The following is a 144,179-nucleotide window of genomic DNA, read 5'->3' as shown; positions in this document are numbered from 1 at the left end:
TTCTTTGTTTGTTCCATGTGTAGGTGACTCGATGTCTCGGGAGAGTATTTGCGGTGATGGACCGGGAGTCGGCTTGGGGATAAGACGACGTCCGTAGTGGTCAGAGATCATGCGGGATACTTAGGCTAGAGTTGATGCACGTGGTTGATGGAGATTCCATATGGCATACGATGGAGTTATTGTGTGCGTATGGGATGCGGAGTTGAATTTGGAAGGAGTCCAAATTTGGTATGTTTGGTTATGTAAAGTTTCTTTCTTGTACTAGAGGGTTTCCTAAGGTGTTTAGGACTCCTAGTATGAGTTTGGTTCGTGGCTTTAGGCTGCCTACCTCATGTATAAATAGAGGGGGAGCATGAGGCTTCCCGGTATCGCTTTAGAGAGCAATTGAGTTGAGTTTTGAATTAGGGTTTCGAGTTTAGTCGAAATTTTTGTAAGGAGTGCTGTTGGTGCACTTTGTAAACACAGAGAGAAGTAATAAAGTTGTGATCTACTTTACGAGTTCTTCGATTTGTGTTTCACCGGGTTTCGGCGGTCTAACCGGCGACGCACCGGCGGTCAGACCGGCGGCATCGCGGCGGTCCGACCGGCGGGCACACGGCGGTCAGACCGGCGGCGACAGGAGTCGGCGGCAGGCGTTCTCGGCGGTTCGACCGATCGATCTACATCAGTCAGACCTACGTTCATCAGGCGGTCAGACCGGTGCAACTACTTCGGTCAGACGCGATCCATCGATTTCGAGGGTAACTTTTATTTCCGCTAAAAGTTTTCGTTTTTTGGGTATACCAACCATTCACCCCCCTCTGGTTGGCTTAGTTCTTGTGTTTCGATCCTACAATACTCGTAACTAGTTTCGAAACCAAAGGAGACACAGCTTTTGATATTAGCCCTTTTCTCACTCACCAATTGTGGTTATAGGCCTTAGGTATCATATGCATGCCAAGATATGTCACACGCCAAGATAAGTCTAACAGAGAAGAGCGGTTGCACATGTATGTGGATACGTAGCTTGCATTGCTTGACTGATTCTGGAAATCTCCTCTGCAAATTAACAGGTAAGCTTAGATTATGTGAGAGAGGAGTATAGAGAAAACATGGTAAGGGAATGGTAGGTACCAGAAAGACAAATTGCCACTTATAAACTTGTGCTCATACAATATCTCTTCCATGGATGTGTCCAGGCGATGGGCATTGCACGACTGTGCCAGTTGTTAGGAAACGATCGGCAAATAAATGATAAATAATGATAGATCAATCACAGAAGAAATGAGATTTAACGTGGAAAACCATCATAAAGCAGGAGAGGAAAAACCATGTGTGCTAGCCAGCAAATATCTTCACTATATCGGCAGTGGCGGACGCAGGATTTCAGTGATGGAGGTACGAAGTTAAAAGAAAATATCGCTCAACATAAATGATGAAGGCCTATGTAAAAAAGAACTAACATGAACATAGTTAAAAGTAAAGTGATTTTAGTGTATAGTAAATTACTAAAATTAAACAAAATTAAAGTTATAATTGATCAGAACTTTTTTTGGAAATAGGATATTATGTCTTTGTCGCGAACATATAGAAAAAGTTGTTTCTTAAGAATGTAACCAGGCAATTATTCAAGTTTTTTTTTATGTTCGCGATATTTCTTAATTTATTTGTATAGAATAATCAATTGCAATATTTGTGGTACAAAATTTAAATAGCCCTTGGGCAAGTCGATAGAGTTTTGAAGGTTCGACAAACTAATATTTTCATCGATTTTGATTATTTGAACGCTCCACAAACAAAAATATTCATAATATATCGTATGATTTTTTTGTTGGCCAGTTGTCATCTCAGCTAGCCATCGACAGGTGTATATATATAGCCTATGGAGTAGGGAGGGTTGAGATTAACTGGACTGGAATGTCAATCTAAGTGCAAATATAACCCTTTTAACCCAATTATTAGTACACATATGTAATACACCATAATATGTAGTGTTCTTTTTGCAAAAATTTTGGGGGTACAGCTGTACCCCCATGTCCCTATACTGTGTCCGTCCATGTATATCTATAAAGGTGAAACCCTAAAAGCATAACGATCCATTCCACGGGGCCCAAGCCTCCGGCGACGGGCCTCTGCTTCGCTCCGTCCGAAGTTAGCCTTTATATGTGTATAAATGAATTTGGATCACAACTCAACAAACTCCACCTTAAGACAAATTCCTTCTCGTAGCATAAATCAAACATTCACCCTGAACACAACAAAGAAAACACTTTTGGCACCAAATAGCCTCTTGGACTAAACCATTATACCAACTAAGCTTGAGCAAAACTCAAACTTAACAATAGGAACTGACTTTGTTATCATATCAGCATGATTATCATGAGTGCTTATCTTGTATACATTTAGCTTACCTTGTGCGACTACATCGCGAACATAATGGTACTTGATATCAATATGCTTTGTCCTCTCATGGAACATTTGATCTTTAGTGAGGTATATGGCACTTTGACTCTCACAAAACAGGTTAATGCAAGAATCAACTCCTTTTTGTTTGATCAAGCAATGATGCGTCACGCTCAAAAGTTAAAATGCTTAGTGGGTCACTCGAACTATGCTAGAGGCCTCATACTAGATACTTTTTTGAAATGCATGATAATGCTAAAGAAAATAAAATGAATTTTTTTCAGGGGCATGCATGTATATAGATCATGCAGGTTCAACACTACATTTTTGTTGTTGACCTAGCGTCAGAGATGTGATCTCTCCAGTGATTCAGTACGGAAATACACATATATTGCTGAGTCAATAAAACATATCGTCCTTATATATATGTGCAGTATAGATGAGTGAATAGCATGGTACACATGCATGTTACTCCTACCTCCTAAGGCCCTTTGAGAGAAGTTGGATTAATCATACTCGCAACTATAGTTTCGAAACCAAATGAGACACAGCTTTTGATATATAGCCCTTTTCTCACTCACCAATGGTGGCTATAGGCCTTGGGAAAGCCTTAGGTATCATATGCCAAGATATATCACACGCCAACATGTCTGACAGAGAAGAGCGGTTGCACATATATATATGGGTACGGTACGGACTTGTATTGCTAGCTTGACTGATTCTGGAAATCTCCTTTGCAAATCAACAGCTTAGCTTAGATTATGTGTGAGAGGAGTACAGAGAAAACATGGTAAGGGAATGGTAGGTACCAGGAAGACAAAATGCCACTTATAAACTTGTGCTTGCACAAGATCCCTTCCGTAAATGTGTCCAGACGATTGGCATTGCACGACTGTGCCAGTAGAGGGTAGTGTCAGTTGCAAACTATGTGATCTGCGTGAACACTGCATCCTTTCATGATCATTATTATGACATGATGGAGGAGAAAATAGATGAATATTAACTGTTTTGAGTCCAAGTCATGCACAGGGAGACATCATCCAATTCATGTGAGTGGTTATCCAGCGATGAATATCAAAACAACTCCATGTGACGAATTTCTAGAAAAGCTAAGGCACAAGTAAATTTTGCAGAAAACTAGCTATAAGATGTATTTTTTCTAGAAATTTAGCTCGCTCAACCTGCATGAACTGAATTACAGATAGGAAAATTGTGTTTATGGCTTAATAAGTGCCTCTACCTACATCTGGCTATGGACGGAGTAGCTAGCTTAAATAATTAAATAAATAGGAACATATTTGCCCATCAGTTTATAGTGATACTATTTTATTCTTTAATTATCATATTCTGTCTCTTCCTTTACCTTTTATTGACCAATGGCTGCGATTATCAGCTTCTGGAGTACACAGCAGCGGACCCACTTCTCTTGCAGTGCACGTGCAGCCCGGCAACTATTTAGTCATCGGCTTGTCCTCTCTTTCATCTTCTCACTGCGCCAGCTCACCATCCAAGCCAACGTGACATTTTTATCACCGGCGCGCTTTCAAACCTTATTGCACCTACTCTTATTTTAACTCAATTGAAACAATATCCATTGGTCGAAAAGATTCCTAGGAAATTGTAAACAATTCTTCTTAATTTTAATGCACCCCATGTCTTCAACTCACCACACCTTCGTCGATTAAACACACATTAATCGCCAATCCGTGTATTACAGATTAATTATTGCTATAGCTGTAGCTATACCTTAATTATAAATAGAGTAAAGTGCACGGGCGGTCCTTAAACTTGTAGGGGTGTGTCATCTAGGTCCCTAAACTCTCAAAATGCATATCCAAGTCCCTGAACTTGTTATGGTGTGTCATCTAGGTCCCAAATCGCCACGGTCCCTTCAGGATCCTACGTGGCGCTGATATGTCATGTCACACGGACATGACATGGCATAATTTTGATTGACAAATGCTACCCGTTTAAAAATTTCATTTTTTTTCTTTTTTCTTCTCTTGTTTTTTCCTTTCTTCTCCTTCCTCTGTGACCCGAGCAGAAGAATGAGAAGAAAATGAAAACGAAAAAGAAAAATAAAAGAAGAAGAAAAAAGGACACGTCATGTCCATGTGGCATGCCACATCAGCGCCATGTAGGATCCTAGAAGGGTTGTGTCGATTTGGGACCTAAATATGCATTTTGAGAGTTTGGGGACCTAGATAACACACCCTGTCAGGGTTACGGGAAAGGTATACCCTCTACCCTTCGATATACGTCACATATCGACATGGTATGCTTGCGCGTATGCGGACATTTTGGGCATAAGTTAGGGAAATCCATTACGGAGTTTACAGATGTAAGGAGTCCTACTCGGATAGAACTGGGTCGTCATTGTATCGTATCGGGTCCGATGTCTCCAAGTTCTACTTGGAGACCAGTTGACCTATGGTACAAAAGGGACCCCCCGGGAGGACCTAAGGCATCGAATCTCAGAGCCAACACATCCACCACAGCCTACGAAGCCGGAGCTTACAGGAGCCAAGTCGCCGGGTGATCTAGTCGAATCAACTCGACTACGATCTCGTCGGTATCATCGAGTTCCACTACTCCCTTTGTAATATGTGGTTTCCATCATATAATCTCATATCAACTGGATTAGGGCTATTACCTACCAAAGGGCCTGAACCAGTATAATCCCTGTTTCCTATTTTGCTTGATATCGTATTACGTAGATCCTCGTATCAGCGTACCCCAATACCCTCTATATCCGGTCTACGGGTATCCCCCGTCGACAGTGGCGCGCCAGGTAGGGGGACTTGGTGCTCAAGGTTCTACTACTATGACATCTAGCTTCGTCGACAACAGCGTCAACACCAACCTCAACCAAGGAGTTCCTATTCCAACAACACTGGTGTGGACTCAAGTCGGTGAAATCGTCTTTTCGGTTTACACCACAATGCCGATTTCAGCTGGTCCGCCAATGGCCGGAAACGAGAACGCAGTGGCTGCAACCCAGGGCGACTCCATGTCGAAGGATCCTCCTGCCGAAGCGGAGATCGGAACATCGACGACATCCGAACCCGAGAAGGATCCTAGTGTGGCCAAGCCTTGTCTTTCCGACAGGAATCATGAGCCGATGAGGGTTACTTCCGAGATGACAAGGTCCTGGTGTCCTATCCACAAAACCAGGAAACACACCCTGCAAGCCTATTGGGTCTTTCTCAATGTCCATGCTGAAATTCGTGCCTGCAAAGAGCGTGGAATTCAGCGTACCTCTCCAACTCGTGATGTCTATTGTCCTATTCACAAGACAAAGAATCACGACCTCTCGAGCTGCAAGGTTTTTCTCAGCGCCATGAAGACAACATCTCCTAAGGTCCAGCAGTCACACATCCCCATCAGGGATAAAGACAAGGAACAAGGAGCGACGCCAATTTCGGATCGATTTGTTGGGGTAATCGACATCGATCCCTATGAACCATCAGTCTTGCACCTGCTCGAAGACTATGGATCATCGACAACGAGCACGCCGCGTGAGGTATTGGCTATTGACGATGTTGGCACGTCAGCGCACACCAATGCGGAAGCGGGGAATCAAGTGACTACTCCGGCCCAGCACATCAGAGCCATCAACGCAATACTGAGGGAAACCCTCTACGATCCCGTTCTGAACGACGATCTCGCACATTGGACAGAACGACTACGGGAATCAGTGACGAACCTCAGCAACACGTTCGAAGAGGCCACTGCCGCAGCGCACCCAGAACAGCCACCAACTGGCGATGCTAATGGTGAAAACCCTGAACGGCGAGAATCGCCTCATCGAGCCACCCCTCCACCTCGCGGCACCGGCGATCTCCGCGATCACCTGAATGGCCGTCGAGAGGCACAACGCACATGAGACAATGAGAACCGTTCCCAGCGTCATGTCTCTTCACAGCGTCACGATAACGAAGATCGAGGAGGCCGTTCGAGCGAAGACCGAGACCATGATAACCGCCACAACCGCCACAATCACGATGATCGCGAACGGCGGGTGCTGGGCGATACTGGTCGAGGACGTCACCACAATGACGATGATGATGGAGATCGGCGCCGAGACAACAACGGGAGGCGATGACAGGATTCTCGAGAACCCGGCCGACGTCCTCGTAATCGTACGCCGGAACCAAGTGACCCATCGTCATTGTCATCATCCTCGTTATCTTCATCATCAAATAGACATCCACGAAGGATGTATGATCGCCGACAACCCACCGCTCCTAGCGCTGGGTGTGGAGCCTTCGGTCGTTCACTTCGGGATGTCCGATGGCCTGAAAGATTCTGACCTGGAGCAATAGAGAAATACGATGGGAGCACCGACCCGGAAGAGTTCCTTCAGGATTACTCCACGGTACTCTACGCTACCGGAGCGGACGACAACGCATTGGTGAATTACTTGCCAACCGCATTGAAAGGCTCTGTACATTACTTGCCAACCGCATTGAAAGGCTCTGTACGTTCATGGCTGATGCATCTCCCCCCTACTCGATCTCTTCGTGGGCAGACTTGTGGCAGCAATTCGTAGCCAATTTCCAAGGAACTTACAAGCGCCACGCGATTGAAGACGACCTACATGCGTTGACACAGAACTCTGGCGAATCGTTGAGGGATTATGTTCGGCGCTTTAACAGGTGCAAAAACACAATCCCCGAGATCACAGACGCTTCTGTAATTCGCGCTTTCAAATCCGGTGTCAGAGATCGCTATACTACTCAGGAGTTGGCAACGAGGCGCATCACGACTACTCAGAGATTATTCAAAATTGTCGACCGATGCGCTTATGCGGATGACGCACTAAGACGCAAGAACGACAAAATGAAGACCGGAGAAGAGAAGAAACCAGCCAAGGACGCACCTGAGTCAAGCAAGAAGAAAAATCGCAAGAGTGGGAAAAGGAAAGTTCAAGCGGAAGTTCTCACAGCAGAATACGCGAACCCTCCCAAGCGCCCAGACCCACAAAGTAGCGACGCGAAGAAAGCATGGTGCCCTATACACAAGACGGACAGACATTCTTTGGAAGATTGCCTTGTTTTCAAAAAGTCGCTCGAGAAGCACATGGCATTGGAAAAAGGCAAGAGAGTACGCGTGGTCGAGAAGGATGCGGAGGCGGCTACTCAGGAATCGGACTCAGCATACCCAGACTCCGATCTCCATGTCTCACACATTTTCGGAGGCTCTACAGCGTACTGCTCAAAGCGAGAATACAAGAAACTGGAACGTGAAGTCTGTTCGACGTGGCAGGGAGCTGCACCCAAGATGAAGTGGTCCGAGCAGAAGATAGAATTCTCAGAAGAGGACCACCCTAAGACTGCTGTCATCCCAGGGCGATATCCGATCGTGGTCGAACCCACTATTCGTAATATCAAGGTCACACGAGTTCTCATCGACAGTGGCAGCTCAATCAACCTTCTCTTCGCCAGCGCCTTGGACGCGATGGGAATCCCACGAAGCGAGTTGACACCCACCGATCAACCCTTCCATGGAATCACTCCCCAGTCTTCGTCCAAACCATTGGGCAAGATCATGTTGCAGATCACCTTTGATGTCGCTGAATTTGATACAGCATATAATGCCATCATCGGGAGAACTGCACTAGCGAAGTTCATGGCCGCATCTCACTACGCGTATCAAGTGCTCAAGATGCCGGAACCGAAGGGAACAATCACTATTCAAGGGAACGCAAAGCTGGCAGTACAATGCGACAAGCGGAGCCTCGACATGGTCGAGCACACGCCTAGCCCACCCGCCACGACTGAGCCACCCAAAAAAGTGAGCAAAACAAACAAGACGCCGAAACCGAACGGCGCGATCAAGACCGTCCCACTCTCTAGTGCCAACCCTGACAAGACCGTCAAAATCGGGGCATCACTAGGCGAGAAATAGGAACTCGCGCTCATCACCTTCCTCCGCGACAATGCTGACGTGTTCGCTTGGCAGCCGTCCGACATGCCGGGGGTACCCAGGTTGGTGATTGAGCACAAACTCATGGTGCGACCCGATGCCAAGCCAGTAAAGCAAAAACTGTGGAGATTTGCACCAGATCGAAAACAAGCCATACGAGAAGAGCTCGACAAACTTCTCAAAGCCGGTTTCATCAGAGAGGTACTCCATCCAGAGTGGCTTGCCAACCCAGTCATGGTACGGAAGGCCAACGGGAAGTGGAGAATGTATGTCGATTTCACCGACCTCAACAAGGCGTGCCCCAAGGATCACTTTCCTCTCCCTCGAATAGACCAATTGGTGGACTCAACAGCCGGTTGCGAGTTGTTGAGCTTCCTCGACGCTTACTCCGGTTCCCACCAAATCAGCATGGCAAAAGAGGATGAGGAGAAGACAACATTCATCACGCCGTTCGGGGTATTTTGCTACGTTAAGATGCCGTTCAGACTAATAACCGCAGGGAATACTTTCCAGCGCACGGTACAGGGTGCACTTAGCGACCAGCTTGGAAATAATGTCGAGGCCTACGTCGACGACATTGTTGTCAAGACTAAGACAAGCAACTCATTGATTGACGATCTGCGGGAAACGTTCGACAACCTCCGACAATATCGCCTCATGCTCAATCCAGAGAAGTGCACGTTCGGAGTACCGTCGGGCAAGCTGCTCGGTTTCCTCGTCTCTGGCAGAGGAATAGAAGCAAATCCCGAGAAGATCAAGGCAATCGAGAACATGAAGTTGCCCACAAAACTCAAGGAAGTACAAAAGCTAAACGGATGCATGGCGGCACTAAGCAGGTTCGTCGCTAGGATGGGAGAACGAGGACAACCTTTCTTCGCTCTGCTTAAAAAGCAAGACAAATTCGTATGGACACAGGAGGCCGAAGAGGCATTCATTGCACTCAAGCGCTACCTATCAAATCCACCTGTACTTGTTGCTCCCCAACCTAATGAAGAATTATTCCTCTATATTGCCGCCACACCATATTCCGTTAGCACCGTCATTGTTGTCGAGAGAGAAAAAGTACAACGACCAGTCTACTACGTTAGCGAAGCTCTCCACGACGCAAAGACAAGATATCCACAAATGCAAAAGCTGCTCTACGCGGTAATCATGACATCGAGAAAGCTACGCCACTACTTCCAAGCCCACAGAGTCACAGTTGTCTCCTCCTTCCCTCTCGGTGAAGTCGTGAGAAACAAAGACGTTGTCGGCCGCATTGCGAAATGGGTAGTCGAGCTAAGCTAGTTTGATGTCCACTTTGTGCCACAAACAGCCATCAAGTCCCAGGTATTCGCCGACTTCGTAGTTGATTGGACTATGCCCGATAACAAATCAGACAACCGAATCGACAACGAAACATGGACAATGGCGCACTCAACAGCCAAGGAGCAGGGGCAGGATTCATCTTGACATCACCTTGCGGGGATCAATTCAAGCATGCAATCCACCTAAACTTCAGGGCAACCAATAACACAGCCGAGTACGAAGGACTACTCGCCGGGATAAGAGCTGTAGCTGCACTTGGAGTCAAGCGATTGATCGTGAAAGGGGACTCCGAACTAGTCGCGAACCAGGTGCACAAAGATTATAAATGGTCTAACCCCGAGTTATCCAAGTATCTCGCAGAAGTCAGGAAGCTGGAGAAAAGGTTTGATGAGATCGAGGTCCGGCATGTATACCGCAAAGACAACATCGAACCGGATGATCTAGCACGACGTGCGTCCAGACGAGAACCACTTGAACCTGGCACCTTTCTGGACTTCCTGATGAGGCCATCAGTGAAAGAGGCAAGCGGCAAAGATAGCCCGGTCGCCCCCGACATCAGCTCGGGGGCTACAGAGGCAGAGCGCGCCGTTGCCGATATCGAGACCACGGACGACTGGCGCACCTCACTCATTAAATTCATAAGCAGCGAAGAGTTGCCCGAGGACGACGCAGAAGCTGAGAAAATATCCCGCAAAGCAAAAGTCTACTGTATGATCGGCAATGATCTATACAAGAAGGCACCAAACGGGGTACTCCTAAAATGCGTCTCGTCCGACGACGGCAGACACCTCCTCCTCGACATACATGAATTGAAGGGATCTGTGGGTCACATGCCGCCGGTGGGACATTAGTCGGAAAAGCTTTCCGATAAGGGTTTTTCTGGCCAACCGCCCTCAGATGCCTGCGACATGGTTCAGCGGTGTGAAGCTTGTCAATTCGACAGTAAACACACAAAGCTGCCAGCGCAAGCACTCCAGACTATCCCTCTCACTTGGCCGTTCTTGTGCTGGGGGCTAGATATACTCGGGCCTTTCCCACGAGGACAGGGCGGCTACAGGTTCCTATTCGTGGCGATCGACAAATTCACCAAGTGGATTGAAGCGATACCCACAGCGGAAATCAAGGCCGACAACGCCATCAAATTCATCAAAGGGATATTCTGCAGATTCGGATTGCCCCACCGTATCATAACAGACAACGGCTCCCAGTTCATCAGTGCCGATTTCCAGGATTACTGCATCAGGCTGGGAGTCAAGATCTGCTTCGCCACGGTTTCTCACCCTCAGAGCAATGGACAAGTCGAGCGGGGAAACAACATAGTACTACAAGGAATCAAGACCCGTGTCTACGACAGGCTCATGTTACACGACAAGAAGTGGGTCGAGGAACTTCCATCGGTACTATGGGCCGTGCGTACCACACCGACAACGTCCAACAAGGAGACACACTTCTTCCTCGTGTATGGCTCAGAGGCCATGCTCCCCACCGAGCTACGACATCAAAGTACACGAGTACAGAATTATTCCGATGAGGGTCAGGAGGAGCAGCGATACGACGATGTGAATCTACTAGAGGAACATCGTGAACGAGTTGCCGTTCGAGCAGCCAGCTACCAATAGGCCCTTTGCCGTCACCACGAGAAGCGCATCTGAGCACGCACGCTTTCGATCGGCGACTACGTCCTTCGACGGGTTCAAAGCCAAGCAGGACGCAACAAGCTCTCACCTAAATGGGAAGGACCGTGCACGATGAATCAAGTTCTACGGCCAGGCGCATTCAAAATCGCAGACGGCGATGGTCGCGAGTTGGCAAATTCCTAGAACATTGATCAACTACATAAATTCTATGTATAAATCAATAGTATCCATACTTGTAAGACATCTTACAGCCTCAATAAAGCCTATTTTTCAGGTACAGACTACAATCAAAGTGTTCCTTCCCGATGATCCTTACCCAGATGACACCTAGCGTTGCAACCTATCCTCATGTCCCTTTACGCCGTCTTGACAAGGCCTCCGAGGAACCTAAGGGAACTTCGGCTGGGGACGCCCAGAGCCGATAAGGCCTTGTCGGATCCTGTAGAGACAAAAGTCCATGTAAGATCTGGTCGTGTAAGTGTTCTCGCCATGCGTATTAACCAAGCCGTGTAATCGGAAATAAACTTTCCAACTTCACGGCTGGGGACTAGGATCAGTGCTTGTTCAACCGAGGCAGGTCAAAGGTCTAAGAGCCTTATCTTCCGAGAAGAATTCTCCGATGACAAGGCTAGGGGCTAGGGAGAGTGTATAGCTCAAACGACTGGTCGAAGTCGCGAAGTGAGAAGACACTCATACACACTACGTCCAGAGTAAGAAAGCTTAGTAAGATATATTTCTTTTCTATTCCACAAGTATTTCTTACAATTCCATAAAAATCCAAAACTATATTACACTTTTTCCAAAGACATCTATCACAGGATACGGAGACTACCAGGAAGGCCAACGCCAGTCCATCGACTGGAAAACCTTCTCCGCCAGCGGCGCCATCGACTTCGCCAGGCCATCTATCTCCATAGGAGTTCTCCGAGAATGAGAAAACCCATCGCAGAGGAACTCGAGGTGAAGCTGCGGACGATGATCTCGTATGCAGGCCAACACATGCCCCCCGGCATATCGGCTTGAGCGATGACACTCCTGCTTCAAGGCTTCATCGATGCGTTGATCGATGCCTTCGAGCTGGGTGCAGGCGCCATTCAGCCACGAGATATATCCGGCCGCCGATTCCTCAGGATCCCCACGGGGTACTCGGAGCTCTCTACAAACTCTGGCCATGGACGTGCAACAACTCTTCAAGTACGAGTTGAACCACACCTCACGACCTCGAAGTGTTTCCACAGCCTGCTCCTTCTTTACTTCCAGCATAGTTCTCTCGAGTTCCGCTACCTCAAATTTCGTCTTCCAATATTGGATACGACGATCCTGGTCAGCAAGCGCACTCTCGAGATCTGTTCAGCATGGAAATGACTAAGTCAAGCTGCTCTTCTCTTTCGAGAACACAGCAGATCAAGTCGGAGGAGCAGAGGAGAAGAAAAGACCACCAACCTAGGGAAGTCGTCGCCATCCCTGTTTCCACAGGTAAATTCTGATCTACATCGTCCGGCGACACATGTGGCTCAAACGCAAGTGCTGGGATGATCACTGGCAACTTAGGCTGCCCGCGCTACTGGACATCCTCGACATCAACATCCCTACAAACGACAACAAAGTACTCAAGATCAAAATGCTAAAGAAAACTAAGGTGATGACTGCACGCATAAAGGCGGTTGGAACCAATTAGAGTTTTATACAGCATGTCTAAGGAGTACAAGAGAGTCAAAATCCTACTCCTCAAAAAGTGGGAGAACAGACTCCCCCAGATCGCCGACTTCTTCCATCACATCCTTACGCGCGTCGCTAGCTGCCCCCTGATCCAAAATCTTCCGCAGATCGAGTTCAGGGTGCGCCAGCCTCACACACGCAAGGACGTGGCACGCCTAGGTGTAGATCCCGTTGGACGTCTCCTTTCCGATCCTGGCCGCATGCTTGGAGGGGATCTCCTCCATCGTCGCCGCCAGCTCCGCAAGAGAAGACGTCAGCGAGAACTCATCGGGATTTGCCGGGATGGTAGACTTGATACCGCATTCCCCGGCGAGCTAGTGCAGACCAGTATAGGTGACCTGCAACGAGCCACGGATTTCCGACAAGTTGTTCTCGAGCTTCGACATACGGTGCTCTAGCCCCTACCGTTGTTGCTCATTGCCGGCCACCAGTTCCCTCATCTACTTGAGGTCCTCACGAACCTCCGCCAAATCGTACGCTAGCCAGTCGGCGCGCTCGTTCGCCGACGACACCGCCGCCGTTCTCGCCTCTGCGATCTCGCGGCCAATGCTGCGAGCACCAGCCTCGAGGAGGCGCCCCATCTCAACCTGGAGCTCCTCCCAGGTGAGGACGGCAGCCGGCGAACCATGACCAGCCACGAGATCGTTGGCTAGGCCGCTAGGTGTCGCCTCGTGGCTCCTGGGCACGACCACGACATCCGTCGAGGCCACGGCAGGAGACGCGCTGGAGGTCCCTCCAGACCCATCTTGCGCTGCCCTCGCCCGCGCCGCCCTATGAAAGGCTGCGATTCAGACAGAGTTCGACGAAATCACGAAACCTCAAATTCATTCACTCACTTCTCGCTGAGCGTCACAAGCCGCTGCCGTCGCGGAGGCAGGGGAGACGCGTTCGAGGCCTGGAGTACAATCGATATGATGTGAGGTGGAAGTTTCTCGACTACGTGATCAAATGACAGGAGAACTTACCGAGGGGGTGGGTGGCTTCCGACGATGTCCGATTACAGAGGAGAATTTCCTCCCCTTTTTTTGGAACGTCGACGCCACTCGTTGTGGCAGCGGCAGCAGCAGCATCGGATGCCTCCTTGGCGATCTTCTCCTTCAGCGACGCCGCCACCTTGTGGTCCACGAGCGGCCCGATGATATCAATCAGAGGTTGAGCCTACGCTTTATGAAGTCATAAGGCGATCCCGGAAGAAAAATGCAGAAGGACCGCTAAGTACACTTACATTGATGGCAGCGTCGCGTTCGGCCGCCTCCTTCTCACAAAGGGGAACGGGGACGTTGCTTGCCGTTGTCGGGCCGCTGATCATCAATTGGCCGACACGGCGCCCCACGGCTTCGCTGCTCAGACCTGTGAATTGAGAACCAAAATTCGATAAGTCAGGAGGAACGCGCACACAAGCAAGTCAGTTTAAATACAAGAAAAATACCCCGAGGATTAACCCGGGTCGCGTCCTCCGGTCCAGAATAGTGAAAGGCTGGATGGGTCGAGCCTGGAGCGGCTGGATCCGTCTATCAATAAAGTCGGCAGCGACTTCATACCCCAACAACCCTCGTACTCGAAGGTCATCAATGATATCGATGAAGGCTTGGAGAGATGGGGTCAAGGCGGGTTTTGCGGTCCAAGACGAAATCTTGTTTGGTTGTTCCTTAGGAACAACGAAGAGTGGATCTGAATTTTCTATCTGAAGATAGAACCACCTCGCCGGCCATTTGCTACGGGAAGAAGGACACTGGAAGGGGATAGAGCGCAATTTGATGCCATCCCGGAGTCAGAAACCGACACACCTGGATACCCTGTTGGGTTCCATCCAGCGCAACTCATAGTAGAAATGAAAAAGGTCAAGAAACGGCTCTACCCCAATATAGGCCTCACAAAGATGCGAAAAAATGCTGAGGAAGGCGATGGAGTTGGGGCTTAAATGGAGCAAAGAAAGGCCGTAGAAATTCAAGACCAAGAGAAGAAATTCAGAAGGCGGAGGAAGAAAACCACAGAGAATGTAGTCTTCAATCGCAACCATGCGACCCAGGACAGGCTGGGGTTCAATACCTCTTGCTTCTCTCTCCATGGTCCCGCGACCGGGAAGAGCGCCATCCGCCTGGAGCTTCTTCAGCGACGCGCTGGTGGAGGTAGACTTGTCGAGATCCATCGCTGCCGGGGATCGCTAGAGAAGGAACCGAGATGAACTAGTTAGGGTTCTTGTGGGAGCGGTGAAGACGAGGAACGTTTGGAAGCTGGAGAGTTTTTTCAACAGGCGGACCTCAAATTGGATCCCCAAAACTCTCTTAAATAGACACACCTCCGACGGTGCGAATTCCAAGGAAAGGAGAGAGATGGCTGCCGGAAATTTCTGGGTCCGTTACGCGCGGCAGTTTCTCGGACTTAAATTTAAATTCACTCATGACCATTGAGCTTTACCCGGCGTTGTCGATCACTCCTTGTCTCTCGGTCATCACACTGAGAACGACGACAACTTCGACATCAGAAGTCGTAATCGGTTTCACGAGTTCATTTAAGCAGAAGTCGGGGGCTACTGTCAGGGCTACGGGAAAGGTATACCCTCTACCCTTCGATATACGTCACATATCGACATGGTATGCTTGTGCGTATGCGGACGTTTTCAGCATAAGTTGGGGAAATCCATTATGGAGTTCACAGATGTAAGGAGTCCTACTCGGATAGAACTGGGTCGTCATTGTATCGTATCGGGTCCGATGTCTCCGAGTCCTACTTGGAGACCAGTTGACCTATGGTATAAAAGGGACCCCCCGGGAGGACCTAAGGCATCGAATCTCAGAGCCAACACATCCACCACAGCCTACGAAGCCGGAGCTTACAAGAGCCAAGTCACCGGGTGATCTAGTCGAATCAACTCGACTACGATCTCGTCGGTATCATCGAGTTCCACTACTCCCTTTGTAATCTGTTGTTTCCATCATATAATCTCATATCAACTGGATTAGGGCTATTACCTACCAAGGGGCCTGAACCAGTATAATCCCTGTTTCCTATTTTGCTTGATGTCGTATTACGTAGATCCTCGTATCAGCGTACCCCAATACCCTCTATATCCGGTCTACGGGTATCCCCCGTCGACACACCCCTACAAGTTTAAGGACCACCCGTGCACTTTACTCTTATAAATATTTATATTTTAAGCACAAACTAAATATATTGGTTATGAAATATTGTTGAAAGTTATTTATCAAATTTGTTTTGAAGTTCTAAAGAGAAAATAATTTTCTTTTATGTTTTGTTCTAAAATAATAAGTAAAATTTACTCACATCCACAACTACAAAAAGCATTTCTGCATGCAGTCAAAACATATTTTTTTTCCATTCGGTTAACTGCCCGTCTACCCGAAGGTCTGGCAAAAATAGCGATTTTTCTATGTGGGTGCTGCAACTGCATGCGCTTATGTTGCCCGCATGCGCTGTAGCCCAGCCTCCTCGAAGACCTCCGAGCCAGCTATAGTTGGCCAAAAGGTCGCAGCCCAATGCCCCGACCATTACACGGAGATTCGGCCTGCCCCAGGCACAACACAACCCAATTGTTGTAAGGCCCATGCCGGCCCGGCCCGACCATTAGGTCATGCCTAAGCCTCTTCTTCCGCACAACGTGCTGCCCTGCCACGGCCTTTTGCACTGATCCTCTTCTCCACGCCGCCACCAGCACCTCCGCCGCTCGTCTTGGCCTCCTCTCCTCCTTCCCATCCACCCCACTTCCTGCCCTCCTCCCTGTCCACCTTGCCTCCTCCCCAACAAGATCCTTCCCCTCTCCGCCGTGAGCTCGCTGGATTTGAAGCTGGCTCCCTCCCCTCTTCGCCAACGAGAGGGGCCACGATGGGAGCGAGGACAGCGAGCTCCCCTCTCCACTGACGAGAGGGGCCACGGCGGTAGTGAGAACGATGTCACACCCGGAGTTTTCTCCTTTCCCAGAGTTTCTAATTCATCAATAAATTGTCTTTAGAAATTACTTTGGTTAACCATGTGTAAACCCTAATTAATAATATGATTAATAATCAGAAATGTCAAGGAGAATTTTTTTCGAATTCTCTTTGCTCTAAAATCATTAACATGATTTATAGCGGAATATTCAGAGCATTGAAAGCAATGTTGTTAATTTAAAATGTCAGGATTTGAATTAATAATATATTTCTTTCCCGCCTTTAGTCGTGAATCGTGCCCGGTTCACTCCTCACTCTGTCTACAGTTTCATTTTGTATAACGAGCCGAGTCCGAATCCATTTCCGGTTCCGTTTCCGTTCTTTTCCTAAAACGGCACTGTCAACGTTTGATGTCACGACTACGGTATTTGGACAGTATGGGGATCGTTGGTGCTAGGATATACGCGAGATTGAGGTAAAAGAGACGGAGACAGGGATTTTTATATAGGTTCAGGCCCCTGAGTTATCAGGTAATAACCCTACATCCTGTTGGCCGGAGCCGATGTTGCTCTTTATTCACCATAATCACACCAGTACAAAATTTGGGGTAGCCTATCTAACTGTTGTCGACATGGCGGTCTGTAGGTCTGACTCATAGTCGACAACAGGGTAGCCTTCCTCCTCGAGCTTGTGCCAGGCGAGATCAGAGACAACGCTAGATCCCTACGACCGGCCTCTGAAGGTACCGGATAGGGTTGATCTAAGCATATCTCTGATGTCGATATCCGGCGACTTGTCTTGCCGTATGTTGGCTTGTATGTTGTGGCTTATGGTGGGCGTATGTTGATTGTGTTTTTTCGTCCCCCCTCTCTTCCTAGGGGTCTTGTATTTATACCCATAGGTGTCCCCTTGTCCAAGTAGAACTAGGGAAACCAATATGGATACAATCCGAGTAATCCTTGTCGTTTCCATGTAGAACTCTGGTTGCCTTTCCTTATCGAAACTCCTCCTATATCCGAAGGTTGTTTCCGTATAGGACATGGTATGTGGTGGGTCCTGCCGAGATGTAGTCGACTACTATTAGGTATGTGGTATCCATAACCCTGACAGGCACCTCATCTATTTTTCTCCTCTTTTCCCTTTTTGGTCCTAATCCTATTCGGTTTTCCCCTCCGCCCCTCCCCCTCACGGCCAAACCCAAGTCCCTCCCTGTCCTATTTGGACTCCTCTCCCTCTCCTCCGCCCAATCCGAGTCCTTGTAGGACCCACCTATCTATTTATTTTTTTCTCCTATATAAATCCTTCCACCCTCCTATTTTTCATATTACACAAACCCTAGCCACCACCGTGCGCCGCCGCCTACTATCGCACCGCCGCTAGCTGGTGCCGCCGCCTCCTGCCGTCGCCGTTGCATCACTAGTAATCAGTAATCCCTCTCCGTGTTATGGTTGTTGCCATTACCATTCATCCACCTATCTAATCTACAGTTTAGAACTCAGCAAGGTGGACAACAAAAGCCCAGTTTCAGTTCCGGACAGCATAGTGGTCCTACTACTATGATCGTTTGTCAGCACAGGCCCTACCAACCAGGAAATTTCGGCTAGAACAGTAGTGGGAGCAACAATGGTGGAAATCAGAACAACCGTAATCCAGCTCCGCGCCCGCTGATGGCACAGTCTCAAGCTTCGTAGCCCACCCAACAGAAGAAGGAAGCAGGAGGAAAGCCTCTCATTTGTTTCAATTGCAATGAACCCGTGCATTTCGCTGATAAGTGTCCAAAGCCAAAGCGCAATGGGCCCAAGATCGTTCAAGCTCGTGTCAATCACATATCTACGGAGGAAGCTCAAGCAGCACCAGAAGTGGTTTTGGGTACGTTCCCTGTGAACTTATTTCCTGCTACAGTATTATTTGATTCTAGCGCTACACATTCATTTATATCCAAGAAATTTGTTGGTGGTACATGGGTTAAGAAAAGTGGAACTTAGTGCTCCAATGAAAGTTAATACACCGGGTAATAGCACAAGATTGGTTAGTTTTTGTCCCTCTATGATGATAGAAATCCAAGGATCACCTTTTTTAGCCAATCTTATCCTTCTGGAGTGCAAAGACCTAGATGTCATACTAGGAATGGATTGGTTGTCAAGGCATAAAGGAGTTATTGATTGCGCAAGTTGCACTGTCACCTTGGTTGATGAGAAAGGGGAAGTGGTAATAATTCAGTTCCCAATGACTCAGAAGAAAGGAGTAGTCTTGAATCAAATGGAAGGTGAAAAACAGGATGAAGTCGAGAAAGATGTTCAGAAGTTGGAAAACATTCCCGTAGTCTGTGAGTATCCTGAAGTTTTTCCGGAGGATTTAACGACTATGCCACCCAAGAGAGATATAGAGTTTCGTATCGATTTGGTACCAGGTACAGCTCCGATCTATAAGAGACCGTACAGGATGGCAGCCAAGGAAATGGCAGAAGTTAAGAAACAAGTTGATGAGCAATTGTAGAAAGAATACATTCGTCCAAGCACGTCGCCTTGGGTGCTCCAGTAATTTTTGTTGAGAAGAAAGACAAGACTAAGAGGATGTGTGCTGATTACAGAGCACTCAATGAAGTTACAATCAAGAATAAGTATCCCTTGCCGAGGATAGATGATCTGTTTGATCAGTTGAAAGGAGCAACTGTGTTTTCAAAGATAGACCTGCGATCAGGTTACCATCAGTTGAGGATTCGAGAGTAAGATATTCCTAAGACAGCTTTTACGACTTGTTATGGGTTGTTCGAGTGCACAGTGATGTCTTTTGGACTTACTAATGCACCCGTGTTCTTCATGAATTTGATGAATAATGTGTTCATGGAATATCTAGATAAGTTTGTGGTGATTTTCATAGATGATATTTTGGTTTATTCAAATTTCTGGGCGTGACAGACGGTGAGGTCCCCTTCACCACCAGATTTGGATGCAAGCTCGCCGGATCTAGCTGCCTTGAGCTCGCCTTCACTAGATGTAGCTTCCGGAGAGCGGCCGTGCTCGGGTGGCGCGTTGCTGCCGTCACCTCCATGGGAGGTGGCTGCTTCGGCTCCTCCACATCGGCACCGCAGCTCACCTCTCCTCCAGATGACGCGGCATGGTGGGATGGTCATGCCTTCGGGCCAGCATAGCACGGCGAGTCAGTTGGGCCATGCCTGGGCCGGGCTGGACCAAACGGCCCATTTGGCCATCTATAGTAGCTGCCCTGGGTGACATCAATCCCTCGCCTCCCTACACCACGGGCGGAGGCAGCCACATAGCGGCATTGTTTCACTTTAGATAGGAATGCACATCAAGATGAGTGGGAGAGAGGAAATGGGGAAAAAAAAGTTGGACACAGGTGGAGCACAGGCACCCGATAAAAAGGGAAGGCATCGGGAACCAGACACAAAGCAATTTCATCCAAACAGTGGTATATGCATATATAATAAAATTAGTGAATTAGAATGACAAAGTGTAAATGGTAGATGGAGAACTTCATTGTTACTGCATGCATGCCCTGGTGATGGTCTTCCAGACTCCCGTCTGCAGTTAACATCTGCATCTATGGCATCTGTGAATTAAATGGCATGTATATTCACTTACATGGCTGCAGAATTCTCTAGGGAATGGTAGGCAATGGGATTCATAGTATCACCAGTGACCGGTCTGCTTCTGCTAGTTGTTACAAAAATACATGTCGCCAAGATGTGCTCATGCTAATTTCTTCTTGTGGAGATTATGGATACCCCATATAGTCCGACAGGGTACAGGGTACAGGGTACCATATATAGATAGAATATCTTTATGAGGACTCGGGTTAGGTTTAGACTTATATGTCAAGGAAATATCCGAGATCCTAGTCGGTTACGATTGTATTTTATCTATAATTACATATTCCGTTAGGGATATGGACTGTATCTTGTAATACGGACTCCTTCCCCTATATAAGGAGGGGTCCGGGTCCCTCTAGGGGCACGATTTTTCTCCCAGGTCATACGATCAATAATACACTCGACGGATCAATCCCCGGACAGGAGTAGGGTATTACTTCTTGATTAAGAAGGTCTGAACCTGTATAAAATTCCTTGTCTCCAAACCCATCCACTTTTCTAGCTTGATAACCACCCCCTTTTAGTATTGCCGAAATCTTGTTTCGACAGTTGGCGCGCCAGGTAGGGGTAGCGTCAAGTTCTTCGCCGATTAAGTGCGATGGGTTCCGTCTCCAGCATCGACGACTTCGTCTTCCCTCCCGGGCAGGCATTCCGGTTCGGCAGCCTCGACTTCATCACCAACGACTTCGGCAAGATTTCTCTCCTTGACTCGGATTCAAACCAGTTAGGGAGAGACTAGGTCCCAGCCTCGTTCGGTATTCCGAACTCGGCCGAGATCTACCCCAAGCTTATCTCGATCGAGTCGGGTTCAAACCACTCGGATGAGATCCCATCTACTTCAACACCACTAGATCAAGACGATGGGGCCTACCCGCCAATCCTGATGAAACTCCCCGACGATCTGGCTGCTGTCTTTACTACAAGGGCGTCTTCTCCCCGTAGGCCTAGGCCAGATCCGGCTTCAGCACCGATCCGGCCTAGCTCCAGGGAAGTCGGCGTCATACTCCAGCCACTCGGCACGGTTTCGACGGATCAATTGGAAGACTACTTCAGCTCCCCCGGCGTCGACTCACGACCAACAGAGATCGTAGAGTATGATGAATTCGGCTACCGCTATGACAACCGCGACCTCGACGACTTCGACGAAAGCTTTGAAGATAACTACACCCCTCTCTATTTCGGCGTCTTCATGGCCAATAACGAGAAGGAAGAACAACACCAAGCCCGAGAAGCAGAAGGACGACGCGTACAACAGGAGGCCGAACGACGCCGACTGGAAGAGGAGTGCCAGGCACAAGAGCAAGAACGGCTGCAGCGTGAACAACAAGAACGTGAACGGGCTGCAAAGGAGGCCGAGGACCGACGAAAATGAGCCTTGGACGCCGGGCGATGAGCGCGAGAACTTATCGGGCAGCAAGACGTTGAGGGGACTGCAGTCTTTCACACCCCTCAACAAAACGCGATTGCGGCGATCACCCTCCTCGACACCCTCCTCAAGGAAGATGCGCTCAACCAAGCTGATCACGTCGTCAACATCTTGAACCAGACCAAGACCATGATTACTGCCTCGGTCCCGGTTAACTCCGCAAGCGTCCGCACGCCAACTGGCAGCCGAGTTCCCCATCTTCGATCTCAAGATTATCACCAGCCAAGCCTCAGCATCGCCGGCGCAGGATCCAATCGCAGGAGCAGAGGTCACAACGAGCGATCTGTCCACTCGCCTCCCGAACGACACAGGGAGCGTCAAGTTGAACGGCCTCGCTCCCCACCTCGTAGGCGCCCCATCGATCTCCGTGATACAATCAACCAGCGCTGTGCAGCATGAGGCTACGCCCGCCACCATTCACCGGATCGCTACGACGACGACGTGGATGGAGTCGCTGCATTTACTAATGACCTGCGTCGAGTGGATTGGTGTCACGTCCTGATAAATTCATTCCGAAATAAAATTCATTTTCTAAAAGGAATAATAGAATTAATTAAAATTCGAAAAGAAATTGGCAAACACTAAAATACGTACAAGAAAAATTCGAATGTGGCGCGGAGAATTTTTGTTAAATTCTCCTTGGTCTAAAAGGAGCCCTCAAATTTTACTTGAATTTTCAGAACACCGGAAATAATTATTAAGCAACAAAAACAATTATCAAAGTTTACTAAAAAGAAAAACTAAAAATAAATCCCTCTCCCTCCTTTGGGCCAAGTCTGGCCCAAAGTCCTCCCCCTCTCTCTCTCGGCCCAGCCCAAAGTCTCCCTCTCCTCCCTCTCTTTCCCCTCTCTCTCCCGGGCCTCTCTTCCCCTCCCGGGCAGCCCACTCCCTCCTCTCCTCCTCCTCCTGGGCCGCCCCTCCCTCCTCTCCTTCCCGGCCCACCTTCTCCCGCCTCCTCCCGCCTGGGCCGCCGCCCGGCCCAAGCCGCCCCACCCAGCCTCCCGAGCCGCTCCCCTCCCGCGTGCGCACGCGCGCCGCACGCGCGTTGACGCCGCGCGCCCGACCGGTGGGTCCCACCCACCCGGTCGTCTCCTTCCTCCCGCCCGGCTTCTCTCTCTCCCGTGCGAACCCTAGCTCGTTTCCTCCTCCAAATCCGCCCCGAATCCAACCGTTCCTTCCAAATTAATTAGGGGGAATTAATCCCCTTTCCCTCCTCTCTCTTTCCCCCTTAATTCCCCCTTGAATGGCGCCCCCAATCGCCGGGAACGGATGCGCCAACCTCGGCCACCTTCCATGGCCGCCGGCCACAAACTCCGCCGCCGTTCCCCGCTCCTCCCGTGGCCGGCTCCCTCTCCTCCCCTATAAAACGGAACCCCCTCCGTGCGTTCTCTCGTTTTAGCCCCTTCCCGAGCTTCCCCGTGGCCGCATCACCTCTCCCCGCCGTCCTCCTCTCTCTCCCGTGCCGCCGGCCGCCTCCAGCCGCCTTTCCCTCCTCGTCCGAGCGCCGCCCGGCCGTGCCGTCGCCTTCCCCGGCGTCGCAGCCGCCTCCTCTTCGCCGGCGCTGCCTCCGATTCGTGGGGAAATCACCGGAGACGTGTCCTCGCCGGCAAAACAGTGGCGTTGCCGCCACTGTACTGCCTCCAGCCGCCCCTGCCGCGCCGCTCAGGTGCGGGCCGGCTGCGCCATCTCCTCCCTCAGCGTCGCCGCGTCGCCCTCCACCCCGGCCTGCCCTCGGTTTCGCCGGAACGCCGTCGCTCGCGCCGCCTCTCCCTCGGTCTCGTCGGCACCCACTCCGGCAGCCCCTTCCGCCGTGCCAGTGCGCCGGCCGACGTCGCCGTCTCCACCTCTGGCATCGCAGCGGCAAGGTCGTCCTCGGCATCGCTTCCCCTCCATCCAAACCCCTCCGCGGTCCATCGTCGTCGCCTCCGTTCGTTCTCGTCGTCGACGTCCCGTCGGTCGCCCGGTTCGTCGTCTCGCGGCGCCGCCTCCGTCGTGGGCATCGCTGCGGCGTGTTCCACGCCGTCCTCGCATCCGTGCAGCCGCTGCTGGCTGTCCCTCGTCGCCTCCTCGCCGGCCCCGGTCGTCGTCGTCGTCGTCCTCTCGTCGCTCCCAGTCGTCGTGGCGTTCGTCCCTCCGCCGAGCCGTTCTCGTCCGTCCTCGGTGTTTCGTCAAGGTCGCTGTAGCCGTCGTCGTCTTCGTCCTCGGCTCCGCGTCGTCAAGCCTCGTGCCGGCCGCGTCTCGCCTTCGTCCAAGGATCGCCGCCGAAGCCGTCCCCTCGTCGTTCGTCTCCGTTGTGCCCGTCTGTCTCCGCCGCGCCCGTTCGTCGTTGTCGTTCCCACGCCTCGTCGCGTGGTGGTAAGGATCCGTCCTCTCGCTGCCCCGTCCTCGTCCTTTCGGTGTCGCCCCGTACCCGTTGTGCGGTTGTCGACCCCAGTACCCGTGTACCGGTGTCGGTAGTCGTTCGCTTGTGCGTGTGGTGACCGTGTTAGTGTGCCCGCTCGGTAGCAGCGTGGTTTCTACGTGTGCAGCCCGTGTGGTGTCTAGTGGAGTCCGTTTGTTGGCCACTCGCCTCGGTTGACACACGGGGTCCGCTTCCGTCGACCCGTGGACCGTCTCTGTGTACTCGGTCTACCGTGGTCCTTTAGGTTGACATGTGGGGTCCGCATGTCAACGGCGCAGCCTTCCTGTCTTTTCTAGGCTAGCGCTTACACATGTTTTATAATTGCAAAGCTTAATTATAATAATCCGCAAATCTCCATATAACAGCATTAAACTTCGGATGATCATATCTTGGTCATACGAACTCTGAATCGACCCGTTCAAGTCTCCTAATGTTTCTTATAACCTAAAGAACCCTGTGCTTTCTTTTTATGTATTGTTATTGCTTCTTTATAGGCTTGTAGCTTTGCTTGTGTGCTTCGCGTAGCTTCTGTCGTTCCGGAGGTTCCCGAAGCGTGGTTCGCGGTCGTCGCCGAAGGTTCGGAAGGCCGTTCTCTCTGAGCAAGGCAAGTCACATCATCCTTGAACATATTGAATCCCAGTTTATAAAATTATGTTGCTTTAAATTATTGCATTATCGCTTTATTTAAATTCCCGCGTTATCACTGTTTTATTTAGCCATGCCTATCTACCTTTGTTATGACCTTATTATTATTGTTATTGTTATTATTACCTTGTTCACCCTAGATTAAATAAAACCCCAACTAGTGGGTACTCTATTTATGGTTCCACTAGTATGAACTTAGGTAGATGCTTCGCTGGTTAATTAGGCAACATTAGGTGGTTTTATAACTTTAGACTTTGGGAAATCTCATATCATTTGGACATTATGGAATTGTTGGATTATGGTGGAATTGGACATACCCCTCTCTTCCTCTTTCAAAGCCCCTAAAACCTGTTTTTCGGTGGGGTTTGGGTGCATGCCAGTTGTGGGAAGTAGCACCCCGGCCACTATAAGGATTAAGCTCGGGCCTCTGTTGCAAAGCACTACCGTACTTCCACATGTCTAGTGGGTAAGGCTTAGTTTGTAGCTCAGACTGGTTATAAACAAAAGTACACGGATGGAGATGGACGAAGTCGGGGGTCGATGGACATCTCTAGGACAAATGAAGGCTACACGAGCTGCGGCCCGGTAGTCGAGATGTCATGGCACAGGGCTGGTGTCCTGCTACTAGGGGCTCAATCCTGCCTACCTGTCCCGGAGGTTCCGGCCGTAGGTGGGGTTGGGTCGGTACTCTTGTTTATGGCTAGGATGGGTTGGGAACTATGTCACGTCTTCCGTCCGTATACCGTGGTGGTATGTGGCACGTGGTTACACGTGAGGAAGATGTGTCTTGTGGGTAAAGATGTACACCTCTGATCAGAGTATAATCTATTCGAATAGCCGCGCCCTCGGTTATGGGCAAGCCGAGCAATGTACCCAAGTTAGTGTTTTAATTCTTAAAATTTGCTTAACAACTAAAATGTGGAATGGTTGGCCTGGGTTGGCTTGGGATGAGCTGGGACCCAGGGTCGGGTTGCCAGTTCGGTCTGAATCATCGTAGGCCTTGGGTTAAGGCAGGTTCGTGAGGGTTCACGGCCTTGTTTAATAATATTGTGTAGCTCTAGGATCGTCTTTATAAATGGCTTTGGGCAACTAAGTGACTTTTAAATGCTGTTTTCTGCAAAACTTAACCCCTATATCATTACCCCTTGTACCCCCTTGCATTAATCATGCATCCACCGGTGTGGCTTGCTGAGTACTGTGGTTGTACTCATTCTTGCTCAATCTTTCCCCCCTTCAGTAAGAGAAGCTTTGGAGAAGAAGTCTTAGGTGGAGTCCTGGCTTATACCCCAGTTGAGCGCCTGTGAAGATGGAGCCGTAGGCCCGCGAGTCCGCTGCTGTTTATTTTTGTTTGTCAGGCCTGAGGTGCCTTTGTAATAATGTAAATATTATCGATATAATAAAGATGTGTCTTTTATATCATGTTTGTGTGGTGTACCCCGGCTTTTCCTGGGACGGGGATTAATACACTAGCGTTCGGGAAAAGGCAATTTTCTCGGTCGCGACAAGCTGGTATCAGAGCCATCTCGACTGTAGGATAAGCCAAGTGGATAAAACCTAAGGACATATTTTATAAATAAAACTATTTCCGAAAGTCCCTTTTTCCTCCTTTCCCCTGTGCTATTTGCAAAAGGTTTACTCCCTTCTTCCTTCTTCAGATTTCAACTAGTACTAGTTGGTTAGTTTTGCGAAGAAGAAGATGGGAAAAGGCAATTTTCTCGGTCGCGACAAGCTGGTATCAGAGCCATCTCGACTGTAGGATAAGCCAAGTGGATAAAACCTAAGGACATATTTTATAAATAAAACTATTTCCGAAAGTCCCTTTTTCCTCCTTTCCCCTGTGCTATTTGCAAAAGGTTTACTCCCTTCTTCCTTCTTCAGATTTCAACTAGTACTAGTTGGTTAGTTTTGCGAAGAAGAAGATGTCGCCAATTGTTCGCCGAAGGTCCGGAAGACCGCAGGGTCCGCTAGCGAAGTGGAGGAAGCAGTGAAGCCAGCTGTGAAGGAGTGAAGATCTTGGGAACCCGTCGCAGAACCTAAGCCACCCTCTAGTGTTTCGTTTGTCGTGTGTTTCCTTGCTTGTGTGTGTAGTGTGTGGTTTGCATCGGTGGGTTGTGATGTGACCATGCTAGGTTGTTTGCTTAATCAACTTGCAGAATAAGTGAAACAAATAACACATCAGCAAGAAGAGTTAGTTCCTTTAAGGTCCTGTCTCTAGTTCTGGTCTATTCTTTCCTGGCTTGTTTCCTCTCTCACCTCAATCCCTGTAACATATGTTTAACAGAGAAAAAGGAAAGAATATCAGCGGGTATGCCTCAAGTAACTCAAGTTTTCAACTCAATCCACCACTGGCCTCAAGAGAGTTAACCAGGGCACACCCTTGGTCCATTCCAAGCATGCTGCTTAGTTCACAGCTACCATTGGTTGGAAGTCAAGACCAAAATCAGTATGTGTTTGATCGAGCATTTGCCACCCAGGTCAATGAGCTTCCAATGCCAGAAGAGGATGTCCCCTTTTGTCACGATTGTAGAGAACGAGGACACTATACCCTGAATTGTCCATGGGTATATGCCAAAGAAGCCCCTTCCTTTGGTTTAGCAGGGCAGACATCGCTAAACCAGCCTCCTCGCACCAAGTCAAGCTTGCAGCCTAGTGTGCAAAGTAGAGAGCCCAATGGAGAGAATCCATTGAATCCCGAGAATTGCTTTCCTCCTAGCCTTTCGTACCACGTGGGGTCACGTACTAAGCAAGCCAAAGGCAAGAAGAGTAAGAATCAGAAGAGAAAAGCACCGATGCGAACTGAAGAAGAAGTACGTAAGATGACTATTACCAGCACCGAATGGCCTCCAGCAGGGATAACTATTCCTAGACGTCAAAGAGGAAATACCTTCCGAGGTGCACGACAGCTGACCCAGCACCTCCTAAGCCATGGCGGCAGAGTATCTGATAGTGAAGGGTCAGATCAAGTCTCCTCGGATTATGAAGATGAGTCTCTCCGACATCTCGGCGAGGAAGAGATGGAATCAAAAGCATGCCCCCGTTGTGGAGAAATTGGACACGTTGCTAGCATGTGTCTCACACTTTGCCCTCATTGTGAGGAAGACCATCCACCAGGTGGATGTCCCACCCGCAAGGTCACACGTTTTCTATGCGAAGGTACAAACCATGTGCCCAAGGATTGCCAACTCAGTGTGTTGTTGACCAAGACCGCAGAAATCCAACGAACAACCCTACGATTGTCTCATCAGTTAGTCAGCTCCAACAGCAACATCGACGATATCATCCACAGCACCCATGCTCCTCCTGCTGCACCTGACTCTGCAATAAATCATAGCAATAATACCTTCAGCACCAACCATTCTCTGCACCGACGGCCTCAGCAAAGAATTGTCGTCGATGGAAGAAGTTGTTTCTCTCCCCGACCTACTCCAGGCCAAGCGAAGGGCAATCAACCTCAGGAGGGTGATACCAAGCAGAAGACCGTTATCCACTTCAACCAGTAATCAGAAGGAATTTTCCCCTGTGAATGATAGCAATATGCAGTCCTATCACATCATCACAGAACCAATCAAGGATGATGTAGTCACTAGAACAATGCCAGCTATACCTCTCCAGAATCAGAATGAGTAGCCATGTTTGTGATTTTCAGTTTGCTACTTATCACTGTAACCGGGAGTTTGCAGCAATCATGTAATAAATAAATATATTCATGATTATAAACAATGAGTTTGTTATGTTTATGGATGAATCATGTCGAGGATACAATGTACCGATGTTAAGCATCTTCCCTTTTTGTTTAAGGTAGTGCCTTGTATTCATGTAATAAGGGAGAAATGTGTAATACAGACAAGTTCTACTAGGATTCTTTTGGAAGATGCGGATATGTGATTATGTGTATAATTGCTTACTGATAAAGGAGACCTAGGGTCTCATTTCAGAGGAATCATATACTAATCTCGAGTTAATAACCAACCTGTTGATGGAAAAGAAAACCAATTAAACTATGTTGGATTAAAAAGCCAAAGAGACTTTTGTTTGGACTGAGAGTTTCAGATGTGTCCTCTTTGGATCAAAGGCAACAACCGCCAGTCTAGCTTTTGACGAACCACTTGAAGGTTTCTCTGAAAGGCAGCAGGCTCAAGTACCACATCGTCACCAGAAGCATCCACAACTCTCGGAGTGAAGAGTACTTAGTTGACAAAGGTCAAAAGATGATTGATAGAAGATATCGAAAAAGATGTTTATTACCAGGCAAAGAAGTAGGTCGAAAGGTGATTGATAAGAGAAATCGGGAAAGAACACATCAAGGTCAAAAGTGTAAAGGAATACGTTGAATGCTAACTGAGGACAACATGAAGAGAATAGTGGGAAGTGAACCAAATGTAAAGAAAGTGAATCCGAGCTGTCTGTTCGTGGGAGCTATTCCCAGTTATGAACCAAGTGATATGTTCGAAGATAGTCTATAGAGGTCAGATTAAAATCACATCTAACAACGAAGCTTCAGATTTGGCAGGATCACGATCAGACCATAACAAGTCCAGCAGTAAAGTCATTTGGGGAGACGTCAAAGCATGTCAAGTGGGATAAGTTGGTTCTTTTTAGAAACATAATTCAAAGGCAAAGTTACCGGCCCTTTGATGTGACCATGGCTACTATGGATACATCCGTTGCTCACATCATGGATGAACAACAAGATATCAAGTTCGAGTCCTCCAAGTGCCAAAATCCAATTCGGCCACCTGCTACACTGCTAACTTCAAACGGCCGCCGAAGCTCCATACGACCTCCGTTTTCAGCCCGTGAGTACTTGATGGAAAGCTCTCGGAGTCCTCTTTCCAATGCATCAAGCCTCATTGCCAAATTCCATCTCAGTCGGCAGCAACTGAAGAAACAAGGTGCTGTGACACCTGTAATGGGCCTATGGGCTTGTAACCTCATTTGGGACCCCGGCCCAGGTGGGGCCCATGTGGGGTGCGCCCCAAGCTGGTGGAGCACGACCCTAGGCACCCCTAGGTCTTCCTCCCACCCCTATATATAGCTAGTTACCCCTTCAGGGTTTCTTGGGTTTTGTTAGATTAAAGTTTAGCCATTGCTACTTGCTTGCAGCGCGCGTGTCGGCTAGACCGTCCGTCTGCTTGTTCTTCGGAACCCCAACTTATCATTTGTATTAAATTCCTATTTGCAATATCAGATTGCTTTTATCTTGTTCTTGCTTGTTTCTTCGATTTGCTTGCAGGAATAGGGTTGATCTGCACCGGCAAGATCAGCAACCCACGGAGAGGTGTATCGATCGCTAAGGCGCAACACAACGTCTCGTACGGTTGTAGTCGGATCGTCAATGTTTCTCCCAAATCGTAGTTATCACAACTCACCGAAAGATCGGGCCAACAACAGCCTTGAGTGTCGAGAGGAACTCAGGGTTCATCAGGTGGTATCAGAGCTTTCGTTGCTCGGTGAGTTTTTATCTTCCTATAACCAGAAAATAGCCATACAAAAATATTCGTATCATTTACCTAGCCATATTGTGCCATTGCATTGTTCTTTTCAGTTTTTGCTTTGTTGAATTTTGTGTTGCATCGTCACGTCGTGTTGCTGGTCTTAGCGTCTAGTTCGTTTAGAGTTTCGAGTTCTGGTCACGTTTTGTACCACAGTCGTCGCTGCCACCGTGTCTCTGTTGTTGTCGGGACCTACGAAAACGGAATCGGCTCGCTGCCACGGTTCTATTTTTGTAGTTTTCAGAAGTTTCTGTCGGTTAGTTTTGGAGTTCTTGAGTTGCATCTAGAGTTTGCCGATCCTTGTGTGTGTTTGTTTTGGCCGTGCCTGTGTCGTGCACGAGAGGAGGAAGGTGAATTACCATATCTGATTTTGGAAGTAGTCAAGTTTGTTTTGGAAAGATATAGTAGATTGGATTGGTTAAAAATCAGTTTCCTTTTTATCCCATACACCAAATTCGGCTGCCATCCACTCCACCTCCTTGCCGAGTCCCACTCGCCCCTTTGGCCGAGTCCGACCCCCTCCCTCAATTCCACGGTTCCGAGTTGTGTCAAACACCTTGGCGAATTTTTGTTTGGTGTCGGTTTCGAGATCTGTTTGGAAAAACGGAACCGGCATAAATTCAGCATTCCATTTTTTGTATAATTTTAATTTTGGGTTTAGACTTTTATATTTGAGTCCCTGTAAATTTTATATTTATGTTTGAGTCCCTGTAATCTTACATTAATGTCCTTGAGTCAGTTTTTGTTAAAAAAAATCAAGAAAAAAGTGAGAAAAAAAAAGGCAGAAAGGTGCAAAAAAAAAAGAGAAAAAAAAGCCGCACCAAAAAAAACAAAAAAAAAGAAAAAGAAAGAAGAAAGAAGAAAGAAAGAAAAGAGAAAATACTGTTATGTTTGAGCTAAACTTCATATATCAGAGTTGGGCATGAGTTGTTCCTAGTGCTATCTTGTGGTATCGTTTGTGTCTAGGCTCGGGTCTCTAGTACGTTCTAGCCTAGGACCAGCACGGTACTTGACTTTGAACAATTATTCAACTTTGCATTATCTGATTTGAGCATTTGCTATTCCTTTGCTACATATTTAAGCCTACCCAGAGCTCCACATATTTGATTACAGCCGTACCGCAAGTGTTTGCCAAGGCATCGATACATCCAACCTTTATTGGGGTGCTTGGTTGAGTCGGTGTATGTCACTATTCCACTTGCATTGGTAAGATCTTGTAAGAGCTTGGTTAAAAGCTTGAGTGTGTGCGATTTTTGAGCTGCCACTACCTAGTAGTTAATAGGAACGCGCATATTTTTGTGTATGTTTCTTGTTTTCTACTAACAATGGCAGGGATATGCAAGATAATTGGGGATAGCTGTGCTCAACATCGACATCTTCGTCGAGACATGAGGAGGGATCAACATGACCATTATGAGGTAAGTGATGATGTTCTAGGTAAGATCAAATCTGCACTGCCTTATTTCGAGGGAAACTATGATCCTCGTGCTTACATTAATTGGGAGCTAGCGGTTGATAGTGAATTTCAAAAGCATGTCTTGTCGGAGAAACAAAAGGTTATGTGTGCCTCTAGTGTTTTAATTAAACATGCTTCTAATGATTGGAAACATCTTTGTAGGCATAACAAAATACCACAATCTTGGAAAGACCTGAAACGATATTTCAGAGATGTTTATGTTCCCATGTATTATGCTGACATTTTGTTCAACAAACTACAATGTTTAAAACAAGATACCAGAACTGTTACTTCATACTATCATGATATGCAAGCTTGTTTATTACGTTGTGGTTTAGATGAATGCGAAGAAGCTAAAGAATTGAGGTTTTTATGTGGGCTTAACAAAGAAATTCAGGACATGCTTGATTGTCAAAGATATATATCTCTTTCTCATTTGTTACAACTTGCTTGCAATGCTGAAAGTAAAATAGAGGAGGATATGAAAAAGAAACACGCTATGTCTTTGCCTCCAATTACTAACTATTTGCAGGAAGTGCGTAATCACGAAAAGGAGGAGAGAGACATGAAAGAGCCACCAATTCCATTGTTCACACTCAAGTTCGAGACACCTCCATCATCTAAAGAGGACATCCAAGGTAAAGTAAATGGTACTGAAATTAATCAAGGTGAGTGCATTGTTAACGAAGTAAATTTGTCCACTTTTCATGCAAAAGTAGAGCAACCGTTAGTGGAACCAAATGCTGGAATTCCTTTGTCACAAGTTGATTTACTCGCTGTTCCTTGTGATAAAGAAGAGTTGTGTGATAATGCTTCACTTATATCCATGCCACAACTAGTGAATGAACATGCTATTCCTAGTGTTTCTTTGTGTGCTGATTTTAAGCATGCTGTTCATATTGTTAATGAAGTTGAGGAACGTAAATTGCTATCTTCTTTAAATACTTTGGGCTATGTTCAGTTTGATGATTTTGGTGAGCTCGATAATTTGAAGGAGAAATTATTTGCTAAGTCTGATTTGCCATGTCTAACTAATGCTATTTTTCATATCTTTGGCAAATATAATGATAGAGGAATATATTTGGTGCATAGAGTTTTCATTTGTTTGGATTTAGAGAAACATGTTATTGCTAATCACACTATTTCGAGTTTCTCTAGTTTTGATTGGATGAAACAGGTTATTTTGAATGGACTATATGAAGAACACCATATGGAAAAACCGAGGACGGTTTTTCGTGAAGAAGGGGAGGATGATGTGACCATGGCTACTACGGATACATCCGTTGCTCACATCATGGATGAACAACAAGATATCAAGTTCGAGTCCTCCAAGTGCCAAAATCCAATTCGGCCACCTGCTACACTGCTGACTTCAAACGGCCGCCGAAGCTCCATACGACCTCCGTTTTCAGCCCGTGAGTACTTGATGGAAAGCTCTCGGAGTCCTCTTTCCAATGCATTAAGCCTCATTGCCAAATTCCATCTCAGTCGGCAGCAACTGAAGAAACAAGGTGCTGTGACACCTGTAATGGGCCTATGGGCTTGTAACCTCATTTGGGACCCCGGCCCAGGTGGGGCCCATGTGGGGTGCGCCCCAAGCTGGTGGAGCACGACCCTAGGCACCCCTAGGTCGTCCTCCCACCCCTATATATAGCTAGTTACCCCTTCAGGGTTTCTTGGGTTTTGTTAGATTAAAGTTTAGCCATTGCTACTTGCTTGCAGCGCGCGTGTCGGCTAGACCGTCCGTCTGCTTGTTCTTCGGAACCCCAACTTATCATTTGTATTAAATTCCTATTTGCAATATCAGATTGCTTTTATCTTGTTCTTGCTTGTTTCTTCGATTTGCTTGCAGGAATAGGGTTGATCTGCACCGGCAAGATCAGCAACCCACGGAGAGGTGTATCGATCGCTAAGGCGCAACACAACGTCTCGTACGGTTGTAGTCGGATCGTCAACGTTTCTCCCAAATCGTAGTTATCACAACTCACCGAAAGATCGGGCCAACAACAGCCTTGAGTGTCGAGAGGAACTCAGGGTTCATCACCCTTGCATCGAATAGCAGAAGTAGCTAGCACCCGGAGACCAGGAAAGCTAATATGAGGCAGTTAGGGGCAAGTTGCCAAACATGATATCCTAGTAATGACAAAGCTGATGTCGACGCATGTCACGAAGGTGGTAACTTGTATGAGGTTGACGCCAAAGATATGAATGATAAGAAGTTCTAGGACTGAAGCCCCATCCTCAACTACCGCAGCCTAGTCTGAGTCAGTTAAAGGTGCAACCAGGGACAAGTCGGGTGAACAGAAGATTCCATCTGCAACAGGAGATCGAGACAAGCAGTCCAGAGTGGAGAAGTTTTGCTAGGCAAGTTCGTTATAGAAGACGCGACGGAAGAAGTCAGACAAGAAGAGAAGACCGCCCAACCTATCTTCTTGCTAGCCTCCTCGAATCTCGGGGACGAGATTCTTGTAAGGGGGGTGGATTTGTCACGTCCTGATAAATTCATTCCGAAATAAAATTCATTTTCTAAAAGGAATAATAGAATTAATTAAAATTCGAAAAGAAATTGGCAAACACTAAAATACGTACAAGAAAAATTCGAATGTGGCCCAGAGAATTTTTGTTAAATTCTCCTTGGTCTAAAAGGAGCCCTCAAATTTTACTTGAATTTTCAGAACACCGGAAATAATTATTAAGCAACAAAAACAATTATCAAAGTTTACTAAAAAGAAAAACTAAAAATAAATCCCTCTCCCTCCTTTGGGCCAAGTCTGGCCCAAAGTCCTCCCTCTCTCTCTCTCGGCCCAGCCCAAAGTCTCCCTCTCCTCCCTCTCTTTCCCCTCTCTCTCCCGGGCCTCTCTTCCCCTCCCGGGCAGCCCACTCCCTCCTCTCCTCCTGCTCCTGGGCCGCCCCTCCCTCCTCTCCTTCCCGGCCCACCTTCTCCCGCCTCCTCCCGCCTGGGCCGCCGCCCGGCCCAAGCCGCCCCACCCAGCCTCCCGAGCCGCTCCCCTCCCGCGTGCGCACGCGCGTTGACGCCGCGCGCCCGACCGGTGGGTCCCACCCACCCGGTCGTCTCCTTCCTCCTGCCCGGCTTCTCTCTCTCCTGTGCGAACCCTAGCTCGTTTCCTCCTCCAAATCCGCCCCGAATCCAACCGTTCCTTCCAAATTAATTAGGGGGAATTAATCCCCTTTCCCTCCTCTCTCTTTCCCCCTTAATTCCCCCTTGAATGGCGCCCCCAATCGCCGGGAACGGACGCGCCAACCTCGGCCACCTTCCATGGCCGCCGGCCACAAACTCCGCCGCCGTTCCCCACTCCTCCCGTGGCCGGCTCCCTCTCCTCCCCTATAAAACGGAACCCCCTCCGTGCGTTCTCTCGTTTTAGCCCCTTCCCGAGCTTCCCCGTGGCCGCATCACCTCTCCCCGCCGTCCTCCTCTCTCTCCCGTGCCGCCGGCCGCCTCCAGCCGCCTCTCTCTCCTCGCCCGAGCGCCGCCCGGCCGTGCCGTCGCCTTCCCCGGCGTCGCAGCCGCCTCCTCTTCGCCGGCGCTGCCTCCAATTCGTGGGGAAATCACCGGAGACGTGTCCTCGCCGGCAAAACAGTGGCGTTGCCGCCACTGTACTGCCTCCAGCCGCCCCTGCCGCGCCGCTCAGGTGCGGGCCGGCTGCGCCGTCTCCTCCCTCGGCGTCGCCGCGTCGCCCTCCACCCCGGCCTGCCCTCGGTTTTGCCGGAACGCCGTCGCCCGCGCCGCCTCTCCCTCGGTCTCGTCGGCACCCACTCCGGCAGCCCCTTCCGCCGTGCCAGTGCGCCGGCCGACGTCGCCGTCTCCACCTCTGGCATCGCAGCGGCAAGGTCGTCCTCGGCATCGCTTCCCCTCCATCCAAACCCCTCCGCGGTCCATCGTCGTCGCCTCCGTTCGTTCTCGTCGTCGACGTCCCGTCGGTCGCCCGGTTCGTCGTCTCGCGGCGCCGCCTCCGTCGTGGGCATCGCTGCGGCGTGTTCCACGCCGTCCTCGCATCCGTGCAGCCGCTGCTGGCTGTCCCTCGTCGCCTCCTCGCCGGCCCCGGTCGTCGTCGTCGTCGTCCTCTCGTCGCTCCCAGTCGTCGTGGCGTTCGTCCCTCCGCCGAGCCGTTCTCGTCCGTCCTCGGTGTTTCGTCAAGGTCGCTGTAGCCGTCGTCGTCTTCGTCCTCGGCTCCGCGTCGTCAAGCCTCGTGCCAGCCGCGTCTCGCCTTCGTCCAAGGATCGCCGCCGAAGCCGTCCCCTCGTCGTTCGTCTCCGTTGTGCCCGTCTGTCTCCGCCGCGCCCGTTCGTCGTTGTCGTTCCCACGCCTCGTCGCGTGGTGGTAAGGATCCGTCCTCTCGCTGCCCCGTCCTCGTCCTTTCGGTGTCGCCCCGTACCCGTTGTGCGGTTGTCGACCCCAGTACCCGTGTACCGGTGTCGGTAGTCGTTCGCTTGTGCGTGTGGTGACCGTGTTAGTGTGCCCGCTCGGTAGCAGCGTGGTTTCTACGTGTGCAGCCCGTGTGGTGTCTAGTGGAGTCCGTTTGTTGGCCACTCGCCTCGGTTGACACACGGGGTCCGCTTCCGTCGACCCGTGGACCGTCTCTGTGTACTCGGTCTACCGTGGTCCTTTAGGTTGACATGTGGGGTCCGCATGTCAACGGCGCAGCCTTCCTGTCTTTTCTAGGCTAGCGCTTACACATGTTTTATAATTGCAAAGCTTAATTATAATAATCCGCAAATCTCCATATAACAGCATTAAACTTCGGATGATCATATCTTGGTCATACGAACTATGAATCGACCCGTTCAAGTCTCCTAATGTTTGTTATAACCTAAAGAACCCTGTGCTTTCTTTTTATGTATTGTTATTGCTTCTTTATAGGCTTGTAGCTTTGCTTGTGTGCTTCGCGTAGCTTCTGTCGTTCCGGAGGTTCCCGAAGCGTGGTTCGCGGTCGTCGCCGAAGGTTCGGAAGGCCGTTCTCTCTGAGCAAGGCAAGTCACATCATCCTTGAACATATTGAATCCCAGTTTATAAAATTATGTTGCTTTAAATTATTGCATTATCGCTTTATTTAAATTCCCGCGTTATCACTGTTTTATTTAGCCATGCCTATCTACCTTTGTTATGACCTTATTATTATTGTTATTGTTATTATTACCTTGTTCACCCTAGATTAAATAAAACCCCAACTAGTGGGTACTCTATTTATGGTTCCACTAGTATGAACTTAGGTAGATGCTTCGCTGGTTAATTAGGCAACATTAGGTGGTTTTATAACTTTAGACTTTGGGAAATCTCATATCATTTGGACATTATGGAATTGTTGGATTATGGTGGAATTGGACATACCCCTCTCTTCCTCTTTCAAAGCCCCTAAAACCTGTTTTTCGGTGGGGTTTGGGTGCATGCCAGTTGTGGGAAGTAGCACCCCGGCCACTATAAGGATTAAGCTCGGGCCTCTGTTGCAAAGCACTACCGTACTTCCACATGTCTAGTGGGTAAGGCTTAGTTTGTAGCTCAGACTGGTTATAAACAAAAGTACACGGATGGAGATGGACGAAGTCGGGGGTCGATGGACATCTCTAGGACAAATGAAGGCTACACGAGCTGCGGCCCGGTAGTCGAGATGTCATGGCACAGGGCTGGTGTCCTGCTGCTAGGGGCTCAATCCTGCCTACCTGTCCCGGAGGTTCCGGCCGTAGGTGGGGTTGGGTCGGTACTCTTGTTTATGGCTAGGATGGGTTGGGAACTATGTCACGTCTTCCGTCCGTATACCGTGGTGGTATGTGGCACGTGGTTACACGTGAGGAAGATGTGTCTTGTGGGTAAAGATGTACACCTCTGATCAGAGTATAATCTATTCGAATAGCCGCGCCCTCGGTTATGGGCAAGCCGAGCAATGTACCCAAGTTAGTGTTTTAATTCTTAAAATTTGCTTAACAACTAAAATGTGGAATGGTTGGCCTGGGTTGGCTTGGGACGAGCTGGGACCCAGGGTCGGGTTGCCAGTTCGGTCTGAATCATCGTAGGCCTTGGGTTAAGGCAGGTTCGTGAGGGTTCACGGCCTTGTTTAATAATATTGTGTAGCTCTAGGATCGTCTTTATAAATGGCTTTGGGCAACTAAGTGACTTTTAAATGCTGTTTTCTGCAAAACTTAACCCCTATATCATTACCCCTTGTACCCCCTTGCATTAATCATGCATCCACCGGTGTGGCTTGCTGAGTACTGTGGTTGTACTCATTCTTGCTCAATCTTTCCCCCCTTCAGTAAGAGAAGCTTTGGAGAAGAAGTCTTAGGTGGAGTCCTGGCTTATACCCCAGTTGAGCGCCTGTGAAGATGGAGCCGTAGGCCCGCGAGTCCACTGCTGTTTATTTTTGTTTGTCAGGCCTGAGGTGCCTTTGTAATAATGTAAATATTATCGATATAATAAAGATGTGTCTTTTATATCATGTTTGTGTGGTGTACCCCGGCTTTTCCTGGGACGGGGATTAATACACTAGCGTTCGGGAAAAGGCAATTTTCTCGGTCGCGACAATTGGCCAGCCGGCTTCAAGCCGACTGGAATCGAGAAGTATGACGGCACCACTAACCCGGAGTCTTGGCTCACCGTCTACGGTCTTGCAATTCGCGCAGCAGGAGGAGACAGCAAAGCCATGGCAAACTATTTGCCTGTGGCCCTAGCGGATTCTGCCCGGTCCTGGCTTCATGGGTTACCCCGTGGCATGATCAGATCATGGGCAGAACTTCGCGACCACTTCATCGCCAACTTTCAGGGCACCTTTGAACGCCCTGGCACACAGTTCGATCTCTACAACGGATTCAGAAGTCTGGAGAATCCCTTCGAGATTATATCCGGCGCTTTTCTGAACAATGCAACAAGATCTCCGACATTACCGATGACGTCATCATTGCTGCTTTCACCAAGGGGATTCGTCACGAAGATCTAGTCGGCAAGTTCGGGCGCAAGCCTCCCAGGACGGTCAAGCAGATGTTCGAAAAAGCCAACGAGTATGCCAAAGCCGAAGATGCCATTATCGCATCCATGCAGTTGGGTACCACTTGGAAGCCAAAGAAAGATACGCCGACTACGGGAGGGGTGGAAGTACCAATCACAAGGACCGTAAGCGTAAGCCCGAGGAACTTGTTGCAACTACTACACATTCCTCCCGACAACGTTCGCGCGTCAATACTTTTGACAAGATCATGAACTCCCAATGTCCGCATCATCCCAATTCCAATCATGCAGCCAAAGATTGCTTCGTCTACAAGCAGTTTGCAGAACAATACGCCAAGAATGCACGGAAGGCTTCCGATGGAGATCAAAGCACGTCAAAAAAGAAGGACGATGACGATGACGCCTCGACAGGTTTTCAAGACCATCGCAAGGAGCTCAACCACATCTTTGGCGGACCCCTGGCTTATGAATCTAAAAGAAAACAAAAGCTGACCGAACAGGAGATTAACGTTGTTCAGCCTGATACGCCCCAATATCTTCGGTGGTCGGAAACAACAATCAAGTTTGACCGCTCGGATCATCCAGACCGAGTGGTCCACCCGGGGCGGTAGCCCCTGGTACTAGACCCAGTGGTTCACAACGTCAAGCTTCGCAGATCCCTCATCAACGGCGGCAGTGCACTCAACATCCTCTTCGCCAAGACCTTGGACAACATGCAGATACCTCGCACAGAATTGAAACAGAGTAATGCGCCCTTTCATGGAGTCATTCCAGGGTTATCTGCTACGCCACTCGGCCAGATCACTCTTCCGGTCACCTTCGGTACTCGGGAGAACTTCCGCACAGAAAACGTCTGCTTCGAAGTTGCTGATTTCGAGACAGCGTATCATGCCAAACTCGGGTGCCCGGCGTTAGCCAAATTTATGGCTCTCCCGCACTATACCTACATGATGATGAAGATGCCTGGTCCTCGAGGAGTCATATCCCTGCGAAGTGACATCAAACAAGCCGTCACATGCGACAAGGAAAGCTGCGAGATGGCCCAAACTCGCGAGATCGCGATCACCCAAGAAGACATCCGACTGGCTTCAACCACGGCAAGCGAAGGGGAAGTGCCTGCAACCAAGATCTCAAAGAGTGGAGAAAGCGAAGCCAAGACCAAGAAAATTCCTCTAGATCCTTCTTATCCTAGTAAGACTGCTGTAATAGGCGCTGAGTTAGATTGTAAATAGGAAAGCGCGCTCATCACCTTTCATCAAAATAATAAAGATATCTTTGCGTCGAAACCATCCGATATGCCTGGTATTCCTAGAGAGGTGATTGAGCACTCTTTACACGTTAAGAAAGACACTAAACCCATCAAACAACGACTCCACCGTTTTGCACAAGACAGGAAGGACGCGATCAAGGAGGAATTGACCAAGCTGTTAGCAGCGGGCTTCATCAAAGAAGTCCTTCATCCCGACTGGCTAGCTAACCCAGTCCTGGTTCGGAAGAAGACCGGGCAATGGCGCATGTGTGTCGATTACACCGACCTCAACAAGTCTTGTCCCAAAGACCCTTTTGGGTTGCCTCGCATTGACTAGGTAGTTGACTCGACCGCCGGCTGCGAGCGACTTAGTTTTTTGGATTGCTACTCGGGATATCATCAGATCTGACTGAAGGAATCCGACTGCTTGAAGACTTCATTCATCACGCCCTTTGGGGCCTACTGCTATATCACTATGCCTTTTGGATTGAAGAATGCAGGAGCAACTTACCAACGCTTTTTCGACTCAGATCGGCCGCAACGTCGAAGCTTATGTGGATGACGTAGTCGTCAAGACCAAGCAGAAGGATGACTTGATTACGGATCTAGAAGAAACCTTTGCGAGCATCCGCGCTTTCAAGATGAAACTAAATCCTGAAAAGTGCATCTTCGGAGTACCGTTAGGGAAGCTGCTTGGATTTATGATGTCCCATAGAGGCATACAAGCCAACCCGGAGAAAATCAACGCCATCCTCAACATGAAACCACCGATCTCCCAGAAAGATGTCTAAAAGCTGATTGGTTGCATGGCAGCGCTCAGCCGGTTCGTTTCACGACTCGGTGAGTGGGGGATGCCCTTCTCCAAGCTGTTAAAGAAAACAGATAATTTCCAGTGGGGACCCGAAGCATAGAAAGCCTTTGAAGACTTCAAGAAACTTCTCACCACTCCACCAGTTTTGGCCTCACCACATCCGCAAGAGCCGCTATTGTTGTACGTGTCGGCAACTTCTCAGGTTGTGAGCATGGTCCTGGTTGTTGAGCGTGAAGAAGAAGGCCATGTTCAAAAAGTCCAACGACCAATCTACTTCGTTAGCGAGGTCTTGGCCGACTCCAAGACAAGATATCCTCAGGTCCAAAAGCTATTATATGGTGTTTTAATTACCGTCAGGAAATTATCTCACTACTTCCAAAGTCACTCGGTCACGGTGGTTACATCATTTCCACTCGGGGATATACTTCATAATCGTGAAGCAAATGGACGAATCGCAAAGTGGGCCTTAGAATTGATGTCCTTGGATATATCCTTCAAGCCGCGAACTTCGATCAAGTACCAAGCTTTGGCCGACTTTGTCGCCGAGTGGACTGAGTGCCAAGAAGACACGCCCGAGGAAAAGATGGAGTATTGGACCATGCATTTTGACGGGTCGAAGAGGCTTTCAGGCACTGGAGCCGGGGTCGTTTTGATCTCCCCGACTGGAGAAAGACTGAGCTACGTATTGTGGATACATTTTTCTACGTCTCACAATGTGGTGGAATATGAGGCGCTTCTTCACGGACTAAGGATTGCAATCTCTTTGGGAATTCGGCGTCTGATAGTTCGTGGAGATTCTCAGTTGGTCGTTAACCAAGTTATGAAAGAGTGGTCCTGCCTTGATGATAACATGACCGCTTATCGGCAAGAGGTACGCAAGCTGGAAGACAAGTTCGATGGGCTCGAACTCACCCACGTTCTTCGGCACAATAACGAAGCAGCCAACAGACTCGCTAACTTCAGTTCAAAACGAGAAGCCGCTCCTTCCGACGTGTTTGTTGAACATCTTTATGAACCAACCATACCAAGGAAAGAAACAATCGAGGCCACGGACACTCAAGACGTGGGTATGATCGAAGCCGACTGGAGAGAGCCCCTTATAAGATTTCTGACCAAACAAGAACTCCCCCAAGATAAGGATGAAGCCGAGCGGATCTCCAGGCGTAGCAGGCTCTATATCATTCACGAGGCCGAGCTGTACAAGAAAAGTCCATCGGGAATCCTGCAACACTGTGTGTCTTTGGAGGAGGGGAGACAATTGTTAAAGGACATAGATTCTGGCATTTGTGGCAATCACGCTGCTGCACGGACCATTGTCGGCAAGGCTTACCGGCAAGGTTTTTTCTAGCCTACAGCTGTGTCCGACGCTGACAAGATTGTGCGGACATGTGAAGGTTGTCAATTTTTCGCCAGACAAACTAATCTACCAGCCCAAGAGTTGCAAACCATCCCGTTGTCCTGGCCGTTTGCGGTTTGGGGGCTTGACATGGTCGGCCCGTTTAAAAAGGCAGTCGGTGGTTATACTCATCTCTTTGTGGCTGTCGACAAATTCTCCAAGTGGATTGAAGCTAAACCAGTCATCACAATCACGGCAGACAAGGCTAGAGATTTCTTCATCAATATTGTGCACCGGTTTGGGGTACCTAATCGGATCATCACTGATAATGGCACTCAATTCACTGGTGGAGTATTTAAAGACTTCTGTGAAGACTTCGACATTAAAATCTGTTATGCCTCCGTAGCGCACCATATGAGCAATGGACAAGTCGAACGAGCCAATGGCATGGTACTCCAAGGAATAAAGGCACGAGTTTTTGACCGACTGAATCCCTATGCCGGCAAGTGGGTAGAATAGCTGACGTCTGTACTTTGGTCCTTGCACACTAATCCCAGTCGGGCCACGGGCCAGTCGCCGTTCTTCCTAGTTTATGGAGCAGAAGCAATGTTGCCTAGTGAGGTGGAATTTGAATCTTTACGATTTCGCAACTTTCGCGAGGAGCGCTATGGAGAAGACCGAGTAGATGATCTAAACCGACTGGAAGAGGTCCGCGAAGCAGCCTTAATTCAGTCGGCCCGATACTTGCAAGGGTTGCGCCGTTATCATAATCGTAATGCTCGATCACGAGCCTTCTTAGTCGGCGACCTGGTTCTGAGAAAAATTCAAACTACACGAGATAGGCACAAGTTATCCCCCTTATGGGAAGGGCCATTCATAATCTCCGAAGTCACTCGGCCAGGCTCCTACTGACTCAAGCGTGAAGACGGTACTCCTATCGACAACTCTTGGAATATTGAACATCTTCGTCATTTTTATGCTTAAGCATTACTTTTGTATTTCCCTATTTTGACTGCTAACATCAAGTTTTCCCTTGAGTTATCAGTCGGGGGCTACTATAATAACAATGGAGTGTGATTTTTATCAATTCAATTTGCTTACTAGATTTATCATTGCCTTACTTGATTTTTTGGCTTAGTCAATGAGGACTGAAAGTTTTTTAATAGCTTTTGCGGGTTTTAGGCTCAATAAGGTTTGACAAAAGCTTTTAAGAAATCAGAAGCTAAGTTTGAAATATTGAGCACAACATAAATTCATTAGTATTGTACAAATTGTGCCTCCATCATCGTCATCAGAATCATCGCTATGATATAACATCAATTGGTATCAGTTTTTTCATCATCAGAGTTATCAGAACCAACCGGCTGAAGGTCGTTGTCCTAGAATCTCTCAACTACATCAACCACTATCTTATCAGCAGCTTTCTACGCATCGTTGATGAGGTCGAGAGCAGCTTCTTCGCTTGTACCATCTGCGAAGCCATCAATGGCGTCAATATCGATCTTCGGGTATAGAGATTTGGTCATCGCCAATGCCAGGCTCGCTCCCATACTTCCAGCCTCCTTGATATTCTTAAAATATGTATCCGGAGCAACTCTCAGCTTGTCAAAGATTTCGGAAGCATCGAATGTACTCGGACCATTGTTATTAAAGAACATGGCTTGGACGAGTGGGGTAGCAGCGTTAGCGACTTCATCCCTGGCCCCTTCAAGCCTCTTGATCTTATTGACCAAGACATCAAATTGCGCCTGAGACTTGATCTTGCGATCTACACAAATAGATTTATATCGACAAGTGGGCATAAAGATAAGAAGTATTAGTCACTGGTACCCTCAACATCCTTCAGGGCCGAGTCCCTCTGTTTCTCCAATTCGGCCTTGTCGTTCTCCAGAGTCTGGATCCGCCTCTCTAGTTCAGAAATCCTGGCGGCTTGCACTGTATTGTTTCTTGATTAATTGATATTACAAGGATGGCAGCACAAGTAAGTTAGACGGAGATTGTATTTACCCTTTGATGAACCACTCAGTTCAAAGTTGGATTCCTGGAGCTCGGCAATCCGGTCCCTCAGATCATGCTCAGTTTTCCTGGCAAGTTCTTTGGCTTCATGCAGCTAGTCTCTCGTGGCCTCAAGGGTTCCGAGATGGGGAACTAATTTTTACAGGGTCGCGGTTTTCGCTTCATTCCTGAGATGGATTCTCTGCAAAACAGTTTTATCGGCATTTGAGCTAAATGGCAAACAAGATGGTTGAGGCTGTGCATGAAGAATCTTACGTTTACAATGCGAGTAGCCTGGCTGAGTGCCTTTTTCAGCAGGCATACTTCCTCATCTTCTTTTTGTTTATTGATCACAATTCCTTGGGGTTGCATATCGTCGTCCCACCACTTGACTAAAATGGATGGACGAGAATCCTCAGCTGACTGTATCCAGAGGACTTCTTCTTCGTCGCCGACCATCGGGCCTTAGGCATTTATGAAAAGCGTTGAAACAATTGGAGAAAGCTTGTCGGATCAAAATGATTTCGGATAATGTGTTTACCTGTGATGATTTCCGGTCGGGGACGAGTAGGCTCTTGTGCTTTTGCAGGAGAGCTGGATCCTGGGTCATTACTGGCATCCTTTCCAAGAGGGTAGTTCGCTTGAGTTTCAACTTCAGGAATCTCTTGGTTTGGTTCTGTGCCCAACTGGTTTCCAGTCGGGGGCTCCTGGTTAACTCCAATTCCAGCTTCGGCCGACTGGTTTCCAGTCGGGGGTTCGTTGCTGGGTTCTACATTGTCGGTTGCCGGTTGATTGTCACTCGGGTGATCTTTTGTAGTCGGCTCGGTTTCTTTTGAAGAACCCGTCTCCATGTTAGTCGGATCAGAGTCTTTTCTAGAAGGATCTATGTCAGATGTCTTCCTACGAGTTTGAGTTGTGCTATCAGTATTATTTTAATAATGAGTGAGCGTCAATACAAGGAAGATCGCCAAACGATTTGTACCTAGAAGACTTCCTGATTTTTGGCATAGGACAACTGGATGTTTTCTTCTTCGGATTGGCTTGCCTCGGTTGTTTTCCGGTCGCCTCTTTATTTCCAAATTTTCCAGCATCATCGCCTTCATCATCACTCAGAACCAATTTCCTCTAGCGGGAATCTGATTGGCTGGCTCATTTAGAGGTGTTTGGTTGAGCATCAGACCGAATTTTTGGTCCTCCACTCCCCTGACCAGTCTGCTGGTGAGGTGATCGGCGCTGAGCGATTGGAGGATCCGACTTCATCAACGCGAACTCCTGAGCATAATATTTCGAACTGTCAAATGGCATAACAAGAGACAAGAGCATGCTTTTGAGAGAGGTTGAGGTGTTTGAATACATACCGGTGGAGGAGGATTGAAAGCGTTGTATGGCACCACTGGCAGCAAGTGCGAATAGCTAACTACGATAGTGTTTGAGAAGATCTTGTACATTCTCTCCTTCATGACCTTAAAATCAAGAGAGTCTGGATCTTCATGGTTTGGATCATGCTTGCCGTAAAATTCGAAGGCCGTACGAGATCTCTCTTTAATTGGAGCTAGCCGGCTCTTGATAAAATGCCGAGTGATCTGTTCTCCTTGCAGACCTTGCTCCTTTAGCTTCAGCATATGGTCCATCAGGTCGAGCGCCTGAGCGGCTTCCTCTCCAATCGACAGTGAGTTCCAAGTGTCCTGATAAACTGGAGGGAGACAGGAGTACTCGGGGAGTGCAGGCTCAGGGTTTTGTACATAGAACCAATTCGCATGCCAGCCTTTGTTTGAGGTTTTGAAGGGCATGGAAAAGTATTTTTGGCTCAAAGTTCCCCTAAGTTGGAAACCAGCCCCCCCAACAACACATGGTTTACTCTTGTTCAGTTGGAGCTTGAGGAAGAAGATGCGGCAGAACAAGGCAAAATGTGGCCTAATGCCCAAAAAAGCTTCGCAGGCGTGTATGAAGTTGGCAATGCGAACTATGGAGTTTGGGTTTAAGTGGTGCAAACTAATCCCATAGAACTTCAGAATTCTCCGGAAGAATCTTGAGGTTGGAAGAGAAAATCCGCCATAGAAGAAATGAGAAAATACCACGACTTCATGTGTGTCGGGGGTCGGGAACGCTTCGCCGAATGCTGGGCGCCACCCAATGATCTCTTTCGCCGAGAGAACGTCGTGCGCCACCATCTCTTTCAGATTCTCCTCCGTTACATCGGAGGGCACCCACTGACTCTCAAAGCTTTCTCTCTCTTCTGCCATGAATATGAACTGGATGGTGTAATTTGGTCCAAGATATGGCTGGAAGGGGATGGGGAATCGGTGCGGTGGTTGCGCGGAATGTTTTTGCGGAGTTTTGGAGGATGGATTGGAGCAGATCGATGAACACTAGCTTCGCCGGCGCAGTTTTGCACTGTAGCGGGAAATGGGGAAAGTGGCGAGAGTCTCGGCGGGGAAGACGAAGAGACGTTTTATTTCTCTTTGGTATTATTAGGGTATCGGAAGTACTAATGGGCTTGGGCCTAAAACAGTACTTTAGCCCAATTCTGCTACCGGCGTGGCTAAGTGGTGGTCTGTAGTGACTTAAGCATTTTTGCTTCGGCAATTTTTGCTCACCACGATATGGCCCAATGCTGATAAAATCCTTTTTGACGCGGTTAGATAATTCCTTGGAATTACTACGATGCAAATAAAAAGGTACCCGACAGAAAAGTGTTATACTATTTTTGTAAGCTTTTTTAGGCTGCAAAATCTGTTTGGGTTGGTTCGAGATGACTGGTTTTTTAATGGTCATTCTCTTAGCATGTTATATGCTTATTTTGATTATGGTGAGGGTCATAGCCTAGGCTATTTAGACTCGTTAATTGCCATGATTCTTATCATATTTGGTGGATCATCTTAAGAGTTTTTACTCGGATTCTTATCAAATATGTTTATGGACCTTTTGGAGTGTTTTTCACTCTGGTTTTTTTATGTCTTTTTGTAATATTAAAGCTAAAGCAGTCGGCTGGATGTTTTATTAAACGTCGCATCTGCTCGGCTATGTGACCATTTGGATTGGATGATATTTGCACCTTGACTATATGTTTAGTTTTAAACTAATCACATAGTCGGGGGCTACACCTAATTAGGTGCATCTAATCGATGCACCTAACTTTTTTGTTTTTCCGCCCTTCATAGTCTTTGATTTTGGTACTCGGAGATCTATACAGAAGAAATTGAAGCACTCGGATTATTACTTTATGTTCCAAGAGAAGGCTATTTCATCGACTGTAAAGGTCTCGGGGGCTACTGTGGAGATTATGGATACCCCATATCTACACGGCATGTATAGTCCGACTGGGTACAGGGTACCATATATAGATAGAATATCTTTACGAGGACTCGGGTTAGGTTTAGACTTGTATGTCAAGGAAATATCCGAGATCCTAGTCGGTTACGATTGTATTTTATCTATAATTACATATTCCGTTAGGGATATGGACTGTATCTTGTAATACGGACCCCTTCCCCTATATAAGGAGGGGTCCGGGTTCCTCTAGGGGCACGATTTTTCTCCCAGGTCATACGATCAATAATACACTCGGCGGATCAATCCCCGGACAGGAGTAGGGTATTACTTTTTGATTAAGAAGGCCTGAATCTGTATAAAATTCCTTGTCTCCAAACCCATCCACTTTTCTAGCTTGATAGCCACCCCTTTTAGTATTGCCGAAATCTTGTTTCGACACTTCTGACATCAATATAGGTATTAATCAGGAAAAGTGGTGGAGGAAAAAACTCAGCTGCATGCAGACCAGCAATCGAACATGTGAGTCACGAAAGAGAAACCTGCAGGCATTGGATTGTGGGTCTGATCTCTGATGCATCACTCGATCAGAAGTTCAGAACTATATATGTACAGAGGATTTGTGCCAGCCTATAGAACATTTCAGCAGAATTGCTACGATGGTGCTGCATTATCACTTCTTCATCCATAGCATCTTGTAAAATGGCCTATATTTTTCTTTACATAGCTAAAGTTCTATATATTCCATTAGGTAATGGAAGGCATCGGAATTCATAGTAGCATGTTGCTTGAACTTTGAGAATATATACCAGGATGTGCTTATGCTGATTTCTTCTGATAGCAATGTTGCTTAGTACTGAGAACTGACCAGAAACGGTGGTGGAGAACAATCGGCTGCAAAAAAAAGTTACTAGAATGTGCGAAACACATTACGCGATGGAAAAAACTTGTGCTGTAGTGCATACACATTGGATTGTATATCTGATGCATTACCCCACCCAAGCATATAACTATATGTACTTGGAGACCTAAATGGTTAGCTAAAGATGACGCTACTGGAGAGTGGGTACAAACTATTGAGCATCCCGGAAGAGTCGCTGTCGTAAGGTCTGATGAATCCTAAGATGCAGACATCTTTTGAATTAATCTACCAAACCATTTTTTATGTAGGGTGAAAATTGTTGTTTTTCAGAAATTGAAGGAGCAAAAAAGAGAACATTGTTCATGCTTACATTGTGTAATTACGAGGAATGCAATTTTTCATCCATTGAATGATGTCTATTGATTTCAAATTATAGTTTAGGTAACAAGATTTACATTTGGATGAATGCACTTCTTCCTAAAATAAACGCATGATCTATAAAAATAATTGGGATGAGGTTTTTCAACTCAACCAACTAATTAATATCAAATGCTTGGTGATCTGAAGTCTTGTGCGTGAAATCTGTATAAACGCAGCTTCAATCAATTGAATTTCTTCACTACCCTAGGAGAGCAGCAAAATACTATGATAAACATATGTTGACCAACAGTTTTTTACAACAATTTATTTACTCCCTTCATTTCTAAATATTTTACACCGTTGACTTTTTAGCACATGTTTGACTGTTTGTCTTATTCAAAAACTTTTGTGAAATATGTAAAACTATATGTATACATATAAGTATATTTAATAATGAATCAAATGATAGGAAAAGAATTAATAATTACTTAAATTTTTTTAATAAGATGAACGGTCAAACATATTTAAAAAAAATCAACGGCGTCAGATAAAGTCAGCGTCGTCAAATATTTAGAAACGGAGCGAGTATGATATACGATGAAATATATGTTGACCAGCGCCTAGAGAGCTGTGTCCTCATCACCGGTCTTGTCTTGTACAACAAATGCAAGGTGGTATTGTATTTAATTTCCCCGGAAGGACAACATGTCTCAAGCTATATATGTCCTACTAATATTGACGCATATGTTTTTTTCTTGTGATTTTCATCAGAGGATCCAAAACAATATCCAAAAGGTAGTGTATGCTTATATGAGAAATTAACGAATTAGAGTGGCAAAGTGCAAAAAGGGCATAACACTGTGTGGCCCCTGTTCAAGGTCTTTCACCTGTCTGCGTTCAACACTTCTACATCTCTATATATAGCACCAATGAAATATGCTATACACATGGCTAAAGTCTCTAGATAGTTTAACTACTAAGGGAATGGTAGGCATTGGGATTCATGGTAGCACCAGTCTATTGGTTGTCACAGCTTCACAGGAGACAGTAGGTGCTCATGCCAATTTCTGATGATAGCAATCTAGCTACCAGATCAGTAACGGAGAGAACTCAGGTTTTTATTCTCAATAGGAAATCACTTCTATCTTGGTTTGAGCCTTGCCTGAGCATAAAAATCCCTATGTGCGTTGGTATCCATCTCTTATCCGAAGAACATGAAGTGCACAAACAAATGAAATTGAGGTGATGATATGTACATACAGTAACTTGGCACATCGTGTTTTGTTCTTTTTAATATTTATTTATAAAATTTATATATGTTACAAGCAATAGATGATTAAAAAAAACAATAGTAATGTATAAGACAGCGGATCAATATGAGAATCAAAGATATTGAATGTAAGAACACTCCTCACTTAAAAAACCGTGGTTGATGTACCCCATCCACTACTAAAAAACGATTTTCCTGTACAGGAGCCTCTTATTTTCCCATGCAGACCATAACTGATCGTGTCTGTGAAAATCATACTCTATTTTCGTGTGCGGCTCCTTAAGAGGACCACATGAAAAAATCGATTTTCGCGTGCGGGCCTCTTAACTCACCCGCACGCAAAAATGCACCCCCTCTTTTTTTACTCCCCCTCCCCCTTTCTCTCTCTCCCACCTCACTCTGTCCCACTCCACTCCTGGCCTCTCTTCTCCTCTTTTCCTTCCTCTCCTCTCTCTCTCCTGGCCTCTCCTCCCCTCTTATCCTTCCTCTCCTCTCTATATCCCGGCCTCCCTCTCCTGGCGGCGACAGCAGGCGGCGGCGGGTGACAGCTGCGGCACGCAGCCCCTCCCCTCCCCTCCCTCCCCTTACAGATCTGGAGGAATGGTGTCTTCGGCCGGCGACCACGGGGACAACGGCCGGAGGGGAGGGTGGCGTTGGCGGCGGTGGGGAGACATGGGGGCGGCGGATCCAACGACGAGCGTAGGCGGCGGATCCGGCGACGGGCGTAGGCGGTAGCGATAGTGGCAGTGCGCGGCTCCTCCCCTCCCTCTCACTTCGGCTCCCCTCCCCTCCCCTTGCTGATCTGGCGGAGCGGAGAGGCGTCTTCCGCCGGCGACCATGGGGACGACGGCCGGAGGGGAGGATGGCGTCGGCGGCGGTGAGGAGGCCTGGGGGCGGCGGATCCGGCGTCGGCAATGGGAGTGGGCGGTGGATCCGGCGTCGGGAGCTGGCGACGACGATGGCGGTGGTGGCAGCGGTCTCCCAGCGTCCGGATTAGGGTTAGGGTTTTGATTTTCTTTTTCTTGTTTTGATTTTTTTATTTTCCAGCAGATTTTCACGTGCAGGTGCATCACCCGCACGAAAAAATCGTGATTTTCGCAGACACTTCGTTCTAGAAGGGCGTAACAACCACACGCAAAAACCGATTCGACCACACGGAAAAATAGCTATTGTACTAGTGATCCTTTGGCAGATTCATAATCTCCTGAAGCCTAATATACCATGAACTGAAGTGAACAAAGCAAGAATGATGTGTGTCGAACTTAAATTAATGGGCAATAAGAGATGCCATTATTCAATTTTTTATTTCTTGTTCTTAAGACCACTATTGCAGGACTTTGAGTACTCCATTGCTATATTGGGTGAGAACAAAATACAAGGAAAGTTCAAGCACTCAATCGTCTGCAACTAATCAATGGACTGAAATAAATATGCAAGTGAAATAATTGTGCTTGTAACTAGTTAAGAACAAAGAGGGAAGTAATTCTAGCAATTAGTTCAAATCAAAACAAATTGTACCACACTACCACAAAACACCTAATACAACTCGGCTCTATAGGTGCCGGAAGTGGTAAACCAGCACTTATAGTGTTTTACCCGCCCACACGAGCGTCTGTCAGCAAGTACCGACACCTTTCTTTTGTGAAGAAATAAGTGTCAGTTATAAATAAAAATCGACATTAATACTATAAATACCTTTTTTTTAAAAAAGGACATCTTTAATTTATTATAGGTAAAAACCGACAACTATAATTTATTATAGGTGCCGGTTTTTTTAAAAAAACAGCACCCGAAAAAATCGAGCGGATCCGACCGTGTCTTATCCACTCACGCGGTCACGCCTATCCTTATCTCCCCACCCGCGACATTCTCTCTCCCTCTCTCTCTCTCGCGTGACTCTCTCTCTCTCTCCCTCTCCCCACCAGCGAGCACCGGTGGCAGCGTCCTCCACACCTACTAGTGCCGGCGGCACCGCCCTCCCCTAACGCCCTCTCCGGCGGTAGCAGCAGGAGGGAGGCAGCAACAGCATGTGGCGACTGGACTAGAGGTGGTAGCGACGAATCTGGTGTAGCGGCGGGTGGATCTTGCGGTGGTGGTGGTGTTGACAGCGGCTGCTGGCGGATCCAGCGGCGACGGGTCCCTCTGACCCCTCTCGCAACCCTCCAGCGGCGGTGGCGGTGGCGGCGGTGATGGCAGCCGCAAGTAGATCCAGCGGCGATGGCAGCGTCAGCGGCGGCCGCGGGTGGATCCGGCGGCGGTGGCGGCTCCCTCCGATCCCTCTCGCCTCCCTCCCGCGGCGGATCTGATGGCGGCGGCGGCCGCCGCCGTGGGTGGATCCAGCAGCGGTGATGGCGTCGGCGGCCGCCGTGGGTGGATCCGGCGTGGGTGGCGGTGGCCGAGGACGGATCCGACGGCGACAGGAGTAAAGTTCTTGGAAGTTCTTTGATGTTGTGATTATATGATTCCTTTTGTGATTATGTGATGATGATTGTGGTTGATTTTGGGAGGAAAGTATGATTGATTCGATTCCAAGTGGAATCGGTATGTGACTAGTGACTTAGTGTTCTTTGTGTTCTTGAATGTTGTTGGATTTCTTGGATTGATCGGGGTGAAGGGAAGCTTGAATGTTGTTGGATTTATGCATCGAGACAACTTTTTTTATTCGTGGAGCCTCAAAGGTGTCGTTCTAAACCAACACCAGAACCAACACCTACTTTATTTTCACAACAGTGCCGCCTCCGTGGTTGCCGGTTGGGAAAATCGGCAACTATCCGTGTTTCTGAAGTAGTGCATAATATATACTTAATATATTTTTGTTAGGTAGAAAGTATTAAATGTTTTCCTGAAATTGACAATTTATTTCACGAGAACACACAACGAATGTAGCTATGTATCCACACCACATTTATTGAGTCGCCTCTATAAAATGGCCTATGCATGCATTAGCTGCTACACAAACTAAAGTGACAAACAATTGAGAAGAAGGTCCAGCTATCTAGAGCCTAGAGGTTATAGGGGATGAATAAACGAAATAATTTTGGTACTCTAGCCTATTTGTTTTGAGCAAAGTGCAAGGAAATCCCCAAGGATGGAACAATGTTGTGTTGCAGCTTCTAAGGGGGGGGGGGAAGATTTTCTGTTACATTTTGTTACATCATGCTTCAATCTTTAATTTAATCAGCATGTATATACATTGGCAGTCTATATTTATCATCAGATTATCTGGGAACGTGAGGTACCAGGATTAGAAATTTTGCTTTTGTAGATTTTGTTTCAAGAGGTACCCTTTGAGATTGAAGGCACTCTATCTCTCTGTGTTGATTCATCAAGATTCGTAGAACTTTATGATATATATCTAACTGGTGTTTGGTACTACAAAACTAAAGATGCCGCCAGTCAATAATTTACAATATGAGATGAAAATTGAAGAGAAAAGGAAGATGTGGTTAAAAAAAACTTTTAGAAATTTCAATGGTTTCATATAGTCATTCTTCTATGAGAAATAGGGATTATCCATTGTCAATCAAAGGTTGAACCCTCGTTTCACAGGCTCCTTTCTGTATGAAGATTTTTTTAGCTTAGATAAAGCTCTAAAACGTACGATCAAAAAGGCTATAAGATTTTATATTGGCTTACCTATTTCGCGAGTTTTGTCTACTAGCATAGCAGACCCAAGGGTGTGCCGACATCTCGAATTTTGCAGCATCAATGGTTACTTAAAGAAATGTTTTTTTAGTTTGTATATAAATTGAGTTGATCGAATGTAAACCTTTAATTCTCGGCTCGAGAACACAAACCGTTTGATTTTCTTATCAAGTTAAAAAAAATCAAACTAGTTATAAATTATGGTCAAAATTTGACCAGATTTTTCAAAGGAGTCAATGGCTTTCAAATGGTTTTTGTGAAATTCTAGAAAACCGCTGATCGTCAGCTTTTAGCTCGGGATTCGGGAACGGTTTGGTAAGCCGTAAGCCCTACTGATGTAGGACTTTGCAGGCAAGACTCTGGACAAACTGCAGTTGTTCCCCTCAAAGATCATGCTATTTCTTTATATTCTCCACTTGATCTGACTCTACCAAAGTTAAAAGTTTTTTTTTCTTCAAGTGAGTAAGGTTAGGCTGCAATCGGTACCATCGTCCGTCTTTTGGCTTATGAGCCGCATCAATATTTTCAAATTTTGAAAACCTAGTTTTAATTTTTTTTTATCTTAATTTATTTTCCAACATTATTTTTTCAAAAGCAAAGGCCACATGTATAAAAAATTTTTACTCGTAAATTAATTTTTTATAACTACTGCAAAAATGTCCGTTATTTTGCAACAGGTGAAAACAATTTTCACGGTTGATTAAAAACTCCATCAATTTAAACTATAAATCGAACCAGACAAACAAAATAATAGCAAAACAGTCAGAAACCATATATAGCATTGAATTCAGTTGCACGCGCTTCATGCGTCATCACACGAACAATCCCATATGTGCATTTTTCCATAGCCTCACAAATCGATTCGGTGGCTATTCCATAAGTTGATGTATGTGTATTTGCTATACCTCATCGACCAAATATTGAAATTTGATTATCAATTAGTAAATGTTTTTTACTATAGATGGAAAGCATTTATAATGTAACAAATTTGCCGTATATACACTTTAAACAATCATAAATTCAAAATGAAAATATTTATGAGGAGAGAAATTTGGAAGAGTAAAAAAGGAGGAAAAAGAGAAAAGGAGGAGAAAAGAGAGGAGATTGGAAGGAGATGGAGAGGATCAAGATTATTACAAGAAACAAAGAGAAAGGAAAAAAAGGGAGAGGAAAAAAAGACGTCGATCGGGGGAGGGGTACATGCAGCGTCGGTTGGAGGCGGGTTAGATGGTGTGAACCGGTTGGGTTGAGCTGGGAGGGGGAGGGTTGGGCTAGAATTGGGGTGTATAATAGTTATTTTAGACTCAAATCGAATTGGACATATAACAAACTCAAAAACCAACTCAAACATGGATGAGGTACCATAATTCCGACGGGAACATCTTTAATCTCTACTATTATAAAAATTGAAGATGTTTCCACTGGAGTTTTGGTACGTCATCCATATTTGAGATGGTTGTACGCCGTCCGTATCCAATTCGACGCGAGTCAAATAACTATTATACACCCCCTCCTAGCCCAACCCAACCGGCCCACACCATCTCGTCACCCCTCCCCCAATCGACGTCTTTTTTTTCTCTCTTTTTTCCTTTTTCATTTTGTTTTCTCCCAATAATTGAAGATGTTTCTACTATAATTTTAGCACCTCATCCATGTTTGGGTTGGTTGTCTGTCACCCATATCCAATTCGATATGAATCTATAATAACTATTATACTCCCTCTCCCAGCCCAGCCCAACCAGCCCACACCATCTCGCCGCCCCATCCCTAAGGCCCCTCTCCCGATCGATATCTTTTTCTCTCTCTCTTTGTTTTTTCTTACTTTTCTTTTCTTTTCTCCTGATAAACCTAATCCTCTTCCTTTCCTTCCAATCTCTCTTTTCTCTTTTTCCTTCTTCTTTTTTTCTCATCCAAATTTCTCTCATATATATATATATATATATATATATATATTTGAAATTATCATTGTTTAAGGTGTGTATGCGGGAAGTTTGTTACTTTGCAAATGCTTTTCATCTATATAAAAAAATACTTTCACTAATTGAACAATCAAAATACCGATGCTTCAACTTATATAAAGGATTCTTCGTGTGATGATGCATAAAACAAGTGGAAATGGGTTTAATGCTATATATGATTTTGGCTTTGTGTTGCTATTGTTTTGTTTGTCTTGTTTTGATTTGTCATTTAAATTGGCAGAGTTTTTACCAATAGTAAAAATTATTATTTTCACCTGTTACAATGGAGAGACATTTTTGCTAGTTTCTATAATAGTAAAGAATTAACCTTATCAACCATATGCCACCCATTAAACAGAATGTTTTTGCCGAAATTTTGACAATTTGACTCTTTTGAAAAACTTATTTGAAAAATAGACCGTGTCAAAAATTTATTGTAAAAATAGGCCGAAACCTCAGCGCCAAGCTATACATATTTTGACACTAAAAATCTATCCGAGGTGACAGTGTATGCTATGTCATTGGAGCTCAGCGCCAATTCCACTGGAGCTGAGCCCCCTGCTTGCTAACTACTAGCTGTATAGACTTTACTTAACAAGCTCCGGTCAGCCTAAGACGCGGCTGCGCTATATACACGTCAGTCTATTAGTAAATAGTACTCCTAAATAAATGAAATAACGAATACTCATAGCCAAGAAGCAGTCAGCAGCCAGGCAAGAAGCAGACACCACCAAAAGTCAAATCACAACTGTACTTTAGATTACTCCAACAGGACAGCGTGGAGCTGGTGGGGCCAGGCTGGCTGAGTCCGTACGTCGCGCAAACTTAACCCCCACGGCATACGCACCGCACCGCCTTAATTATACTACTAATCCTCCCTCCCCAAATCCAATATTAATCCCCCCGCGTCCCGCAAATCCGCGAAGCAAACAACACACGCGACGCGACACGGTCGCTAGTGCGGCGCGGCCCACCAAGGCACCAACACGTAAGGCAACACAAGACAAACCAAACAAACACAAGAGAGTAGTAGTTTTTTTACTTTTAGGGCTCTCCCAGATTTCCTCTCCTTCCTCGCGCCGCGGCGATCGATCGATCGGTTTCCGGCTAGCTTCCGAACCGGGCAAAAATCCCCAAATCGATCCGCCGCGAGAGGAGAGGCGGGCGGCGATGTCGTCGTCGTCGTCGGGGAGGTCGAGCCGGATCGCGGTGGTGACGGAGGACCGGTGCCGGCCCAGCAAGTGCGGCCAGCAGTGCCGCAAGCGCTGCCCCGTCAATGCCACCGGTATTATACATGTTTGTTTGTTTTTCTGTGCTTGTGCCGCCCCGCGATTATTCCAATCCGGTCTTGTTCATGATCTTTGCCCTGGGGTTTTGTGTAGAGGAGCGGCAATTGGTCTAGCTGCCCTGGGGTTTTGGGTAGCGGAGCGGGAATCGCGCTTGGTTCCCCTTTATGGTCTGCATTTAGTTTCAGTCTAGAGCATATTGGCCCAGTTGAGGGAAATAGTTTTAAGGATGCGAATTACGTGTGGCCTTTTGAGGAATTAGGATGAATTGTTTGCTTGTAAAATTGAGATTGCAATAGTTGTGGTGTTAGCCTTGTATGTGAAAAACAAGCCCAAATGTTATTTAACTGCTTGTCCTTTCACCACTACTGAGAATACGTAATAGGCGTCTTACCTATTTTGACAAAAGTATCATATATTATATTTGTGTTTATAGAACAAATATGGTGAGACAACAATACACGCCTGTGAAGATAGAGTATCATATATTATGTGTTTACAAAACAAATGTTGTAAAAACAACCATATGCGCGATCGATATTACCTGCTAGGCTGCTAACTCTGTCCCTTTGTTTTGGGATGTTTGGACTACCCTCCAGCGATGTGTTAATTCTTTAATCTAAATGTGTTGGAACATCTGGAAAGAATATTCCCCCCATTTTAAAATCTAAACAAACTAAAGTAGTACCAGAGACTTCACCATTATGAAATTGTTTGGCACCGATTATTTCTTGTAATATGCACGAATATATATTTCAAAGAGTCCAAATGGCATAAGGGATCCCCCTCTGTTGCAATGCCATATTTTCTAATATCTATCTATATTCATAGATGAAATGAGCTTTATTTCATTCAAATCTGCTCCTACTTCGTGCCGGTAATAATATGCTTTGAATTAGTCATTTCGCAAAGACATCACACATGAATGAAAGCAGTGACATCCTATTACCTGCTCCCAAGAGTAAGTGGGAACTTTCAGAACAATGAAAATCTTATTTTTCATGTGAACATGCTGACCTATATGTCTACTGAAGTTATTGGTTTAGTTATGCCTTCGAGTCACACTTTAATGTAGTTAATTATTTTGGTATTCGATCTTTTTGAGATAAATTTTGAGTTTCTCAGATAAATTCATTCGTACTCTGTACACTAGGATTTATCTTTTGTTGTTCTATATCCATTAATTTTACTGCATCTGTACATTTTCCTTTTGTTGTTCTATATCCATTAATTTTACTGCATATGTACATTTTCCTTTCAGACCAAGGAAAAAGGCTTTTTATTTTGTTGATAGAGAAGATACAAGTATTTGTGCATGTGGCTTATGATTCTTTATCTACATTGACAGGGCGTCAGTGCATAGAAGTTACTCCATCATCGAGAGTATCCTTAATTTCTGAGGAACTATGTATTGGATGTGGTATTTGTGTGAAGGTGTAACTGCTTTTCCGCTTGGCCTTCATTTTTTTGTATTTTCTTTCCAAATGTGCAATATTCTTAGCCTTGCTTCCTTTTTGTTATTATTATTTCAGGTATGTCCCTTTGATGCTATCCAGATTATAAACTTGCCAAGTGATCTTGACAAGGAGACGACACATCGCTATGGACCAAATTCATTTAAGCTTCACAGGTACAAAATCCTATTTTTAATACTGGCCACCTAGCTTTCTTTGAGCTGTATTTGATTTTTTTAACTTTTTACACTATTGTATTAGCTTAATGTTGTTTCCATGAAACTATTACCGATACACAATGGTACGATGCTTCTCACACATAACTACCTTCCTGAAACTTGATTTGATTTTTTTTTTAAGGCTGCCTGTTCCAAGACCAGGGCAAGTGTTGGGCTTGGTAGGGACAAATGGTATTGGTAAATCAACGGCACTTAAAATTTTGGCAGGGAAGGTGAAACCCAACTTGGGTAAATTCACAGTAAGCAACACAGAGCACTATTTGTTATACGTACTTGTTAATGGAAGTAATTGTAGGTTATGAAACTTTTTATTGTGTTTGCAGGATCCCCCAAATTGGGATGAAATTATGAGGAATTTCCGTGGATCTGAACTCCAGAAATACTTTACTCGTCTGCTGGAAGACAAAATGAAGGTACATTACAGAATTTATCAGAAAATTTCCCCTACAGATGTAAAATTACAATGTTCTGTTTTCTGGTGCATATATGGTTATTACCTGTTCCCTCATTTGACTTATCGTTTATCAATCATATATATTTGACTAAGTTTGGAACGCGTTAGATGGAATTTGAATATAGTTGGAATGCAGATGTAATGTAACTATTTAGGATATTTCCCTTAAACATGTTCAGTTCTAGAATTTGTTTCTTAGTCACATATCATCCAAATTATTCATTGCTCTGATGATCATGGTTCAAGTATTTAAATCATTTCAGTTATCCAGAAGCTAAATACTGACGTGGAAGATTTAACTGCCTTTTAACTTGCTTTATAGTTGTACTTACATAGTAATGGTCAGATTTGTTACTGTGACACATTCTGTCTAATGCGTTCTAATTGGTTACAGGCAACTATGAAACCACAATACCTTGATCACATTCCTAAATCTGTTACAGGGAAGGTTGGAGATCTTCTTAGCAAGAAAGATGAGAGACATATGAAAAACCTACTGTGTGATACTCTCGAGTTGAATCAAGTTCTTGACCGAGATGTCTCAGCTCTATCTGGTGGTGAACTCCAGAGATTTGCAATAGCTGCCCGTGCTATGGAAGAAGCAGATGTTTATATGTTTGATGAGCCATCCTGCTATCTTGATGTGAAGCAAAGGCTGAAAGCTGCACAAGTTATTCGCTCTTTGCTTCAGCCCAAAAAGTAAGAAGAGTCCCATTTGACCAAATCAGAACATTTAAACTGCACACTTTGCATTTGACAAGCAAGTTTTCCTTTATTTTTTGCAGCTATGTAATTGTTGTGGAGCATGATCTTAGCATACTGGACTACCTATCAGACTATATATGCTGTCTTTATGGGACTCCTGGAGCATATGGTGTTGTTACTTTGCCCTCTTCTGTTAGAGAAGGAATCAACATTTTCCTGGATGGCTTTATACCAACAGAAAACCTACGTTTCCGCGAGGAGAAACTTACATTTAGAGTAAGGGCTATGATTATGAGCACCATAACTTCAATTCTTATGTGTTCTGACTCTAATGCAATGCTATTTGCTTCCTTAGGTTACCGAGTCTACTGAGGAAATCGTAGAGGGTCAGACATACCAATGCTACCGATATCCTACAATGACAAAGACAAGGTGTGGCTTTAAGCTATCAGTCACTGAAGGCAGCTTTAATGATTCCCAGATAATTGTAATGCTTGGTGAGAATGGTACTGGGAAGACGACATTTATCCGTATGCTGGTACACACCTTATTTTTGTCAAATATATTTTGCAGTAATACGAACATCTCTACTTTTGATTATAACCCTCAAGATTGTTCTTATCTGAATTTCAGGCAGGACGAGTGAAGCCAGACAAAGTAGGAGACGAAGAAGTTGACGTGCCTGAATACACTGTCTCATACAAGCCTCAGGAATTGATATCTAAATATAGCTCTACAGTGAGGGATCTTCTATTCGAGAAAGTACCTGGATCATGCACTCAAGCCCAGTTCAGATCTGATGTCATGAAACCACTGAAAATTGAGCAACTCATGGACAGGCAGGTTCCAACTCTTTCTGGAGGGGAGCTGCAAAGGGTTGCGCTTTGTCTTTGTCTTGGGAAGGTAATAACTTTGGATTACCCCGCTACAGTCTCTTTTCAAATCATTGTTGTGGGTAGAAAAGTTCCTTATGTATTTTAAGCCCTTCAGATGTTAGACAAAAATACCTTGTTTGCATTAACCCAATGCTTTATTTTGAGAAGAAACCAGGACCTTTATATCTCAAAAATTCATTTAGGCTGTATAGCGCTTGTTTCTCAAGGAAAGAAGATCTGTGCACTACTACAGACTCTGCAAAATCAACTATCTTTCATTCGCTAAATTCTTTTTCCACATCAATCATATCTAAGTGCTTATGCTGTTCCATATACTTTTGTGGACGAAAATTAATTAATCACACCAACAATAGGAGGGCAAGTTTACTTTGCTACTTTTATGGTGAACTTTACAGTATGTTTTAAACTTTGAAGCATAGACTATGTGTTGCACTATTTCTGTGTCCTCCTGACCAAACTCTCCCACAAGCATCAGTGATGAGTTTATTATTCATCAATATCTCTACAACTTAGGTGGGAAAATAGTTTGACAATACTGATTCGCAATACCTAGAATTGCATATTATATTTTGTGGATTGTTGGTACATTTTTCTTCTCCATTTTTCCTTCGAGGAAACTAGATGAGCCATAATAGTATATAATTATATTATTTTTAAACAACACTGCAGCATATTTGTCTAGGCTATGAAGCTGACACATATTTCTTTAACTATTGTAAGAACGTTCTCAGCTTTTGACAGCAGATTAAGGAGAAAAGAGAACAACTACCAGTACATTCTTTCTATTAAACATGTTTATTGTTAATGATGCATATAGATTGTAATTTGAACCATGAATCCCTAGTTAGAAAAGTTTATGCTCAAGGAATATAGTCTATATAACTATTGGTCATCTCGACAGTGCATCAATAAGTATTGATTTTTACATGGCATTTGGTTTGCAGCCTGCTGATATTTACCTCATAGATGAACCAAGTGCCCATCTTGATTCAGAGCAGCGCCTTCTTGCAGCGAAGGTCATAAAAAGATTTATCCTCCATGAAAAGAAAACTGCTTTTGTTGTTGAGCATGATTTTATCATGGCAACCTACCTTGCTGATAAGGTGGTGGTTTTTGAGGGAAAACCTTCTGTTGACTGTATTGCAAATGCACCAGAACCCCTGGCCTCTGGGATGAACCGTTTTCTTTCGGTAAGTTCAAATTCCTCTTTCTACTGCCTCCTGCGTTATATCAAGTGAGGATAGTGGATAGCCCTGAATTTTCATGCAAAGGTTTCCTGAAAATAACATGGACACAGTCAGAATGTTGCTTTTTTAGAGGATCAAGTGATAAGTACTGAATATTTCCGACAGATAATAAGCATTTTAATGGAAAGTGCTTGAATTTACTTTCTCTGTGTTCAACAGCATCTTGATGTCACATTTAGGAAAGATCCTACAACCTACAGGCCTAGGATCAACAAGCTAGGCTCTATAAAGGATGCTGAGCAGAAAGCTGCAGGATGTTACTACTACCTTGAGTATTAACGTAAGATAAAATTCTCCCTTTCTCTATGTTAGTCATCTAACAACACTGCAATAGCATGTCGTTCATGTACTTTTCCTTGTGTTCACAGAAAGCTTTCGCAAGGGGCAACTCTACTTCTGCAAAAGCTCCTTCGGAGCAGAACAGCTCGGCTCGCGTTATCATGCACATACTTGCACGCATACATGAGTCTGCCAGTGCTCTCGGAATGTCTTTGCACTGCTTTCCAATAAGCAATATAGTAGATGCTCTTTGATGTTTAAATTGACATGCAGATTGGTCATCTATCTTTACAGGAATGTTTTGGCACGGCACCAGGGTATGCCCCGGAACTTCGTGGGCAGGATCGATTTGAAATGACATCTGAAATCTAAGCACAAGCACTATATATAGCATGGGAGGTAAGTTTCTACTCATTTGCATTAGGAACTGCATTAATTGGGATAATTTCACCAAATATCCCCTGCTCTCTGTAGGTTGGGTTGATGAAATTTTATGAAGATCGGGGTGAAGCTATTGCCTGAATTGGACGGGGTTTGAACAAGTGATCAAATCAGGGTTGAATTGTATTTTTGAAGCCGTCGAGAAAATGCAAGTTGTTATCGCAGTCTGCAGTTAAATGCACGTTTCAGTGACTTCTTATTAGTCTATTGTTGGATTAATTAGTATCGTTTATGGCTTTTATGCTAAAAATATATCTTGAATTGTGATTTTGGTATTGTGCTTGCTTGGTATTTTCGTTTCACCAAGTAGTACTCTGTTTGCGTTGTAGAACAGAGACAGACGAATAAATATCGTGCTTTGATTGGTTTTATTTTGTCCATCTGCTATCATGCCAAACTCTCAGACATGGTTATGCAAAAACAGCAGCTGGTTATCTTTTATCATCATGCGGCCGGCATATTCCTAAAATTGATCTAATAAAGTGCATTCGTGCAGAGATGCTACAACACTAAACTGTAACCAATGGCGGAGCCAGGATTTCAAAGTTGGTTATTCCCGTCTAAAAAAAAAGTTCATAGTAAAAAAAAATCAATGGTTCACAGTATGTCAATATCGATAATCGAAGAAATAAAACTATAAATTATTACACGGTACCTCTAATTTTCTATTTCGGTTCCTTCATGGCTTGGAAGAGTAGTTTTAATTCTGCGTTCCTTCATGGCTTGAAAGCGGTTTATCATATCACAGTCCTTGACTTTCGAAAACATCTCACGCTCAATAAATGTGACCAAGCAATCATTCAAGTATTGATCCCCCAGCCTGTTTCTCAATTTATTCTTCACATAATTCATGGCAGAAAAGATTATTTCAACACTAGCTGTTACTAATGTAAGTTCTAGAACCAATTTGAGAAGCTTCTAAACAATCTCATGTCTATTGTGTAACTTTGTTTCAACAATCATAATGGAAAGATCAGCAAGATTTTTCACTTTCTAAACCTTTCATCTATACACATCTTAGTGAGGAAGAGTACTTGGCTAACTAATATGTGTACATGTGTATATGTTGAAGTATACTTGTTTCTTGATAAAAAAAGTTAGGTATTCCTGAGAATACATAGGAATCATTGTAGCTCCGCCCCGACTGTAACAACAATAAGATCACACTATATGTTTGCTTTCTTATCTGGCTGCCCTAAATTCTGAATTTAAACAATAATAGTCATAAGACTCGTACATGTTTTTCTTTTCATGAACATAATACATTTTTTAGGTGAATGTTAAGAGAACTGAGTTAAATCAAAATATCTTAGGACATATTCTGTTCTCTGCATCTCTCTAGCTTGACTCATCTCCCTCGTTCATACTGAACTTGGCCAGACTAAGGAAAGACATATGAAGCTGTTTGGTTGCCTGTATTGGATGAGTCTGCATATGGTTAGATGTTGTTGGTTGCAGCAAAGGTAGAGGGAAAGACATACCTGCTGACCTGCATGTAGGAGATGTTGGTTGTATTGATACATTTGGAGTGTAGATAACTTCTCTTGTGGTGGAAGGTTACACCGTGAAGTTTGTGGATGAAAATTTATCCCTAAATCAGTTTATGGGTAGTGATGTTACTCCATCATGGAGATTACAGATTAGATTTTTGTTTTGAGTATGTGGCCATCTAATTTTTGCACACTCACTTTTTCACTGTTTTATTTAAAGAACACATGCACTTTGCATGTTACTGTATCTCAATGTGTTTTCTTGTCTGGCTAGCTCAAACAAAACGTTATGTGATTACTATAACCAAATACATATACATGATCTCATTCAATATGCTTGTATATTTGACAATTTAAAATAACCATATGGGTATGCATATCATTGGCAAGTTTTCCACAATAAGGAACCAATCAGATAAACATGTAGTTAAATACATATACGAGATTAAACCAACTATGTCATCTGCGTCCTGTTTATTAGCTTTGTATAGACATCTTCAAACTCATGAGCCCTGTAAGGAACAATGTATAAGTAGCATGATCTCAAATTTGTAGCAAGGTTGTGCATTACTTTATCATCACTTGCATTAGGGTACAAGGAGATACCAAAATGCAAGCTAAAACTAACTGATTTCGTTTCCTGGCCAAATCGAAATATATACCAAGATCATGTGTATATTTGTCGCTATCAATTAAAACAATGAAGGAAAAGGCAACAAGCCAACAACAGAGAAGGATGTTAAATCAGCATAGTGCAATCATCACTGGCATTTTCTCACTGGAGGAGATGTGATAAATATCTAATCATATCAGTCCACGTATCAGACTTGAACATAACATATCAGAGGAAGTGGTTGTTTAGTTGCCCAACCATAATGGAAAAAAAACAAGTGTAGTATCTAGTCACATCAGTGTAAAAGAGTTGGCACAAAGAACTATACAAAATTCAGGAAAAATGAACAGAGAGCAAGTGAATATATGTTCATACCATCGCAAACAGAGAGCAAGCTTAATGGGTATTTTGAACCTTGAGTTTTCAGTGCATCCTCCGACAATATCAACGTTATTATACCAGACATCATAGTTGCAATGGCTATTAATCCCACGAATCGCGATATAGCAAGAAGTATCTTGTAGAGAAATATCTTTCCGATGACACCTGAACCATCGATAAAAAAAAACCTAGCTCTTCTTATTAACTACATGATCTCATCAAATTTTGTACATTGCTCATCATTATGTTCTTGAAAAATTTACTTGATTGACAAGAACAAATAAATGCATCAAGAAATTATTGGTAAATAGGATAATAAAATTTAATAAAAATAAAACATACCGGTATAAAAATAATCTCACCTCGGAAAGGCCATAATGTTATGATATACTTCCCTATTGAATGAAGCAAATGATGTACTTCCTCCATCCTAAAATATAGCTACCTAGTACCAGATGTGACATTACCTATTACTATGAATCTGGACAGACTGTCCAGATTCGTAGTAATAGGTAATGTCACATCCTGTATTTTGGGACAGAGGTACGTAGTATGTCTCTAAGCACTATCTGCTATACTAGGTTGGTGTTATTGTAGTTGTAATCTCCAGATATTAAATCCTTGTGCTTGTCCCATAGTGCACGAATATTTGTGGTCTCATAAAATACTTGTGTAGTCGCAAATAACCAACGTAGAGCAACTAGCATTTTGGCAGTCATGTCCGTCTTCATAAGCTCGCTCTTCTCGCATGCATTCCTAAAGGTAAAGTATGTGAAACCAGATATTGTTCTCAAATCCTCATATGAGGTTGCACCTCTCACATGTTCAAAAGCACTCCTAATTAAGTAGTTCTCTCTCCTTTTATAGGGTACACATACACAATCAAGTCCAACATTACCTTTCTTATTTTTCTTTTTATCCATACTTTTTTACCTTGGTCCACCAATATTCTTCTGGGAAACTCCTTGGATAATAAGGAAACTTACATCCGGATCTATGCGATTCATTTCGAAATACTTAATAAGTGTTGTTATAGGAGATGGCCTGCTGACAACATTCTCAAGATTACCAAAACCATCATAGGTAACATAATGCATGTTAGGCAAATGAAGTTGGAGCTGAGAAACAACTAGATAGATACCGAACAGGGGGAAACTAATAATATTGTACATACTTATAGTTCACATTGGTGATACGCCTCTAGCATCCCTATATTGATGAATTTCATAGATTCCCTTAGCCGAGTCGACCGAGAACAATATATAGTCATGACCTTTATATACATACTTATATAACTTCATAGATTTTATTCTTGAGCAAGCTTCAACATTGATATGACAATTATATCACATAAGCAGTCAAGGATTGTATGGGACCACCCACTTGTTGTCTAACCTTGCACCTCTGATCTTAACACAATGTCCATCATCTCTCCTCATGTATAAAGAGTATGTGTCGTTTCCTTGTGTTGATAGAATTGTCAATGATAGTGAAAGCAACGCTCTTCGTCGACCATGCAAGCACACTTTTTATTTAGTTCATCACATGGTAATGCGCATATGCTTGATGACTAGATGATGCAATATAGGGTTATTATCTTTGTATGTTATCTCTGCGCAAATTACTTTATCATATCTATCTAGGAGTATTAACTATTGTCTGGCTTCATGATCAATATGATATGTTAATATGGTAAGGCCCTCTTTTAAAACTTGGTAACATGAGCGTACGCTTAAACTTCTCCGAAATATATTTTTTGCCCAAGTGCCATATCTGTGAAGTACCTATACAAGTTCGTACATAAAGGCCATGATAATGCGTCACCCGTCGATCCTAAATAGCAAATCAATTAAAATTAGTTAGTACGAGCATGCTAGATACATATCACCACTATGTATATGTATATGTATATAGGGATGCACTAAACCGCGCCTGGGGTGCACGATAACTAAAATGCTCCCCTCACATAGACCCCCCCTCCCCCAGGCACGCCACGCACAAACACAACCAACACAGAAGTTGCAACGCGGTAACAGTGATAGGTTACATAGAGCAACTATATTACATTCAATATTAGTAGGTTCGATGAGTAACTCAATTACTCTATTTTGATTGGCCCCGCACAAAAAAATGCGGTACAGTTGAAGCTGCAGTTATACTTTTGAAGGTGCAGTTGAGTAATTAAATTACTATGAGTATGCCTAGTTTCGATACGAGCAACAAAGTTACTAATTGTTGTTTGTAACATATAGGATGTTAAAATATAAAAGTAATGTGTGTGAGAGCAATCATAGGATGTTGTGCATTTTTTTTCTGAATTTTTTTCCATGAAATAAAGGGATATCGTGAGCGGTAGTTAAGCCCTAGGTATTGATCGATTGATCACGTGTACTCCTGGATCCGGAATAACCACCTTCCGTACTGTGTAGAGGAGGAAGGTGGTTCCACACAGTGGACTCACCTTTGCATACCTAAAATCTATCATGTCTAGCGCAAATGCATCGCCGGTAATCCCAAGAATAGAGTCGCTGATACCATCTTTTGCTTCTTCCCCATTATCCAGATCAAGAGTTGGCGGTGATCATCCCGGGAGTCATCATGCAAATGTCAGGAATCCTAGCAGTACATCAGCGTCGCCAGGATCCCCAACTGGAGTGGTTTAGCTTCCATGCGTTGACTCATGACGCCTGACAAGGATGTTCTGTACACACATGTAAGTTTTCCTGAACGACAAATGAATTACTTTGAACTACTTTTCCATGTTTAACTGATTAATGATGTATTGGACAATAGTTGGCGTTGTATTGCGGAAGATTACAATTTTATACTTTCTAAATTTTCTATATGTCCAATTTCCAATTATGGTCATGTTGATGGAAGAAAAAAAATTGATTAGAGGGTCCCCATGTTAGAGAGGAAATGGTCCCAAAAGTAGGAATGGTTTTTGGGTCGTATGAAAAGGTGTGTACTTTTTGGGTCGTATGAAAAGGCATACAATTGTTACGAGAGATACTCCTACCATGCTGGTTTTGATTTGAAAAATAAGCCGCAAGAAACCTAGTTTCAGAGAGATTTGCTGCACCCGCGACAGGAAGAACAAATATGTTGAGATGAATCAAAGAGTGAGCGTAGGTGGGTTGCAGTTAGGTTTTTTTTTTTTTTTGCATATGTTAAGGTGATGAATTTTATTTAATGACATCTTCATTACAATTCATCTAAAAAAATTCCTCACCTTAACATATGCCTACGCTCAAAAAAAAAATCCTAACTGAAACCCGCCTACGCTCACTTTTTGATTCATCTCAACATATTTGTTCTTCCCCTCACAGGTGCAACAAATCTCTCTCTGTAACTAGGTTTCATGCGGCTTTTTTTCAAATCAAAACCAGCATGGTAGGAGTATCTATCGTAAAAATTGTATGTCTCTCCATACGACCCAAAAACCATTCCTACTTTTGGGACCATTTCCTCTCTAACATGGGGACCCTCTAATCAACTTTTTTCTTCCATTAACATGACCATAATTGGAAATTGCAGACAAAGAAAATTTGGAAAGTATAAAATTGTAATATTCTGCAATGCAACGTCAACTACTGTCCGATACATCATTCATTAGTTAAACATGGAAAAGTAGTTCAAAGTAATTCACTCATCGTTCAGGAATACATACACGAGTGTACGGAACATCCTTATCAGGCGTATTCATGGCACATGAGTCAACGCACGGAGGCCGAACCCCTCTAATTGGGGATCCTGGCGATGCTGATGTACTTCCAGGCTGCCCGACAGTCGCATGATGACTCCCGGGATGATCACCGCCAACTCTTAATCTGGATGATGAGGAAGAAGAAGAAGATGGTATCAGCGACTCCATTCTTTGGGTTACCGGCGAAGCATTTGCACTAGAAAGGGTGGATTTCAGATATGCAAAGGTGAGTCCACTGTGTGGAAGGAACCACCCTCCTCCTCTACATAGTACGGAAGCCGGTTATTCCGGATCCAGGAGTACACTTTATCAATCAATCAATACCTAGACCTGAACTACCACCCATGATATCCCTTTACTTCAGGGGAAAAAAATCCACAAAAAAAAGGCACAACATCCTATGACTAGGGATGGCAGTTTTGCTTATTTGCCTGTTTACCCACGGGTAAAAACCCTAATAGAGTTGGGTTTGTTCTCCATTTAGTATCCATGGGTTTTTTATTGGGTTAAAACCTGTACCCAGCGGGCACACAGGCACGAGCATGGGTAGTCAGCTTCGCCCGTTTACCCGCGAAACCAACTTACATGTGGGCCCTCAGTCAACTTAGTATAAAAATCACCATCTAAAATCTTTAGGGTTTCTCTCCCTCCTCCCACTCCCAGCTGCCTCTCCTCGCATCTCCTCGACTCCTCCTCCCAGCCGCCTCGGTCTCCGCTGGTGCCCCCACCCCAGCCAGCCAGTTGTCGCCGTGAGGGGACGGGAGAGGCTTGCCGCATGGCCGCAGGAGGGGACGGGAGGGGCTAGCCAGTGGCCAGAGGGGACAGGAGGGGCTTCACCTCGGGAGGAAGCTGCGGCCGCCGTCTGCGCCGAGCTCCCCACCGGTCGGTCGTCGACTTCCTCTAGCCGGGCCCGCTTTGTCTGCGGCCGCTGTCGCCGCCGCCTCCTGCCTCCACTGTGCCGAGCCACGGAGGTCCCCCCTCCCCCCGGTCGCTGCCGCCTCCGGTCCTCCAGCCCTCCGGTCGTCGGCAAGGTATTGCCCTTCTTTTCCCCATCTATTCCCCTTCTCTCCTCTAGATTTAGGTATCTATTTTCTCGATCTAGTCTCTCTTGATTTTGTTCTGTTATTTGTGATTTGATTGCTAGTGATTTGAACTAATGGTAACTCCGGCAAGCAGCAGCAAGCATGCAAGTACTCCGGCCAGTAGCAGCCGGCGTTTGAAGTTTGTTTATTGTGCTAAACTATGTCATTTGAAGTTGTGATTGATGAACTTGTAATGCTTGTATTGAACTTGGTACAACTGTACCCTTTCTTTAAATTGTAATATTGTCTTTACTTGTGGGAATTATGGTTGAACTGATATAATTGGACAGGTAAACGGGCATGCCCGCCGTCACATGGCACCCGCGGGCGATGGGCATGGAAAGTACTCCTTGCCCGTCATGTAGTAACGGGCATAAATTACCTTGCGGGCACGGGCATGGGCAGTCACTACCCGTGCCCGTCGTGCCCGACTGCCATCCCTACCTATGACTGCTCTCACACACGTTACTTTTATATTTTAGTAAAATAATTATTTAGAATACAAACTACTATCTTTATCTTTAATCGTAGTTTAGCGCATCCCTATCTTTATCTTTACCTACTTAAAAGATTCGTAGTGTTTCTACCGCCCCACCTAGCATACCTGTTTTCGTCGTCCCACCTAACATAACATGTGACGTCCCTTCCGTGCGACATCAATCAAGCCCAAGTCTTGTTACATGTGATAGCACAGAAATATAAAATCAGAAATATAGTCTAACTTCTCGCCTAGCCAAAGACACAAAACTTCCTATTTCAATTTATAGAGCCACAGTGCGATCTGTACGAGACCGGTTAGAGTCCCTTGCATGCTCAATTATTCTCAAACCATGTTTGATTCGTTTCGGACTCTTCATGCAAGAGCGGGAAGGAGAGATAGCAAGCATGTGTCCTTGCATCGAATCGAATGATCATGCATGATGTGACCTTGTGTTACATGCATACGAGAGATCAGAGGTGAACAATAGCAGTGAAAATTAAGAGATGCTAAATTCCGGTATGTTGCTTTCTTACTTTTTTCCCTCTAATTCTAATAGAGTTTTTTTTTCTTCATTTCATTTTCCAGATCATCGAGTTTTTTTTCCAAAGAAAAATTGATTTGTATGAATATTAATTTTATGTGATATTTGTTCTATTTGATTTAGTAGATTTTACAAGCCTCTCTCCCACTAAGCCCTCTCTCCCGTCCACTCTCCCTCACGACGCCGGCGGCGGGCTCGCGTGATGGCGGCGCGCTCGGGTGAAGATTCGGAGTAGAAAAGTAGTGTTTTGTAATTTTCTACCTACTATCTATTGTAAGATATTCGAATGATTAATTGATTATGTTCTAACTTTCGTAACTTCAAACTTAAATGTTGGTTTTAAGCAAGCTGTGATGTTGTGAGATATATTGCTACATTTCAATTATATTTTTTTACTTTTTTTTGGCACATTTGGCTTGAATATGCGATATTTGGCTTGAATTCACAACTGAAGACGCCCGCTCCTGATCAAGTTACAGGAGACAGATCGAGCAGCGACGACCGAACGATTGTCATACCGGAGGGAAACAAAGGGGTTCATATGAGGTATGAAGTGTGAGGAATAGTTTAGTTCTGGGAGATAGCATAACAAAAGAGAATTATAATTTTGTACTACTTTATTCACTAAAAGTGGAATGGAATAGAGTTCTCTCTTCTTAAATACTGTCTCCCTACAGGCTAAAGAGTAAAGACTAGATTGAAGAAGCACATCAGAGAAAGGCAACCTTTTATTCACACGAATCTCGCGATAAACCGGTTCGTCAAGTGGTTCCTCGATCCTCCTCCGCCGTGACGCCGTCGCCGCGCACGTGCTGCTCCTTCCTCCGCCAAGGATCGCGATTTGCCGGTGGGAGTTGGGACGGCACTCGCGGCTCAATCAGGCGAGGCGGTGAGGGCTTTTCATAGGGAGAGGGGGATGATCAGTGCGTCGTTGGATCCAAAACGTAGATGGTTTTTGGACCGTCGGATTATTTCTTCGCGACTTGGGCCAACGTCGGATTGCTTAACTTACTTGGGCCGTCCCGTCATATCCGAGCCCAACCCGAATCGTCACCTACTTCAACCGCGTCGAGGAGTCTGTCGTCGCCGCCGAGGGGAATAAGTTCACCGGCCGTGTGTCAACTTTACACCGAGATTTTTTTAGATCCCTTAACCACAAAATCAGAAATATGTATCCCTAAATTATGTAAAACCGTGCATAAAATATCCCAAGACAGTATATATGGGTGGTTTCGCTGACTTGGCATCCTAGTTAGAAAAAAAAATAAAAATGTGTGTGGGGCCCACATGTGAGAGAAAACGGTGTGGGCCCCACATCTCTCCTTCTCTTTTTCTCTTATCATCTCCTTGTTCTCTCCGGCGCAGCTGCAGATGAGAGAGAGCGTGGCCTGCCAGTGGCGATAGAGGGGGAGAGAGGGGACCGACGGCGGAGCGGGGACGGAGGCGGCGGGAGAGGGAGAGAGAGACGCCGAGCGATGGAGCGGGGGCGGCGGGAGAGGGGGAGATAGGCGGCCGGCGCGACGGCGACGGAGGGAGCTGCTCGCCGATGCACTGCCGCATCGGCAATGGTGGGTCGTTGGGATTCCAGCCGTCCGGCGCGTCGTCGCCATCGATGGGGTCATCGTCGGTGTCGTGAGCAGGTGGTTCGCACATCCTCGTCGTCGATGGGGTCATCGTCGGCCCGACAGCGGCGCCGGTCGTCGGCGCTGCCGACTCCGCCCCACCACGCCGCCTCCGACTCCGCCCCACCACCCGTCGCCTCTGCTCCTCTTCACCATGCCAGATCCGGTGGGCCGCGCCGTCAACTCTGCCCCATGGCACCGCCGACGACTCTGGTGGGCTGCGCCATCGACTCTGCCCCAGGCGCATCACGACTGCTAACCGCGTGCACGTGCTCGCGGGCGGCGTCGGCGTCCATGGACGTGGAGCCTTGCCTAGACGACGCTCTCGGCCACTCCTTCTGCTACGCCGCCGCCGCCACAGCCAATGCGCACTCCTTGTCGTTCCGCCACGCATCTCCGGTGCCACGCTCTCCGCCGACCGCCTCTCCCCCATCTGCAGTTGCGCCGGAGAGAACAAGGAGAGAAGAGAAGAGAAAAAGAAAAGAGACATTTATGTGGGCCCACGTGCTTTTTTAATTTCTTTTTTGCTGACGTGGCATCCTAGTTTAAGGGTTTAGAGGTTTTAATATTTTTTACTGCCTTAGGACACATTTCTAATATTTTTTAGGGGTACACATTTCTAATTTTATGGTTTATGTAAAGTTGAGGGACAGCCGGTGAACTTATTCCCCGTCGAGGGCGCCGCCGTGCAGGGGATCCGCGACCCAGATCCTCGACCGGCGGACGCCTCCTCGACACCGAGCAGCTCTTCCGCCGCGGCGGGGAGAAGACAAAGAAGTGGCCCGTACTCATCCCCGAGGAGGAGCTCGCCATGTCGTTCCCGGGCATCAAGGTTCGCTACTTGTCTTCTTTTGCTTATGTGTTCCTTTCGTCGAACACCTTGCCTGCGTGCGCGTTTCCTGCTACTTTGGGTTCATTAACCAAATATTGCGACTCCGGGTCCCGTTGTTTTTCTTGATCAGTCGTGCATCTTGTGCATGTTAGCAATGTGCCTTTACGGTGATAATATAGTTTTTTTTAATTACTGCTCATTTCATCTAACACCTTGTGGTGTTCTTTTCTCCCGAGATGAAAATAAAAATTAAGTTTTTTTTACGTAAAACGAGGTTGTATTAACATATGACTGATTAAGTTTTAATTATTATGAACTTAAAAAATAGATTAATATGATTTTTTAGAGTAACTTTCATATAGAAAGTTTTCGCACGAAACATACCGTTTAACAGTTTGAAAAGCATGCCACAAAAATACAAAATTTCATCCAATTCTTGTGGAGAAATGAACTTTCACAACTCACCACCCCATAAGGCTCATAGAGCAGTATACAGCGAATCAGTGCAGAATATACATTTAGACTCACCTACGTCATGAAACATTCACTTTGGAGACATGTATAAACTTTTTTTCATCCAAGGCTTGTAGATGAGAGGTCTGTTAAGGTATGGGATTCCCTTATTTTCATCCAAATGCCGATAATACGACGTATTATGAAAATAATAATAATTTATAGGTAAAATTTGTATATAGGTCGTTCCGGACGATTAAATCTTAATATAAAAAATAAAATTTGATGAAAAAAAATCAAAATCAACTTTAAAATTTGTAAAATTATAAATTTTGAAAATTAGAATTTGGGTGCGGCTGTCGCTGTACAGAGGGAATGTTGGTGGCCTGACATAATTTCAGGGTACCCCACTTTGTGGAGTGTCCGTGTCTCCCCGAAATCCCCGTCCCCGGCCGCGGCCGTCTCTCCCCGCTGCTGTACTTCGCCGCCGCCGCCGTGCCAACTCTGACTGCGTTTCCGAGACGGTGAGGAGGCTGCTGCTGCTGCTGCTGTTCTCGCGACCGACCGAGAGGCTTCTCCTCCTCCTCCTCTGCCCTACGCCGCCACGCGCTCGCTCGATCGAGCCGCTCCACGCCGCCGTCGTCGGCAGCGGCCCCGCCGCCGTTGGGTTCGACATGGCCGTAAGGTGCGTGCCCCATGGTTAATTAAACTCTCGTTGTAACCTTGTAGTTATAGGGTGTGTAATAATGGAGTAGTTGCGAAAAAACTGAAGTGAAAATCCGCATCTAGTCTCCTTTTGAAGAGACGGACGTGATTGTGGAATCATTTAGTTTGATTGTGCACGCATATGTTAAATGTCAAATGCGATGCGAATCTGGTGGAAATATAATATTTTGTGCGACTTGCGGATCAAATGCTCAATCATGTTCTGTTATCAATGCACCTGAAATCTTCCATTGCATATGTTACAACTGATTAAGGGGAAAAAAACATGAACAGGCAATAAAATTGGTACGAATTAATGCTTATCTTGGAAAGCTATTTGGTCCTTTCCACATTTCCGTTGTGCTTATCGGGTGTTCGTTTGGTGGATTCTGCAGATGCTTAATTTAAGGTTCATGAAGGAGCACAAGTCGATACTATTAGTGATAAGCTGCCAACACATTCCAGCTTAGTCCGTTCTGAAGTGGCTCCATATCATCCATAAATAAATGTGAGCATTCTCATTAGTTTTTTTATCATCAAACGTCAGCCATAAAGAAAACAACAGTCTCCATGTGTTGAGATCAACCAGGTGGAGTTTATACCAAATCCAGTGGATCCACATGCACGTATGTATATATGCTCCTAGAATTTAAATGTGTTTTTGACAAGTTTGCTATATGTTCCTTTGGCAGCCAAAGGAAGCTAAGAATGCACCCAAGAACACCTTACCCAAGTACATCCCATAGAATTTAGGGACCATTCACTTATTAGTCAAACTGATATACTGAAAGGTGAATAACTAACGTGTAGAAAAAAAAAGGCAAAGGAGCACAGCAAAATGACACAGATCATACGCTTTTACTACCAAAAAAAAACATAGAGCATATATTGTCACTCGAAGGTTCTAGTATGAGCTTAACAAGATCGCATCCAAAAACATCACAAATGAAATTGTAATTTATACAACCTTTTGAGCACAATCAAATCATGCACACATCTTAACAGAGAGGTTCTCATGGTATGTATCTCTCTCCCCACTTATTTGGCACAAAAACAGGAATTTCCAACACACTTGTCGCATAATCAAGTGCAATACCTTTCAGACGCATTATGCCTGCCCAGTAAATTTCTTGATAAGAAGAAGTCATCTTATGCGGAAACAGGACAACAGAGTATAAGAAAATATGGATGGCGAGATTCTGCTATAGAAGTGCCGGTAGCTCTCCAACAGTCATGCATCTATTAGCTCCATCTCGCCAGTTGCTCCATCCTCCATTATTAAAAAGATAACTTTAATCAGTACAGTGCACTCAATAGAAAAAAAAAGAATGTTTTAAACTTCACAATATATTCTGGCAGCAGTTGGGTAGAGTGTAAGTCTTATTTGCTGTTTAAATTTTAATCTATGTCAGGATACAAGTTCTTTTGCTTATTAAATTTTAAACTGTCTAAAGCATATGTAATTACTACAGGTTAAGGATGTACTGTAACCGGCTAAGGTTTGGAAGCAACTAATTAATGGAAACAGTATGTACAGAAAGTTGTGCTTGTGCAGGTAGCTGATGATGATATATACTCATATAGGATGCAAACTAGTTCAGGACACAATGGTTTCTTCTAGGTCAGGTAGAAAAAGAAAATCTTGGTAAGAGCTGGAAGGGAAATTTTTGGATTTATCACATACATACCATAAAGACTCAGAGACTGAATCCTTTAACTTTCATATCACATACATATCATGAAATCTACAGGCCACCTCTGCTCATTGGTTGCTATATTTCCTGCAACTTTGGACAGTTTTCTATCTTCACCTTGTTTATTTTCACAATTGCATCTGCTCCACCAATTGATACAAGGTCACTACAATTGAAAATACGCAAATCCTGGAGTGATGAGAGATTGCTGCTCCATAGTGAACTGGGAATGTATTGTACATGTTGGCAAGAGTTAATCAGCAGGCGCACCAAGGAGGCAAGGTTCTCCAGGCAACTGGGAACCCAGGGAGAGATATCCCCACAATAACTTAAGCAGAGGCTTTGGAGGGTCGATGGTAAAACAAGTCCCTTCCATTTGAGTTTTCCACAATAAGAAATACGCAGATGCTTTAGAGCTGAGAAATTCCCAAATCTTTCACCTGGCAGGGACGATAGCTTGACACAAGAGCTAACATCAATTTTCTCAATAGCAGGAAGATACTCAGGCGTTACGAGGTCATCAATGCTTGTCAGCTTTTCGCAGCCACAAATTTCTAGGGAAATAAGGGATGCGAATGTTGTAGTGCTGCAACTGTCTCTTTGAGGACGATTGCCAGTGAAGACTGATTCCCCAATAAATTCAAGGTTCGCACAGCTATAAATTTTTAATCGAAGTAGAGCTGGAAGGTTACTGCACCACACTCGTAGTGGAATGGACGTTACAGGCAAGACGACTAAGAACATGTTGGTAAGGGAGGGGAACTCAAAAAAGCATGGGAGGTCCCCAGAATTGCATAGCTTGAGCTCCTTGAGAGTGCGCATGGACAGACTTTCTGAAGCATTGAATATCTGGTAACCAGCCACGTCCAATTCTTCGAGGCAATCAAATTTACCAATTGGTAGAGGCAATACCTTTGTCTTTGTGTATGTTAATCTTTGTAATGTGATTCGCTTGATAGCCGGTATACAAGCTGGTTGTATAAATTTGTCGAGGTTTGATAAGTAATCGCACTTCACAATCTTTAGGTCGACCAGGGATGAGAATACGCCAATGCTACCCATACCGTTCTCAATTGGAACCTCGGGTACCTCATTTAGGTTGATGCACGGTGGTGATATACCATAAAATGGTAAGCTACAAAGTCTATGACAATCATGAAACTCAAGGGATTTTAAGCTTGGCAGATTATGAGGATAAAACCAATTTGGAAGAGATTGACCTAGATAACCATAGAGGGTCAGACACTTGAGACTGGTAGGAGGAATTAGGACTTGAAGAACCTCGATGTCATTATGGTCTTGCGATCTCACAGAAGACCATTTCAAGTTCAGTCTGTCAAGATTTTTCTTGTTCTTTATCGCACTTTCTGCTGCAATATCCTTGCTTGTTGCACCAAGATTATTTATCGTCACTCCTCCACAAATTTGGTTCACGTTCTTCATCAATGTAAGTCCGACTCCCTGCCCAGTGGATGCATCAAAATGACTTTCTCCATTTGGGAGAGTTAAATCCACATGATTCGAACCTCTGTAAATTGCATAGCTTACTGAAGTCACCGGGCAAGCTTTCTAATTTGCATTTTCGAGCTGAAAAAATCTGCAAATTATGTAGGTGACATAACTCCGAGGGAAGGCTTTTGAAAGGACAAGCTCCGGAGATTTCCAGGTACCGTAGATGCTTCAATTTCCCAATACTCTTCGGTAGCTCCTTTGTGTGGGCACACAAAACCACGCGCATATGCTGAAGTTTACTACACCAATGGTCCATAACAGAAGCTAGACTTTGCTTCTGTAAAGACCTGTAGCACAGTAGAGTGCGCAACTTTGTGTGCTTACATAGGCTCAGCAACTGAGTACAATCAAAGGCTATGCTAGGGAGTACGAACAGATGACGAACACTCGGAGGAACCTTCTCAAAATCATCCTTGTCTTTTAAAATGAAGCAGTCATCCTTTGAAACTAGTTGTGCCATGTCATGCAACAGATCATTACATGTTTATTACCACCAACACTCTGAAAGAAAGACCGGTTTACAAGGTCTTCAAAGTACTGTTTGCCAGTATCTAGAATTAGAGTGTTACCTTCAGGTTGCACAAAGCCTTCTGCAATCCAAATTTCAGCTAAATTATCCTCTTCGAATTTGTGATCTTTTGGGTAAACAGCACAGAATGAGAAGCATCTCTTCAAGTGGGTTGGTAAATACAGGTAGCTCAATCTAAGCGCTGGCAAAATTTCAGTATTATTTTGTTTCAGCTCCCATAGTTCACTTTTTAGTATCCTATTCCAGTATTCAGTGTCAAGGCTCATTCTTAATAGGCGTCCTAGAGTTTTGGCGGCCAAAGGTACACCCTTCAACTTTTGGACTATGCTTTTACCGATGTGCACTAACTCTGGGTAATTTTCAGAATTCTTAGATCCAAATGCACATAATTTGAAGAAATCCCAAAAGACATCATCCTGCAATCCTTCTAATCGGATGGGCTCCATTGTTTGCACCTCACGAGCAACATCTGGAGATCTAGTGGTGACTAACATCATACTTCCTTGTAGCGCATTCGTCAAAGGTGCACAAAACCTCTTCCAACAGTGTCCACTCTCCCTCAAGACATCACCCCACATGTCATCAAGTATGATCAATAACCTTTTGTTCATCACTTCTTCTGAAAGAGCACGCTGAAGATAATCCAAATTATCAGCTTCTTTTGTAGAACAGGATTGTATGGCTTCTTTAGTTAACCTCTTCACATCAAAGTCATCTGAAACACAAATCCAAATAATCGGGTCAAAGTGAGACATGACCCGTGAATCGTGGCAGATATGCTGGGCCAAAGTGGTCTTTCCAACACCCCCAATTCCATATATAGGCAGAACAGGAATACATGTGATTCCTGATTCATCACTCATTTGTGTACCGTTATGTTGTTTTGTTTTTGATGTGCTTGGTGATGCATTAATTGCACTGCTTGGTTTCTTGCGTTTGGAAAGGACCCGGCTACCTTTAGCAGGTACTCCAAGCGATTGCATCACCTGCTCCAATTCATTGTCACGACCAAACATTTCTGTTTCAGTTGGGAAAGAGGTAGTCTCGGGCCTGAAGGATTTGTCAAAGTGTTGTGTAACTTCATGTAACCCCATCTTCTCCAGCAGACTAGAAACATTATTCAGTTTTTCATAGGTACCACTCACTTTGTTGAAACTACCTTGAATGACACTATCAAGGAAGTCAATAAGAGGAGATTTGTTTGCGGAGCCCTCCATGGCCACCTTCAGTTCATGCCATTTCAACTCATCAAGAAGGTCCTCAGCATCATAAACTGCATCCTTGAGTTTCAGAAGAAGCTCTGGCACATGGTCTTTGTGGATCGTCCATTCCGCTCGATCAATGAGGTTGTACATTGCAGGAAGAATATCTCTGAAACGTTCCAAGTCATTCTCCAACTTCATTACTTTGTCTTGCAGCTCCTGCTCCCGTATGCCACTCCAGCAAGATTTAATGATATCTTTGACCATTTTACATAAAGTGGAAATCTCATTGATGCCATTAATAGCCCCCACAATCTTCGAAAAGTCCATTTTGGATTATTTTTTTTCGTCCTATGGAGGGAAAACAATGAACACACTTACTATCACTTGAAGTATATATCCATTCCAAATTAATTAGTGCTGAATTTATAAGTACGGAATGTATTTTCAGAACATAGCTTTATTAAGCCAAAATTAATGTTTTCTAATTTCTCCTTTTTATTCTTACCTGATATTACTTGTAGCAGCTAAAATAAAGATGATGTTGCTTGGGAAGTTTGACATAATACAGGATTGTTGCAGAAAAAATGATTAACTTTTTGCATGCTGCCTTTGGTTTTCAGGCTCATAGCAAGGTGTCATGATGTTTGTTTTTTTGCAGTGTCATCATTTTGTATGAATCATCTCTTGATTTGCTACCACTAAAAATTCATTCTGAATCACCCCTTAATTTGATCCCAATATAATTCAATCACTCTTAAGGGTTTTCAAGTTCAATACAGTGCCATCTACATCTTCAGTTGAATATTAGTTCTAGGTAAGTTCCTAAGAGAAGTGCTGACCACACACCACCATGATTTCTGTCCAGGAGAACAGAGATACACTGAATAGCCATGTTAGGTGAGCTCATGCCATCATATTAATTGATGTGCCTTTTAATCATGTTCTTCATATATTTGCCTTTACAAGCAGCGCAGCAGGTGTTCACTTTTCAGACTGGACTGCAGGGGTAATGGGTTCAATGCCGCAACTTGCTGACTCAAACTTATGAGTGAGTAGAAGGTGAACATACTATCTTTCCATGACCTGCAATCTACCGGTGCAACTCTTCGCTTCCCAAATTTGATTCCATGCGTTGCATAATTTTGCAGGTGCAGAAATCAAATGCTTTTAATGTTGTATGTGCAGACGGTCTGAAGCTCCACGTTCCCCTCCCTTCTTCTAAACTTGCGCGTCTCCCTCCTCTCTGGTGCGGCGAAGGAGGTGGCGCAGGGGTCGATCCGGTGGCCTCGATGAAGGCATCGGAGCTGGAAGGGCGCGCTGGAGAGGGAGGGACGGTGCCAAAGAAAAAAGCACCGGGGCCGGAGGGGCCATGCCGGAGGGCCGCGGCATAAAGAGGAAACATCAATATGAATATGAATATGAGAAATTCTAAAATTATTTACATTGTGAAACGGAGGGAATATTACTGTAAGGTGATGGTTCTTTTTAAAAGGATTTTTTTTAAGGTACCAAATTTAAGTGGATGGATCTAACGCACCAGAATTAAACACACGATACTATGCGTGACAGTAAATTTGGTGGATGGGTATAATAATTGGAAAAAATACAGGATCTTCGTCTCAACTGAATTTCTGTTTCTACCTCCCATTTTTCCCGGACAGCATGTGCATGCATGTCGACGAGGATATTTTCCCCGATTTCTTGTTTTATTAGTTGATATATTTTATGAAAGTGATTTATCTGTTTGTTATTTAATTGCTGCTTATTCGGTTGAAAGATAATTATCCAAATTACAACACGCATGCATGCATGTTTCTTCTTTCTTCCTTCTTCGGCCATGCTACCCAAGCATGCGCAGGCAGCCACTGCCCTGTTAATTTCTTTTTCCTCCTCCTTTGGTGGAACACAAGATTTGCATAATCATGCCAAGTGTAAATCAATCGATTATCCTAAACAGGTAAACAACACAGTTGCATTCATATTCGTTCTTTCATACTCAGAAGCAAAATCTGGCTCCACGGCCCACGGGTAGAGATGTTATCGATGCTTGCGATCGCTATAGCAGCGAGCCTGTCGACGACGCTGGCTGATCAAGTCGTCAGTAATGACATGCAGCGAGGACAATGACGAGAGATACTCATTGTATGATTGGTTTAGAAAAGTCAAATGCCACATTACTGATCTGATTTAACGAAAAGTCTAAAGTACCCATATAAATCAATGGTCCGATGGTCCGATTTAATGATACTCTAAAAGATACCGTAAAAGCCACATTACTACGGCCCTCTTTGTTTAGGCTTAGGTTTATTGGCCTAGACTTTTAAGTCAGCTTATTGGCTTATATGATTTATAAGCCGGTGGATTTAATGTCCTAAGTTTAGTAGTTGAGTCATATATCTACCTCACATAAACCAAAAAAGCTTCTCCAACCTAGCTTTTGGCTTAATAGTGTTAGAGTGGCTTATGGCTTCAAAAAAGCCAAACGGAAAAGCTGCTTGTTTGTTTAGGCTTAGACTTTTCGACTTATAAGTTGGCTTATAAGCCTAAACAAAGAGGGCCTACATTTGGCAGTAAAAGACACCGTAAAAGCATCCTTTTAAAAGATCGGCACCAATAGTATTTTATGTTTCCTTTTAAAAGACCGGCACCTTTTAAAAGATACCATAAAAGCGCCCTTTTAAAAGATCGCTAATTATGTCTACAAAGGCTTAGAGGGATAGAGCTAAAGAATGTTTTGAGGTCGAGTCAGGGGACCACTCGGGCTTGTTCTCGGGAACGACAAGTACGGGGTCAAGTTTGTCTTTCTGAAGATAGAGCCACCTTGACCTCCACGAGCTCTGAGATGAGGAGCATTGGAAGGGGATATATTCCGCCTTCATACCATCTCGGAGACGGAACCCGCAGCATTTGGAGATCCTGTTGGACTCCATCATATCCATCGGAGCTTGTAAAAATAGCGGAAGAGATCAAGGAACGGCACTACACCGACGTAGGCCTCACAAAGATGAGCAAATATGCTCAAAAAAGCAATAGAGTTAGGGTTCAAGTGAAGGTGGAGGCCGTAGAAATTTACAATCAAGAGGAGAAATTTAGAAGGAGGAGGTAGGAAACCGCATCGAATAAAATCCTCTAACACCACAACTTGCCCTCGGGCGGGTTTGGGTTTCTGTACCTCCTTCCGATCGCTCTAGATCCTGGTGGCCAGGCAGTGACTCTTTCATTCGCAGCTTCATCCCGGAGGTGTCGATGGATGAGGCTCCAAGATCCATTGATACGACGGAGATGGCCAGAGAAGAATTGGGGAAGTTAGGGTTTTCTGGGAGCCGGAGGAACCAAGGTTTTGTGCGCAAGGGAGGCGAAAGGTGTTGAGTTGTGATCCAAATTCATTTGCACTTAATAAAGGCCAGCTTCTGCCGTAGTGGAGCGGAGGCCCGTTGCTGGGAGGCTTGGGCCGGAGCGTCATCCCTTTTAGGGTTCCACCATATATATACCTCTTGTAAGCCGCCGTGCGGCGTTGTAACCTCACCTCAGATATAGTGAAGATATTTTGCTGGCTGGCACCCGTGGTTTTTTCTCTCCTGCTTTGGGAGAGTTTTCCACGTTAAATCTCGTGTCTTCTGTGATTGATCTATTGTTCTTCATCATTTGTTTGCTTATCGTTTCCTAACAAGTGGTATTAGAGCTTGTTTTCCACATTAGGGTTTCGCGATGGCGTCGATGAAGTATGATCTACCGCTGCTAGACTACAAGACGAGATTCTTGCTGTGGCAAGTCAAGATGCGGGCTGTTCTGGCGCAAACTTCGGATCTTGATGAGGCGCTGGAAAGCTTCGGGAAGAAGAAATCGACTAAATGGACCGCTGAGGAGAAGCGGAAAGATCGTAAGGCTCTGTTGCTGATCCAACCTCATCTATCTAATGATATTTTGCAAGAAGTGTTGCAGGAAAAGACTACTGCAGAACTTTGGCTCAAACTGGAATCGATCTGCATGTCTAAATATCTAGCCAGTAAGATGCATATCAAGATGAAGTTGTTCTCGCACAAGTTGCAGGAGAGTGGTTCTGTGTTGAACCACATATCGGTCTTCAAGGAGATCGTTGCTGACCTAGTGTCGATGGAGGTACAATTTGATGATGAAGATTTAGGTCTTTTACTGTTATGCTAACTGCCTAGTTTATATGCAAATTTTCGTGACACCATACTTTTAAGCCGTGATGAACTAACCTTAGCAGAAGCTTATGAGGCGCTCCAAAACAGGGAGAAGATGAAAGGTATGGTTCAGTCTGATGCGTCGTCCTCTAAGGGCGAAGCATTGCAGGTCTGAGGCAGATCTGAGCAGAGAGCCTACAACGACAGCAATGATCGTGACAAGAGCCAAAGTAGAGGTCGTTCTAAGTCCAGAGGTAAAAAGTTCGGTAAGTATTGCAAAAAGAAAATTCACTTCATTGAAGAATGTTGGAAGCTGTAGAATAAGGAGAAAAGGAAATCTGATGGTAAGGCCTCTGTTGTTACCAGTGCTGAAAACTCTGATTCAGGAGATTGTCTTGTCGTTTTTGCTGGTTGTGTTGCTAGTCATGATGAATGGATACTTGATACTACATGTTTGTTTCATATCTGCATTAACAAAGATTGGTTTAGTTCTTACAAGTCTATGCAGAATGGAGATGTTGTGCGCATGGGAGATGATAACCCATGTGAGATCGTGGGCATTGGCTCCGTTCAGATCAAGACACATGATGGCATGACACGCACGCTGAAAGATGTGAGACACATACCAGGGATGGCGAGAAATCTCATCTCTCTCAGCACACTTGATGCAGAAGGATACAAATACTCCGGTTCAGGTGGAGTTGTAAAGGTATCGAAAGGTTCTCTCGTTTATATGATTGGTGATATGAATTCTGCAAACTTATATGTTCTTAGAGGAAGTACATTACATGGTTCTATTACCGCTGCTGCTGTTTCTAAAGATGAACCTAGTAAGACTAACCTGTGGCATATGCGTCTTGGACATATGAGTGAACTTGGTATGGCAGAATTGATGAAGAGGAACCTGCTGGATGGCTGCACTCAGGGTAACATGAAGTTCTGTGAGCACTGTGTTTTTGGTAAGCATAAGAGGGTAAAATTCAATACCTCAGTTCATCGCACCGAAGGTATACTTGATTATGTACACGCTGATTTGTGGGGGGCCTTCTCGTAAGCCCTCCCTTGGTGGTGCTCGTTATATGCTTGCCATTATTGATGATTACTCTAGAAAAGTGTGGCCTTATTTCCTAAAACATAAAGATGATACATTTGCTGCTTTTAAAGAGTGGAAAGTCATGATAGAAAGGCAAACTGAAAAGGAGGTAAAAGTACTTCGCACTGACAATGGTGGTGAATTTTGTTCGGATGCTTTTGATGATTACTGCAGGAAGGAAGGCATCGTTAGGCATCACACCATCCCGTAAACTCCACAGCAGAATGGTGTGGCTGAGCGCATGAACAGAACCATCATCTCCAAGGCTCGTTGTATGCTGTCCAACGCTCGCATGAACAAGCGTTTTTGGGCAGAGGCTGCTAACACCGCCTGCTACTTGATCAACAGGTCGCCTTCTATCCCACTTAATAAGAAAACTCCCATTGAGGTATGGTCTGGTATGCCTGCTGATTATTCACAGTTGAGAGTTTTTGGATGCACTGCTTATGCTCATGTTGATAATGGAAAATTAGAGCCTAGAGCTATTAAGTGTCTGTTTCTTGGTTATGGTTCAGGAGTAAAAGGATATAAGTTATGGAATCTTGAAACTAATAAGATGTTCATGAGTAGGAGTGTTGTTTTCAATGAATCTGTTATGTTTAATGACAGCTTGCCCACAGATGTCATACCAGGTGGTTCTGATGAGGAGCAGCAATATGTTAGCGTGTAGGTGGAGCACATGGATGATCAGGAAACTGAAATTGTTGGTAATGATGTTAATGATACTGTTCAGCACTCATCTCATGTTTTGCAGCCACAAGATGAACCTATTGCACATCACCGAACAAAGAGGAGTTGTGGAGCTCCAGTCCGCCTTATTGAGGAATGTGATATGGTTTATTATGCTTTTAGTTGTGCTGAACAGGTGGAGAATACTCTTGAGCCAGCCACATACACTGAAGCTGTTGTTTCTGGAGATCGTGAGAAGTGGATCTCAGCTATGCAGGAGGAGATGCGGTCTCTTGAGAAGAATGGCACATGGGAGCTTGTGCACTTGCCAAAACAAAAGAAGCCTGTTCGTTGTAAATGGATCTTCAAGAGAAAGGAGGGTTTATCTCCTAGCGAGCCTCCGAGGTTTAAGGCAAGGTTTTAGGCCGGTAAATTTTCGAAACCCAAAGCTTAAATTTAATGATTTTGTTTGGATTTGATTCGTGTTTTAGGGCATTGGGTCTTACAATCGAATTAGGGTTCTTAATTTTGGAGATTTCGGGGAAATTTCAATATGATTTATTCCCTCTTCCCAAATTCCTTACTTCTTCCCGAAAAGGCCGTGCGGTGGACTTCCCTATCTGATTTCCCTACCTAAGCCCAGTTGGATGAGGAACGAAGGAAGCCAAGTCCTGGCTATCGCGTCTTGCGGACGACGCAAGCGACGAACGAAAATTGAAGTGACGATTGGAAAATTACGAATCTTTTAATTAGTTAAGATATATATACTAGCAAAAGTGTCCATGCGTTGCAATGGGAAATGTAAAGACCAGAAAATTGAGGAAAAGTTAAGAAAAAATTACATTATGTAACTAATTAAAATACAAAATTGCTGAAATATTTGGTATTTTTAAGTGGGTAGGTGTATAATTAAATCAATTTACAAGTAAAGCAAGTGTGAGAAATAAAATGACATGGTTAAATTTAATTTTATTAAATTCTCCATGATTTGTTACGCTCTTTGAAATTTTATTGGAATTTCCAGAGTTTAATTGCTAATTTTAATAATACAAACATCATTTAACAATTATTTAATTGAAAAAAGAATCAAAATCCTCCCTTTTAGGTTTGGGGCAAATATGGAAAAGTCCATATGCCCTCCCTTTTGTCTATTCTATTTGTCTGGACTGTTTCCTTTCTCAATTGAAGTCCATTTTGCGTCCTCCTGCAATCGATCTTCTAGTACATGTGCTTCGGCGACCCAATAGTGCAGCGGCCCAATAGTCCAGTTGCCCGACGCGGGAGAAGCTGGAGCCGTCCGATCGAAGGGATGGTCCAGATTGATCCTAACCTAAATAAATAATGGGCACCCAAAACCTAACCCTAGAATTCTTTTCCCACCCCTCCTCTCTCGCTCTCTCTCGAAATGGTGCCCTTCCCCCGAGCGGCGGCGGTGCCTCTCCTCCCGAGTGGCGGCGCCGCCGCCCTCCCCCCTCTCTTGGCGAGTGGCGGCGCCTCCCCTACCCGAGCAGCGGCGGCGGTGCCCAACCCAATCCCGAGAGGCGGCGTCGGACGCAATGTATTTGGTGTTTTGGGGTGACTTGTTGAAGTTTGGGTTTCTCTCATCTTTATTTTTTTTGCAACTTTTTCCATCGTTCACAAAATCTAAATCAGATTCGGATTGGGATAGGACGGAAGGACGAAAATACGGACGTAAAGAGGGGTGACAAACGGAAAATTACGAATCTTTTAATTAGTTAAGACTAGCAAAAGTGCCCGTGCGTTGCAACGAGAAGTGTAAAGACCAGAAAATCGAGGAAAAGTTGAGAAATATTTACATTATATGTAATTAATTGAAATACAAATTTCCTGAAATATTTGGTATTTTTAAGTAGGTAGGTGTATAATTAAATCAATTTACAAGTAAAGTAACTGTGAGAAATAAAATGATATGGTTAAATTTAATTTTATTAAATTATCCATTATTAGTTGCACTCTTTGGAATTTTATTGGAATTTCAAGAGCTTAATTGCTAATTTTAATAATACAAACATCATTTAACAATTATATTTAATTGGGTTTGGGCCAAATATACAAAAGTTCATATTCCCTCCCTTCAGTCTATTATATGTCTCTGGCATGTTTCCTTTCTCCGTTGAAGTCCATTTTGTGCCCTCCTGTAATCGAGCCTAGGAAATGATGTCCCAGCATAAGTCTATTTTACTTCCCAGTCACTACAGTAGCATCTTCAAGCTCCAGCCAGCCAAAACCCTGCCTACACCCGACGCCACCCGAATCCCGCGTCCGATTCAACCAAAACCGTGTAGATAATCTCAAATTAGTTGAGGGCTTTTGTTCTATATCTTCTACTCCATCTTTCCCCTCAAGAAATTGAAGGAAATCCCGTAGAAATCGCTATCATATTAAGCTCGAACTCGAGTTTATCTCTCCGATAAACCCTTGCGTTTTCTCTCTAGTGAACTCGAGTCCGATTCAACCGAATTAGCGCGTTGACGGACAAAAACACGGACAAAAAACAATGTGATGAACGGAAAGTTACAAATTTTTTAATTACTTAAGAATAGCAATAGTGCCTGTGGGTTGCAACGAGAAAAACTACAAGCCTAAAATATCGGACCGACCCATTTAGCATGGGTGCGCGGCGAGCATGCACGCCCATATATCGGCGACGGCCCGACGCAGGGCGAACTAAGCGCGGCCCAAAGATTGCATGGTCTAGCAGCGTTGGTGGCCCAACACGGGGCTGATCTGAGCTGTCCGATCGCTCCCGTGCCGATGAAATCACCGGCCGAAGAGGGGAGGGGTGCGAAAACCCTAACCCTAATCCCTTTTCTCCCCTACTCTCCCCGATCCAAACTCCGGCGACACGAGAGAGTGGATGGTGGCGACGGTGGTGACGGAGGTCCGTCGAGGTGGAGCACGCAAGCGGCTATGGCTTCACCGACTAGGAGGCGCGCCTGAGGGTGGCACCATGCGAAGACATGGTGTCGGCGGTCCGATGAAGCGGGCGCACAAGCTGCGATGGGCTTCAAGAACAGTCGGGCTTCGAGAGCAGTGCATCATGAACCCTAATTTAATCATATTAACTTTAATTGAACATGAACATGAGCTAATCTTTACTAAGCAGTAAAGATAAGAAGCTAAACACATTATATTAAACTTATTGGACTCAAAATTGTTCATGTCGAACCAAGATGGCACTGATGGCTTCTAATCATCGAGATGATGTGAATAAGGAATTGAGTAGGCTAAAGTTAAGCTCTAATACCACAATGTTGAAGTTCTAATTCAAGACCTTATTGTTTTAACCTATAAACAATCACCTTCCATTAATTGAAGCCGATGTCTGGTTTAGAAATAATTTCATTTAGAGGCTAAAATAATTTTTCATCAACTCTATTTGCCTAAGAAGGCTTATAAATGATTTTCTTAACTTTTGGCCCAGGTCTTCCAAAGCCAGCCCAAACTTGGGCCAACCCGTCTTCGTGCGAGCCGAGTCAGTTCAACGGCCCACAAGCCGAGAAGCCGAGCGTGGCCCACATTCGCGGCGATGGCCCGATGCAGTTCCGCGGCCCATTGGGCAGAGTAATCAGCAGCGGCGGCCCGACGCGGGGCAAATCTGAGACGTCCTATCTGATGGATGGCTCCGATCATCCTCGCGTCAGATGAAGCGCCAACCGAGAGAGAGGGGCAAAACCCTAGCTCCCATATCCTTCTCTCCCGATCCCCTTTCTCTCCGGTGACGAGCGAGCGGAATGAAGGCGGTCCGGCCAGCGTGCGCGTGCGGTGACGACCGTCGAGCGGCTCCTGCTTCGCCGGCTGGGGGGCACACCCGAGGGCGGCGCGCAAACGGCAATGAGCGCCGAGCGGCCCGGACCTCATCGGTGGCGGGCGTGGGGGGAGGCACCAAGCCTACTCTTGCCGTCTCTGGCAAGGGACGGTGGAGGGGTGCTCTAGGATAGTGTGCGCACGAGGAACCCGACGCGACTGCGAGGAGGTGAAGGTGCGGTGGTGCCGCTCCGGTGAGCTTAGGGGCTTCAAATCCGGTAAATGTAATCCGAACCCTTATCTTAATTGATTTGGATTTTGACTCTTGGGGTTCTTATCCGAAATTAGGGTTCTTCGAATTTGGAAAATTTTGTTGGCAAATTTCAATTGTGGCTTTAGAAATAGAAATATATGGGACTCAGCGTCATTGAATCAGACTTTCCTTTTTTTTTCTTTTTATGTTTTTTCGCCTTTTTTCGTTATTACGGATGACGGAAACGTTTTTAATTTTTTAAGTGGTAGAGATGGAGATATATAGGTATAGTTGTGAATTGGATGAATTATATGATTGCGTACATGTGAATATATGGAGACATACTGTAGAGGGGAGATCGAGTGTAAAGTGCGACCAGATTTGGCTTTGATCAACTTGGGCGAGGCCCCCGGCGGCCAACAAAATAATCGGTCCTGCCTCTCACATGTCAAGATCAGATTAACCAAGGACCAGCAAGTCCTGTTTCACATCGAACATTTCAGATTAATCAGTTAAAAAGAAACAGATTTAAAGGGAGAGACGTCTTTCCAAATATTTTCTAAGAAAAAATTATGAACGTGTTGAGAATTGAACACGCGAACTGGATCAAAGTTAAAACCACACAACTCTTACCACTCCACTTGAGTCAAGTGTATCTTCAGAGTAATTCAGTAGGAGTATCGATCTACACACAAGAGAGGGATCAGGACTTGATCGCATATAGGAGAATCGATCTTACCGTGGCCGGAGACGATCGATCGTTCGGCCAAGTCAATACTATCGATCTGGACTGGAGTATCTTCTTGCTTGGAGTGGATGCTCTTATTATTCTTTGTCGCTCGTAGGCAACCGCGACGTGGGCGCTCCAAGCTAGCCAATATATGTGAGGAAGAGAAGAAAGCGCGAGAAAGCTTCCGCGAAGAAACGACCTGACCTGACTAGGGTTGCCTACGGGGGCGCTCCAAGTTAGCAAGGTAAAAGGGGATATGTGAAAAAGCAAGGTAAAGGGGAGAGGCGCCGCAGCGTGGGCTCGAGGAAGCTTCCGCGAAGAAACGACCTGACTTATGTTTCATTTTTTTTAGACTACCCGACTTTCCGTTGTGCACTGCTTTTAACCATTAATTAATCGATAAAATATAGAAATCTTGATTTATTGTTTTAGAAAAATAATATTTAGCTACATTTTTTCTTGATCTGAGAATTTTAGTTTAAGGGGTTTTTATATTTTGATAAATATCCAACCGTATTTGCTCCGATTCATATTCGCTCTGTTTTTGTATTCGATAATATACGATTTTGTTTTCGTATTCGGGGTTATTTCAATTCCGATTCCGATTCCGAAAAAATATGAAAACGAAAACGATAAAAGTGGTTTCCATCCGTTTCCGTACCGTTTTCATCCCTACTTGTGCTAGATGAAACTGTAAGCCTCAATGAGGGAACATGAAACCCTCTCCACTTTCCGACCAGCCCACCCTCTCCTCTCCCTTACGGATGCGGCTTCTTCCAATTCCATGTTCCCATCCCAGTTCCCTGCATATGTCAATCGTTTATTAGTTTAGTATTTTCTAGTGGGCCTTCACACCTTGCGCCTTCGTCACACGCACGGTGTTATGCCTCCGTTTAATAATTGGAAACAACGTCATTAACTTTAATAACAGTTTTTAGGCACCAAATAGATAGAATTGCTGGCGGGAAAAAGAATTATGGCACCATTTGTCTCAGTTCTCCCGTCAAAACCTCTAGCATCCAAACAACTCACGTCTAAACATGTATTAGCATCTTGGTAAATTAAGCTCTCATATCAAGCACCGGCATCGACGCCAACTCTTGGTGCTATGCCAAACAACAGCATGATTCCTCCATGAGAGGCATCACAACTGCATGATGCAGGAGCAAGTTCTATGTTCTTGGAAGATGCATCTGCCGCCACTACTACAAAAACACCCATAGGTGTCGGTCACAAAGGTGCTGGTTAGTCAAAAACCGACACCTATAAGTCATTTTCCGTCAATGTAGCGAAAAACCGGCATCTATAACGATTAATAGGTGTCGGTTTTTGTTGGGAAGGTCATTGGTACCGGTTTTTATCTAAAACCGGCACTAAAAATACTCCCGCCAACGGTCCGAAAATCGCATAGGTGGCGGTCGTGGACAAAAACAGCACCTATACGAAAGGTGGTGGTTATTTAAACGAACCAACACCTATATGTTTGCATCATATAGGCCGGCGAGGGAAATAGGACCTATTTCCCTCGCCGGCCTATATGATGCAAACATCAAAACCGGCACCTATTTCCCTTGCCGGCCAATATGATGCAAACATATAGGTGTCGGTTTTATGTGTCGGTTTTTTTTAAAAAAAACCAACACCTATATTATGGAAGAGTGCCGGTTTTCTAATAAAAAGTCGGCACCTTTTATCCCTGTAGGTATCGGTTCTACCACACAAACCGACACCTATGTGGCTAGTATATACTCCCCCAGCCTTATCCGCCCACCCGCTCCTCACAATCGCGGTCGTCGCCATCGTCGTCCATCGTCGTCGTCGCCACTTGCCGCCGCCGTCCGCCCACTGCCGCCACCGCCACCGCCACCGCCACCGCCACCACCCACCGCCGCCGCTCCCTCGGATCTCCTCCACCGCCGCCGCTCCCTCTGCTCTCCGCCCACACCGCCCGCCACCCTACCTCCCCCTACCGCCCCCACCGCCGCCACCGCCACCGCCCGCCGCCGTGGATCGACGCCAAGAGGTTCCCCTCTCCTCTTTACTATAATTATCTTGGTTGATAGTGTTTTAGACCGCAACTGTCACTAATTTTGGATCACATTAGTCTCTTCTACCTGTCACTAATTTTGTACTACTAAATTAGTAGTACAAAATTACAAATCTTCTTCATCTTCTCATTACAGATACAGATAATTACAAATCACTGAAAATTCCTTTCTACAAATACAGATACAAGTCACTGAAAATTACAAATCTTCTTCATCTTCTCATTCTTCTTCAGTGTCAACTTCACCAATGCTGGCATTGACCCTGCAAATCAGAACTATGGAGTATATAAATATCACAACTCTTTAGTTTAATAAATTCAACCGGGAGGATTAATTAGAGACTAATATGACATATCTGCACTGATGGTTCAAAAATGGCTGGAAATCAGTAACACTTTTGTCAAAATAACCCTGTTCACTTTAATATTTTTCCCTTTTGAGTTCTGAAGCTGAAAGCCAAGCAAACAGCTCATGGTCACCATGTTATTGGTCCTCTGGTGTGTCCATGAGGCCTGAGGGCACCTTAACCTTAACCTGTTAATTAACAACAAAATTTTAGTTCTACTCTACATTTAGCCTATGTAATTAGTACAACACTAGGTACTGAATGCTACAGTTTCTAACTCTGCATTTACTTTTGCTATTGCCATGTGTTTATCCTTCACTTTTGCCACGTGTTTATCCTTCTCTTTTCAAATTTTAGCAATAACATACCTACTGTAAATGAAGTTTTATCGTTTTTGTTATTTGATCATCAATCTTTAGAAAATGTCACCGGAAGAAGATGTGAATGATATGAACTGTTGTGGGATTTTAAAATGAGACTTCTTGGAAATGTGAATGATGTGGATGTGCAAGATGTGAATGTAATATTCTGTGATTTTGGTGGACGATGCGAATATTATTGTGTCATTCTTGTTCCATATTGTATTTCTGTGGATGATGTGGATGTGGAGGATGTGGATGTCATATGTGAATGTAATATTCTGTGATTTGTGTGGATGCGTATACGAATGCATATGTGAACGTCCATATTTGTGTGAATGCATATGTGAATCTGCGAATGCATATGTGAATGTCCATATTTGTGTGAATGCATATGTGAATCTGCGAATATAATATTGTGTAATTTTTGTGATTTCTGTGTTTCAGGATTATGTATTTCACAATATGTTTTTTATGGCTTTTAGAATTATAGGTGCCGATTCTTATAAAAAAACCGACACCTATAATCAATATAGGTGTCGGTTCTAGGGTACAACCGGCACCTATAATAAATATAGGTATCGGTTCTTGGTGTATAACCGGCACCTATAATATTATAGGTGCCGGTTCTGGAACCGGCACCAATAACTTTGATCACTAGTGCCGACCAAAAGGTGTCGGGCCCGAAACCGACACTTATTAGGCCTTAAGAACCGGCACTAATGGGTATTTTTGTAGTAGTGCACAACGATGTCCCAGCCCAATCACTGCATCCTCAACCTGTAGAGATGCAAGCGCAACCACATCCACATACCACAGTAATGGTATTACTGATCACATAATCGTTTTTCTTAAAAGAAACTGCTTGCCTTGATTATTGTCACTGATTTTTTTCCATTACTTTTTCTTGTGTTAGGATCATCTAGAGGTTCCCAATAACCACACTTTTTTTTACACGTATCAGAGTATAGCACTGCTCTGGATGCATGGACACATACTTCATTTCATACTCCTATTCATTTCATACTCCTATGTTAATGACTCCACAAAGTCAAGGGTTGCATCAAGGGAGGCCGATTCAGCAATATGACACGATTTTCACTACATGTTTAATTGATTTATTAAATATATTTAGTACATGAGCAATGCTACACGTACTAAATTTTTCATACTAAACTTTTACTAACAATCATCTCAACCGTTTGATTTAAGTAGATGGAAGTTACAAAAATTCTAGGTGTACTCATAGCATGACACATCAGTGTTAGTAAGAATTTAGTAAGAAAAAGTTAGTACGTATAGCCTTTTCCTTAGTACATAAACAATTTACACTTGTAAGTTACTGAACTATATAGTCTAGGGGATATGAGATTGCAAATATTATCTTCACTTCTTCAGGCTACAAAATATTTTTGCCATATTGTTAAGCTACAAAATATCATTATGATACCGTACCAAAAGAACAGATTTAAAGCAAAACCACGAAAGAAGATCAGGATCAGAGACAAGTACTACCTGCTACTAGTTCCAAGAGCCCAAGCTCCAACTCGGAAGCAAGGCAATCGATTGGGTGGCCCGCACTTTGAGATCGATGTTGTGTTGCCTAATGCACTGCGTGGTGCTCGAGCTTGCCGGCGAGGACGCCGATCTGCTCGTGTGTCGCTTGTGCTCGGCTGCAAGGGACCAAATCAGCCGCCGCGGGTGGTCCCATGAAGCTAGGTTACCTCGGTACCATGGCTGATGGCTCCGAAGCAAGGCGCGGGTGCTTGAGCTCGACGGCGAGGTTGCCAATCTGCTCGTGTCGCTTGTGCTCGGCAGCAGAGGGACTGAATCCGCTACCGCTGTCGCCGCCACCATCATCATAGAGGCCTTGTTTAGATCCCTTCGAAATTACACTATGTCACATCAAATATTTGGATGTATGCATGGAGTATTAAATATAGATAAAAAAAATAATTAATTACACAAATTGTGTGTAAATTGCGAGACGAATCTTTTAAGCCTAATTGCGCCATGATTTGACAATATGGTGCTACATTAAACATTGTTAATGATGAATTAATTAGGCTTAATAAATTCGTCTCGTGGTTTACAGGTGGATTCTGTAATTTTGTTATTAGACTATGTTTAATACTTCAAATGTGTGTTCATATATCTGATGTGACATACCAAAACTTTATACCCCTTATCTAAACACAACCAAAGCTTAGTTCAGGACCATGGCTGATGGGATGGGGGGGAAGCATCAAATAACTGGGGATTTTTTTTAAAAAAAATTCTAGTGTTGCTCATACGACAAAAGGAAACGGAGAAGTAATAACACGCCGTGCGTGAGACACGGAGGTGCAAGGGTGTGGAGGGGAAGCCGCATCCCTCCCGTACTGGCCTAGGCTAGACATACGTACACGCTTCCTCCCACCTCCAATACAGTGGCAATGCATATATATTGATTTAATTAAACGCCGTGGGAATGCTGGAAAGTTAGGGGTGCCACGTCAGATGTCACTTTTGCAAAAAAAGCCCCCGTAGTTCTGTTAATTACGCATTGGTCCCCGCTGATATATTGATGATTTACTTAAACGCCGTGGGAATGCTGGAAAGTTAGGGGTGCCACGGCAGATGTCACTTTTGCAAAAAAGCCCCCGCAGTTCTGTTAATTACGCATTGGTCCCCGCTGATATCCACCGTAAACCCGTCGGATCTCGATCTAGGGTAGATCTGGCCGTACACGTGTCCAACTGTGCCGGCCCTTCCGTACCTGTGAAATCGTTGGATCCGGAACGGACGGTGTGGATTTCGCTGGCCTGCACCAAACCCTAGCCCCGTCGCCCCCCACCCTCGCACGCGCACTCGCCCTCCTCCCTCTGCGCGCCGCCACGCTCTCCTCCTCGGCTCCTCCCCTCGCATGCGCCGTCGCCACCGCCACCTCGCCGTTCTCCTGCCCTCACGCGCGTTGCCTCGCCTCTCCTCGCCGTCCTCCTCCACTCGCACGGCATCGTTTCCATCGCAGACTCACCATCTTCCTTCACTCGCGCACGTCGTCGTCATCGCAGTCTCGCCCTCCTCCAGCCATCGTCGCCGACCCACCGCTGCCTCTCCCTCCCAATGAGGTCTAGAGGTCAGGTCCACCAAATCCGCGGCACCGCCACTCGCGTATTCTCTGTCCACTGGCATTTGACATGTTGGTTTTGCATCATCGATCTGCTGCAGCTGTGAAAGGTCGACGCCATCAGTCGAGGTGCCGCTCCCCTCCCTCCTGTTCTAATTCATGTCCTTGCGCTGACCAGCCGACCATTAGCACAGAGGCTGCAATGTAAGTCTGTTCTACCTCATCATTGATTATTTCCCATGCATTCACTTGAGGTTTTATAGGATCCACCATCTTGCCTTGGTCCCATTGAGTTACTCATGGGTTAGGATGTACAGCAGATTAGGCAGAGGATTGTCTTCCATTGCTGCAGTTTGCATCCGCTGTCAGGCTAAGCCATCCATTAAGTTTTATCCTCGCTGTTATGGCTGCTTGCAAGGCTGCAAGATTCAGTTAATGTCCTCACTGTTAAGGATGGCCGCAGCTCTGCAATATTCAAATGGTAATATTCTTGCTAAATTTGCCACCAATGATGAGATAAACTGAAATCCAATTATTTCCTTTGATTTTAATTGCATTCGCTATGGTGTAGTATGGTAAGAAATCCATGCACAAGCCTGTTGGGGTCATGTATGTATGGTCTTCTCAGTTGTCGTACTTAACGATTGCTGCTGATTCTTGGTGTTTTTTTGCAGTGATATGCTACTGTCAGCTTTGCCGTGGTGTATGTTTGATGATGAAATCTGATGTTTCTGGGCCATTTGTTTTTCCTTGATGTTATTTGTTTTAGAAGAGTGACATTTCTGCAATGTCCAGTGATAAGCTCAATCTGTTTGCGTTCTGGTAAAAAAAATAGGCTTGGTTTGATGGCTTCATGCCTTGCAGAAACTGCTCAAGGTCATCATACCTTGATCATTTTATCCTTGATTTATTCATTCTTTAAGACACCTTGATCATTTTATCCTTGATTTATTCCTTCTTTAAGACAACACATGCAAATATTTGCTTTATATGTACTCTGAAAGACTGTTCATCATATCTCTCTATCATGCCTTATCAACAATATAGTTTCATTTATATTCCATTGACAAACAATTTTGAGTATTAGCTTGATCTTTGACTGTTACTTTTGTTGATAGGTAACAGATTAGTTGTTGCAAGATTAACTGTCCACACAAAACAAGTCTTTTAATGCTTCTAAGGCACAAACAAGATATGAGGACATGGTGTGTGCCATGCTGATGCAGGTCTTCAGATGGGTGCACATTAAGTTCCCTACACACACTGACTATTAAAAATGAATTTTTTTTATTTTGTTTCATGGTTTCTAGCTATTTTTAGTACCATCTAAATGATCTTATTAGGCTTAAGTTTTGATATTTCTCACTGGGACCTCGCTTTCTTCAATTCGTCGACTTAGGCAGGTTGTATATTTCTATCATTGGATGAGATAACTATATCTCAGGTTAGCAATCTGCACTAAGAACTCTTGCAGATATATTATTTCGTTATCTAAATATATTGATTTGTTCCTCTTTCAAAAGGTTAAACAATTATGCAATACAATATGATTTCTGTGCAAACATGTCCTGCTACTAAGCTCATCTGCCGAAAAGAAAAGTCAAATCCTGAATATATTGCCTCTCAACCTCACCCATGGTCTTTATACATACTGATGGTAGCTTTTAGTGGACTTTGTTCACTTGAAAGTGTGAATAAAACTAATCTGCAATGGAAACATATAGCGGTAAGACATCTCATTCCTCCTTTTCTTTTTCTTTTGTCTTCTTGTGCAGAAGTGGAACATATCTTTCTAAGTTCTGTTTTTCTTCCATACGAATCAGTTACTTTTCTTAAAACATCACATGAAGTCATCCTAAACTATATAGAACTGAAATTTTAGCTACCATTGACCTATGCTGTGGCCATTGGACCTTTGGCATGCTATTTTTGTCCCTTAATTTGGTTTGTCCTCTTAGCTAGAGGCACTATAGCTAGGTTCTCTCTTTAGGAGCACTAATGCATTTTGGGGAAGTAGGGTATCTCTCCTTAGGTGTGCGAATTCAGGCACTAAAAACCATATACTTCTGTTATAGTTTTTTTTCTACAATTGAAATAGTTATTGATAACAGAAATATGCTTAACATGCTACATACATAGTCATATAACTAAAATGTGATAATTCAAATTGAAGCCTATGTACCATTGGAGCAACTACTGTGTTCCAAAACTCATATATTTTATTACAACAGCCAAGTAGGCTTTCAGTTATTGACAGCCAGTTGGGGATAATAGGATATTATCGAATGAGGTAGTTTTTAGTGTAGGAACTACGATCCATTGATAATGTTTCGCTGAATGCAAATTAAAGGAGGCTTAAGTGTCTATACAGATGTCTCCAGATTTTTACTATAAAGTGCCATGGTAGAATGAAAAAAGCTTGACTATGTGAAGTTATTTTTTTTTCTCAGCTACCTGTGTTCCAAAACTCAGAGAGTTCATTTCAACAGCCATTTCTTCCCCCTTGCCCAGTCCTAATTATTTGTTGTGTTCATTCTTTCATGCTGGCTCTAATCAATCTGGCCTGTTGTTGCCATTTCCTACACATCCACTATCTTGCCCCTCCTGCGAATCAGTCAGCTAACACCGTTTGATATGCACCACTACTTAAACCGTCGATCCTCCCTCTGAGTTCCGATAAGATGTTTCACATATTACATGTATATGTAGCTGATATATATGAAGCCCATGATATCTCTTATTTGTTCTTGGTTTCCTACTTATTGTAAGTTCCATATCGATGATATATCTTCTTTCAACAGCCACTTGCCAATTGTTGTGTTTCTATTTGGATCGTATGGAAGTTCTTTGTTGTTTACTTGAAGAGGTAATAATCTTGGTCTTCTGAATGCTCACCACATGTCCACGATAGTATGCTACGGGCAGATGCTACATCTCTTGAGTCTCCTCAACTTCCCTCCCTTTTCATCAGATAATATTTTATTTGTTAATTTGCTGTTATCTGGTAGTTATTTCTTTATGGTAAAAGGCTACATCTTTACCTGATCTTTCTTGCACAATAACCAATACTACCATGTCAATCAATGGCTATGGAACTTACTGACAATCACAAGGAATGTTGCATATCTAGCAACAAGAAATTCTATACTTCAGTTGAAGATTTTGATATTGGCTAGAACTTTACTAGACCACAAATACACATCTTTACAATGTCTTCATTAGGTCAGTTCAGGCTCTGTGTATAACAAGCTAAATGGCACTATGTTGAGACATGCCCTGAATATAAACGGTAGTATCAATACCAGATGTAAATGGCTAAAATTGTTGATATGAATAGTCCATATTTTCTTTTTTATCTACATTTTGGGCATTTAGATAATATTTACTTTTTTAGAATGCTATATATGTGTAATAGGTACACTAGAGAGTAGAGATAGATCAAGAGGTGCGATGTCTGTACTAGATGCGTACTCTTCTCAATTGTTATCACGAGCAGTGCTGCTTGAGAAATCATCAAGTTCAATATGTACCTTATGGGTTATTATGTGTTCTTGATGCTATCAGCCTTATTTATGGTCTCTTTTTGTTCTCAGATGGTATCAATCAATATTATTAACGGTTTATCTTTTCTGGAAGTACTTTGTTTGTAGGTAACTAAATAACAAAAACAATTGGAGCTGATGACATATGGGATTTCAAAAAATGCACATGCTATATATGTGGAGTCTGGAGATATGTTTTTTTTATTTGACAGGAATCTAGAGATGTGTATGTTCACCGGGTGAATGTTTGTTCATTACATGTGCAATAATTATATTGCAAGGCTCAGAACATTGAGTTGATCTTTTAGCTAGAAAATCATACAGCCATACTAGCTAATTTATACTTATAATTTGGTCCGCCTTTGTGCTAAATTATGTTTTCACAACAAAATGCTAGCTTACATATAGTTCTTATCTCATGTATGATTACAAATTACCAGCTAACAACTTCCTACAATATGCAAGCAGGAGAATGATATATGAGTTACATAAGAGACTATCAAGATTATCAAACAAGTGAACAACATTGCACGTTTTACTGTTGCCTTTTTTTAAATAGGAGTAACTATATTTATGGCACTGTATTTTCCGAAAAAATACAGCCAAATCATCCTTATACAGTAAATTAGCTACACTTATGTGAGAATTACACTGTAAATTTCAAAGCTTATAACATTACAAGTTTCAATATTTACATTGCAATTTTTTCTAATACACAATATAAAAAATTATGATTCAAAATAATTTATTATCTAATTAAAAGAGGATAATGTGGCACCATATTTTTAGAAAAAAAATTATTTTTAATTATATTAACACTCGTGAGAATGTTGTCAGAGTCAATATCAAATACTATAATTTGAGGGTGAGGATTTTTACCAGGTACCATAAGGTACCACACATATCCAACCGTCCATTACCAAAGGGGCAAAGGGTATGATGGGAAATATAATCTCTGCATCGAGGCCATGGGGTTCCTTCAACGCAACACCATCATTGTCCATCGAGCTCGCTTGCTGCGCCACCCTCGATCTCGTTCTGACTCGCCGCCTACAGATAGCTCTGACTCGGGAAAGTATTTTATGCCCTCGTGTGTCTTCTCCGCCCCGCTCTTGGATAGCACCTCTTCCAGGTTGATCTCGGGGTGTGTGAGCTTGATACACACAAGGACATCGCAAGTGCTCGTCCATCGATCGGTGTGCATCTCCTTGGCGGCCTGAGCGGCGTGCTTGGATACTGTAGCCTCCAGTTTGCCGATCAGGGTGCCCAGGGACCCCAAGACCGTAGTCTTGTCAGGGAACTTGGGTACCTTCTTGTGCCTCCCTACTTGAAGTGGAGGCCTTGTCGAAGAGATGCTAGGTTCTCCTAGACTTATTCCACACATTCCTCCCAACCTTGCCACTACCGCTCGTGGCCGACAACCATCTCCCGAAGCTTCTTTGTGTCCGCCCAGGCCTCTGATAGTTGGGCCTCTAGCTTTGTGACTCGGTCGTCGGTAGTAGTAGTAGCCTTTTTGAGTTGCTCGAGTGCTCGACCTCCGCGACTACGTCGTGAGCACTAGTTTGCAACACCATAATTTAGTCTATTAATTTTATTCACTCCCCTATGGAAATCATTTATCAGCCTTAGCAGATTATATTTTATTAGGCCTTGTTTGTTTCAACTTAAGATTGTCGTAATCCAGATTATTAAGCCAGATTACTATAAGCTAGATTATAATAAGCTATGAGTTGTTTGTTTCTCTAGATTATTGGAGACATGGATTATTGGGTTTGAAAGGTTAATGTCTATAATACCCTCAATACCCTCAGCTGTTACGGAGTCGGGGAAAAAGGATGAGATGGCAACAACAACAACAGTGGCGATGCGACTTGGGGAAGGAACCGAGGTGCAGGGTGGGGCTTGGGGAAGGATTCACATGTAGGGTGGGGACTTGGGGAAGGATTCATGTGCGACTAGGGAGTGAGGAAGCGGATGCACACACGGCTTGGGGAAGACACCAGGTTCGTGCGCAACTGAGGAGAAAGAAAGCGAATGCGCTTGATCTGTTGGGTTCGATGGCAGTGGTGGGTAATTTGTATAAAATTTTTAAGGGTAGTAGGTATTTAGCCACCCAATAATCTGCAAAAGCATGTTTAGAGGAGATTACCAGATTATATCAATCCGGCTTATAGATTATAATAATCTACATGTTTATCTCAAATTATTCCTAATAATCCAGATTATGAAAACCCTAAGCTAAAACAAAGAGGGTCTTAGTTAGTTCCCATAAGTTCATATAAAACCCTCCAGGTAAACCATTTGGGCCAGGTGTTTTTTTTCAGACCAAAGACCACTGTTTTGATTTCATCCAGAGTGAAAGGTTTGATCAACATTATTTTGTCTTCTTTAGAAACTGTTTTTACACCTTCCAACTCTAGAGTTACTGTGTTTTCTTTTGAGTGGCCAAAGAGCTCCTTATAGAATTTTGTTATATAACTTAGAAGATTAGCTTGTCCCTTAATCTCTCCTTTATCCTGTATAAGTGAGTGAATTTGTCCGTTTCTTTTTCTTTCATTTGCCTTAGCATGATAATATTTAGTGTTTCCATCTCCTTCTAAAATTTATTTTTCCTTACCTCTTTGGAACCATTTGAGTTTTACTTCTCTTATAACAAACTTCAGTTTATTCTCCAACTCTCTTCTCTCCTCCCTGTGTGTAATTCATATCTACATTTTCAGCCTTGGGGTCTATTGCATTATTTTTTCTAGAATTATTGACTTTTCCCTCCTATATGCCCCTTCCCAATTTTTTTCTATCCATTCAATTTCCTTCTGAGTGCCTTCAGTTTTAGTAAACCAAAACATGCATTATAGGAGAGATCTTCTACTGTAATGCACCTCCCATGTAACCTTGGTCGTCTGAGCTTGTCGTCTCTCTTAAACCTACAGTTGACAGATGTGTCCTCCTAATCTACGTGACGTCGTCTTCCTTATCGAGCAAGCAAGAAGGAACTCGAAGCATAGGACCGACTCAATGGTGACTGAATATTCCTTACCGCTCCTGCATCCCCCAGCTAGTGGTATCCTCTTGAAGCAAGCGGGAAGCATGGTAGAGGAAAGGACAAGACGACAGTGGCTTGACACTCTCTGCCACTCCTGTAGCATGTGTGAATTCAGTTGGGCTGATTTGAGGTCCTTTGGAGAAAGAAGACTCCACGAGACCATGACATGTGGGTTACTAGTATAAATTGCACGGTTAGTAACCAAGGGCGGATCCAGGAACAAAAAATTGAGGGGACTCTGTTACACGGTTTCTTCAATCTTCAGCCATTTAGAGACATTTAATTTATCATTCATGATAAAAAAAATCGAAGGGGGTGCTCCGGGGATATCCATGGGTCTTGTGGGTGTAGGGGGGACTCAAGTCCAGCTATTGGTACTAGTAGAGGCGGATCCAACGTGGGTGCATTATTAGGTCATGTTAGTGTCCGATTTATTTTGAGAAATTTAATTTTTCATCACTTTTACGTTCGATAATTGCTCAAATACCCTTATTAGGTTTGCATTAACAATATGCCATTGTGGAGATGTTTTCTTTCTTTTTTTTTTCCACCTGTCGCACTGTACATCGCCACATGTGTATGCCAGCGTGGAATGGGCACGAAATGATCAATATACCCCTGCATCCAGAACCCTAAATCAGGCTCTATCCCCTCGACCGAGCGCCGCCATCGACGGGTGACGCCGCGCCGTCGACGCCCGCCGGCCCATCGCCTCGAGTCGGCCCCCGCCCACCCGCCTCGCGGCATCGACGCCTGCCGGCCCCGCGCCACCGCTGAAGCTGGGTCGAAGGGAGTCCGCGGCCCGCCGTCGACGCCGCGTGGTCGGCCGCCGGCATCGCCGCGTTCGTCAGCTCGGGCATCGTCCCGGCATTTCTTCTTCCCCGGCAACACCGCACCGCATCGTCGCCGTCATCCTCCGGCGTCCCGAATCGTGGGTCGGAGAGATGCTCAAGTTCTTGTCGAAGGTGGTGGTGGAGTACTGCCCGCTGGACCCGCGGAAGGCGGCGGTGGTGGAGCTCCTGGCGCAGTGCAACGGCCGCAAGGCCAAGGACTCCAACCCGGCCTGCTCCGTCGAGCTCCGCCGCCTCCCCTCGCCGCCCCCCGCCGACGCCGCGGCGGCCGGGGAGAAGAACGCCCACCCGCCCCCGCGCGTGCTCGTCACCTACTTCAACGGCGTCGAGGAGTCCTTCGTCGCCGCGGAGGGCGCCACCGCGCAGGGGATCCGCGACCAGATCCTCGACCGCGGGCGCCTCCTCGACACTGAGCAGCTCTTCCGCGACGGCGGGGAGAAGTGGCCCGTCCTCATCCCCGAGGAGGAGCTCACCATGTCGTTCCCGGGCATCAAGGTTCGCCTCTTCGTCTTCCTTTCGTCCAACACCTTGCCTGCGCGTGCGTTTCTTGTGCTACTATGGGTGGCCTTTTGGGTGATTATATAGTTTCATTTGATCGAACACCTTGTGGGCGATACTACTTACCGTATTCGTTAGCTTTTAGTCCCAGTTCAATAAACTCGTCACAACTCCATGAGGCTCATATAGCGGTATACTTCTAATCATACAGAAGAAAGTTATAGATAACATCTTAATCCAATAATAAAGGCCCACTATGCAAGGTAGAAAAGCATAAGACTTCCACTCCGGCAATTCAACAAACAAGTTGTGTGCGGGCAGCAGGGGTGAACAATGTAGCAAGCATTTATTTAGAATCAATTCAAAAAAGCCTTTAAGGCATCATATTAGAATAGTTTGAGCCGCTACTTTGGAGACATTCATAAACTTATGTTTTTCATCTAAGGCTTGTACATGAGAGTTTGGTTAAGGTATGGAATTCCGTCTTAGATAACAGATATTGATGCTTCTTTGGAAAAATGCCTAGTAAGCCTGCGTGTACCCATCGATCCATGCTGGTTCATTTGGCTTACAGTTTTCTAACTAATCTGAACTAGGGAATGGGGACAAAATGTACTTTTAGATAATGGTGTGGGTCAGTGGGTACCCATAAGTTCGCAAACTTGCACCCTTGTTTGTAAGTGAAGGTGCCAATTTAAGTGATATACAAGTCTGCTGTTAACAGGCAAGCAATGCAACAGTATACAGCTAAGATGTATTTAGCAGGTCTAGATTTAACTTTTTATGTGTTTTTTTGGCTACTAAAGAAATGTCCTATTCTTCATTTGATGAGGGATGGTTTATGAACTATTTTGTTTGCACTGGGTAGGCTGCAATAGTCTCAACAGTTTAGTACCTGAGAGGACTAATCGAAAACAACAATTTACAGAAATGGTGTAAAGGCAGTTAGTGGTTTTTTCGTGGCACAACAGAGAACTGAGTCATTAGTGGCAACTACAATCTCCCCACTTATTAATTAACACCAAAATATTTCCAAAGTCCTTCATTCAGAACTTGTTCAATTTATAGGGAATTTTTAACTTGCAGAAGCAAAAATTTTCATTTAATCAATCTAGAGCTAAATTTTACTCTAGTCATGCATGGCATCTTGTGTGAAAGGTTAGTATCATTTATGAAAGTTATTTAATTTAATACGTACCATTACTAAATGCAAGCAGTGCAATTGACAAGCAAAGATGTCCTTCTGTGTGTATGTGTACCTTTAGAAAGAAGTTCAATAGTTATTTGATTAAACTATCCACAGGAATGCTTTCTTCCTCAAATTCATATAAACTTGAGTGCTTTATACTCCCTCCGTTTCACAATGTAAGACTTTTTAGGATTGTCCACATTCATATAGATGTTAATGAATCTAGACATATGTATATATCTAGGTTCATTAACATCTATATGAATATGGGCAATACTAGAAAGTCTTATATTATGAAACGGAGGGAGTACTGTTTAATATGGGTTCATTTGTAGGTTGTGTCAATTCATTTTGTACTAAAATTTAGTGAACTAAGCATCCTTTATTTGCCAGTGTTCATATGCAAAATCTCAATACTAACATGATCGATTGCTAGGTATATTCATTTGCTTGTTATTGTACTCCCAAACTGCCCCTTTCAGGGAACAGTTTGCATGTCTATTCGTTCAGTTTATGTTGCAAGTAGCCAGCTGTTTGTGCATTGAAACAGAAGTGCATACTGTTGCAATGATGTCCTGATGTGTCTGATGGCCATCACCACTACCAACTCAAATATTTTTACTAAAAAAACAGAGTGTTATGTTTTGCGTTTTATTTCTTTTTAGATGCCAGACTTATCTAAGAGAATTTTCTATTCCATAGCCAGGTTCTACTATTATTTCTCATTGGCAGTATTCGACGTGTTGTGTTTCTCATTGACAAGTTTGACATCTTTTTGCCTGGCAGCCAAAGAAAGCCGAGGAGAAGCCCCAGGCCTAGTGATCCAGGCATAGATGGAATAGCTTCCAGCATATCTTGAGGTGTTCATTTTGGCTATGTTGTTCAGGACACCCTTCCTCTTTATTTTTGCTGAACGCGCTTCAGTAGATGTTAAAAAAAAACCTTCCTGGAATGGGTGTTCCATAGTCATATATCGCTGTACGCTTATAGCCCTTCTCTCAGTGCAGTCTGTTGTGAACGAATTTATTCAGAATAAGCACCCTCACTGTTTTGTAGTGGATTTCACTACTATACCTGTTTGAAGGGTAGAGAGAATGGGCAGGGTGTATCTATTTGAAGAAATAGACTGCTTAGAGTTTTCATTACTATATGATAGATAATTGGAGTTTTCAATTTTCAGTAATCAAGCTGAAGTTCTTGAGGCTAATCAAACCTTTCAGAGGCATTATGCTTTCCAGTAAATTGCTTGATGAAAAGAAATCATCTTATGTAGTTAAGTAAAAACAGGACAACAGAGTGAAGAAAATTATGGATGAGTAGATTTTTGCTATCAAAAGAAGTGCCCCGTAGTTCTCCAATAGTCCACCTATTAGCTCCATTTTACCAGTCGCTCCATCCTCCATTAATAAAGGAGAGAACTTTGGTCGGTACAGTGCCCTCAACAAAAACAAGAATGTTTTAAACTCCTCAATGTATTTCCACAGTAATTGGATTCCTGGATAAGTAAATTCCCTTGCCGTTTAAAGTTTAAATCATATGTTAGTACTACAGGTGAAGGATATAAGTTATTTTGCTGTTTAAACTAATATATTTTAAAGTATACTTAGGTTAAGAATATACTTCCTCCGTCCCAAAATATAAACATTTTTGGATTCTGACACGGTTTTCGAGATGCTACTTTGACAAAAAATATCTATAAAAACAAAATGTTTTATATAAAAAGAATTGCATATTAGATAGTTTGTTTAATGATAAATTTAGTAACATCAATTTTACATGATTGATCTTCTTTATTTTTTTTTCTATTAATAGTCAAAGTTAAAAATGCTTGACTTGTCATTATGCTAAAAATGCTTATATTTTGGGACGGTGGGAGTAGCATACAGTAACTAGCTAAGGTTTAGAAGCAACTAATTTGGAAACAGTACGCACATAAGTAGCATTAGAAAAAGAGTTCAGGACACAATGCTTGTAGAAAGGGAAAATCTTGGTAAGAGCTAGAAGGGAAATTTTTGGCATCATCACACAAAGATTGAATCGGCTCTCTCATGAGATCTACAGTCTGGCTCTGCTCATTGGCTGCTCTATTTCCTTCAGCTTTAGACAGCCTTCTATCTTCACCTTGTTTATTTCCGCAATCGCGCCTGCTCCACCAATTGATACAAGATCTTCGCAACCCCGAATATGTAAATCCCGGAGCGATGAGAGATTACCGCGCCACAGTGAAGCTGGAATGTATGCCACAATTGAGCAAAAGGTGATCTCCAGTGACACGAGGGAGGCAAGGTTCTCCAGGCAGCTGGGTACACAGGGAGAGATATCCCCACATCTAGTTAAGGAGAGCCTTTGGAGAGTAGATGGCAAAACCAGGCGCCTGTGCCACTTGAGACTTGGACAGAAACAAATCTTCAGATCCTTCAGAACAGAAAAGTCCTTCAACAGTTCACACGGCAGGGTACGCAGACTGCTACATAGGGCAACATAAATTTTCTCTACAGCAGGTTGATGCTCAGGCCACAAGAGGTGATCGAGGGTCGTCATATTATTGCAGCTGCTTATTTTCAGGTCAGTGAGGCATGAGAATGTTCTAATGCTGCTGTATTCTCCTGGAACAGAAAGGCTGGTGAGGACTGATGATTGAGACTCTCCAGTAATCCCACTGTCTGCAATCTGTAACTTCTGTAGTGCTGGAAAGCTACTGCTCCAGACATGCAAGGGAATGGAGGTTACATGCCAAAGGGAAAAAACCAAGGAGGTCAGGGAACAACACTCAATGTCTCCCAGGAGATTCCAAGAATTAATCAGCTTGAGCTTCTTGAGGGTAGGTATTGACAAGCTTTGTGGATCATTCAAATTCGGGCAATGAGACACCTCCAGTTCTTCAAGGAAATGGAATTCACCCAACCTGTCAGTTGGCAGTTCAACTAACTGTCTACATTTTGTAATCTTTATTGTCTTGATGGCCGGTAAGTAAGCAGGTTGTAGAAATTGGTCGAGGTTTGATAACTTATTGCAACTTTCAATGATTACGTGGTTCAGGGATGAAAATATTCCAGGTCTGCCTTTATTGTTCTCAGTTAGAACCTTGGGTATCTCATTTGGGTCTATGGACTGTGACATGCTGGGAGTTGGTATGGTCACAAAATCATGGCAAGCAATAAGCTCAAGGGATGTTAACATTGGCAAATTACTTGGATGAAACCAGGTTGGAAGAAATTCACCTGGACAACCCGTGAGGTTCAGATAACTGAGACTAGTGGGAGGAATTAGAACTTGAAGCACCTCAGTCAACTTCTGCACTTGTTGTCCCATAGAAGACCATTTCAGGGTCATCGTGTTGACATATTTCTTGTTCTTTAGTGCGGCTTTTGCAGCAATATCCTTTCTTATTAGACCAATATTATCTATCGTCAGACCTCCGCAAATATGGTTCACATACTGCAGTATAGCTCCAACTTCCTGTCCATTAATTGCATCAAAATGAGTTTGGAACTTGGGATCACAACGAAATGCACATGAATCAAATCTCCGTAAATTCCTTAACTTATTGAAGTCACTGGGCAAGTTTTCTAGCCTGCATTTTGTAGCCGAAAAAATCTGCAAATTATATAGATGACAAAACTCTTGAGGAAGGCTTTTGAAAGGACAGTCTCCAGAGATTTTAAGGTACCGTAGATGCTTCAATTTCCCAATACTCGCCGGTAACTCCTTTGTGTAGGGACAAACAATCACACGCATATGCTGAAGTTCAGTGCACCAACGGTCCATAACACATGCTAAAGTCTTATCCTGTAGAGACCTGTGGCAGAGTAGAGTGCGCAACTTTTTGTGCTTACAAAGGCTCAGCAAGAGATTGCAGTCAAAATTTGTGCTAGGGAGTATGAATAGATGACGAACACTTGAAGGAACTTTCTCAAAATCATCCTTGTCTTTTAAGATGAAGCACTCATGCTTTGAAACTAATTGTGCCATGTCATGCAGCAAATCATGGATTACATAATTGCCATGAACTTTCTGAAAGAATGACCGATTTACAAGTTCTTCAAAGTACTGACAACCAATATCTAGAATTGGAATGCTACCTTCAGGTTCCACGAAGCCTTCTGCAATCCAAATTTCAGCTAAACCGGCCTTTTCAAATAGGTGATCTTTTGGGTAAAGAGCACAGAACGAGAAGCATCTCTTCAAGTGGAATGGTAGATACAAGTAACTCAACCGAAGAGCGGGCAAAATCTCAGTGTTATGTTGTCTCAGCTCCCATAGTTCACTCTGTAGTATGTTATTCCAATGTGCAATGTCAAGGCTGGTTCTCAACAGGCGTCCTAATGTTTTGGCGGCTAATGGTGAACCCTTCAACTTTGGGACTATGTTTCTACCGATGCGCTCTAGCTCCGGATAATCACTAGAATCGGAAGATCCAAATGTGCATATTTTGAAGAAATTCCAGAAGATATCATCCTTCAATCCCTCTAATCGGACGGGTTCCATTGTTTTCACCTCATGAGCAACCTCTAAAGATCTAGTGGTGACTAACATTATACTTCCCTGTGCCAAAACATTTGAAAAAGGTGCACAAAACCTCTTCCAACATCGTCCGCTTTCCCTCAGGGCATCATCCCACATGTCATCAAGTATAATCAATAATGTTTTATCCCGCACTTTTTCAGAAAGAGCGTGCTGAAGTGAATCCAAATGATCAGCTGTTGACTCTTTCTTAGAATAGGATTGTATGGCTTCTTTAGTTATTCTCTTCCCATCAAAAGTTGTTGACTCTTTTTTAGAAGAGGATTGTATGGCTTCTTTAGTTAATCTCTTCACATCAAAGTCGTCTGAAACACAAATCCAAATTATCATATCAAAGTGAGAAATCACTCGTGGATCATGCAATATATGTTGGGCCATAGTGGTCTTTCCAACACCCCCAATTCCAACTATTGGCAGAACAGGAATACTTTCTTGGTTGCATCTTGATGTGCTTGTTGATTCATCATTATTTTTTCTCCTGCGCTTGGAACGAGCATCGGTGCCGTTTTTAGGTACACCAAGCAATTCCATCACTTGCTGCAGTTCATTATCACGACCAAATATTTCTCTTTCATTTAGGAAAGAGCTGGTCTCTGGCCTGAGTGAATTGTCAAACCGCCGGGGAACTTCATGCAGCCCCATCTTCTCCAGTTGGCTAGAAATATTATACAGCCTTTTGATGACATCGTTCACTTTATTAAAGCTTCCTTGAATGACACTATCAAAGAAGTCCATAAAAGGAGATTGGCTTGCATTACCTTCCAGTGCCACCTTTTGTTCATACCATCTGAACTCATCAAGAAGGTCATCAGCGTTGTACATTGCATCCTTGAGATTTGGGAGGAGCTCGGCCACACGGCGTTCGTGGCTCCTCCACTCTGCGCGATCGATTAGATCGTACTTTGCAGGAAGAGTATCCCTCAGACATTGCAAGCTACTCTGCAATTGCAACAATTCACCCTGAAGCTTTTGATCCTGTGTGTTGCTCCATCGAGAGTGGACACATGACATGGCAGATTTTGCCCACTGAAAAAAATTAAAACACTCATTGATGCCACTAATGAACCCAATGGTCTTGGATAAGCTCATGGTGATTGGAGTCTGGGGATTCCTTCAAGCCCTGTGAACAGAGTAGATTAATTTAGTGAAAAACATAAAAGTATATCTTGTGATTAAGTCATATATGATAAAGCTGAAGTTTTTATCTTTTCATAGTGCTCTATAGAATTTCCGGTTGGGAGAATTACAAATATACCACTACTTTCACCCCCCTAACTCAGAATAGCCATTAAAAAAAACTTCAATTGCAAATTTTCCACTGAAGTTGGTCTATGTACCTTTTGTTTGCCATTACCGTCTGAAACAGTGCAATTAAGACGACAAAATAATTCACAAAACTAAAGTAAAAAAGACAAAGCAACATGATAAGACCATTTTACCCTTTGGCCATAGTTGATCCTCTCCCCATCCCTCACGACTCAAGTCATATACATGTACATGGGCCAAGTGGGCCAAAAGGCCAAAACAGGAAGATATATGTATATACATTAACACCCCCTATCAAACTATAGGCGGATCAACAACGTTATGTTTGGAAAGAAGAAAATTGTGCGGATTCTGAGTTTGTGGTTTGGTGAAGAAGTCTGCAACTTGAAGTTATGTTGGCAATGAAACCATGAAAAGGAAGCATCAGCCCCTATATGTATACTGAGTTCATGTTTCACAAAATTTGATGCTATTTGGATAGCACTTGTGTTGTCACAAAATAGTTAAGTAGGTTGTGAAAGGAGAATGCCAAGATCAGCAAGTAGCCATTGGAGCCATATAACTTCAGCAGTTGCAGTTGCAAGAGCTCGTAATTCAGCTTCAGCACTCGTATGACAGGACTGTGATAAGATTTTGTTTGCATGGTAATTGGAATCACCGGAGCCGATTAGAAATGTCACATGCAAATGCAATGGTACTAACAAGAAGTAATGCCATTAACCCATTCTAATAGGATATGTGCGAGTTTTCTTTAAAAAATTAGCTCATGTTGGAGGTGAGAACAAAAGTATTTTCAAAAAACAAGTTATCTAGCAGCTCTACGTGAAGAATATTTTTTTATAGAAGAGTTAAGATCATATGAAAATAAATCCTTGATCATTTGTATGTGTATGCAACTTTAGTTTTTCCCGTTGCAACGCAGGGGCAAAAGAGCAAGTGCACAGTTCTTTTAGTGAAGGAGATCAGGCAAGCGTGCAGTTAACCAAAAGAAAAGAATCCTCAGGTGTAGTTTGTACATTAGAAGCAAACAGTTTCATTGGTACGGCCGCACGAAGTAACAGAGCAGCAAGTGATGAAGAAATAAGAAGATTGGAGAGAGGGCATGCATACAATCGAGGGGAGAGCAATGAAGCGAAGTTGGGCCCGGCGGCTGCAGCGGCCACCAAAACAAATCAAAACATGCAGCTGCAGGCAGGCCCCTGCTGTTTCCCGTCGAACATTTCAGATCAGTTTAGGGAGATTACGAGTCATGAGACGTACTACTACTAGCAATCAGTTAAGACGTAAACAAGCAAACGGGAGGAGGAGGGGAGGGTTACCGTGGCGGGAGATGATGATTAACTTGATCGTCTGCCCGGCGCCCTACGCGTAGTGAATCTGCTCTCTGCTTTTGCCTAATTGGAACAGATTTTCCGCCGCTTCGTAGGCTCGTAGCCAACACTGGCCTCTGCCTCTGAACTCTCAAGCTAATACTCCCTTCGTACCAATAAAATTAGATTTAAGAATATATATGTTACATTATAATACTGTGAATATATACAAATTTGTAGTACTAGAATGTGTCGGAGGGAGTAGTAAGTAGTACCTCCATTCTAGAAAGAGGACAGTTTTACATTGTTCATATTTAACGTTTAACCATCCGTTTTATTTGAAAAAATTTTATGATTAGTATTTTTGTTGTTATTTTTATGTGTGACTAATTTTTTTTTAATTTGTAATATTTTTTAAATGAAACGGATGATTAAACGTTGAATACGAAAATCCACAAGTACACTTAATTTTAAACGGAATTTTAAACGGAGATAGTAGTATCAAGAAATGAGGGAGGAAAAGGCGCCGTGCGCGTGCGAGGAAGCTTCACTCCAAGGAACGAGACGACTTGACCTGGCTTGCATAAAGTTCCAACGCCCAACTCATGCCAAAATAGAGTTCATCGATCGATTAAATGACAGTGGTCGAAAGGTACCCATCCAATTTCTAACCAATTAGTATCCACCGTTGAACATATCCAATGTACACAATCTTTTCGTGCACACTCCGTATAAACCAACTAGCAAATATTATAAAAAATTCTAGAAAAAAATTAGACATTTACTCCTAATTGTACTACACATATCTGTAAAGTCTAATGTTCAAATTCATTATATTTTAGCAGTAGCAAAAAAAAAAAAGAAAATCTGACGGTTTAAAGGGTTAAAATCTGTCAGAATTTTTTCTTTTTTTTACGGCTAAAATATAATGAATTTGAAGATAAGATTTCACACATAGGTGTAATACTATTGGAAGTATGTGTCCAATTTTTTCTAGAATTTTCTGTGATATTTGCTAGTTAGTGTGCACGGAGTGTGCACGGAAAACTTGTGTGCACATGATATGTTCCCTCCTCTAAATAGTAAACTAGAGAGAAAATGACATCCACTAGGGTAGTGTAGTAATTCTCTGGACTTGAGGACGTTGGAAATCTGATTGTAATTCAGCATATTTTAATCTAAAAATATAAATATAGTATAATAAACATGACATACGTAATAAAAGGTGATCCTAGCATGGTGATAAACATAAATATGCTAACAGGAATAAAAGCATCTAACAACATGTTAAACACCAAGATAAGAGTAGTAATATACCCAGTGAACGCTCCAGAGGATGATGAAGCATCGACATTGCCTCCGTTGATGCTGACGTTCTCGGTTTAACCTCCTCTAGTACCGCCATTCCCTTCTCCTCCAGTAACACTGGCGCCGGTGGTAGACATCGCGATGTAGAGGAAGAAGACCTTGACGAAGAGGATGCAGTGCCAAGAGAAGTCGCGCGAAGAACGCGCTTCCCCGAAGATTGATCGCCCGCCTACCCATGCAGGTACTCAAGCAAACGGAGTTCCGGAAGCCTACTTGTCTCGAGTATCCATGCACACAGATGCTTAGAATTGGGGAAATAAATGCGTAGCTCAGGAACAAAAGAACATAGAGCTTTCCTGGGGAGAATTAGAGTGAGGGGGATGAACAGAGAGAATTGGATTCACCTCTGTCTATGCTGGAAGTGGGATTTATACTGTGCGAGAAAGAGAGAGACGTTAGCAGGGAATAAATCCGATTCAATGTCGATTCGCTGCTCCATACTGCGCATGGATGCTTAGAATTGGGGAAATAAATGTGTAGCTCAGGAACAAAAGAACATAGAGCTTTCCTGGGGAGAATCAGAGTGAGGGGCATGAACAGAGAGAATTGGATTCACCTCTGTCTATGCCGGAAGTGGGATTTATACTGTGCGAGAGAGAGAGATAGAGAGAGAGAGAGAGAGACGTTAGCAGGGAATAAATCCGATTCAATGTCGATTCGCTGCTCCATACTGTGCGAGAGAGATGTTAGCAGGGAATAAATCTGATTCAATGCCAATTCACTGCTCTACTCGTTACTGAAGTATCATCGCACGTCGGTTACGCTTTTGATCATCAAAACAAATCGTAACGTTGGGAGAGGAATCCATCCTACACACACATCATGGCACGGCCACTACGCGCGCGCGTGGCAATCCCACCACCACCTCAACAACTCAACAGGTGTTCTTTGATAGCAACCTATTTAAATCGAGGTCTTTCCACGTTGATTTTCATGGTGGTATTAATCCCCTAACATTAATTGTGGGCCCATGGAATTATTAGGATTAAATTGGGCCTAGCCCATTAAACCGAACAATCCTCACCGAATTTGAGGGCTCACGGAAAATGTTATCAGTTCTGCACCTGTTTGTTATACCAGTGTTTCGGTGGAGACTCTTAAGTTTATCTTTCACCTTGAAAAGGAGCTACACCTAACCATAAGTGAACAATGGACTATGCCTTGATTTGTCAGTCTTGTGCAGTTAGGTTTTACTCAATTCCTTAACTGATATTAGGCTGTTGTTAGCATCTCCTCTGTTTTGAGTGAATAAATCATACCCCGGGCCTTTTCATGAGCATATAGAGATCACCCAAATATGATAGTATGTGACTAGCAGTTGGACTCATACATGTGTGTTCCTTCTAAGATGTTCACGCCAACATCTTTATTTTAAGAAAAGCCACTTGGATCATTGTTAACACCAAAATTTGGTAAGCCCCTAGGAGAATTATCGCATCGCCAATAGTCAAATTCCTGCTATATTCGGTTAAGGAAATTAATCTATCAAAGGAAGTTTATCCAGAAGTGACCGAGTTCAAGTAGGATGCGGCATGACAAGTTATCTATTAATTAGGAATAGTTTGTTAGTTTCCTTTTATCTTTAGGAAAGTGTGTTTAGTGTCCTATAAGTACTTTATGTTTTCCTTTTATCTTTAGGAAAGTTTCTTTCTTGTCCTACAAGGACTAGTATCTACCCAGGGGTATAAATATGTACACACGGGGTCATTGTAATCTATCTCTAGATCAATACAACTACTCTTGGCGCATCGCCACCCTCTTTACCGAGGTTTTTACTTATCATCCAGCGGAATTTGGCACCTGACGCGGGGCTGCATCGGTTCAGTTCAATCTCCGGTGAAGGGGTAAGTCCTACGTTCCGCCGGCCCTAGTGAATCTATCGGCTACGTTGGTGTTGTTCAAGGCTGCATCGCTTCGATCTCTTGGATCGCTCTGGTTTGGTTGATATATTTGCCTATCTAATATCTCAATTATATCTCTAATTGCATTGTGTTTAGAGACGCATCTGTTTAGTTGGGCCTATCTCGGTTAGGTCCGATCTTCTGTCTTAACTGATATATCTCTACAATCACAATGTTTTTTCTAAATAGATTTGTTATATCCATCACATTAGACAGATCTATCGGCTCATCGAGTATTAGATTATCATATACAATCTCGTGCTGTATCAGTTAGGTTCGACCTACTAGATTGTTGTTGATAATATAAATCTTGTTGAGCCGATAGGTTCATGCTAGTGTTTTATCGGGGTGCTAGCCGATAAGTTATCTGGACGTTGCATCAGCTTATAAGGATTACATACAAGTTGGGTTTAGCCGATCGCAACAAAGGTTTCACTGTTTAATCTAATATTGTGGATTTTATGACATCGGACCTCCAGCCGATGTATGCTTTAACCGTCGGATCATTGCTTATTCTATCATGTCATTGTTAGCCAGTTGGTTTCTACTGGATTATATTGTTGCTTTCTTGCATTATCATCAGTCGATTGCCTTTATATCATTATTTTCTCAAGTATCAAAATATACATTGGACATATAGCCGATAGCTCAAAACCCTAGCGCTATCGACTGGTATCGGCATCGGCTGGAACTACTCCATCGGCTCGTCAGCCGATCGGCTCATTGATCTACTATTTGCATACCTTGTTAGTTGCAGGATCAATCTGACTGGCATGCCTGCACCTCATCAAGATTTGGACCTACACTAGAGCTAAGCAGATCTCCCATGCCAGTGTGTGTTTTTTGCATCAACAATAATATTAAGGTATGAGCCAACCTGTCATACAGATAGGGAGATAAGTACATCAAAGAAATGAGCACATTCAAAGGTCTCTCCTCCTAGTCACCCAATAGCTTGTTTTGCCATCCAAATTCATGGGATCTCTGATCACATAGGATATGTTACCACTATTGTGTAACTTCAAGTGGGTCTCAAGCCCATCTCACTTGATGCACTGTCTATCACATTACATGATATTCCCTTAGTAACCTGATATGTCATATTTTTAGCAGTTTGGACATATTCCAATGTTATCACTTCGGAGTTTTTTAGCTTTTTGATAGACTTCAGTCTTCTCTTTACATGTCTAAATGACTTCATATTATCCTTCGAACTGTTCACCTTAATAATCATCGTTTGATTATTACTGTTCAGTAGGATAGCTGGTACTAGTTTTTCAACCACCGGCAAATCCATCAGGAAATCACGAAGCCACTTGGCCTCAACACTGGCAGTGTCTAATGATGTGAGTTATGATTCCATTGTTGATCTCGTTAAGATGGTATGCTTACAAGACTTCCAGGAAACAACACCACCTCCAAGTGTGAACACATATCCACTTGTGGCTTTTATCTTATAAGCATCAGATATCCGGTTTGAATCACTGTAGCCCTCCAATACTTTTGGGTACCCATCATAGTGAATTCCACATGCCAATTTGAGTTGAAACCTGATGATTTTAATTGTTGAAGGCTATTTTTGGCTTTTACAATTTCTAGAAATAATTTAGACGATAAAATTTTCGGGTGATTTTTAGGGCACGACATGTTTAACCATTCATCTTATTTAAAAAATTATATAAATATCATTTATCTTGTTGTAACTTGTTTATCATAAAAACTATAATCTTTTGTTATAGTTGTACATATCTATACTAAATTTTTGAATAAGTCGAATGGTAAAATGTTATACAAAAAGTCAACGGTGTCATTAAAAAACAGAAGTAGTAATTGTAGGATTGAATACCAAGAATAAGTCCATCAGAGGGGAATGAATCGCCGGAACACCAAAAATGGAAAACTTTTAGTGGAATTAAAAGTTACCTTGAAACGTCTGTGGAGATCGGTCTAAACGGAGTAGATGCACAGGTCTGACCGCACAGATGCCTTCGATCTGATGGGTATGGAAGCTCCCGACAAAACAACCCAACGGAGACATCTTATTTGTAGGATAGAGACGTTTTATTTCATCTTCCACAAATAACTGAGGCGCTTTTATAAAGCGTCGTAGGAATACCTACATTATTTAAGATGGATAGAGACGTTTCATTTCATCTCCCACAAATAACTGAGGCGCTTTTATAAAGCGTCGTACACAAATAATTGAGGCGCTTTTATAAAGCATCGTAGGAATACCTACATTATTTAAGATGTTGCTAGAGACGTGTAAATTGCATCTCTACAAAATATATAGGAACGCTTTTATAGAAGCATCAATATAGGCACGTACGTCTTAATATATTTGATATTGAATATTTAATGCTTTCATCTAGGCGTAGGAATACCTACATTATTTAAGATGTTGCGAGAGACGGCGTAGGAATACCTACATTATTTAAGATGTTGCATCTCTACAAAATATAGAGGAACGCTTTTATAGAAGCATCAATATAGACACGCACGTCTTAATATGTTTGATATTAAATATTTAATGCTTTCATCTACGTTCGAACACAGCACCTGCAGGTTGCAAAGTTCAGGCGCTAACCAAGTCATTAACGTGAACAATATTGAAGGTAAATACATAGTTTTTTTATATTGCAACTCTACAAACATGCGTCCTGTAGCAGATACTCTTCTTTTTTTAATCTGAGACTGAATATTAAATATTCAATTTTTTTGTCCAAATAATTATAATATTATTATAATGGTATTTGATGATGACGATTAGGAACGGTGTGTTTGTTTTCGTCTTTCTCTATATAAATAATTATATATTGTCTAATAACGATGACACACATATAATAAAAACGTCTACAAACTCATCTCTACAGAAACGTCTCAATATTCATCTCTAAACGATTTAATTTTGTGCTAACATGTAAAGCGTCTTAAAACTATTTCCTCAACTAATAAAGCGTCTCAAACATCGTCCCTATTTCAATTTTACTTGTAAAAGATAGACGACTTACGTAGCGACATAAGTGAAACGTCTTAAAACAATGATTTTGTTGTAGTGCGCCCAACCGTCTTGTCTCTACCGCCGTCACCTGATGCCGCCAGTCACACCACCTGGAAGCCACCGGTCTGACCGTCGTAGTTCCATTGGTCTAACCGCCACACTCTTGTCAGTTTGACCACCAATCCCGGAAAAACACAACTCAAAGAACAATTGTGTTTGCAAAGTGTCACTATAGCACTCCTATCTCAAAATTCAACTAAACTCGAAACCCTAACTTTTTCTCTCAACTCAACTACTAAAAAATCAATACCGAGGGGCTTCAACCCCCTCTTCTATTTATATCCGAAGTAGGTAACCTAAAAGCCACAAATACAACTAGTCGTCCTAATCTAGTAGGCAACCTTCCCGTACAACTATCCAACTTATCTTTTACAATTAAAACTCGAACCTTACTAAATTTGGAATCCTTCCAAATTTGACTCCACTTTCCGTACGCACACAATCTCCCATCGTATGCCGCATGGAATTTCCATCAACCACGTGCATTATTCTTTAGGCTAAGTGTCCCGCATGATATCCTGATTGTCCGAATGTCATCTTCTCCCAAGTTGACTCCTGATCCATCACCGGCAACGCTCTCCCGAAGTATCAAGACATCTATACATGAATCAAACAAGAATCATATCCAAGCACAGGTTATTTCCTCACTCAACATTAGCATTGCACACATATAGAAATCATCTAGCCACTAAAATCACGAGTATCCAAATAAACCACTTGAAACTGACACCGACACAGAGTCAGCCGATCTGATCGCACATACCACATCGGTCTAATTGGCCTATTCGACCCGCTCTAACCGGCTCCATACAAAGAGAAACACCACTTCTCTAAGAATCACCAAATATCAAAACCAATTATCTTAAAAACCAACTGTTCATCACAAAATAATAATGAAAACATACTTCAATTTAAGATTAACATACAAATCTCTAAAGCTCTTAGCACAATCAAATAAAACCATACAGTTTAACAGAAATTCTTAATGTTTTCTCCCCCACTTATTTGAAACTTGAAAGGGAAATGCCAACGGGTACATGTCGCTTTGGAGAGGACAAATGGGTAACCTTCAGAGGGTTATCTGTTTTGCAACAAATTGTTTGAGAGAATAAGCCAAGGGCTGGTTTGGTTTGAGGCCTAAATTAGGGTTACCAATATTTGGTAATTTCAATAATGTAATAATGTTTAGTGTCTATTTGGTTTGAAGCCAAATTTTGGCATGCCTAAGAAAATAGGCCATTTCAATAGTGAACTTAGGCTATTTTGGCTTCAATCCAAACACAACTTTACCTTGTCAAAATTAGTCATACCAAAATTTGGCAATGACAAAATTTGGTAAGGCCTATTTAGGCCACAAACCAAACCAACCCCAAGTGACAATAGAGGGAGGAAACTAGAGCTCGGGAGAATATCTTCATCCGTTTCATAATGTAAGACTTTCTAGCATTGTCTACATTCATATATATGTTAATGAATGTAGACATATATATGTGTATAAATTCATTAACATCTATATGAATATGAGCAATGCTAGAAAGTCTTATATTATGAAACGGAGGGAGTATATGCCATTGAAGTCCATCATATTGGTCTCAGAGCAATTCGGCAGCTATTCAATCCTTCATTAATAAATCCCCTCAAAAAAAATCCTTCATTAATAAAGAAGAGAGTATTGGTCAGCACAGGCACTCAGCTGGAAAATTAACAAGCTGCAATGGGAACACTAAATTCAATCGTACTGCCACACATCCAGGTATATTCAACATATATATACCTTTGCATATATGGGTTACTCCTATATATGGTAGGGCAGGAAAAAACAAGTCTTTTTGTCACGAATTTAGAAACCTTCTAGGTATGGTTTTCACAGATTTTTACTTATTTGGTGGTTTTTACCGCATATTTTCCCTACTCAATGTAGCTGAAAATATCTAAATTGGATCATGTTTACCTAGATTGGCTAGGATTTGAGCTAACTATACTGTTAGAGGTTTGCTCTGGTCCAGCAATTTGTACCGGGAGGTACTGAACAAAATCTGGCCGTTCAATCGTTAGGGGGTGCGATGGACTGGACTACGAGGAAAAACAGCCAACGCTAGCTCCTCGTCCTCACGCGGCTGCACCATGGCCGCTGGCAGCGTCATCTGCTTGCTGCCATAGCAAGCCGTACTTGGATGTGTCAAAGCTCGCGCCGGTGAAGGGCTTGAAGCTAGCACAGTGGCGGGAAGGACGATGAGGACGGCCAGTTGTTTAGCAACGACACGCCGGCGCTGCCACCAAAGCCAAAGCACAGGGAGCTGCCGAGCGCGACCGATGACGAGATGGTAGCAGCGAGACGGTAGTGGCGGCGGCGTCCCTGGCGAGGAGCCTGGAGCTCTCACAGGAGCGGTGGGCGTGGACGATGTGTTAGCCAGAGATATCAATTTTTTTTCCTACGGCTACGGCTGTGTGGCGTGCGACGGCGTTTGCATCCGCACGGCGCGGCCACCCCAATTGCGGTGGCACAGTTATGTCGACCTTGCTCGTCTACAGCAGCCAGAAGCGGCGCCAGAGATTACGCCGGAGAACGGAAAAGAGGAAAAAAAAAACAAAATGGCCACTCCACCGGCGAGAACCCTCCGATGAGCCACTACTGCTCGTCGGCATCTTCAAGAGAGAGAAAGGATAAGAGGCAGATGAAGAAGATACAATTGGAACGCGAAATTACCTGACTACCCTTATGTCCTTAGTACCTCTTCATCTTCTATACAATCACGTGCGCAGTACCGCCGGTACGGTTTCTTCTCACCCGTTGGATGGAAGGAAATTGATGGTTTGGATTACAGGTACCGGCAGGTACCAAGGTACCTGCAGGACCAGAGCAAACCTCATACTGTTAACAATATGTACATATCCGTGACATCAAGCTGTTTAGCATGCTCATCATAATTTCGGAATTTGGTGGATGCATAAATTTTTTCTGCTAGCTACGACAGGAAGATAAAAAGGAAAATCTCAGAAAGAACCGCAACGAGAAAATTTTGGTGTAGGAACACACGTACCAATTAATACCATGGGTCAATAGGGTTTCCATCCAATGCGGCCTTTGAACAAAGGCTACGTTTTACCTTCCTCTTCTGGTGAAAGGCTGCTTTACTGTCGTCAACTTCTGACACTCATATATGTACACCGTCTTTATTTTTGAGATTGGCTTCACCGCACCGATTGAAACTAGATCTGGGCAATCAGCAATGTGCAATTCCTTGAGTGAGGCGAGATTGCTTCTCCACATTTGGTTTGGAAAGGATTCTATACCGTGACACTTAATCATTGTCAGTTCAACGAGGCAGGTGAGGCTGCCCAGGCAGTTGGGAAACCAGGCAGAAAAATTCCCACAATTATTCATGGGATAGCCTTTTGAGATATGATGGCAAAACCAATCCACTTTGCCAATTGATATTTGGACAATGAGAAATTCTCAAATCACTGAGACAAGTAAAACTCCCAAACCTTTCACCGGGCAGGGACAGTAACCCAGTACAAGAATAAATTTTAATAATCTCAATGGCGGGCAGATGTTCTTTCTTCAGGAGGCCATCGAGGGTTGGCAATCTGTGGCAGCATTCAATGATTAGGACAGTAAGGAATGAGAATGCTCCATTGAGGGGATACGATTCTCCAATAAATGTGAGAGATTCACACTCGATTATGTTTAACTTTTGTAGAGATGGAAGGTTACCACTCAAGAGTTGTATGGGAATGGCTGTCACGTGCACACATTTAAAGGACAAGGAGGTGAGGGAGGAGCACTCAATATTGCTGAGAAGAATACCGGAATTACGCAACTCCAGATTCTTGAGGGTTGGCACTGATAAGCTTCCTGAATTATGGAAAAGTTTCGGGCAATTAGACACAGTAAAATCTCCAAGGCAACTAAATTCACCAAACCTTTCAGTTTGCAGTGATGTTACGTTTGCACACTCTCTTATACTTATTCTCTCAAGGACCGGCATGTAATCTGCCTGTAGGAAGTGGTCGAGGCTTGATAACTTTTCACAGGAAGAAATTGCTAGGTCGGTCAGGGATGGGAAAACAGAAATGCTGCCGTTATTGCTCCAGCATGGAAGAGATTCACCTCCATAACCAGCGACTTCTAGACATTTCAGATTGGTGGGAGGTTGCAGGACTTGAAGCACTATTTCATTGTCCTTACATGAACTGAACAACCAATTCAGGGTCAGTCTTCTGAGATCTTTCTTGTTTTTAAGATCAATTTCAATTGCAAGATCCTTACTAAATCCCCTAGGATATATGTCCAAATCCCCACAGAATTGGTTCAAATTCTTCATCAATCTAACATTTCGATCGTTACCTGCAACAGGCAGTAGGTTCTTCATTCGATAGTATGCAAATCCCACTGATTCATATGTCTGTAGGTTGATTAACTTACTGAAGTCACTTGGCAAGCTTTCTAGCGCGCATTTTGTAGCATAAAGAAACTGCAATTTATATAGCCAACATATCTCTGGTGGAAGTCAGTGAAAAGGACATTTTTTGGAGATTCGAAGGTACCGAAGATGTTTCAAATTGCCAATGCTCATTGGAATCTCCTTTAGGGAAACACAAGAAAACACACGTATATGTCGAAGTTCACTACACCAACGGTCCATTACTGAAGCTAAAGTTATATTGCTTATTAGAGACTTTTCGCAGAGTAGAGTACGCAACTTCGTGTGCTCACATAGGCTCAGTAAGTTGGAACAATCAAAGTTTCTAGAATCCAGTATCATCAAATGGCAAACATTCCGAGGAACTTTCTGAAAGTCACTCAATTCTTTTATGGTGAAGCATTCATGCTTTGAAACTAGTTGTGCCATGTCATGCATCAGGTCATGGATTACATATGTACCACGAACTTTTTGAAAGAAGGACCGACTTACAAGGTCTTCAAAGTACCGATGGCCAATGTCTAGAATTGGAAAGCCACCATCAGATTCCACAAAGCCTTCTGCTACCCAAATTTCAGCTAAAATGTTCTTTTCAAATTTATGATCTTTCGGGTACACAGCACAGAATGAGAAGCATCTCTTCAAATGGAATGGTAAGTACATGTAACTCAATCTAAGGGCGGGCAAAATGTCAGTTTCCTCTTGTTTCAAATCCCACAGTTCACTCAATAGTATATTATTCCAGTATGGAATTTGAAGGTTCATCCTTAACAGGCGTCCAAGTGTTTTGGCTGCTAAAGGAGAACCCTTCAACTTAGGAAGTATTCCTCTACCAATGTCCTCTAGATCAGGATCATTGTTAGAACTCTGAGACCCAAAAGCACACAGTTTGAAGAAATCCCAGAATATGTCATCCTTTAAACCATCCAATGTAAATGGGTCCATTGTGCTCACTCCATCAGCAACTTTTGAAGATCTGGTGGTGACCAAAACCATACTTCCCTGTAGCCCATTTTCTAAAGGTAAACAAAGCCTCTCCCAACACTGCCCATTCTCCTTCAAGGCATCATCCCAGACGTCATCAAGTATAATTAAGAACCTTTTGTTGTTCACAATGTTAGAAAGACCAAGTTGCAGACAATTCAAATTATCAGTAGTTGCCTCTTTTCCTGAAGAGGATTGTATTGCCTCTTTAATTAACCTTGTTGCATCAAAATCGTCTGAGACGCATGTCCAAATTATTAGGTCGAAATGGGACTTCACTTGTGGATGATTGCATATATGTTGAGCCAAAGTGGTCTTTCCAACACCCCCAATTCCAACAATTGGCAACACAGAAAAACATGATATTCTTGACTTTTCTGATGTGCTCATTGATGCATCAGCCGTGCTACTATTTCTCTTACGCTTGTAACAGGCCCTGGTGAGATTTATCGGTACACCGAGCAATTCCATAACTTTCTTCAGTTCCTTGTCACGACCAAATATTTTTCTCTCATTTGGGAAAGAGCTAGTCTCTGGCCTAAGTGATTTGTCAAATCGTTGGGGAATTTCATGCAATCCCATCCTCTCCAACTGACTTGAAATATTATCCAGCCTTTCCATGATATCATTCACTTTATTGAAGCTTCCTTGAATCATATTATTGAAGAAGTCCATAAAAGGAGATTGGTTTGCATTACTTTCCAGTGCTACCTTTTGTTCATACCATCTAAACTCATCAAGAAGGTCATCAGCATTGTACACTGCATCCTTTATATTTGGAAGGAGATTGGCCACACAGTGTTTATGGATCCTCCACTCTGCTCGATCAATGAGATCATAATTTGCAGGAAGAGTATCCCTAAGACGTTGAAGGCTACTCTGCAACTGCAATAATTCACCCTGAAGCTTTTGCTGCTGTTTTCCACTCCATCGAGAGTGGAGAGTGGAAAGAGCAGATGTAGCCCATTGAAATAAATTTACACACTCATTGATGCCACTAATGAACCCAATGGTCTTGGATAAGCTCATGGTGATTGGAGTCTGGGGATTCCTTTAAGCCCTGTGAATAGAGTGGATTAATTTAGTGAAAAACATAGATGTATATATTGTGATTGAAGTCATATATAATAAAGCTGAAGTTTTTATTTTTCTGTAGTGCTCTGTAGAATAACTGGTTTTACTTGTACCAAAAAGAAAACAAAAAAAACAGGCTGAAATTTTATGGCCCTCGAGGAGGCACCTGATGGTACCACAAAATTCTAGTATTAATTTGTGGTACACCCTTAAGGTGCAGAAAAAAATCTAAAAAAAAAAACTATCCTGCAAATTAACCAAGAGTAAACTATAAGAAGTGAGGAGTAATAGTGTTAAGGTAATCCAGCAGGGATAGCAACTCCCTTTGGGGGCAAAAGAACAAGCGTACAGTTCTTTTAGTGAAGGAGATCAAGCAAGCGTGCAGTTAACCAAAGAAAAAGAATCAGCAAGTGTACTTCGTACATTAGAAGCCAACAGTTTCATTGGTACGACCATACGATCATCTTGGTTTTTGTTTTCTGCCTGGTCAGTTGCACGAAGCAATGTAACAGAGCAGCAAGTGATGAAGAAATAAGAAGATTGGAGAGAGGGCATACAATAGAAGGGAGAGCGTTGATGCCAGGTTGGGCCCGGCGGCCACCAAAACAAATCAATAACCCGGCTCTCTCATGTCCAAGATCATGTCAACCAAAACATGCAGGCAGACAGGCCCCCCTGTATATATCCTGTCGAACATTTCAGATCAGTTTAGGGAGATTACGAGTCATGAGACGTACTACTACTAGCAATTAGTTAAGGCGTAAACAAACAAACGGGAGGAGGAGGGGAGGGTTACCGTGGCGGGAGATGATGATTCTGCTCTCTGCTTGTCTAATTGGAACAAATTTTCGGCCGCTAAGTAGGCTCGTAGCCAACCCTGGCCTCTCTGCTTCTCAAACTCTCAAGCTACTAGTAGTAAGAAGGAAGCTAGGGAGGAAGGCGCCGTGCGCGTGTGAGGAAAAGGCTTTACGCCTTCACCGCAAGCAGTTTCACCGCGAGGAAGCTTCACTCCAAGAAACGAGACGACTTGAACTTGCCATGCATAAAGTTTCAACTCGTGCCAAAATAGAGTTCATCGATCGTTTAAACGACAGTGCTTGAAAGGTACCCAAAGCAATTTCTAACCAATTATTATCCACCGTTGATTTGTAAACGGTAAATTAGAGACAGAAAATGGCATCCACTAGTGTAGTGTAGTGAAGTCTCTCGACTTGAGGATGACGGTGAAAACCCAGAATTCGTGAGGAAGCTGGACGGTGGGGAAAAGCCGAGAAGGTCGTCCTCACCCTCAAGATCAGGAGGAGGCATCTCGGAAAGCGGGCAGGTGTGGTGGCAATAGGAAGGGATGAATAGGTGAAAGAAGTAAGGTAAATCCAAATAAGTCCAGTCTTTTTTAAGATCGAATCACAAGAACTAAGCCAACCAGGGAGGTGAATGGTTGGTATACCCAAAAACCAAAACTTTTAGCTAAAAGTTACCCTCAAATTCGACGAATCGTGGTCTGAGCGAAGTGTATGCGCCGGTCTGACCGCCTGGTTGCCGTCGGTCTGACCGATGTAGATCGATCGGTCGAACCGCCGAAATTGCCTGCCTGCTCCTGTCGCCGCTGCTGGTCTGACCGCAGGTCATCCGTCGGTCTAACCGCCCCTAGCCGCCGGTCTGACCGCCGGTGCGCCGCCGGTTAGACCGTCGAAACCTGGTGAAACACAAATTGAAGAACTCTTAAAGTGGATGACGACTTTATTGATTCTCTCTGTGTTTACAAAGTGCACTAATAGCACTCCTTACAAAAATCTCGACTAAACTCGAAACTCTAACTCGACTATCAACTCAATTGCTCTCAAAAGCAATACTAGAAAGCCTCACGCTCCCTCTCTATTTATACCCAAGGTAGGCAGCCTAAAGCCACGAACCAAACTCATACTAGAAGTCCTAATCACCCTAGAAAACCCTCTAGTACAAGAAACAAACTTTACATAACCAATCATACCAAATTTGGACTCCTTTGAAATTCGACTCCGCATCCCATACGCACACAATACCTCCATCGTATGTCATATGGAATCTTCACCAACCACGTGCATTGAACTCTAGCCTTAGTATCCCACATGATCTCTGACCACCATGGACGTCGTTTTATCCCCAAGCCGACTCCCGGTCCATCACCGCAAATACTCTCCCGACATCTCGAGTCACCTACACATAGAACAAATAAAGAAACCATATTCCGAGACCAAGCTATCCTCAACTTGGCTCATTGTTAGCAAACAACAGTATTACATACGCATAATATCCATCTAGAAGCCATAAACATGAAACAATCACGGATATCCAAACAAATAACCCGAAACCGAAACCGACAGAGTCGGCCGGTCAGACCGCGGGCTGCGCCGGTCTGACCGCGCAATACACGCCGGTCTGACCAGCAGCACATGCCCGGTCCAACCGGACCCAAATCCAGCAGTACCTGTAGATCACCTGTGAAATCCAATCATCTCCAAAACCACTTCGCAAATAAATTCTAAATATGAAAACCAATAATCTCCAATGCCAATTGTTCATCACAGAATAATAATAAAAAACACCTTTGATTTCACAATCTCCCCCTTGATGAACACATTGGCAAACCCATCAAAAATGTTTCGGTGTTTGGAAAAATAAAAACGAAAGTGGTAAAAAGCGCACTTCGTACAAACGTACACATCGCGCTCGGAATTCCAAAGGAAAACTTCTCTCACTTTTGAAAAGAAAGAAATTCCCAATTGAACCAAAAACAACATTCTCTCAACTTTCCAAAAATTCTTCTCTTCTCCCCCTTTTGACAATGATTTCATCAAGTATAGGAATTATATTCATTAATGTTCAAGAGCTTAGCATACATATAGCATATCATGTCATGTGTTGCAATAAAAAGAAGATGAACCCATCTATAATATAATAAGCATGCATTAAAGTATAATCATGACCCAACGATTTTACAATTAAGCTTGAATCAACAATTAAAAATCATGATTTCATACGATTTATAATGCAACATCTTAACAAGCATATAGGTTGAAAGATAAACACTAAACATATATACCTATTGCATTTATCACTCTTTCTCAAATTAGCTTTTGCACAAAACAACCAAGAGAATTTTTTAATATTTTTCTTGAGCCTTTTTCTCATATTTTTCTCTTTTATTCCGGGTACGTCCCTGTCGTCGAGACTGTTTCCAGGGATTCGGCACCCATTATTTTGCTCACATCGAATACGTCCTTGTCGTCAAGACTGTTTCCATGGATTCGATATTCATTTTTTTCATATTTTTATTCTCTTTGCACAATAAGCAACTACAAGCTATTTGAGGAATAACAATTCAATAAACCATATATATAGATCATTTATAGATCAAACCATATGCTAGCATCAACATTGCATATTTGCTTAATTCAAGTATAGAATTTAAGTGTCATGCATCAACTCCCTTAAAAGCAAAATCTAAGTCTCATAAAAAAATAGAACACATACAAGCTATGCTGGAGACAAATAAACCTTCATAGTATTGCTAGCATGCACAAGAAAATACCATATATATAACACAAAGCTCTCTTATATCAATTTTTCTCATTGTCATATTTTTGCTTGATAAAACCATGAGGTGCAAAACTCCCCCTCAAACCATGCCAAAAAGGATGAATTATTCCCAATTCACCATAAAAAAAAGCAAAGCGATTAGAATCCAAAGGTTTAGTGAAAATATCAGCAAGTTGCAACTTTGTGTCCAAAAACTACAATTCAACATCTCCCTTCTCAACATGATCCCTCAAAAAGTAAAAGCGAATATCAATGTGCTTTGTGCGTGAGTGTTGAACAGGATTCTTAGTAATATTTATAGCACTAGTGTCGCGCCCAGAAAAATACCTTTTCCAGAATGCTAGTGTATTAATCCCCGTCCCAGGAAAAGCCGGTGTACACCACACAAACATGATACAAAAGGCACATCTTTATTATATCGATAATATTTACATTATTACAAAGGCACTCCAGGCCTGACAAACAAAAATAAACAGCAGCGGACTAGCGGGCCTACGGCTCCATCTTCAACTGGGGTATAAGCCAGGACTCCACGTAGGACTTCTTCTCTAAAGCTTCTCTTACTGAAGGGGGGAAAGATAGAGCAAGAATGAGTACAACCACCGTACTCAGCAAGCCACACCGGCAGATGCATGATTAATGCAAGGGGGTACAAGGGGATAATAATAGGGGTTAGGTTTTGCAGTAACAGCATTTAAAAGACACTTAGTTGCTCAAAGCTATTTTACAAGCACAATCCTAGGGCTACACAATATTATTAATCAAGGCCATGAACCCACACGAACCTGCCTTAACCTAAGGCCTACGATGATTCAGACCGAACTGGCAACCAGACCCAGATCCCAGCTCGTCCCAAGCCAATCCAGGCCAACCATTCCACATTTTAGTTGTTAAGCAAGTTTTAAGAATTAAACCACTAACTTGGGTACATTGCTAGGCTTGCCCATAACCGAGGGCGCGGCTATTCGAATAGATTATACTCTGATCAGAGGTGTACATCTTTACCCACAAGACACATCTTTACTCCGCATTCCACGGCCGTGGAACCCGTAGTAAAGGATGTGACATAACCCCTTTACCCATCCTAGCCGTGATAAAAGCACCGACACAACCTCGCCTACGGCCGGAATCCCGAGACAGGTAGGTAAGATTGAGCCCCTAGCAGTAGGACACCAGCCCTGTGCCATGACATCTCGACTACCGAGCCGCAGCCCGTGTAGCCTTCATTTGCCCTAGAGATGTCCATTGAGCCCCGACTTCGTCCATCTCCATCCGTGTACTCTTGCTAGGACTAGACTGAGCACCGAGTTAAGCCTTACCCATTAGACATGTGGTTAGTACGGTAGTGCTTTGCAATAGAGGCCCGAAGACCGGTCCTTATAGTGGCCGAGGTGCTACTAGCAGAACCATGCACCTCGAGCCCAACCTAAAACCATTTTGGGAGTTTTGAATAGAGGGGGGAGGTGTGTGTTCAATTCCATCACAAGCCAACCATTCCACAGTGTCCAAATCATATGAGAACTCCCAAAGTTTAAAGTTATAAAACCACCTAGTGTTGCCTAATTAATCAGCGAAGCATTTACCTAAATTCATACTAGTGGAACCGTTAATAGAGTACCCACTAGTTTTGGTTTTGTTTATCCTAGGGTGAACAAGGTAATAATAACAATAGCAATAATAATAAGGTCATAACAAAGGTAAATAGGCATGGCTAAATAAAACAGTGATAACGCGGGAATTTAAGTAAAGCGGTAATGCAATAATTTAAATCAAAATAATTTTATAAACTGGGATTCAATATGCTCAAGGGTGATGTGACTTGCCTTGCTCAGAGAGAACGGCCTTCCGAACCTTCGGCGACGACCGCGAACCACGCTTCAGAAACCTCCAGAACGACAGAAGCTACGCGAAGCACACAAGCAAAGCTACAAGCCTATAAAGAAGCAATAGCTGTACATAAAAAGAAAGCACAGAGTTCTTTAGGTTATAACAAACATTAAGAGACTTGAACGGGTCGATTCGGGGTTCGTATGACCAAGACATGGTCATCCGAAGTTTAATGCTGTTATATGGAGATTTATGGATTATTGTAATTAGGTTTTACAACTATAAAACATGTGTAAGCGCTAGCCTGGAAAAGACAGGAAGGCTGCGCTGTTGACATGCAGACCCCACATGTCAACCTAAAGGACCGCGGTAGACCGAGTACACAGAGACGATCCACGGGTCGACGAAAGCGGACACCGTGTGTCAACCGAGGCAAGTGGCTGACAAACGGACTCCACTAGACACCACGCGGGCTGCACACGTGGAAACCACGCGGCTACCGAGCGGGCACACTAACAGGTCACCACACGCACACACGATCGACTACCGACACCGGTACACGGGTACCGGGGTCGACAACCGCACAACGGGCATGGGGCAACACCGAAAGGACGAGGATGGGGCAGCGAGAAGAGAGACCGTTACCACCACACAACGAGGCATGGGAACGACGACGACGAACGGGCGCGGCGGAGACGGCTTGGGGACGATGGAAGCGAACGGCGAGGGAACGACTTCGGCGGCGATCCTTGGACGAAGGCGAGACACGGCCGGCGCAACGCTTGACGACGCGGAGCCGAGGACGAAGACGACGATGGGGCTGCAGCAACCTTGACGAAAGGCGGGCGACGAACAGCACGGCTTGACGGAGGGACGAACACCACGACTACCGGGAACGACGGGAGGACGACGATGGGAACCGGTGAGGAGGCGACGACGAACGCCGGCAGGTTCAGCTGAAAGGGAGGCGAAGCCAAGGACGACATCGCCGGCTCGCCGCTGTGATGTCGGAGGTGGTGGTGGCAACGTTGGCCGGTGCACAAGCGGGGTGGAACGGGCGGCCGAAGGAGACGTCGACGACGAGGATGGAGAAGCCGGCGCGGCAGCGACGTGCGGCGGCTTCCAGGCGAAACCGGGGAGTGGCCGAGGTTGATGGCGACGTCACCGTGCCGAGGGAGGGGACAGCAGCGTCGGCCAACGCTTTAGGCACGGCGAACAGCCGGCGGGAGGCGGTGCAGTGGCGGCGATGCCACTGGTTGCCGGTGGGGGCGCACCTCCAGTGGTTTCCCCGTGAAACGGAGGGCTGACCGGGGGAGAGGAGGCGGCTGTGACGCCGAGGATAGTGACGGCACGGCCTGCTGGCGCACGGGAGAGGAGGGGGAGATGGCTGGAGGCGGCCGGCGGCACATGAGAGAGAGGGATGAGGCGGGGAGAGGCGGTGCAGCCACGGGGAGGCTCGGGAGGAGGCTAAAACGATAGAACGCAAAGAGTGGGTTCCATTTTATAGCGGAGGGAAGCGAGCCGAGCAAGGGAGGAGCGGGGAACGGCGGCGGAAATGGCGGCCGGCGGCCATGGAAGGCGGCCATGAATGGTGCAGCCGTTCCGGTCAAAATAGTGCACGATTGATGGGGAGATTAGGGGGACAAGGGAGAGGAAGGAAAGTGTATTAATCCCCCCTAATCAATTTTGGAATTAGCCAATTGAATCAAGCGGATTTGAGGGAGGAAATGGCTAGGGTTCACGGGAGAGAGAGGAGGAGGCCGTGCGGCTGGAGGAGGACGACGACCGGGAGTGGGACCCACGCGGTCTCGCGATCAGCGCGCGTGCGGCGCGCGTGCGCACGCGGCTAGGGCAGGAGGGCGCTGCGGCTTGGGCCGGGCGGCCGGCCCAGGAGGAGGGGAGGGAGAGGCGGCCCGGGGGAGAGAGGAAGGAGGAGGGAGTGGGCCGGGAGGGGGAGGGGAGGCCCAAGAGAAGGAGGGAGAGAAGGAGAGGGAGAGAGAGAGGGAGAAAGGGAGGACTTTGGCCGCGGGCTGGGAGAGAGTGGGAGGACTTTGGGCCAGGCATGGCCCAAAGGGAGGAGGTGGATTAATTTTAGGTTTTTCTTTTTAATAAACTCTGATAATTGTTTTTGTTGCTTAATAATATTTCCGGTGCTCTGAAAATTCAAGTAAAATTTAAGGGCTCTTTTTAGACCACGGAGAATCCAAAAAAAATTCTCCGGGCCACATTCGAATTTTTCTTGTACACATTTTAGTATTATCCAATTTCTTTTCAAATTTTAATTAATTCTATTATTCCTTTTAGGAAATGATTTTTATTTCGGGATGAATTTATCAGGACGTGACAACTAGTATTATCACAAAAGAGAAGTACTTTATCAAAAGTAAGACCATAATCTTTCAAAGTCGATAAAAGCCAAAGAATCTGTGAACAACAACTAGCAGCAGCAACATATTCAGATTCAGCAGTTGATTGAGCAACACTATATTGTTTCCTAGAAGACCATGCAATCAATGATGCACCAAGAAAATGGCAAGTTCCACTAGTACTTTTCCTATCAATTCTACAACCACTAAAATCAGCATCGAAATATCCACTCAAGCATATAGAAGATGAAGTAGAATACCAAATTCCAAACTCAAGTGTATGATTCAAATACCTCATTATTCGCTTGACCGCTTGACGATGTGAAGCACGAGGAGAAGCTTGAAAGCGCGCACACAAACACAGAGCAAATTGTATGTCTGGCCTAGAAACAGTTAAATACAACAACGATCCAATCATACTTCTATACTCCTTTTGATCAACAACTTCACCATCTTCATCCGGATCCAACACAGCTGTAGAACTAATTGGTGTTGAAATTAGCTTGCAATTCTCCATCTTGAACCGTCTCAAAAGATCCTTCGTGTACTTCGTTTGATGCACAAATGTACCTTGAGGTGTTTGCTTAATTTGCAATCCCAAAAAGTACGATAACTCACCCATCATGCTCATCTCAAATTGCATAGTTTCAGCAAACTCCACAACCAAAGCGTGAGTTGAACAACTAAAGATAATATCATCCACATAAATCTGAACAAACAGTTGATTATCACCATACTTAAGAACAAAAGGCGTTTTGTCAACCTTTCCCATTGTAAAACTTTTCGCAAGCAAAAAGTTCTTAAGCATATCATACCATACTCTAGGTGCTTGTTTCAAACCATACAAAGCTTTCGACAATTTAAAAACGTGGTTAGGAAAATCAGGATTTTCAAAACCTGGTGGTTGTTCGACATAAACTTCCTCCTATATAAAAACCATTTTAAAAAGCACTTTTCACATCCATTTGATACAATTTAAAACCTTTTGATGTAGCAAAAGCCAACAAAAGTCTAATTGCCTCAATTCTAGCAACAGGAGTAAAAGTTTCATCAAAACCCAAACCCTCCACTTGAGTAAAACCTTGAGCAACAAGTCTAGCTTTATTTCTCACAATCAAACCATCCTCATTTTGTTTATTTTTGAAAATCCACTTGGTTCCAATAATATTATGTCCAGAAGGTGGTTCAACTAAAGTCCAAACTTTGTTTCACTCAAAATTTATAAGTTTTTCATGTATGGCGTTAATTCACGATTCATCAGTTAATGCATGTGACAGATCTTTGGGTTCAAAAGAAGTAACAAATGCAGAATTCGCACAAATATCATGAGTCGTTACCTTAGACCTAGTAGTCTGCTCACCTAAATTAACAATGATTTGTTCTGGCGGATGTCATCGTTGAATATGCAAAGGAGCAGTGACTTCTGAAGTTGTTTCACATTCTGTACCTTCACTGGTCGAAGTTGTAGCCTCTCGAGGTACATCTCGATCAGCATCAACAGAACCCGATCCCGACGAACATGGCCGGTCTGACCGCTCATCCTAAGGCGATCTGACCGGAGGTGTGCCGGCGGTCTGATCGGCTTGGCGCCCTGTCTGACCGGCCGAGCTGACCTCGTCGTCGTCGTCATCGCTCTCGTCTTCAAAAATACGACCATCCTCCCCCTGAACATGTGACAATGTACTTGCAATATCTGGTCTAGTACCTGGACTAGCCTCATCAAAAGAAACTTTGCAAGTCTCAACGATTTTGTTAGTCTCCAAAATAAGTACATGATAGTTACTAGAGTGTGTGGGATAACCAAGAAACATTCCATCGGTAGAGCGTGCCTCAAACTTATCCAAATTTCCATATTTCAAGACAAAGCATTTGCAACCAAAAACACGTAAATGTGAAACTTTGGGTTGATGTCCAAATCGAAGCTCATAAGAAGTTTTTCCAAGTTTTGATCTCAAGAAAACCCGATTTGAAATATAGCATGTGGTGTTAACCGCCTCCGCCCAAAATTTTCTAGGAGTTTTATACTCATCATTAGGAATAAGAGATTTTAATCTAGAAATTCAGAATTAAGAGACTAAATGATAAATTTTTGTTTTCTATACATCTTCTCACACTTCTTATTTTTCTCACTTAAAATAAGAATAGCTTCCTCAAAAACACGTACTTCATTGTCTTCACACTATGAATCCGATTCACCACGCGCCATGAAGCAAACACCGGAGATGTTCTTTCCCTTATCTTCATCGCCACTATCACCATCTACATCGCTTAGCGGCTCAAATGCGGCGTAGACTTGATCAAAAGCCTTCTTGAGAGTCTCCTTCATCTTCCTCCCTTTGAATGTACCCTTCGGCTTGTTGTCGTTGGTCTTCTCATCACCATTATCTTCCCTCCTCGCTCTCCCAAGCTTAGGACATCACGAACGAAAGTGATCCTAGAACCACATTCAAAGCAACGATTTGGTCCACCTCTTTTCCTGTACCTAACATTAGTCACAGCTCGAGAAAGTCTGTTAGATAACAAAACCAAGTCCTCCTCCTCGAATTGTTCGAGTTGATCATCGGACATGGCATTAAACAAAGCAAATGCGGAAGACTTTGATGAAGAAGAATCAACATCCAAAGAAGTTGAGAAAGAAACCAAAGCATTCGACTTAGAATCAACTTTACAAGAAAGAATATTCATCTTATGTGTTTTCAATTTTGCTTAAAGCGAATCCAAAGTCAAAGTAGACATGTCAACGGACTCCTGAATAGATGTAACTTTCATCTCCCAAATAGACATGTCAAGACCATTCAAAAAGTGGCAAGAAATCTTAGATTGTGTATAATTAACATCATAAGAAGAATCGACAGATCTAAGATCACTCAAAATTTTATTAAACCTAGACAAATAGTCATCCAAAGCTTCTCCAGGTTTCATCTCAAATTTAATATACTCCTTTTTCAAAAGATCTTGATGAAGTTCTTTAATGTTATTAGTTCCTTGATGAAAATTACTCAAAGCAATCCAAATCTCATGGGCAGTTTGAAGATGAGCAACACGATCATAATCCGAACGAGAAATCCCACTCAAAAGAATATTGCGAGCCTTGCAATTTTATTCAAACTCAGTTTTTAAAGCAGCAGTATTAATTTGTTCAGGAATCACATAAGGATAATAAACTTTTCTCCAAATATCATAATCCTCAGCCATAATGTAAAATTGCATCCTACTACACCAATGAGAAAAATCCGTTCCATCGAAAACATGAGGCTTAGTTGAAAACCTAACAGCCATGGCAAAAACTCTAGATCGGTAAAAATCCAAAGAAGAAAACAAGGCTCTAATACCACTTGTAGGATCGATCACAAGAACTAAGCCAACCAGAGGGGGGTGAATGGTTGGTATAACCGAAAACCAAAACTTTTAGCGAAAATAAACGTTACCCTCAAATTCGACGGATCGTGGTCTGACCGAAGTGTATGCACCAGTCTGACCACCTGGTTGCCGTCGGTCTGATCGATCGGTCGAACCGCCGAAATTGCCTGCCTGCTCCTGTCGCCACCGCCGGTCTGACCGCAGGTCATCCGTCGGTCTAACCGCCCCTAGCCGCCGGTCTGACCGCCGGTGCGCCGCCGGTCTGACCGTCGAAACCCGGTGAAACACAAATTGAAGAACTCTTAAAGTGGATGACGACTTTATTAATTCTCTATGTGTTTACAAAGTGCACCAACAGCACTCCTTACAAATATCTCGACTAAACTCGAAACCCTAACTCGACTATCAACTCAATTGCTCTCAAAAGCAATACTAGAAAGCCTCACGCTCCCTCTCTATTTATACCCAAGGTAGGCAGCCTAAAGCCACGAACCAAACTCATACTAGAAGTCCTAATCACCCTAGGAAACCCTCTAGTACAAGAAACAAACTTTACATAACCAATCATACCAAATTTGGACTCTTTTCAAATTCGACTCCGCATCCCATACGCACACAATACCTCCATCGTATGTCATATGGAATCTTCACCAACCACGTACATTGAACTCTAGCCTTAGTATCCCACATGATCTCTGACCACCATGGACATCGTTTTATCCCTAAGCCGACTCCCGGTCCATCACCGCAAATACTCTCCCGGAATCTCGAGTCACCTACACATAGAACAAACAAAGAAACCATATTCCGAGACCAAGCTATCCCCAACTTGACTCATTCTTAGCAAACAACAGTATTACATACGCATAGTATCCATCTAGAAGCCATAAACATGAAACAATCACGGATATCCAAACAAATAACCCGAAACCGAAACTGACACAGAGTCGGCGGTCAGACCGCGGGCTGCGCCGGTCTGACCAGCAGCACATGCCCGGTCCGACCGGACCCATATCCAGCAGTACTTGAAGATCACTTATGAAATCCAATCATCTCCAATACCACTTCGCAAATAAATTCCAAATATCATAACCAATAATCTCCAATGCCAATTGTTCATTATAGAATAATAATCGAAAACACCTTTGATTTTACACTTTTCAATCTTTATCGTTCAACTTATTTTTTACAATAGTTTTCTCTTTTTAACTTCCCATCTCTATCTAGTTTTCAACAATTTCTCCTATCACATGGACCTTCTTTGTCGGTGAGCAAAATTGCTCCTTGCCACCAAAGGTGTGTGTCTACATTGGTCTCCTCTCACCTTCTATTGTTGCACGCTTTAATTCCACCAGCGGTTTGATAGTAAAACACAACTACCATTGCATATTATAGAGAGGGTGTGTTAAATCATATACCCAACAAGAGAACATAGGCCTTGTTTAGATCGCAAAAAATTTTGGCCAAAAACTTTACATCAAATGTTTAGACACATACATGGAGCATTAAATGTGGGAAAAAAACTAATTGCATAGTTTGCACGTAAATTGCGAGACGGATCTTTTGAGCCTAATTATGCCATGATTTGACAATGTAATGCTACAGTAAACATTGCTAATGATGGATTAATTAGGCTTCATAAATTTGTCTCACAGTTTACAGGTGGAATCTGTAATTTGTTTTGTTATTAATCTACGTTTAATACTTCAAATGTGTGTCCGTATAGTTCAAAAACTTTACATCCAAATAACTAAACACACTCTTCATCGATCAATTAAACGACAGTGCTTGGAAGGTACCCATTCAATTTCTAACCAATTAGTATCCACCGTTGAGTTTTAAACGGTAAATTATAGACAGAAAATGGCATCCACTAGTGTAGCGTAGTAAAGTCTCTGGACTTGAGGACGACGGTGAAAAACCATAATTCGTGAGGAAGCTAGACGGTGACGAGAAGGCCGTCCTCACACTCAAGACCAGGAGGAGGCATCACGGGAAGCAGGTGGGTGTGGTGGCGATAGGAAGGGATGTATCGGTGAAAGATGGAAGGGAAAATCCAAAGACGTCCTAGTCTTTTCAATCTTTATCGTTCAACTTATTTTTTACAATAATTTTCTGTTTTTAACTTCCCACACTGGTGGAGAAACCGTTTGTAGTCCCGGTTCGTAACCCCTCTTTAGTCCCGGTTTTCAAACAAGGACTACCAATCCGGGACTAAAGATCGCTATCTTTAGTCCTGGGTGAAATAACCGAGACTAAAGATCGAGCTGACCTTTTTTTTTATTTGCATGGCCCTGTTGCTGCATGGTTTAATATATAAACCATGCATATATATGTTTCAATACATATATATTTATAATATATATATATATATATATATTATATTTATATATGTTTCAATACATATACATGCATAATATATATGTATTTATACATATATGTTATGCAAATGCATATGTATATATATATTAAAGCATTTAACATTTTATGTGCATATATATATGACCAAAATATATATTTACACTAAAGTAAAAATGTGTACATGCATATAGAAAAATAGACATGTATTAATTATAATTCATTATGATGTCCTAGCTAGCTACGACTTCGACGTAGTAGTAGTCGTTATCTCAGAAGCTAACGACCTATGAATTGTATTTCCGTCGTAGTAGAATTCACGCTCGGGATCAAGGATTTGTTCGTTGATGAATCCCATGAGTTGTTCTTGAACCGCCGCGATAAATTCCTTGTGTGTGAGGTTATCCCTCAAGCGAATATCCTATGAACGTATGAAATTAATTAGTAAACAACAAATCGATACGTACGCAATGAAATTTTCAATTTATTTGTACGTACATCGAGCTCTCTTGTGTTGATGATTTGGTCTGCAAGGCAGTGGCAATACTCGCTCACATAGTAGCCGCACAAGTTAGTTCCCTGGTCTTGCTTTGCGCACTATATATAAATGACAAACGACGAGAGATCTAATTAATATACACTTGTATTTGAATTGGAGATTCAATATAAATGTAGAGCATGTGTACTCACATGAAAGTTAAACTTCCGCCTAAGTCTTTCTCTCCATTTGCCGCGGACCAAATGATGGAACCGATACCAAGCCCTACATGGAGTTTAAAGCTATGATTCGTAGTAGCAATTAATTATAACAAGATTCGTAATTAACGTTGGAACTTATGACTGTACCTGTGTATAAGTTCAAAAACCTGGTCAAACGTAGACTTTTTTTTATCCATTGAGTCATATACATTGACTACGCAGGCCTCCAAGTCGAAGAGTAAAAGGACCCAGTGGAATCTGCAATGTGCGTCGGATGGATTACATATGAAACACTTAGCATGTTCATACGGGAATGAAATTTGGTAGGAAGACAGTAAAAACTAACTCTGTCTTGTAATATTGCGCCTTCAGGATATGGACGAGATTGTCCTCTGTGGCTTGCGGATACTGGTCGAGCATTGCGACGTTTACTTTCCGAGGGTCGATGAATCCAGTATCAAAAACCCCCCGCCGTCGGGCCCTTTGAATCTCCATTCTACAACGATAAAAGGAAGTATATATTATATATGGTGTACTTATATACAAGGACCTAATTAATTAAAGGAAACGTAATAAGAAATCTAACTGAACGATACTTACAAAGTCCAACAACTCATAATAGAGACGTCGAGAGCGTCCAGCTGGTATAGTTCGTAGATACCCTTGAAATTGATCCAGAGAATATCTTCTCCTTGCAAGAAGTCCGTGTCCCTGATACTCGCTCCGATCATCTCTCTACCGGTGGCGCTCATCTCCATGTACAGTTGATGGAATTTATACATTTGTGTCGGTAGGGACTGCAGCTGCTCAGGCTTGGCAAGCGGTTTACCGAGTTCGTACATGTATTTCACTTCCGCCTTTTCGATTGATGCGCCTCGTAGCAATTGATCCGTAGTTAGCCCGGTGTCATTAATAAAATCTTGTATTCCAAATTCTTCACCGGTCACCAACGGCTCAATCTCCTGGTTTGGTTGCTCTCCAAGCTGAGGGACTGGTTTGGACTTTCTAGAAGATGCTTTCTTAAGTGTTCGCTCATAGTCCGATAGCTTTATGGCCTCCTTGGCAGGTGCAAACATACCCCTAAAGAAGTTCCTGACACTTGGGTCTATAGGAATCTTCTTTTCTGGACTTCGAGGCTTCAATTGTTTCCTGACTTCTGATGCCACATAAGCGTCAAGCTCCTCTTGCGTGCAATCGTACCCCGGGTCCTTGTTTTTGGCGGCGTCAACTTTCGCCTTCTTCGTGGCCCTTGTGGGGGTAGGCGGTGGAGCTTGGGGGGCCCTTGACTTGGAAGGTGCCGGATGAGGAGCTTGCGGATGAGTCGGTGTAGGAGCCTGAGGAGGAGTCGGTGCAAGAGCCTAAGGTGGAGACGGTGCTGGAGCATGAGGAGAGACGGTGCAGGTGCCTGAGGAGGAGATGGCGGAGACGGAGGAGATGGTGCACGAGACGCTGCTTGTCGCCCAGTGTCACGCCCGGAATTTCTATCCAAAATTCCAAACGCTTACATGTGTGTGAACCCTCGTCCAGGAATCAGCCGAGGCACACAATAACAAATTGATAATAGAGTACAATTATTACTCTAATTAATAAGCGAATAAAATGTCATTACAGAGGTAGATAGTTCCTCTCAATCAATAAAGATCTAAGCAGCGAAAAAATAAGAAACAGCGCAGGCGACTCCTCTCCACAGGCAGCTTGACCAGGGCTACGCCTAATCATCCACACCATCAGCATCACTGTAGAACTCCTCCTCTGATAAATGATTGCAAGGTGAGTATATGACATACTCAGCAAGCCACACAGCAGATATACAAGTGCACAGGATAACAAAGGATGGCATAGTAGGGTTTCATTTACATAAACAACATTTAACAAACATTTCAGAATTTAATAAAACAGTTAGGTAATAATTAAACAATATTAATCCAACGCTATACAACATACCCTGTTGCATAGGCCCAACCATTCTGAACAACCATCCCGGCTGCACAGTTCTATCTCCACACCAAGAATATACCATTCCAAACCAGGAGCTAATCAAATTATTACCAGTTATAGCATCTTTTATTATGATGAGAAGTGTGAAACTAATCACGAAAGACATTGTTAGACCCGCCCATAACCGCGGGCACGGCTATTCGAATAGTTTTACTCTGGCCAGAGGTGTACCACTGTATCCACAAGACACAGCCCCACAACATGTCACCATGCGCCTCGATACCACCACGGTACCTCAGAAAGGAGCTGTGATAGTACCCCTCGCACAACACAATCCACCACAGTGCACCGTTCCTGGATCATAATCACCCCCTTATAAACAAGGCATGGACTCCCCAGCGACCCCCGTGGGCTTATCTCCGCCACTTCTCAGTCTGGTGCTCCGCAATGAACCATGCTATACAAAAGGTAAAGCCGTTGCCCACGCTGGCTTGTGGTTGGCACGGTTAATGTTTCACAACCGAAACTCGTGAACCGGTCCTTAATTGTCATGAGCACGACCATCAAAACCATGTGCTCACAACCCACCATTAGCAAGTTTTAGTTGGCAGTTTAATTAATTAACCAATCACGATTGACCATCGTGAGCTATCATCAAGCCATCATTAAATAATAGTGAATTATAAGTTATCCCAATAGTGTGCTAATGTTTCTAAGCATGGCTAAGCAATCATATCTAATATCTAGCTGAACCAATATATAAAGCCCAACTAGTCAAGTTATAATAACCCAAGGTATCAAGGAATAAAGTAATCAAGAACAAAAGGGCTATAACAAACAATAGGTTAATTCCACTCAATGACATTCGAAAATAAATGCAATAGTTGAATAGAAACAATAGCTTTAAACGGGATCAACATGCTCAAAGGGTTGTTTGGGATCTGTGTGACTTGCCTTGCTGGCCTTGGAAGCCTTCAAATTCTTCTCCTGCGAAAACGAACTCTCCAGAAACGTCGGAATCTAAACAGAAAAGAGCAAAAACACCAAAACAGCACATAAACAAGCATGAACAGTACAAGTGGATATTTTTAACATGTAGATCTCAATTTTAGAAAAATTTAGAGACTTGAACCAACTAAATCCGAGCTAAGATGAATTAGTTATGAATTTTTAAAGATTAAATCGGATTAAAACACTTATATGGGTTTTAATTGAATTATGACGCAATAATGAATTATTTTTGAAAAGGAAAAGGGAATTATTGCGTCAGCGGCTAGGGTTCGCGGTGAACCGGGTGCACGGCGGCGGCTCACGGAAACGAACGGCCGAGATCGATCCTATCCACAACGGACGGCCAAGATCTAACGGTCTACGACCGGTCTACGACGGATGGCAACGATGGCGTCGGCGATGACGTCATCACCGGCGGCGGCTCGGGCGCGCATGCTCGCCGGTGAACGACGGCACGACAGCGCGAACGGAGGGCACCTACGGGTAGCGGACGGCACGGCGAACTCACCGGTGACCAAAGCGGCGGCGGAAGATCAATGGACGGCGACGGCGTCGAGGAAGAAGCGGCGGCAACCTTCGGCTTGACGACGACGGCGGTGCTCCGGCGGTTGACAACGACGGCGAAGGGGCGGACGAGGACGGCGACGTGACGGCGACCTTCCCGAGCGACGGCGACGACTGGAGCTATGGCGACGCACGGCTGGAGCGGCGGCGACGACGGCGGCGCGAGGTCTCACGGGGCTAGGGCTCTACCGGCGACGAGAGACGAAGGCGAGGGTGGCGACGGGTAGCAGAGGACCTGGGGGTGCTTATATAGGGACTAGGGAGAGGCGGCGAAGGCCCACGGCGACCGGCAACACGATGGAAAGATTAAGGTTCGGGAGAGAGAGACGAATCCGATTCGAGATCGAATCCGCGAATTTCCAAAGCGATTTAGACGATGTTTCCAAAAGGGAAAAGGTAGAGTGGATCACGGGGATCCTTTCCCCTCAATCAATTTCATCGGAAACGGAAAGGGGCGGCCGGATTTGGAAGGAGATGGCGGTGGCGCGGCGCTAGGGCTCGGGCGGCGGGCGGCCGGAGGTAGACGACGACCTGACAGGCGGGCCCCACCTGTCAGCGTCCGAGGGCGCTCGCACACGGCTGCTGCGGGCGGACTGGGCCGGCTTGGGCCGAGGAAAGTTAGAGAGAAGGTTTTGGGCCGACTTTCGGCCCAAAGCCAAAAGAGACTTTTAAAACCTTTTCTAATTTAAATTATTCATGAAATGCAATTCCATTTATTAAAAATACTTCCTTAGCTCAAATAAATCCTAGAAAAATCTAGGAATTATAGAGTTAAGCAAAGTATTTAATGAAATTTTATCTGGCCCCATTTTATATTGGGATTTATTATTTAAAATTAGATCTTCTTTTCAAGGCTTTTAAAATCATTTCTAATAATTCCAATTAAACAACAATTTATATATTTAGGATTTTTAGGGTGTGACACCTAGGGAGGATGATGTACCGCTTGCGCCATAGTATAATGGCGTGGCTTGTGTCTCGTAGATGCGTCTCACCGTCTCCTCCAGGGTAGTCCAACTCGAGGTCCTCGTACGCGGCTTCCACCAACTCAACTTCGACCTTGGAGTATCCTGCTGGAATCGGCCTGCAGTGGTAAGTCCCTGAAGGGTCCGTTGGGATGGCCATGCCCGACGCCACCTTCATGTGGTGAGAGGTTATTTATTAGTAATCAACATATATAAGCAGCAACTTGCGGAATGGACAATTCTAAAATCTATAAACTATGAGCTTACCTTTATTGACAAGTTCTTGAGGGGAATATGCAGCTCACATGGTGTCCGCTGAGTGATGTCATCAACGGGGCAGGTGGTTTCGTCCTGGGTTTGCATGGCGTCCATGCTCTGTGATCCTACTTGCCTCGTTAAGGCACAACTGCTACGATTGCCTGAAGGGCTGACCATTGCAGGAGGAATGTACGGCTGGGGATCCTGGGACCGATGTGCGACCATGTGTTCATCCACCTTC

At 44.1% G+C, this 144,179-nt stretch overlaps 6 protein-coding genes, 2 long non-coding RNA genes and 1 pseudogene across 15 annotated transcripts; 5 read left to right on the top strand and 4 right to left on the bottom strand.

Moving 5' to 3' along the window:
* Positions 1–21,589: 21,589 nt before the first annotated feature.
* LOC136355205 (uncharacterized) lies at positions 21,590–24,960 on the top strand. The gene is made up of 4 exons (XM_066307603.1): positions 21,590–21,805; positions 21,889–22,050; positions 23,300–24,255; positions 24,796–24,960. Exons 1-4 carry the CDS (start codon positions 21,590–21,592, stop codon positions 24,824–24,826), a joined length of 1,365 nt encoding a protein of 454 aa, XP_066163700.1. The 3' UTR covers positions 24,827–24,960.
* A 31,665-nt stretch (positions 24,961–56,625) lies between these two features.
* LOC4329031 (ABC transporter E family member 2) lies at positions 56,626–62,977 on the top strand. Of its 2 annotated transcripts, none has more exons than XM_026023394.2 (13): positions 56,626–56,890; positions 58,240–58,325; positions 58,424–58,521; positions 58,706–58,823; positions 58,908–58,997; positions 59,433–59,737; positions 59,824–60,019; positions 60,099–60,281; positions 60,377–60,646; positions 61,584–61,829; positions 62,046–62,166; positions 62,255–62,564; positions 62,640–62,977. In XM_026023394.2, exons 1-11 carry the CDS (start codon positions 56,776–56,778, stop codon positions 62,163–62,165), a joined length of 1,827 nt encoding a protein of 608 aa, XP_025879179.1. In that variant the 5' UTR covers positions 56,626–56,775; the 3' UTR covers position 62,166; positions 62,255–62,564; positions 62,640–62,977. The 2 variants fall into 2 exon arrangements, with proteins under 2 accessions (XP_025879179.1, XP_066164143.1); XM_066308046.1 differs by lacking the exon at positions 62,640–62,977 and having other exon boundaries at positions 62,255–62,375; positions 62,466–62,493.
* A 9,281-nt stretch (positions 62,978–72,258) lies between these two features.
* On the top strand, positions 72,259–73,551 carry LOC107278436 (uncharacterized). The gene has a single exon (XM_066307317.1). It carries the CDS (start codon positions 72,466–72,468, stop codon positions 73,036–73,038), a length of 573 nt encoding a protein of 190 aa, XP_066163414.1. The 5' UTR covers positions 72,259–72,465; the 3' UTR covers positions 73,039–73,551.
* Positions 73,552–75,351: 1,800 nt separating this feature from the next.
* On the bottom strand, positions 75,352–90,236 carry LOC4329029 (putative disease resistance protein RGA4). 4 transcript variants are annotated; one of them, XR_010739194.1, is made up of 4 exons: positions 90,017–90,236; positions 89,729–89,863; positions 76,201–79,800; positions 75,352–75,782 (listed from the first exon to the last, which is right to left on the bottom strand). XR_010739194.1 is itself a non-coding variant. In XM_066307316.1 (3 exons), exon 2 carries the CDS (start codon positions 79,777–79,779, stop codon positions 78,166–78,168), a length of 1,614 nt encoding a protein of 537 aa, XP_066163413.1. In that variant the 5' UTR covers positions 79,780–79,800; positions 89,729–89,864; the 3' UTR covers positions 75,352–75,782; positions 76,201–78,165. The 4 variants fall into 4 exon arrangements, 1 of the variants encoding a protein (XP_066163413.1); XM_066307316.1 differs by lacking the exon at positions 90,017–90,236 and having other exon boundaries at positions 89,729–89,864; XR_010739192.1 differs by lacking the exons at positions 75,352–75,782; positions 76,201–79,800 and adding an exon at positions 80,178–80,769.
* LOC112937950 (uncharacterized) lies at positions 77,508–80,740 on the top strand. Its single transcript, XR_010739195.1, has 5 exons — positions 77,508–77,653; positions 77,819–77,872; positions 80,318–80,349; positions 80,422–80,511; positions 80,601–80,740. It is a non-coding gene; the product is annotated as an uncharacterized lncRNA (long non-coding RNA).
* A 1,955-nt stretch (positions 90,237–92,191) lies between the features above and the next one.
* On the bottom strand, positions 92,192–94,755 carry LOC112937875 (uncharacterized). 2 transcript variants are annotated; one of them, XR_003240718.2, is made up of 2 exons: positions 94,382–94,755; positions 92,192–92,436 (listed from the first exon to the last, which is right to left on the bottom strand). It is a non-coding gene; the product is annotated as an uncharacterized lncRNA (long non-coding RNA). The 2 variants fall into 2 exon arrangements; XR_003240719.2 differs by having other exon boundaries at positions 92,192–92,423; positions 94,382–94,712.
* An 8,444-nt stretch (positions 94,756–103,199) lies between these two features.
* Positions 103,200–106,169, top strand: LOC4329028 (uncharacterized). The gene is made up of 2 exons (XM_015767817.3): positions 103,200–103,906; positions 105,885–106,169. Exons 1-2 carry the CDS (start codon positions 103,505–103,507, stop codon positions 105,915–105,917), a joined length of 435 nt encoding a protein of 144 aa, XP_015623303.1. The 5' UTR covers positions 103,200–103,504; the 3' UTR covers positions 105,918–106,169.
* Positions 106,170–107,009: 840 nt separating this feature from the next.
* Positions 107,010–115,629, bottom strand: LOC4329027 (putative disease resistance protein RGA4). Of its 3 annotated transcripts, none has more exons than XM_026023386.2 (4): positions 113,516–115,629; positions 112,208–112,364; positions 111,999–112,090; positions 107,010–110,742 (listed from the first exon to the last, which is right to left on the bottom strand). In XM_026023386.2, exon 4 carries the CDS (start codon positions 110,709–110,711, stop codon positions 107,154–107,156), a length of 3,558 nt encoding a protein of 1,185 aa, XP_025879171.1. In that variant the 5' UTR covers positions 110,712–110,742; positions 111,999–112,090; positions 112,208–112,364; positions 113,516–115,629; the 3' UTR covers positions 107,010–107,153. The 3 variants fall into 3 exon arrangements, with proteins under 3 accessions (XP_025879171.1, XP_025879170.1, XP_015626044.1); XM_026023385.2 differs by having other exon boundaries at positions 111,999–112,087; XM_015770558.2 differs by lacking the exon at positions 111,999–112,090.
* Positions 115,630–119,338: 3,709 nt separating this feature from the next.
* LOC4329026 (putative disease resistance protein RGA1) lies at positions 119,339–126,075 on the bottom strand (annotated as a pseudogene).
* Positions 126,076–144,179: the final 18,104 nt, after the last annotated feature.

This window comes from Oryza sativa, chromosome 2 (genome assembly GCF_034140825.1).
Source record: "Oryza sativa Japonica Group chromosome 2, ASM3414082v1".
NCBI lineage: Eukaryota > Viridiplantae > Streptophyta > Magnoliopsida > Poales > Poaceae > Oryza > Oryza sativa.
This window is presented reverse-complemented; position numbering and strand designations above follow the sequence as displayed.

Bases quoted from the DNA above. Each gene is read 5' to 3' on its own strand.
- LOC136355205 (XM_066307603.1), top strand. From the start codon at position 21,590: ATGACAACCGCGACCTCGACGACTTCGACGAAAGCTTTGAAGATAACT. The intron at 21,806-21,888 runs GTGAACGGGCTG...CTTATCGGGCAG, and splicing joins GCAGCGTGAACAACAAGAAC to CAAGACGTTGAGGGGACTGC. The intron at 22,051-23,299 runs GTTAACTCCGCA...CTCTCGTTTTAG, and splicing joins TGATTACTGCCTCGGTCCCG to CCCCTTCCCGAGCTTCCCCG.
- LOC4329031 (XM_026023394.2), top strand. From the start codon at position 56,776: ATGTCGTCGTCGTCGTCGGGGAGGTCGAGCCGGATCGCGGTGGTGACG. The intron at 59,738-59,823 runs GTAAGAAGAGTC...TATTTTTTGCAG, and splicing joins TCTTTGCTTCAGCCCAAAAA to CTATGTAATTGTTGTGGAGC. The intron at 60,647-61,583 runs GTAATAACTTTG...TTTGGTTTGCAG, and splicing joins TTTGTCTTTGTCTTGGGAAG to CCTGCTGATATTTACCTCAT.
- LOC107278436 (XM_066307317.1), top strand. From the start codon at position 72,466: ATGGTGGGTCGTTGGGATTCCAGCCGTCCGGCGCGTCGTCGCCATCGA.
- LOC4329029 (XM_066307316.1), bottom strand. From the start codon at position 79,779: ATGGACTTTTCGAAGATTGTGGGGGCTATTAATGGCATCAATGAGATT.
- LOC4329028 (XM_015767817.3), top strand. From the start codon at position 103,505: ATGCTCAAGTTCTTGTCGAAGGTGGTGGTGGAGTACTGCCCGCTGGAC. The intron at 103,907-105,884 runs GTTCGCCTCTTC...TTTGCCTGGCAG, and splicing joins TGTCGTTCCCGGGCATCAAG to CCAAAGAAAGCCGAGGAGAA.
- LOC4329027 (XM_026023386.2), bottom strand. From the start codon at position 110,711: ATGAGCTTATCCAAGACCATTGGGTTCATTAGTGGCATCAATGAGTGT.